The sequence below is a fragment of the Salvelinus sp. IW2-2015 genome, linkage group LG2 (genome assembly GCF_002910315.2).
Source record: "Salvelinus sp. IW2-2015 linkage group LG2, ASM291031v2, whole genome shotgun sequence".
Classification (NCBI taxonomy): Eukaryota; Metazoa; Chordata; class Actinopteri; order Salmoniformes; family Salmonidae; genus Salvelinus; species Salvelinus sp. IW2-2015.
In genome coordinates, this window is record NC_036839.1 from 27,437,553 (window position 1) to 27,544,913 (window position 107,361).

The window sequence follows — 107,361 nt, forward strand, 5'->3', positions numbered from 1 at the left end:
CATATATTTGTTTGCCTTCACCTCCCTTATCTCACCTCACTTGCTCACATTGTATATAGACTTATTTTTTTTCACTGTATTATTGACTATATGTTTGTTTTACTCCATGTGTAACTATGTGTTGTTGTATGTGTCGAACTGCTTTGCTTTATCTTGGCCAGGTCGCAATTGTAAATGAGAACGTGTTCTCAATTTGCCTACCTGGTTAAATAAAGGTTAAATAAATAAAATAAAAAAAATACATTTTCCTAAGTATTTATTTGGACAGTGAAGCTAAATTTTTTATTTTGGCTCTATACTCCATAATTTTGGATTTGAGATGAAATGTTTTATATGAGGCGACGGTACAGAATGTCACCTTTTATCAGAGGGAATTTTCATACATATCTGTTTTACCGTTTAGAAATCAAATCAATTTATAAAGCCCTTCGTACATCAGCTGATATCTCAAAGTGCTGTACAGAAACCCAGCCTAAAACCACAAACAGCAAACAATGCAGGTGTAGAAGCACGGTGGCTAGGAAAAACTCCCTAGAAAGGCCAGAACCTAGGAAGAAACCTAGAGAGGAACCAGGCTATGAGGTGGCCAGTCCACTGGGTGGCCAGTCCTCTTCTGGCTGTGCCGGGTGAAGATTGTAACAGAACATGGCCAAGATGTTCAAATGTTCATAGATGACCAGCAGGGTCAAATAATAATAATCACAGTGGTTGTCGAGGGTGCAACAGGTCAGCACCTCAGGAGTAAATGTCAGTTGGCTTTTCATAGCCGATCATTAAGAGTATCTCTACCGCTCCTGCGGTCTCTAGAGAGTTGAAAACAGCAGGTCTGGGACAGGTAGCACATCCGGTGAACAGGTCAGGATTCCATAGCCGCAGGCAGAATAGTTGAAACTGGAGCAGCAGCAGCACGGCCAGCTGGACTGGGGACAGCAAGGAGTCATCAGGCCAGGTAGTCCTGAGGCATGGTCCTAGGGCTCAGGTCCTCCAAGAAAGAGAAAGAAAGAAAGAGAGAAAGAAAGAAAGAAAGAAAGAAAGAAAGAAAGAAAAAAAGAAAGAAAGAAAGAAAGAGAGAGAATTAGAGAGAGCATACTTAAATTCACACAGGACACCGGATAAGACAGGAGAAATACTCCAGATATAACAGACTGACCCTTGCCCCCCGACACATAAACTACTGCAGCATAAATACTGGAGGCTGAGACACGAGGGGTCGGGAGACACTGTGGCCACATCCGACGATACCCCCGGACAGGGCCAAACAGGCAGGATATAACCCCACCCACTTTGCCAAAGCACAGCCCCCACACCACTAGAGGGACATCTTCAACCACCAACTTACCATCCTCAGACAAGGCCGAGTATAGCCCACAAAGATCTCCGCCACGGCACAACCCAAGGAGGGGGCGCCAACCCAGACAGGAAGATCACGTCAGTGACTCAACCCACTCAAGTGACGCACCCCTCCTAGGGACGGCATGGAAGAGCACCAGTAAGCCAGTGACTCAGCCCCTGTAATAGGGTTAGAGGCAGAGAATCCCAGTGGAGAGAGGGGAACCGGCCAGGCAGAGACAGCAAGGGCGGTTCGTTGCTCCAGTGCCTTTCCGTTCACCTTCACACTCTTGGGCCAAACTACACTCAATCATAGGACCTACTGAAGAGATGAGTCTTCAATAAAGACTTAAAGGTTGAGACCGAGTCTGCGTCTCTCACATGGGTAGGCAGACTATTCCATAAAAATGGAGCTCTATAGGAGAAAGCCCTGCCTCCAGCTGTTTGCTTAGAAATTCTAGGGACAGTTAGGAGGCCTGTGTCTTGGGACCGTAGCGTACGTGTAGGTATGTACGGCAGAACCAAATCTGAAAGATAGGTAGGAGCAAGCCCATGCAATGCTTTGTAGGTTAGCAGTAAAACCTTGAAATCAGTGTAGAGAGGCTAGCACTGGAGTAATATGATCAAATTATTTGGTTCTAGTCAAGATTCTAGCAGCCGTGTTCAGCACTAACTGAAGTTTATTTAGTGCTTTATCCGGGTAGCCGGAAAGTAGAGCATTGCAGTAGTATAACCTAGAAGTGACAAAAGCATGGGTGAATTTTTCTGCATAATTTTTGTTGTTACGTAGATGGAAAAAAGCTGTCCTTGAAACAGTCTTGATATGTTCGTCAAAAGAGAGATCAGGGTCCAGAGTAACGCCGAGGTCCTTCACAGTTTAATTTGAGACGACTGTACAAGCATCAAGATTAATTGTCAGATTCAACAGAAGATCTCTTTGTTTCTTGGGACCTAGAACAAGCATCTCTGTTTTGTCCGAGTTTAAAAGTAGAACATTTTCAGCCATCCACTTCCTTATGTCTGAAACACAGGCTTCCAGCGAGGGCAATTTTGGGGCTTCACCATTTTTCATCGAAATGTACAGCTGTGTGTCATCTGCATAGCAGTGAAAGTTAACATTATGTTTCCGAATGACATCACCAAGAGGTAAAATATATAGTGAAAACAATAGTGGTCCTAAAACGGAACCTTGAGGAACACCGAAATTTACAGTTGATTTGTCAGAGGACAAACCATCCACAGAGACAAACTGATATCTTTCCGACAGATAAGATTGATACCAGGCCAGAACTTGTCCGTGTAGACCAATTTGGGTTTCCAATCTCTCCAAAAGAATGTGGTGATCGATGGTTTCAAAAACAGCACTAAGGTCTAGGAGCACGAGGACAGATGCAGAGCCTCGGTCTGACACCATTTAAAGGTAATTTACCACCTTCACAAGTGCAGTCTCAGTGCTACGATGAGGTCTAAAACCAGACTGAAGCGTTTCGTATACATTGTTTGTCTTCAGGAAGGCAGTGAGTTGCTGCACAATAGCTTTTTCAAAATCTTTTGAAAGGAATGTGAGATTTGAAATAGGCCGATAGTTTTTTATATTTTCTGGGTCAAGGTTTGGCTTTTTCAAGAGAGGCTTTATTACTGCCACTTTTAGTGAGTTTGGTACACATCCAGTGGATAGAGAACCGTTTGTTATGTTCAACATAGGAGGGCCAAGCACATGAAGCAGCTCTTTCAGTAGTTTAGTTGGAATAGGGTCCAGTATGCAGCTTGAAGGTTTAGAGGCCATGATTATTTTCATCATTGTGTCAAGAGATATAGTACTAAAACACTTGAGTGTCTCCCTTGATCCTAGGTCCTGGCAGAGTTGTGCAGACTCAGGACAACTGAGCTTTGGAGGAATACACAGATTTAAAGCGGAGTCTGTAATTTGCATTCTAATGATCATGATCTTTTCCTCAAAGAAGTTCATGTATTTATCACTGCTGAAGTGAAAGCCATCCTCTCTTGGGGAATGCTGCTTTTTAGTTAGCTTTGCGATAGTATCAAAAATACATTTCGGATTGTTCTTATTTTCCTCAATTAAGTTGGAAAAATAGAATGATCGAGCAGCAGAGTGGGCTCTTCGATACTGCACAGTACTGTCTTTCCAAGCTAGTCGGAAGACTTCCAGTTTGGTGTGGCGCCATTTCCGTTGCAATTTTCTGGAAGCTTGCTTCAGAGCTCGGGTATTTTCTGTATACCAGGAAGCTAGTTTCTTATGACAAATGTTTTTGGTTTTTAGGGGTGCGCCTGCATCTAGGGTATTGCGCAAGGTTAAATTGAGTTCCTCAGTTAGGTGGTTAACTGATTTCTGTACTCTGACGTCCTTGGGTAGGCGGAGGGAGTCTGGAAGGGCATCTAGGAATCTTTGGGTTGTCCGAGAATTTATAGCACGACTTTTGATGATCCTTGGTTGGGGTCTGAGCAGATTATTTGTTGCGATAGCAAATGTAATAAAATGGTGGTCCGATAGTCCAGGATTATGAGGAAAAACATTAAGATCCACAACATTTATTCCACGGGACACAACTAGGTCCAGAGTATGACTGTGGCAGTGAGTAGGTCCGGAGACATGTTGGACAAAACCCACTGAGTTGATGATGGCTCCAAAAGCCTTTTGGAGTGGGTCTGTGGACTTTTCCATGTGAATATTAAAGTCACCAAAAATTTGAATATTATCTGCCATAACTACAAGCTCCGATAGGAATTCAGGGAACTCAGTGAGAAACGCTGTATACGGCCCAGGAGGCCTGTAAACAGTAGATATAAAAAGTGATTGAGTAGGCTGCATAGATTTCATGACTAGAAGCTCAAAAGATGAAAACGCAGTATTATATATTTTTTTTTAATTGATATTTGCTATTGTAAATGTTAGCAACACCTCTGACCTTTGCGGGATGCGTGAGGGATATGGTCACTAGTGTAACCAGGAGGTGAGGCCTCAGTTAACACAGTAAATTCATCAGGCTTAAGCCATGTTTCAGTCTGGCCAATCACATCAAGATTATGATCAGTGATTAGTTAATTTACTATAACTGCCTTGGAGGTGAGGGATCTAACATTAAGTAGCCCTATTTTGAGATGTGAGGTATCACAATCTCTTTCAATAATGGCAGGAATGGAGGAGGTCTTTATTCCAGTGAGATTGCTAAGGTGAACACCGCCATGTTTAGTTTTTCCCAACCTAGATCGGGGCACAGACACATTCTCAATGGGGATAGCTGAGCTGACTACACTGACTGTGCTAGTGGCAGACTCCATTAAGCTGGCAGGCTGGCTAACAGCCTGCTGCCTGGCCTGCACCCTATCTCATTGTGGAGCTATGGGAGTTAGAGCCCTGTCTATGTTCGTAGATAAGATGAGAGCACCCCTCCATCTAGGATGGAGTCCGTCACTCCTCAACAGGCCAGGCTTGGTCCTATTTGTGGGTGAGTCCCAGAAAGAGGGCCAATTATCTACAAATTCTATCTTTTGGTAGGGACAGGAAACAGTGAAAGCACTTTAACAGTAAGTATCTAGTCCCACCATTTAAAGGGATCATAAGTATTTGGACAAATTCAATCAAATTTAGTTAAAGTTTAGTATTTGGTCATATATTCCTGGCACGCAATGACTACATCAAGGTTGTTGGATGCATTTGCAGTTTGTTTTGGTTGTGTTTCACATTAGGTTGTGCCCAATAGAAATTAATGGTAAATCATGTATACTGTATACTTTTATTATAAATAGGAATAAAATATTTTTCTGATCAAATTGCTAACCTCCCCTGGTATTGGTAATTTTTATATATATTTTTATTTTACCCTTATTTTACCAGGTAAGTTGACTGAGAACACATTCTCATTTACAGCAACGACCTGGGGAATAGTTACAGGGGAGATGAGGGGGGGATGAATGAGCCAATTGTAAACTGGGGATGATTAGGTGGTCATGATGGTATGAAGGCCAGATTGGGAATTAGCCAGGACACCGGGGTTAACACTCCTACTCTTACGATAAGTGCCATGGGATCTTTAGTGACCACAGAGAGTCAGAACAACCGTTTAATTTCCCATCAAAAAGTCAGCACTCTACATAGGGCAATGTCCCCAATCACTGCCCTGGGGCATTGGGATATTTTTTTCTTTTGACAAGAGGAAAGGGTGCCTCCTACTGGACCTCCAACACCACTTCCAGCAGCATCTGGTCTCCCATCCAGGGACTACCCTATCTAGCTTCAGAAGCAAGCCAGCAGTGGTATGCAGGATGGTGTGCTGCTGTTAATGGTGAGAGGACATGATCTTTGAGTAAATGTAACTTTCTTACTCATCATTATTCATGAATTTACCACAGGTAGACTCCAATCAAGTTGTAGAGACATCTCAAAGATGATCAATGGAACCAGGATGCACCTGAGCTCAATTTCAAGTCTCATGGCAGAGGGTCTGAATACTTAAGTAAATAAGGTATTTCCTTTTGTTATTTTTGATATATTAGCTAACATTTCTAAAAACCTGTTTTCACTTTGTCATTATAGGGTAGTGTGTGTATATTGCTGCTTTAAAAAAAAAATAATCCATTTTAGAATAAGACTAACATAACAAAATGTGGAAAAAAAGGAAAGGGTCTGAATACTTTCCAAATGCACTGTACATTTTGGTTTTGACCAATGACAATTTAAAGGTGTGTTGCTCTGCTCCAAAAAGCTACAGCTAGGCTAAAGTCCTTTGTTAGTTTTAACCAACCTTCAAATGGGCAGTTTCAAGCAATTGGGTTTTAATAACATATCAAATTCAGAAGTGTAATTTGTGTATTTTATATGCCTCATGATGGAAAATAACCTAATCAATATCAAAGCATTTCTTCAATAAATAATCGTTATTTATGGGTCTATATTAATATTATATAATTATTATACTTCCAAGAAACCAGTAGGCCTACTGTATGGATAATTCTTTTTATTTGGAAGGACATGATAAACAATCAAAAACCAACAATTGAAGAATCAGATTTTCACAAGTCCTATATAATATATTGCATAAATCTAATAGAACTTTACTGAAATAAAATCAGCTACAATTAAAGCAGTACATTACATATAATATCCAGTTCAATCAAATCGACAACTAAAAGACCATGCAAATCAACATCTTGCTTTTGATCAACCATCTGTGAAATAGAATAATTCATCATAACTTGACTAACAATGAGTTTACTATCCTTCCTTCTGTAGCTCAATGATAAAACATGAACATCTGAGTCAAAATAACTCCGTCTCAAAGGAAGAATCTCTTGTCCACAACTGCCAAAGAAGCTCAACATATCCAGAATCAAACAATTATCTGATATTAACTGAGGACTGTCAGCAATAATGACTATATGACTTACATACTTCAGAGCCTTTTTACAAGCAACATTATATTTTTCAAAAATAGAAGAAAGTATTTATCAAAAAGTTTTACATTTATACTTTTCCCCCCAATCTGATGAAACAAGTTTCATTTTTCCCCAGCTTATACAAGGACACTTATGGTCAGTTTATGGATAGGGGGTTACTGTAAGTGGTGGAACTGTCCCAAAAATTGGTTGCTTTTTCACAACCATAACAGCAATCTTTTCAGTTTCCTCGGTATACCGTTGAAGAAGGAACATTTTGGGTCTCAAACTTATACTATAAGTTGAAATCTAAGATAGGCGGGAAGAAATACACATACAACTATACACTGTGCTTTTGAAAGTGTTTTCTTTCACCGGTGTACAGTAGGTTTAGTTGAAAACTTAAACCTATACAATCAGATAACTGAGCCAAAAATTAAATGAAAAAAAATAAAATAATTCACATCTCATGATTGACTACAGGTCAAGATTTCAGTTATATGCCACGACATTGAATAATCAATTGTTGATGAATTTACGAGGATGATGCCCCAGGTATTCTTCAAACTGACAGTCCAGTCCACACTGCAATACTGTAACTATTATTTCATGTAAGGATGGGCGGACTTTAATTACTGCAAGTCATATCATAGCTGGTCAAATCACTAATGAGGGAGAAAAAAAGAAAGAAAAAAAAGAAAAAAAGGTGGAAAAAACCTATGGTTTCACAGAACATGAAGTGACAAACATTAAACTGCATTGAAAATCGAATGAAAAGTGGCTCCATAAAACATTGTACACCAGTCCTCACTGTAGCTACAACCACCAGGTTGTCCACAACTGAAAATACACAAGCCAAAAATATTCTACTTATTTACAGCAGAGATACCAACTATCTATACATTCTACAGAGGGAATGTTTACAGAGTAAAGTTTAGTAGCTGTTGAATCCAGAACGAGGGTATTATTTGTCCCTGATTGTCAGTAGAAATGTAACAAGTGAGAGCTAGCATTTGATGTAAAACATGATGTTGACATAATATAACTAACATGACGGTAGCTATCAATTCAATAAGAAAAAAAATTTACCTTTAAAAGACATGAACAATAAAGCACAAAAAGACATCATGCAAGACAAAATAGCAAGGCCGAAATGACTAAGGCAATATAACAAGAAAAAATATTTCAAACCATTTAATTTTGTCAAGGTAACTTTCAAAAGTGGCTGTTATGGTGTTTCGCTTCACATGCAACAATTATATCAATCTGTTACAACAAATACCATAGAAACCCAACAATGCAAGAGAGACTCAACAAAATATATCTCAAACCTTTTCTGTAACCTGCCAAATATGCACAACTATTCAGAAAGTTAGGCTGTGTGTAATACAGTAATAGCTATAAAGAAATAACCATTCACTTAAAATGTCATCGTGCAATTCAAATCTTAATTTTCAGAACTTTCTTGGGCACTAAAAGCCATCCTACCACTTTTGCTAATGTGAAAGCACACAAATAAACACCCTAGCAATAGATTACCAGTAGATAAAACATTTTTTATAATATCTGTGCTACAAAAGATAGAAAATCGGAAGAGATGCCAGTGGTCAGTCTTTGCTGTAATAGCAAAGGGAAGTCCTTTTAAAGAGCAGAAAGTTCCACTTTCATTGTAAATAACTTTGAATTGGGTTTGTTTCAGAAAGTGCAGATGGGGCTAGTATATTTAATTGACAGTCACCAAAAATTACTATGAAACATATGGGGATGGCTGGAAATATTTAAAAAAGAGAACTAATAAATTTATTTTCCAGGGCAGGAGCCTAAATGAAAGACAAACTTGAATCTCTTACAACTATATGTGCAATGTAGGATATAAAGTACTGCGGAATGGGCAATTCTCTTACAAAAAAAATCACGTTTCCTGCAACAGTTTCTATGTGAGTAAAGTCAAAACATATAAAATAATCACGATAGTTGTGATGGAAAGCAGAAGTTTCAGTACAATTGTATTAATGCCCACAGATCATTTGTTCGTTCAACATGGTGGGATCTTTTTGTGTTGGTAAAATATATTAGGCAAGAAATGGCAGTGGAAACGCCCTTACGTGCATGTATTGATATAAGAACCATCATATTGAAGTAAACTTGGAGTCATGGGATGATATGGTGTGTGGTCCTCCCACTACGACTCGTCGGGAAAGCATGCAGATCATTAGGCTACAGATTAAATAAGTTATGAACTTCACAGGATGGTGAAAGTGCAAGCTTGCCGTTGTTTTCCAATAAATATATTGAGTGTCTTATTCTGGTGATATGATGATCTATGCTTGGCTGCAATTTAACAAATATTCTCGCTCTTATCCATAATTTCATCATGTAGGTAGCCAACCCGCACTGTGTCTGCGAGCTGTTGGCTACAGAGAACACATGCAAAGACCAGAGTGGGTTCCCTATATAATAAAATATGGGGGGGGACAAAACAAACAGTAGAGTTGAAAATGCGATTTTTAATTTAATCGCAAAAGTTATGGGCACGACGTCATCACGCACAGCCTTTATCCACAACAAGTTAATTAGATGGAAACATCTCTGGTGGGAAAATGTGCATATTGTTTTTAATGCAGAGTTTAGAATATTCACATGAAAATCTGTCAACAACTGGATGGAAACCTACCTACGCTTACATACATTCACCAGTAATGAAGTGTGTACAAAACACGATTATTTTATATAACTTTACGGGCTGATTTCCCACTCTACTCATGGATTTTTTCCCTTGCGGTCTTCATCAGCTACTGGGAAAACAGCCGTAAGACTAGCAACCCTTCTAGAGAGACTTAAGTCTCCAATGCCCGCTTAGATTGATACAACTGCAATGAACCATGATTTGTTTCCCAATAAGTGCATGCAACATAACTGTATAACATTTCGATGACCTATAACAAAGCATTTAGGGTCTCATTTGAACCATGATCTAAACCCTAAAAAGATCATCAATTAACCTCACTTAAGGTACATTGTGCAAACATAATTTAATATTCAGACAAATTACATTTGTTTAGAATCTTTAGATTATTTAGAATGGTCAAGACCAACCTATTTCTATCAAGTACTGTTGATTTGGATGGAGAATGACATGCACTATATACACACAAAAGTATGTGGACACCCCTTCAAATTGGTGGATTGGGCTATTTCAGCCACACATGTTGCAGACAAGTGTATAAAATCTAGCACACAGCCATGGAATCTCCACAGACAAACATTGGCACTCGCTAGCGAGTTCCAAACTGCCTCGACGAAACATCAGCACAAAAACGGTTTGTCAGGAGCTTCATGAAATACTTTTCCATGGCCGAGCAGCCGCACACAAGCCTAAGAACATCATACGCAATGCCAAGCGTCGGCTGAAGTGGTGTAAAGCTAGCCGCCATTGGACTCTGGAGCAGTGGAAATGCGTTCTCTGGGGTGATGAATCACGTTTTACCATATGCAGTCCGACGGACAAATCTGGGTTTGGCAGATACCAGGAGTACGCTACCTGCCCCAATGCATAATGCCAAAAGTAAAGTTTGGTGGTGGAGGAATAATGATCCCAGCCTGTTTTTCATGGTTCAGACTAGGTCCTTTAGTGTAGGGAAAACTTAAGACTACAGCATAAAATGACATTCTAGACAATTCTGTACTTCCAACTTTGTGGCAACAGTTTGGGGAAGGCCCTTCCTGTTTCAGCATGACAATATACCCGTGCACAAAGCGAGGTCCATACAGAAATGGTTTGTCAATATCGTTGTGGAAGAACTTGACTGGCCTGCAGAGCCCTAGCCTCAACCCCATCGCACACCTTTGGGATGAATTGGAAACCCGACTGCGAGCCAGACCTAATCGTCCAACATCAGTGCCCGACCTCACTAATACTCATGGCTGAATGGAACCAAGTCCCCGCAACAATGTTCCAACATTTAGTAGAAAGCCTTCCCATAAGAGTGGAGGCTGTTATAGCAGCAAAGGGGGGACCAATTCCATATTAATGCACAGGATTTTGGAATGAGATGTTTGACCAGCAGATGTCCACATACTTTTGGTCATGTAGTGTACTTCATTCCACACCAACCACCATAGAGAGCTTTGAATCAAGTGACTAAATTAAGACTAATTAAATCAAAATCATCATATGATCAAATACAAATAAAATCTAATTTCAGGCTACACACCATGAAAACAGAGTTTAGCAAGCAACTGAAGAAAACTTTCCTTACATAAATTATTTGAAATTAATTCTGTTCAGATAAACTGAAAAGGTCATACAGCAGGTGTACTGTACATTATCAACAAGTGGACAACACTACATTCAGCAGCTATATAGCATGACTTTAGAAGAATGTCAGAACTGTTATGTTGACATGGCCTACGGTAACAGGGCCTCAAAGTAAGAGTGCTGATCTAGGACCAGCCACCTTGCCTGATGACTCACACCAAATTTATTTCCGCTGCCCTATCGATCGCTACATACATTCTGTCTGAAACGTACATCCTAGAAGTTGTTTGTGTAACTTCAAAATGAGGGGAGTTGTACAAAACAAATTCATAGGCGATTGGGTCATCTAACAAATCTAATCAGAGTATCAAAGTTGATAACGTCACATTGGCTGGCCCTAGCACAACTAATTGGTTTCTGGGACGAATTAGAATGGTCAGAATGTGCTTGCATTCTACAAATCATTAGGGGAGGCAAGCAATGTTGATGGGTAGCCAGGCAACCAGCCCCCCCCCCCCCTCCATTCATACAGTCTTATTCATTATGATCTAAAAGGAAAAACTGATCCTAGATCAGCACTACTACTCCGAGACGCTTTATAAATACAGGCCCAGATATCTGGTGAGAGTTAAAGCAAGAAAAAGAAAGGTGGAAGAAACATGATTAAAGTCGATTAGAAATTGAAAACAGAGAAATAATTATAATGTAAGAGTTACTATGCACCCAAATCCTTTTCATTACACCTTTGTGGCTTACATTTCTTAATTTACAATCTAATAAACCCCATGAGTGCTTTTTCCCCCGCAACCCAATTACATATGGGAAAGTGCTTCTCATACAGATAAATATTTTCCCCCCCTATTTTAATGATTACCAAAATGTACCATTTTAATCTAACAGAAAAGTATATATATATATATATTTTTTTTTTTATCACAAATGCTTTGAGCAACAGCCACCTTTGCAGTGCAACCTATTTTGGCAGAACAGAGGATATGTATATAAAAGTGCCTTCCAAAATGATCGCAGAAATATAAAAAATATCCTCAACCAAATGTTTGACTCCTTGTAGCATCAGGGGAAGAGTTCAATTGAGACCTCGTCTCAAGGGAGAATTCAGAGAAGTCTGTTCCATGACTTCGCAGACTGACTTGTCCATTGGCAATAGTAAATTGGGAGGTGATTCCAGAACGTGACGAGGCCTGGAACTGTGACCGGAAGTTCTGATCGAAGGTGCTGATTTGAAAAGTCTGATGCAACCCTTGAGCATCAGTCTTTTTCGAGGATGCAACTTCCTCCAGAAAGTCTTCGGTTGGCGACACAGCCGAGGGGTTCGTTTCGTCCCCTGAAAATGAGAAAGAGTGCTGGGAATCCCCTACAAGTAGTCCAAAATGGGGTTTCTCCAAGGTAGAGCGTAGTGGAGAGTTCATCCCTGACCTACCAGTGGTAAACCTGCTGGGGGAAGGGTTCTGTTTCTCTGTGGAGAACAGAGGCTGGTTGGAGAGACTGGGGCTCTCAGTGACAAAGGTAAGACTCTGGCTGCTCAAGTAGCTATCGTTCTGGCTGGTCCTCTCCAGTGCTTGCTGAAGGAACTTTGAGTACTCGTGCAGGAGGCTAGACTTCTCTGCTGGTGGGGCTTGAGGGTTACCTCCCAGGCTCTCTACCGGGCTGGCCTCAGACACATCCGAGGAGTTGATGGAGATGCTGGAGGTCACCTCCGTGTCAGCCACACTGAAGGAGATATCAGGTTGCCCATTGGCCTTGTTTGAGTAGTGGTCCAGGAGAGTCTGGAGAACCTCATCTGGGAGAACGTTCTTGTCGTGGTTGGACTTGATCTCGACGCTCAACGGCTGGGGTTCCAAGATGGTGGCGGGAACGGTTTCGTCGATGACATTGGCCACTGCGGCTTGTCTAATGGAAGGCTGGGACGTGATGCTGCTTACATTCAGGGCGTAATTGCGGTTGTTGGCCAAAGTGGCCTGCTGGAGATACCTCTTCTTCTTCAGGAACTGCATTGCATCGTCGTAGTTTGTGCTGCTGGATGCTGGTTTCGTCTGCCCTCCTTGGAGAGCATCTACTGGCTCCAGGTCAGAATTGGCCACATCCACATCCAGAAGACCTTGTTTGTCCACGATCTCGAACGTGTACCTGGTGATTTTGCCATCTTCAAAAGAGGACAAAGGGGACAGACTCACAGGTGGTTCAGGTTCAGTTGGTTGCTTCAGACTCCTCTTGGGGACCTTCTTAAGGACCAGCTTGGGAGGATGAATCTCCTCAGAGGAGATATTCTCCCTACCCAGCCCCAAATGCTGCTCGCCGGACGAGTCTGGAAGCTCCACAGAATAATCTGCCACCACATACTCATCTTTGACCACCTTGGAGGTAACCGCATAGAGAGGTAGACATTCGATTTTGTTCTGTCTTTGCTCCACCTCCTTATCCATGGCGCCAAGAGAAGCGACCGTGGCAACGTCTTCAGTGGCAGCAGCTGAGAGAGAGCATTGAGACTTGTCTGAAGTCTTCAAGCGTTTCTTCTTGGGCAGTGAGCACTCTTTGGCAGAGAAGGAAAAGCCTAGAGATTCTGTGTTGCGCAGGAGTCCTCCATCTTTCCCCGCTGCTGCAGCCTTGTGGGCTTTCCTCTCCTTCATCTCATGGCACATGCGCCTGTGCTTTAGAACCCGGTCAGTTCTGGAGAAGTACTGTGGAAAACAAACCGAATGGGTTTGTGGCATACATAGATAGTAGAATAAATGTTTTTAAAGAAATGTCTGCATGCTATATAAACCAGTTTTAAACTAGAATTTGAACTAGTGATGTATACTATTTGTGCCATCTTGCTAACTCCTAAGGTCGTTGTCTATCATAGCAAACCATAGGAGTTGGCTATACAGCACAAACAGATATGGGACCAGGCCATTGAGATGTGCTTTGATAACATAAATAACCAACCTGGTGGCAGTAGTCACATTGATAGGGCTTCTCTCCACTGTGGGTCCTTCTGTGCCTCTCCATGTGGTATTTCTGAATGAACCTCATGCCACACTCCTCACAGCGGAAGGGCTTCTCACCTGACAAAGTCAAAGGGACAGCTCATTCTGTGGGCTAGTAACATCAACATTCAAAAGGTGGGATCTTTGACTAACATAGTTAAATCATAGCTTCGTGGGGTATTCTCTTACCAGTGTGGATTTTCTCATGTCTCTGGAGAAGGTACTTCTGTATGAAGCGCATATCACACTGGCTGCACTGAAATGGCTTCTCACCTGAAAACAAGCAAGTTGGTCAGTTAAACCATATTTTTCTTGCTTATACTCAATGGGAAATTGTGTTAACCTACTTATTATGCAGAAATTGTAACTTACAACATAGGGCCTAGATCATAGTTTTGTTAATTTAATGTAAAGCAAGAGGCTTGACTGTCATAAGACATACCAGTGTGGATGAAGACATGTCTTTGTAGATGGTAGTTGGTTCGGAAGGCCGCGTTGCAGTGCACACACACATGACACTTTGGACTCTGGAGACCCAATGACCCATCCTCATTGATGGTGAGAATCTAAACAAAAGAGAGATACATGGAAAGATAAGGACAAGAAAAGTGTCAATTCACAATATTTACAACTGAAGCTGGGTGGGCCTTCATAAAAAAAAGAATGGTTTTCACGTTGCTAGTTTTGGAAACAGGTCCCAAAATATATATTCATTCTGCACAGACCATGTGATTATAACCTTGTCTCAAGCAATAATGATTTAAATGCAAAACGTATTATACATTTGCACCTTGGCAGGAGAGCGCTGCTTTCGCTTCTTCTTCTTGTGACACTCTGTGAGGTCTCGGGGCTGTTTTCTTTCTTTCTTCCCCAGCATTAGTTGATCAGAAGTCAGCTTCAACTCTTGTTTGATGCTTACCTACAAAACATTGTTTAATGTTTGAATTTCACTGCTTAAAGTCAGAATGATTCTGCACTCAATGGGTGAATCTCAAAAGTCTTCAAATTGAAGAACGGGAGAAGAGAGGAAGTAGATATTTGGAATGACGAAAGACTTGAGATTCACCCAATGTCCCGATTTACAGCATGTATGGCAAGAAGACTGGCAATAAGAATGTATGCATGACATGGACTCACAGGCAGCTTGTGTGAGAGTCTCTGATTCGTTCCCCCTTCCCTGCCATTCTTCACAGTCTCCTCATGTACCACCATCTCATCAGTTGGGATCAGGTCATGGGACACCATTGAAACCCCTGTCAGGTCATCATCATCCTCTTCATCATCGTCTGCTAACAGGGGGTGGTGGGCTAACCCCCGCTCGCCCAGGGTCATGACGACTGGACCTCCACCACCTAACCCCACCCTCTCATCCACTCCCCCACCACACTTCAGCAGCATCCCCTCCAGCTTGTCATCAATGTTCATCTTAACTTAGAGGGACCTACGTGTCTGTGGGGTCAAATGAGGGCAGAAGTATTAGCTAGCTAACGAGTTACTGTAACTTACGTTAAAGACAACGAAAACATTTAGCTACATTTAAGAGGGGTCATCATTGAGTAATCTCGGGTTTAGCTGACAGTTAGCTAACTGAATAACTAACAAACAAAACATTGAAAGATTGTCAGCCAACTGAATAACTACTGTAGCCATCAACAAACCCGTTAATTCAAAATAACACAGAGAGCGTTAGCCTACTAACGTTAGCTAGTTTTAGTACTAAGGCTATTGTACATAGTAGTAGCTAGGTTAACAACATGATATGTCGCTATAAAATAAATTGAGCGGTCAACTAGCTAGCTAAATGAACTACATAACTAGGAAACTAACGTTAGATGTTAACATGATTGGTAGTTTTAACTAGCTAAACAACTTTACCTAAACAAGCAACACAACTAGCTAGCTAACGTTAGATAGCTATCAGTGTTGACAGGCAACGTTAGCTAGCTAGCAGTAGCCTGTTAGCTAACTTGGTTAGCTGTGAATAACAAACGTTAGGTAGCTAGGCCTTACCAGAAACAACAACCCAGAAGAGCTGGCAAGAACTCAAGTCAAGATTTAGGTTAGCTTCACTCAAGTGAAATCGAGAAGTAGCTAACGTTCGCTAATGCACGGCAGAAAACTGTTCACAACTAGCTAACTGTCTAGATAACGTTTCTAACCAAATGTATGTATTACTAACGTTAGCATTAGCTAAGCTAGCTAACGTAACGTCTTTAGACTGCTTACCTACTTTGGAATCTAATAAAGTCGTTTAGCCGTCATGGTTAATCTGCAAAAGTGTATCCGCTGTGTGATATATGCCACGAGAGAAAAAAACGTCACCGCATTTGGCCCAACTGCAGTGCATGGGGAATGTACGGTATATTATCTAGTTTGCATTGTGGTGTCGTTTACCTGTAGCAAAATTTTTGTAAGTAAACCAAGACAGACCACAACGTGTCGATTCCAATGGGAACAAATGAGTCATAGTGGGCAGAACAAGCACGAAGATGGGCAGGGCCAAGCATAAGCTAGCGAGATCCTATTGGCGTGTTCTAGCACGAATCTGTATATGTCCATTAGGGAACGCCTACTCTGTAAAGTGCGCGTGTGCAATAACTCAATTCGCCTTTGCACTCCTTCTAAACAACGTGATTTTAAAAAACTTTTACAAAGGGTAAAGTCTACAAATCTTAGTCCACTATTTTCATAACATATATTAGTTTTGGGAACTGAAAACTGTGTTTAGATCAAATGTTTCATCAATGAGAAGATTTGCAGAATGTCGCCCAAAATCCATCTCGTTCCATCTTCTCCCACTACCCGCCTTCAGGCTTTCGCTCACTACCATATTTAGTAGTGAGTGGAAATGCCAAGCGGATGCTTCACATTTATACATCCAGTGAAATATCTGTCTCATTGTTCTATCTGTGCCTGTAGTGACTAGTAGAGCAAGCACTACAGTGTGTTCTGCAGACCTTTTCTACGTATCTTTAGCGCGCTCGCACGCAGAACTAGAATATGACTACGCTACTATTTGTTCCCAAAACACGATGTGTAATGCATTCAAGAAACAGAATACTGTTTGACAGATAGTCATATCAAAACTTCCTCATTAACAAAAAATAAAACAAAGATTTGTAAATGAACTTGCTATTAAATCAATTAACTAGTACACCAATTAACTCATAGCTACTACATGAATCTGATTAGAGCACAGCTGTATCACATAAATCACTGGGCAAACGGGGCCTAAAAATGTAAACTGATTATAGTGCATTATTACCAAAACACTATTTTAAGTTAACAACAGATGGCAGCATTCACTGAACATTAATTGCTTCTGTCTGATAAGCTCATAATGGAACGTATTTGTATCATTCAGTCAGCCTCCTTTCCTTTCCCATAGAAATAAATACAATACCAGTCAAAAGTTTGGACACACCTACTCATTCCAGAGTTTCTTTATTTTTACTATGTCCTACATTGTAGAATAATAGTGAAGACATCAACACTATGACATAACACATGGAATCATGTAGTAACCAAAAAAGCGTTAAACAAATCAAAATATATTTTATATTTGTGATTCTTCAAAGTAGCCACCCTTTGCCTTGATGATAGCTTTGCACCCTCTTGGCATTCTCTCAACCAGCTTCATGAGGTAGTCAGCTGGAATGCATTTCAATTAACAGGCGTGTCTTGTTAAAAGTACATGTGTGGCATTTCTTTCCTTCTTAATGCATTTGAGCCAATGATTTAGGTTGTGACAAGGTAGGAATGTTAAAAAGAAGATAACCCTATTTGGTAAAAGACCAAAACCATAGTATGTCAAGAACAGCTCAAATAAGCAAAGAGAAACGACAGTCCGTCATTACTTTAAGACATGAAGTTCAGTCAATCTGGAAAATTTCAACAACTTTGAAAATTTCTTCAAGTGCAGTTGCAAAAATCAAGTGCTGTGATGAAACTGCCTCTCATGAGGACTGCCACAGGAAGTGAAGACCCAGAGTTACCTCTGCTGCAGAGGATAAGTAAATTAGAGTTACCAGCCTCAGACATTGCAGCCCAAATAAATGTTTCAGAGTTCAAGTAACAGACACTTCTCAACATCAACTGTTCAGAAGAGACTGCGTGAATCTGGCCTTCGTATTTGAATTGTAGAGTGAAGGAAAAGCTGTAATCAAAGAAAAGGGTGGCTACTTTGAAGAATATAAAATATATATACAGTTGAAGTCGGAAGTTTACATACACCTTAGCCAAATACATTTAAACTCCGTTTTTCACAATTCCTGACATTTAATCCTAGTAAAAATTCCCTGTCTTAGGTCAGTTAGGATCACCACTTTATTTTAAGAATGTGAAATGTCAGAATAATAGTAGTGAGAATGATTTATTTAAGCTTTTATTTCTTTCATCACATTCCCAGTGAGTCAGAAGTTTACATACACTCAATTAGTATTTGGTAGCATTGCCTTTAAATTGTTTAACTTGGGTCAAACATTTCGGGTAGCCTTCCACAAGCTTCCCACAATAAGTTGGGTGAATTTTGGCCCATTCCTCCTGACAGAGCTGGTGTAACCGAGGCAGGTTTCTAGGCTTCCTTGCTCGCACACGCTTTTTCAGTTCTACCCACAAATTTTCTCTAGGATTGAGGTCAGGGCTTTGTGATGGCCATTCCAATACCTTGACTTTGTTGTCCTTAAGCCATTTTGCCACAACTTTGGAAGTATGCTTGGGGTCATTGTCCATTTGGAAGACTCATTTGCGACCAAGCTTTAAATTCCTGACTGATGTCTTGAGATGTTGCTTCAATATATCCACATAATTTTCCTCCCTCATGCCATCTAGTTTGTGAAGTGCACCAGTCCCTCCTGCAGCAAAGCACCCCCACAACATGATGCTGCCACTCCCGTGCTTCACAGTTGGGATGGTGTTCTTTGGCTTGCAAGCCTCCCCCTTTTTCCTCCAAACATAATGATGGTCATTATGGCCAAACAGTTCTATTTTTGTTTCATCAGACCAGAGGACATTTCTCCAAAAAGTACAATATTTGTTCCCATGTGCAGTTGCAAACCATAGTCTGGCTTTTTTATGACAGTTTTAGAGCAGTGGCTTCTTCCTTGCTGGGTGGCCTTTCAGGTTATGTAAATATAGGACTAGTTTTACTGTGGATATAGATCATTTTGTACCTGTTTCCTCCAGCATCTTCACAAGGTCCTTTGCTGTTGTTCTGGGATTGATTTGCAGTTTTCGCACCAAAGTACGTTCATCTCTAGGAGACAGAACACGTCTCCTTCCTGAGCGGTATGACGGCTGCGTGGTCCCATCGTGTTTATACTTGCGTACTATTGTTTGTACAGATGAACGTGGTACCTTCAGGCGTTTGGAAATTGCTCCCAAGGATGAACCAGACTTGTCTTTTGATTTTCCCATGATGCCAAGCAAAGAGGCACTGAGTTTGAAGGTAGGCCTTGAAATACATCCACAGGTACACCTCCAATTGACTCAAATGATGTCAATTAGCCTATCAGAAGCTTCTAAAGCCATGACATCATTTTCTGGAATTTTCCAAGCTGTTTAAAGGCAGTCAATTTAGTGTATGTAAACTTTTGTGATACAGAGAATTATAAGTGAAATAATCTGTCTAAACAATTGTTGGAAAAATGACTTGTGTCATGCACAAAGTAATGTCCTAACCAACTTGCCAAAACTATAGTTTGTTAACAAGAAATATGTGGAGTGGTTGAAAAACGAGTTTTAATGACTCCAACATTAGTGTATGTAAACTTCAACTGTAGATTTGTTTAACAATTTTTTGGTTACTACGTGATTCCTTAAGTGTTATTCATAGTTTAGATGTCTTCACTATTATTCTACAATGTAGAAAATAGTAAAAATAAAGAAAAACCCTGGAATGAGTAGGTGTTTCCAAACTTTTGACTGGTAGTGTATATACATATATTACACACTCAAACTTCGTTTTGTGTCATGAGTAAAAACATGATTTAAGGACTGAACTAGACTTCATATTTATTAGTGTATTTTTGGCACAATGATTACAACTGCATAAACAGTATAATTTCCTGCCAGTGCTCTGATCTCATCCCAAATTAATGATTAACATTACACCTCCCCTGGCCCTTAGAGTGAACTAAAATACAAGAGGCCGGGGGTTGTCTCAAATTGCACCCTTCCCTATATACAGTGCACTACATTTGAAAAGTAGTACACTACATAGGGAATAGGGAGCCATTTGGACCGCATCCCCATGTATACATTCAGCACCAACATAAGGCAATTATCACATCCTGCCTGTCCTGTGACCTTCCTATTCCTTTGGCTAGATTTATCAAAAAACTCTGACCCCACCCACCCACTCACTCTTCAGAAATGACAACCCTGCCATTCATCATGGTGGCTACTTAAGACCAAGTGCCAGATTACAACCTTGAATGGCAAAGTACAGTAAGGCCTTTAAATATACAAAAACATCTGAAAAGGTTGAACCACTTATTTAGTACACTGGGACAATGCAATGAGAGAGTAGAGAAAACAGAAACTTCAATATACCAACCACACTGTCCACTCAAAAGAGTAAAACATTTACAAAAGCACAATCAGTAAAGTATGCATGAAAATAACAAAAAAGTAAAGAATATTGTTCTTACAGAACAAATCTCATTACCTTATTTTGAACATTGTAAAAGGCAGCATTGGAAAATTAGCTTCAGTCCACATTTCTTGGCATTGCTATAAACACAGTGAAAGTGCTTAGTGATTTTCCTTACAAAATCCACATTTCAGCAAAATTAAATGTGTACGAAAAAACGCATACATTTGAGAAAAAACTGCAATTGCAAGTGGACTAATCTAAGCAGCCAGCAATCAGACATGATAAAGACATAGAAAAGGAATATACTGATTCTCTTGTGCATAACTGATCAAAACACCTCTCAGTATGCTGCCATGGCTACTTCAGTAGAATGAATGTCCAGGAATGAGTCCCAAAAATAACCCTATTCCCTATATATAGTGCATAGACTCCACAGAGCTCTGGTCAAAAGTGGTGCAATATATAGAGAAAAGAGTGCCATTTGGGATGCAAGCTCCAGGAGGAGTCCCCTGAAAATGAGCCTGTTCTGGCAGCTTTTTTGAAGGGTCTGCTTTGGCCTTGAAGATCACATCTTGTTGAAACACTCCTTTGCGTTGGTCCACACTTGTATTCCCTGAGAGAGAGACGAGACAGAAACAGAGAAAAATTATAAGTATTTAACAACATATTTGGAATTGATAAAATGACACAAAATCAACATTTCCGGGCAGAATACTCAATATGTTTTAAGTATCTGTGGGGAGGTGTCACCTACCTTTTTGCACATGCTGATCTGCATGACCGCATAGCTAATTAGGGCCTCCTTCAGGTCCCGGTCCTTCTGGTCCTTAAAGCGTTCAATGTCTACCCAGGCAGTCTTCACAAACTCACTGGGGAGACAAAGACTTGCTTTAGAACCTTCTCAAATAATTGAAATGAACAAATATGGTCAGCTGGTCAACCTTTCAAAGCAGCTGATTAGAGCAGCAAATTTAGTGATTCAATTATAACATGCTAGACAAACCAACAGAGCCAGAGAGAGAGAGAGCCAGAGAGCAACAGACAGAGAGACAGAGAAAAAGATAGAGACAGAGAGAAGAGATTGAGAATGAGAGTTTCTCACTCGCTCTCGGTGTTCTTCTCTTTAACAGCATCCTCTCCCTCCTTTAGCTGCTGTTCTAACACTTGTAACTTAGCCTCCCTCTGCTCTGCAGTCTCCTGGCCAAACAGCTTACTGGTCATCCCCTTCAGTGAGAACGTCCGCACAGTCTGAACACAGGGAGGGAAAGAAACATTCCATCTGGCCAGTCGGGTTTGGATAAGCTTAACTTTTCTTTGATAAAATTCAATGTATGCATTTCTGTGCTTTCTACTGTTTATGTGATCTATTGTGTCATTATCTTCTGGTGAGTTCCATGGCTCTTTAGAAACTGGGTTCATTCCCAAATGGCAAACTATACCCTACTGTACACTTCGTATTTGGGCTGACCCCAATTAGTCGACTGGTCGACTGTTTGGTCGTTAGGCTATTGGTCGACCGAGATTGTTTTAGTCGAGTAGTCCCTCACACACGTCAAAAGTTTGGACAACCCTTTGTTATGTTACAGCCTTTTTCTAAAATGGATTAAATACATTTTTTCCCCTCAGTCTACAAGCAAAATGTTTCTACAACTTGTTTGGAGTCCACCTGTGGTAAATTCAATTGATTGGACATGATTTGGAAAGGCAAACACCTGTCTATATAAAGTCCCACAGTTGACAGTGCGTGTCAGAGCAAAAACCAAGCCATGAGGTCGAAGGAATTGTCCGTAGAGCTCAGAGACAGGATTGTGTTTTGGCACAGATCTGGGGAAGGGTACCAAAAAATGTCTGCTGCATTAAAGGTCCAAGAAAAGTGGCCTTCATCATTCTTAAAATGGAAGAATTTTGGATCCACCAAGATTCTTCCTAGAGCTGGCCGCCCGGCAAAACTGAGCAATCGGGGTAGAAGGGCTTTAGTCAGGGAGGTGACCAAGAAGCTGATGGTCACTCTGACAGTGCTCCAGAGTTCCTCTGTGGAGATGGGAGAAACTTCCAGAAGGACAAACATCTCCGCAGCATTCCACCAATCAGGCCTTTATGGTAGAGTGGCCAGACTGAAGCGACTCCTCAGTAAAAGGCACATGACAGCCTGCTTGGAGTTTGCCAAAAGGCACCTAAAGACTCTCACAACATGAGAAACAAGATTCTCTGGTTTGATGAAAGCAAAATAAACTCTTTGGCCTGAGTGCCAATAGTAACATCTGGATGAAACCTGGAACCATCCCTACGGTGAAGCATGGTGGTGGCAGCATCATGCTATGGGGATGTTTTTCAGCGGCAGGGACTGGGAGACTAGTCAGGATCGTGGGAAAGATGAACGGCGCAAAGTACATTGAGATCCTTGATGAAAACCTGCTCCAGAGTGCTCAGGACCTCAGACTGGGGCGAAGGTTCACCTTCCAACAGGACCCCAAACCCAAGAATACAGCCAAGACAACACAGGAGTGGCTTCGGGACAAGTTTCTAAATGTCCTTGAGTGGCCCAGCCAGAGTCCGGACTTGAACATCTCTGAAGAGACCTGAGAATAGTTGTGCAGTGACGCTCACCATCCAACCTGACAGAGCCTGAGAGGAACTGCAGAGAAGAATGGGAGAAACTCCCCAAATACAGGTGTGCCAAGCTTCATACCCAAGAAGACTCGTGGCTGTAATCACTGCCAAAGGTGCTTCAACAAAGTACTGAAGAGTAAAGGGTCTGAATACTTAGTACCAGTCAAAAGTTTGGACACCTACTCATTCAAGGGATTCTTTATTTTTACTTTTTTCTACATTGTAGAATAATAGTTAAGACATCAAAACTATGAAATAACACATATGGAATCATGTAGTAACCAAAAAAGTAGCCACCCTTTGCCTTGATGACAGCTTTGCACACTCTTGGCATTCTCTCAACCAGCTTCATGAGGTAGTCATCTGGAATGCATTTCAATTAACAGGTGTGTCTTGTAAAAAGTACATTTTCCAGATTGACTGACCTTCATGTGTTGATGGACTGTAATGATGGACTGTCATTTCCCTTTGCTTATTTGAGCGGTTCTTGCCATAATATGGACTTGGTCTTTTACCAAATAGAGCTATCTTCTGTATACCAACCCTACTTTGTCACAACACAACTGATTGGCTCAAACGCATTAAGAAAGAAATTCCACAAATAAACGTTTAACAAGGCACACTGTTTCTGTTCATTGAAATGCATTCCAGGTGACTACCTCATGAAGGGTGGCTACTTTGAAGAATCTAAAATATATATTTTGATTTGTTTAATACTTTTTTGGTAACTATATGATTCCATATGTGTCATTTCATAGTTTGTCTTCACTATTATTCTACAATGTAGAAGAAAAAAAAGAAAAACCCTTGAATGAGTAGGTGTCCAAACTTTTGACTGGTACTGTATATAACAACTCACCCCAGTGACCAGTTCCTCCTTCTGCTGTTTCTTACAGGCTAGGTCCAGTGCAACCATCTCCAGCTCAAACTGTGTCAACTCATGCTTTCTGCATACCGCCCTGCAGAAACAGAGGCCTTTGCTGATCATCATGGATGTACTGATGCCTAGCTGCTTATTATGGTTGCTACTGTACATGTATGATCATTATGCACCATACACACAGGGTTAGAGGGCTATTCTATAGATTCAATGAGGGGGGCTCAGTGAGTACACTGACTGCCTTGGGAATTTTGTCCACACAGGTCTTCGGCAAGGTAACGTGAGGATGTGAAGCTACCTACATAACACATACAACCTAGGGCACACTGACTAGTGATATGGCATGATGATCTTCAGGGGTGTCAAACCTATTTTGCAATGGGGGCCATCTTCAATGAGGTCTGGAGGGCCGCACCAAAATTGGATGTACTGCCTTGCCGTCAATTTGCTAAAAATAGTCCTCTATCCATCATTATTTAAATTCCGATGCTCCCTATCTGTTTTCAGGACAGTGATTATTAGCAAGATGGACAGACAAAAAACCTATAATTTCTACACATTCTCAATTTGATTTTAGTCATTATAAAGTATATTGAGTTTGCCCCCCCAAAAAAATAATATTTTAAATGTTTTAACTCGAACCACCCGCGGGCCAGATTGGACCAATCGCGGGTCATATGTTTGACACCCCTGGTTTATATAGTGATATGTACTTGGCCTACAGAAGCAGTCCCAGTGTAGTAAATACCTTAGTGCATCAGTATAGAACAGGTACTCCTTCAGCTGATCAGCATAGTGCTCCTCCTCCTCCAGAATATCATCTACAGAAGCAGCATACCTGTAGACAAGAGGGGAGTCCATATGAATACACTTGCTTTACAACAATCACACCTTTAACAGAGGGATGGGGAACTACATATGCTTTACTTCCCCAGAGTCAGATGAAGTAGTGGATACCATTTTTATATCTCTGCGTGCAGTTTGAAGGAAGCTGCTAACTAACGCAAATGCTAGTAGACACCCACAACTTCCAGTCATTACACTAATGCTAGTTAGTGTTAGTTTCATGAGCCAATGCTAACTCCCTTCATAATGGACACAGAGACTGGTATCCATGAGTTCATCTGACTCTGGGGAAGTAGTTAAAGGGCCTCAATGACAAAATCCTGAAGTATCCTTTAAAAGCTATAGGTATCCGCATCCCAAATGGCACCCTATTCCCTATATAGTGCACTACCTTTGACCAGGGCCCAAAGGGAATAAATAGGGAGCCATTTGGGACTCAAACGTTGACAGAAATGCTGCCTTCCTTGATACGCCTCAGTGGCCAAGCACGATGACCCCTGACCTCTAGAATCTAGAGTCCTACAATCTAGTAACCATCAGTGACGGGGTAGGGACTAATCATGTGATCGCTCCGAGGTGTGGGTGCGTGTTACTACTCCAAGGACAGGGCCCGAGACCACTCATGTCACTCAAAGAGAACTATACACAGCACCCAAGTTGAAAGTAAAAGCCTCTGGCTATTTTCCAGCCAGTTCTCAGTTTGAACCCAGAACCTTCACAACTCAAGTCTCCCCAGTCCTCATGGTCAGCTACCTGATACAGCAGACTCTATGCTTCAAATATGAACTGCTTTCAAATCAAACATGGAAAATGTGTTGTATAGCTTAACTAGGAACCATGTAATATGTACAGCGTTGCTGGCGGGGAAATGGGGTTGTGCAACACCTTGACATATCAGCTCCTTTAGTGACTCTGTACGAGGTCAAAGAGGGTAAGGAAAGAGGTTGGCTATGTCTGAAATGGCAACATATTCACTATATATTGCATCCTTTTTTGACATACAATCCTGTTGTAATCCAATAAAATTGTTATGATCAATATGGGAGATTATTGCATGGTTACAACTCAATTGCCTTGTGGTTAGTGTTTACCCTGAGATTGGAAGGTTGGGAGTTCGATCCCCGGTCGAATCATACCAAAGACTGTATAACTGGGACCAGATGAGTCTCTGCTCAGGACTCTCTGCTTGGGACTTTTTTATTTCACTGTTATTTAACCAGGTAGTCCAGTTGAAAACAAGAAAAAGCAAAGCAGTTTGACAAAAACACAGAGTTGCACATGGGATAGACAAATGTACAGTCAAAAACACAATAGAAAAATATATATACAGTGTGTGCAAATGTAGTAAGATTAGGGAGGTAAGGCAATAAATAGGCCACAGTGGCAAAATAATTACAATTTAGCATTACCACTGGAGTGATAGATGTGCAAGTTGGGATACTGGGGTGCAATGATCGGTAAGCTGCTCTGACAGCTGATGCTTAAAGTTAATGAGGGAGATAAGACTCCAGCTTCAGTGATTTTTGCAATTCATTACAGTAATCCCTCGTTTATCGCGGGGGTTACGTTCCGAAAATGACCCGCGATAAGTGAAATCCGCGAAATAGAAAACTTTTTTTTTTTTTACAATTAGCAACTATTACATGTATACAAATACAGTGACTCACGTGTAGGCCGTTTCACTGCTCTTCAGACTGGGCCGCTGCATCCTGACTGCGCTCTGCAGTGTTCTCTTCTTCTGAAGCCCGCGGTGCAGGTGTGTTTGTTCGGGAGAAGAACATAGTGATAGGCAGCTGTTGTCGCTCTTTTTTCTTCTTTGCAAAAAGATCCTTGTACACCGACATGCCACCATCGATTACGTTGGAGAACTGTAATGAACGGCTCATCAAAGGGTCCCATTCCTCAGCTACTCGCTTAAGTTCAGTGGCCATTCGCACCATGGTTGCTAAGCGACCAAGCGTTAGTCCTTCCTTCCTTCCTGGCCAACTTAATGTAAATTTGCCAAGCTGTTTTATGTACGTACACATAACTGCACGAGACGACAAAATGATAGCACAATTCGTAGCATGTTTTGATACAAGAAGCGGGAGTGAGTTTTTAGCGAATCAGAATGCAGAGCACAATGCACCAAAAAAAAAAAAAAAATGCATTATGAAAATCCGCGAAATAGCGAATCCGCGATAAGTGAACCGCGAAGTGGCGAGGGATCACTGTACAGTCATTGGCAGCAGAGAACTGAAAGGAAAGGTGGCCAAAGGAGGTGTTGGCTTTGGGGATGACCAGTGAAATATACCTGCTGGAGTGCGTGCCACGGGCGGGTGTTACTATATTGACCAAAGAGCTGAGATAAGGCCAACGAGAGCATACAGGTCGCAGTGGTGGGTAGTATATGGGGCTTTGGTGACAAAACAGATGGCACTGTGATAGACTACATCCAATTTACTGAGTAGAGTGTTGGAGGCTATTTTGTAAATGACATCGAAGTCAAGGATAGGTAGGATAGTAAATTTTACGAGGGTATGTTTAGCAGCATGAGTGAAGGAGGCATTGTTGCGAAATAGGAAGCGGATTCTAGATTTAATTTTGGATTGGAGATGCTTAATGTGAGTCTGGAAGGAGAGTTCAGTCTAACCAGACACCTAGGTATTTGCAGTTGTCCACATATTCTGTCAGAACCGCCCAAAGTAGTGATGCTAGTCGGGCGGGCGGGTGCGGGCAGCGATCGGTTGAAGAGCATGTATTTAGTTTTACTAGCATTTAAGAGCAGTTGGAGGCCACGGAAGGAGTGTTGTATGGCATTGAAGCTCATTTGGAGGTTTGTTAACACAGTGTCAAAAGAAGGGCCAGAAGMATACAGAATGGTKTTGTCTGCGTAGAGGTGGATCAGAGCATCACCAGCAGCAAGAGCGACATCATTGACGTATACAGAGAAAAGAGTCGGCCCGAGAATTTAACCCTGTGGAACCCCCATAGAGACTGCCAGAGTCCGGACAACAGGCCCTCCAATTTGACACACTGAACTCTGTCTGAGAAGTAGTTGGTGAACCAGGCGAGGCAGTAATTTGAGAAACCAAGGCTATGGAGTCTGCCGTAAAAATGAGTTGAAAGCCTTGGCCAGGTCGATGAAGACGGCTGCACAGTACTGTCTTTTATCGACGGCGGTTATGATATCGTTTAGGACTTTGAGCGTGGCTGAGGTGCACCCATGACCAGCTCGGAAACCAGATTGCATAGCGGAGAAGGTACGGTGGGATTTGAAATGGTTGGTGATCTGTTTGTTAACTTGGCTTTCGAAGATTTTAGAAAGGAAGGGCAGGATAGAGTCTAACAGTTTGGGTCTAGAGTGTCTCCCCCTTTGAAGACAGGGATGACCGCAGCAGCTTTACAATCTTTAGGGATCTCAGACGATACGAAAGAGAGGCTGAACAGGCTAGTAATAGGGGTTGCAACCATTGAGGCGATCATTTTAGAACAAGAGGGTCCAGGTTGTCTAGCCCAGCTGATTTCTAGGGGTCCAGATTTTGCAGCTCTTTGAGAATATCTGCTATCTGGATGAAGGAGAAGCGGAGCGGGGTTGGGCAATTTGCTGCGGGGGGTTGGCTGGGGTAGCCAGGTGGAAAGCATGGCCAGCCGTAGAAAGATGCTTATTGAAATTCTCGATTGTCGTAGATTTATCGGTGGTGACAGTGTTTCCTAGCCTCAGTGCAGTGGGCAGCTGGGAGGAGACGCTCTTATTCTCCACGGACTTTACAGCGTCCCAAAACTTTTGGTTATTTGTGCTATAGGATGCAAATTTCTGTTTGAAAAAGCTAGCCTTTGCTTTCCTGTTTCCTAACTTCCCTGAAAATGTGCATATCGCGGGGGCTATTCGATGATAATGCAGTACACCACAGGATGTTTTTGTGCTGGTCAAGGGCAGTAAAGTCTGGAGTGAACCAAGGGCTATATCTGTTTTTAGTTCTACATTTTTTGAACGGGGCATGCTTATTTAAGATGGTGAGGAAAGCACTTTTAAAGAATAACCCGCCATCCTCTACTGACGGGATGAAGTCAATATCCTTCAAGGATACCCGGGCCAGGTCGATTAGAAAGGCCTGCTCGCTGAAGTGTTTTAGGGAGCGTTTGACCGCGGACCCATTATACACACAGGCAATGAGGCAGTGATCGCTGAGATCCTGGTTGAAAACAGCAGAGGTGTATTTAGAGGGCAGGTTGGTCAGAATGATATCTATGAGGGTGCCCCTGTTTACAGATTTAGGGTTGTACCTGGTAGGTTCCTTGATCATTTGTGTGAGATTGAGGGCATCCAGCTTAGATTGTAGGACGGCCGGGGTGTTAAGCATATCCCAGTTTAGGTCACCTAACAGTACGAACTCTGAGGATAAATGGGGGGCAGTCAATTCACATATGGTGTCCAGGGCGCAGCTGGGGGCTGAGGGGGGTCTATAACAAGCAGCAACAGTGAGAGAATTGTTTCTGGAAAGGTGGATTTTTAAAAGTAGAAGCTCAAAATGTTGGGGCACAGACCTGGAGAGTATGACAGAACTCTGCAGGCTAACTCCGCCCCCTTTGGCAGTTCTATCTTGATGTAAAATGTTGTAGTTGGGGATGGAAATTCTAGAATTTTTGGTGGCCTTCCTAAGCCAGGATTCAGACACGGCTAGGACATCAGGGTTGGCAGAGTGTACTAAAGCAGTGGGAAAAAAAACTAAGGGAGGAGGCTTCTGATGTTAACATGCATGAAACCAAGGCTTTTACAGTTACAGAAGTCCACAAATGAGAGCGCCTGGGGAATAGGTGTGGTACTGGTGGCTACAGGGCCTAGGTTAACCTCTACATCACCAGAGGAACAGAGGATGAGTAGGATAAGGGTACAGCTAAAGGCTGTAAGAACTGGTCGTCTAGTGCTTTGGGAACAGAGAGTAAAAGGAGCAGATTTCTGGGCGTGGTGTAATAGATTCAGGGCATAATGTACAGACAAGGGTATGGTAGGATGTGAGTACAGTGGAGTTGAGTGACGATGAGAGAGATTGTATCTCTGGAGGCACCAGTTAAGCCAGATGAGGTCTCCGCATGTGTCGGGGGTGGGACAAAATAGCCATCTAAGGCATGTTGAGACTGGGGGCTCTACAGTGAAATAAAACAATAAGTACTAACCGAGACAGCAGTAGACAAGGCATATTGACATTAGAGAGGCATAAAGCAATCAAGGGTGTTGATCGGGAGAGCTAAGACAACAACGGGTAAATGGCGATGAATGGGCAGAGAGGGTCAGTTAGGTATGCACATGACCTGAGTTCGAGGTTGGGGCCGACAGGTAAACAAAACGAGGTACCGCGTTATTGAACAGTCCAGCAGGCATCAGCTTTGTAGCCAAGTATTCATAGGGTCCAAAGAGCAGCAATAGGCGAGTCAGGGAGCCGTTCGGTAGTTGCTACTACGTTAGGCGAGCGGGAGACAACGGCGTTCAGAAAGCTAGCGGGCCGGAGCTAGCAGATGGGTCTTCGGCGACATCGCAACGGAAAAGCCTATTGAAACCACATTGGACGATTACGTCGGCAGACCAGTTGTGATGGACAGGCGGGGCTCCGTGTCGACAATAAAGGGTCCAGGCCAAATGGCAAAAGAGGTATTGTAGCCCAAGAAGTTAGCTGGTATATTGGCCTTGCGCGAGGCTAGCTCAAGGCTAACCAGTGCTTGCTTCGGGACAGAGGCATTAGCTAACAGTAGCCACTCAATTGCAGCTAGCTAGTGGCGATGATCCGGTGTAATGGTCCAGAGCTTGCGGCAGGAATCCGGTGATGTGGTAGAGAGAAGTAAGTCGCTCTGGATAAGAGCGTCTGCTAAATGACTTAAATGTAAAATGTAAATGTAAGCAGTCCGATATGCTCTGGGTTGATATCACGCTGTGCAGACTGGTAGGTATTGTCCGAGCTAAAGCTGGCTGGTGTCCGAGCTAAAGGTTTAGACCGCTCGCCGTGGCTAACGAAGACTGATAGCTAGTAGCTAGTTAGCTGGCTAGCTCCTGAAGGAGGTTCCAGTTATAAGGAATAAAAATAGCAGACCTGTACCATATTGGGTGAGGCAGTTTGCAGGAAAGTATATTTAGTTCGTAGATAGAAAGTGAGATTAAAATATATACGAAAAAAACTTACACGGGATAAGACAAAGCATTGAGTGGACAGATTGGTGGCCCTGCAATAGACTAGCGTCCTGTCCAGGAGGTGTACTTGTACATCATGCTGCCTCAAGCTACAGAAACAGCTTGTACAAGTTCAAGCCAAACTTGTGCAAGGCTACTTACCTACAACGCAGTGTGTGCGTGTATCACTAGGTAGGTTTCCAACCAATTGGTAACAGATTTTCATGCAAGTATTCTAGAAACCGCATAAAACAAATATACATTTTCCCAGTAGTGGAATGCGTCCACCAAATGGACTTGTTCCGGATAAAAATGTGTGTGATGAAGTACAGTAGTGCACACAAAATATACTTTTTCGCTTAAGTTTTCCATCGCATTTTCAACTCTACCGTCAATTTTGTGGGAGAACCACACACAATATCGTCGCATGACTCAAAATTTACTTCGACATGATGGTTATTATATCAATATTTGCACCTAAAGGCATTTCCACTGACATTTTCAGCATAATTAATTTTACGGATACACAAAGATCTCACAATGTCGAACGAACAAATGATCTGTCGGCATTTATAAAATTACACTGAAACTTCCTGTTTCCATCACAGCTGTCGATTTCTTTGGGGACGATATGACTTTGCTCACATAAAAACTGTGGATGGAAACGTGGTTATTGAAAACACTTACGCATCCATGTGATGGCCAGCACTTTGTAGTCCATCTCCCATCTCTTTCTCAATGGCACTCCACTCACTGTCCAACACATGTACAGAGAACATACTTCACAAAAAAACACAAGTATGCATTTGACATGTACACTTAAGTCATTACATAGTACATAATGCAACAGCTTTATACACACACGTCACCCTTTCGTCCAAACACACGACTCTCACCTGAAGACTCGTCCATAGTTTCCATGCACTTTGTACACCCCATACAGTCGATCTGCTACCCTCTGAGTGGATTAAGAAGGTCAAGTTCCAGGTTAAATTTTGCATAGTTTCTTTGATACTGCTGCTTCCATGTTATGTGCTTCTACACCTGCATTGCTTGCGGTTTGGGGTTTTAGGCTGGGTTTCTGTACAGCACTTCGAGATATTAGCTGATGTACGAAGGGCTATATGAAATAAATTTGATGTTACATATGGTGTTTTGAAACAGAGACAATAGTGAGGTACAGTGTCGCAGACAGCCGCTTTATTGAGGAATGTTCTACTTAGCTACCATAAGATGAATGCATCATAGCCCCCTTGTTCAGTTATGGTAAAGCAGCTACAGTATGTGTTACTGTTTTCTCAAATCACGTATAAATCCCCTTCTATCAGATAAAACATACAGCTGGTCTATCTGTGTAATGTATGTGAATTTCCACACTGGAGGGAATAGCGTGACATTTGGGACACAAGCATAGGTTGTATGTTACAACTTGCAGTGTGCTGGTTGGTGTAGTCAGTCTAATTGTGGCCCTTTTATGTGTGTTACAACCGGCTGGCAGTATGTCTAATACATCAATGATGTCGCTCTTGCTGCTGGTGAGTCTCTGATCCACCTCTACGCAGACAACACCATTCTGTATACTTCTGGCCCTTCTTTGGATACTGTGTTAACAACCCTCCAGACGAGCTACAATGCCATACAACTCTCCTTCCGTGGCCTCCAATTGCTCTTAAGTACAAGTAAAACTAAATGCATGCATGCTTCAACCGATCGCTGCCTGCACCTGCCCGCCCGTCCAACATCACTACTCTGCACGATTCTGACTTAGAATATGTGGACAACTACAAATACCTAGGTGTCTGGTTAGACTGTAAACTCTCCTTCCAGACTCACATCAAACATCTCCAATCCAAAGTTAAATCTAGAATTGGCTTCCTATTTCGCAACAAAGCATCCTTCACTCATGCTGCCAAACATACCCTTGTAAAACTGACCATCCTACCGATCCTCGACGATGTCATTTACAAAATAGCCTCCAATACCCTACTCAATAAATTGGATGCAGTCTATCACAGTGCCATCCGTTTTGTCACCAAAGCCCCATATACTACCCACCACTGCGACCTGTACGCTCTCGTTGGCTGGCCCTCGCTTCATACTCGTCGCCAAAACCCACTGGCTCCAGGTCATCTACAAGACCCTGCTAGGTAAAGTCCCCCCTTATCTCAGCTCGCTGGTCACCATAGCAGCACCCACCTGTAGCACGCGCTCCAGCAGGTATATCTCTCTGGTCAAAACCAACTCTTCCTTTGGCCGCCTCTCCTTCCAGTTCTCTGCTCCCAATGACTGAAACGAACTACAAAAATTTCTGAAACACTTATCTCCCTCACTAGCTTTAAGCACCAGCTGTCAGAGCAGCTCACAGATTACTGCACCTGTACATAGCCCATCTATAATTTAGCCCAAATAACTACCTCTCCCCCTACTGTATTTATTTTGCTCCTTTGCACCCCATTATTTCTATCTCTACTTTGCACATTCTTCCACTGCAAAACTACCATTCCAGTGTTTCACTTGCTATATTGTATTTACTTCGCCACCATGGCCTTTATTTGCCTTTACCTCCCTTATCTCACCTCATTTGCTCACATTGTATATAGACTTATTTTTCTACTGTATTTTTGACTGTATGTTTGTTTTACTCCATGTGTAACTCTGTGTTGTTGTATGTGTCGAACTGCTTTGCGTTATCTTGGCCAGGTCGCAATTGTAAATGAGAACTTGTTCTCAACTTGCCTACCTGGTTAAAGAAAGGTGAAATAAATACAAATTAAATTGTGTGTTACAGCAGCAGCCAATCAACTTTTATCAGACAGACCAGTTGTGCGTTTTATCCTTCTGATGCATGTCAACTTCCAGCCCAGCTCACGTGTTTTAACGCTAGCTGTATGTCTAGTCTCATCAGTAAAATGTATGTTACAGCTGGCAGTATAGTAAACAGACCTGGGTTCAAATACTATTTGAAATCACTTAAAATACTTTGTGTCTTTGCTCAATTTAGCTTTCCTGGCTCAATGGAACAATTGAATAGTTCCAAAACTCCAAACCTCACCCATCTGGCATTCCAGGCAGGCTAGACCAAACATTCAAACTATTTGAAAGATCAAATAGTAGTTGAACCCAGATCTGGTTGTCAGTCTAGTCAGTAAGACATGTGAATATGCCGACAGCTGCCTGTACTTACTGCCCGTACTCTCAGCAGCTGGGAGAGTACAGTCTGTAGATCGTCACTGTAGTGTTTCAACTCTGTAAACCTTCTGCAGACGCCAGGGCCAGAGAAGAACAAGAATCAACACTTTCTTCCCAGCAAGGCAGATAAACAAGACAAGAGTCAATGTTGGAACTGACATTGACCTGGTCCTACTGTACTTCCCACACAGTCCCAGAACAAAGTATGGCAGTACATCAAATAAAAGGGTAATGGGATGGATAGTAGAGACAGAGTCCAAATTATTAATGTTACGACACATGGAGATAGAAGTGCATTGTTGGCTCCACACAAAAGAAAACTGTGACAAGAAAACAACGGATGGATCCTAAATGGCACCCTATTCTCCCTATAAAGTGTACTACTTTTGACCAGAGTACTATATACACCAGGGCCGGGACGATACCAGTATCACGATACTCATTAGTATTGTGGAAAGGTAAAAAAAAAACAGGACTTTTAACTTCAGGAAAACAGCCCTAATGTTGGACACAAACATAATTACGGCACACAATATTTTACATACAGCAGGTTTTTAAGGACCAAAGACTATTGGTCTGCTTCGTGTTGCCCTTTTTGCCAAGGAAAAAAACATTGCGATACTGGTATCGTGACAGCCCTATCATACAGTTGACCCTTTACGGTGTCATTTGGGACAGATCATTTCTATGACTTACCCATCTGGATTCTTCACCCTGAATGCTGCATTCACAGCTTTCAACCTGGAATCAGCCTGTATAAAAAACAGACAAATGAAATATCAACAAATGGTATCCTATGTTTGTTAGTTCAGAAGTTGCTATTGAGGACCTGAATAATTTTAGACAACACTGTACCTTTGAGACATAAAACATGAATAAGTCAAAAAAATATATATTTTAAAAATATTTAAAAAAAACAATTTACACAGATTACAACCTTTACAATATACCTTTATTACACTGCTATGGTTTGCAAAGTCACATGAGGTCACCCGGTAAGGTATTATCAAAGAAAGTTGACGGGACAATGCAACCACGAAAAGACCATAAAGTGCTGATGGAGTGAGTACCTTTGCTTGAAATCCTGTCTCGTACACCATTTCCTTCCAATCTTTATCCTGCTGGACAGAGAGAGGATGCTGTGTGACTTTGACAAAGACAATTAGAGATAGGAGAGCCTGATGCATGGGGGCACACTGTCACACTATCAACTCAAAAGGTCGAAGGTGATCCTATCAACTCTCCGTGACAGAACGACTACAGCAGCACAGTAAAGAGTTTAGCTTAAGGCCTACTTCATAAGACATTATTTACAAAACCCTTACCAGCGCTACAGAGAAAGCGAGCTAGGAAATGGTCCTTGCTTTTGATATCACTCTTTTCTGTCAAGGTTTTATCCTGTTAAAACCTATGAACAGCACATCTGACTTGCAACTGGTAGTGTTGTAGTCTTGAGATGGAGGAATGAAGGTTTTGCTGATGACTGGGGTTCACTTGAGCTTGATCCCAGATCTGTTTGTATGGTTTTGCCTACTCCTATGGTCCTTGTCACACTTGATAAGGGAGTTGGCAAAACAGCACAAACAGGTCTAGGATCAGGCTAGACCTGTTAAAGTGTGTGTCTATAGTATCTTGGCTACAAATGTCGGATCGTCATTTGATAACTGTTGCTGAGAATTTTCCTGCGCCACAGGATTTACATAAATTCACTGAAAACCTGCACTAACACACAGTTATATTAACAGTAATCCACTTTATGTAGCCTAATTTTGGCCAGCTAATAGCCTAACCACCGATCAAGCAACATTACATCGGCGGGAAAGTGTGAATGGAACAATTGTTCAAAACCTGCTGCTGCAGGATTATTTTGCTGCAACAATACTGGTCAAATAAAGATACTACATCTGTAACTGACCTCAGTGAGGAAGATATAGAAGATATTGTCATTGCAGAGAACTGGGTGGGAGGCGACTCGGTGCAGGAAGTTTTCCAGTCCAACCCTCCTCCTCTCCACAAATTCTGGGTCCATGTTGTCCGCCGACAGCTTGTGCCACACAATCTCTGCCTGTGAGAAACAGACAAATAATTACTACTATATTGATAAGGAGACAAAACACCATTATGTTAGTTTCAGGAATGTCTTCAATGTAAAACTGAATGTTGTACAGAGCATTACAGGTACTGTAGTAAGTACATCATGCTACAAATATCACTTCCTAAACTACACTGCATTAATTTATTCCAAGGCATCCTCCTTGTTCTCACGTACCCTCTTCTCAGGTAATGGGGCAACAACGACAAAGGGATAGGTGACCAACAGGTAGTTTCTGAGAAGCTCAAACTCGCTGTATCTCCGCCATAAGGAGTCTGGGGTTATACCTTCTGTCAGAGCATCAACCGGCCTGTCAGAAGAGAGTGAAGGATTTAAGTCATACAACTGGACTTGACTAAGAGTACCACCTAAACATTTGATACATGTTACAGTATCTAAGCCATCTTTCAAGGTACCAAGTACAGTATTATCCAACATTCTATGAATTCTTGGTTCCAACACTTTGATATAAAGCAAGAGAGAGAGAAACACTACTGACAGAGAAAGAGAGATAAAGGGGAAGGAGGGGAGACTTCAACTTTAGAAGTATATGTGGATCCAGCAGTAAAGACTAGGGAGAAAAGGAAAGAGAGCAGGGAAAGAGTTAAATACAGGAAAATTAGTAGCTGGGTGGCATTTTCCAGTCTAACTGCACTGAGTGCCTGGCGCCAATACACTCCCTTCTCAATGGCCCACTGGTAAACAAAGGCCCAGTGTGTGTGTGTGTGTGTGTACAGTATGTATAGCTTGTGTGCTTACATGATTTCCGTGTGTGCACGTTTATTGTTTGTGATTGCATGAAAAGAAACCAGTAAATAGATAGCTAGCTAGATAAAAGTAAGAACTGATGTGCAGTTCTTGAACAAACCAAACTTTTAGAACACATTCTCAATGAATGGAGTGTCTCATTTCAAATGTTGTACCTTTATTTAACTAGGCAAGTCTGTTAAGAACAAATTCTTAATGACTGCCTAGGAACAGTGGGTTAACTGCATTGTTCAGGGGCAGAACAGATTTTTTCCTTGTCAGCTCGGGGATTCGATCTAGCACCCTTTCGGTTACTGGCCCAACACAAACCACTAGGCTACCTGCCGCCCCATATTCTAAAAGAGTCTGATGTTTGAATCATCATCGTGGCCAGACCACCTGTAATGACAGTGTGGAATTATGAGCAGACAAGGTGGTATAGGTGTGATTGTGGAAGTAGCTGTTCATGGCAGTGTCACAAAATGGTAGTACTGGCCTGGAAGATGCATGTAGGCTATCACAAATAGTTTGAGAATTCACACAGATAAGGCATAATTACCGTGTCTCAATTAGATAAACAGTGTATAGCTCCTGCATGTTGACTGTATTCTTCCCAGTCCTTTTCTCTGCCTCTGCAACGCTGATCTCCATCTTTTTTAGAAGACTCGTCCCCTTTTCAATCTCAACCATCTAGAATAGGCCAATGCGCATCACAACATGGTAACAATAATGCAATATAATTTGATGTATGTTTGCAATCATGGGCATCAATAATTGGTCAAGCTAGTCCTAGTATTTGTAACATAAGCAAAGTCCCTTTAAACCGCTGGCACCTCCTGTCAAATGTGCAACTTTGTAGCAGAAAAAAAGTTGTTGGCTAGCAAGCTAGCTAGTTCCTGGTAATGGTCAAGCTAACCATGTTAATAAGAACGATCTAGCTAACTTTACTTTGTGTCGACGTGGACATTACAATGAGTTGTTAAACTTTTAGCGGTCATTTCCTGCATATGCAGCTACCTACAGCTGCTGCTGGCTCAGTGGAGCTCTCTGCGAAACTCCGTGGATTAATCAGGCCTAGAAAACCCAACTCATTCAAACAGGCTCCCTAACAACTTTGCTACGTCCAAATGCCTCGCTTTTTGACAAATACGAATACGTTTGAAGCTATACCGTGTTTTTAATGTTGTTATCTAGTTCTGCGGAGGTGAGGTCGGTGTTCCCGATCACCGCTACTTCCTTGGGTCCGGAGTCTGCCATCATATCTTCCTGAGTTGTGTGTTGTTGTCAGGGGTATAGCAGGCAGGCATAACCTCGCATGCGCACTTTTAACCCTTTTATTTTCCCAACCTCAACCAGAGATCTGTGACGAGATGCTAATGTACCCACCCTAACTATGGGAGTCGTTGTGCCAACAGTGGGAAGGCAGGAGACAAGCTTTGGTCCAAATTAAGCCCATATTTTGGACAGATTTTGGCGAGAGTGAAACCTCTCGCTTCATCGCTTCCTCTCTGCCTCAACTCACCTGAGTGTCATGAGATACATCAGCTGCTGTCCGCCCTGTCCCGTGTCCTTAGCAAAATACATAATCAATGGGAAATACTGGCATTATAACAGTCATGTCAATATTTGACCGCAACCAAAATAACAATCACACAAACATTGTGTTATTATATCGGTTTATTACAGAATTATATATAAGCTAAACCCCCTTTATAAGCCATGTGTAAGGTGTTACCAAAATAACAATATGTTGCATTATAATGCACAGTGAACGTGTAAATTAGGCTGTTATTGCTAGCTCAAAGTGAATAGAATAACTTTTTCCCGGAATAAACTTCGGTTGTGAGACAATAAATAGCCTAACGTTGCACAATAAATTAAACACAGCAAAACTCACACGGCAGATATAAATACTAGACTAAAGCCTACAACATCTAAACACAAAGACAATTGCACCCTCAATTTTCAAGAATGATTGTTCTGAGCTATTATTGTTATTATTAGTATTATTATTTATATTATCCTGCTACACATCCCAGTTCACCCTGTCACCCCACATTCTACAGATTTTGGTTCCGATATTTATCAAGTTCAATTCCTGGGCGGGTCCCTTAACAGAGCTGGATGAAAAACATCTGGATCTGCCTACACGAAGCCCCAAGACCAACCAGTTGTTTCACTGAATACAGCTTCAATAAGCTCACTACTCACATTCTCAAATACATAGAAAGATACAGTTCGACCACGACGTTTTGACCAGGTTTACATTTTTATGTTAAGATTATGGGGTGCTGGAGATTCTCAGCAGTGAATATTGTTCTTCTGTCTTTCTGTAAGTATTTTTTTATTCGCTACTCACTCCGTATTCACTTTTAAGTGTTCAGTGTCCATTGTTTCTTCAATTTCGTGAAGTTGTGAAGGGGGAGGAGGATCAAATGTTTATTCAAAGGAGGTTCTGGCCGTGTAAAACAGACTCAAAATTACTCTATTTCTGAAATACGACAAGAATACGTTTCTTCAGTGGAAAAGTGACATAGGTGTTATTTTCTCAATATCAGATATGTGATGGAAAAGCGGACTTAATGAAAATAAACTGTCACGTTATATTTGATTTCTTCCTTTCCCTTTGTTAATTTGTTTAAATCTATTTTTGTATTTACCTTAGCTATGCGATTCATTAAACCAGTAGTTTTACAACATGTAACATAGCATTTGTATGTGCTTTAGCAGGTACTGTCCAACTAAAGGATGTCCTGGCAGTCGCTAAACTAAATCAATAGGAATAGTCCTCGGAACCTCTGGAGGCACATCATCAAATTGAAATGACTGCATTGTAAAACAATGATCCAAGTCATCCAATCTGGTGTAAAATATTTCTGACACTTTGACAGTCCTTTAGCTATGCCTGTTTGATTTATTATCAGCAGACTTTGAATGTTTAATAGAATTTCACTTGAAATCATGTATTGTTTACTTCGATGTTCAAAGTTTTGCCAATATTAACAGAATCTGAAGTAAACTAAACTAACTAACATTTGTCTCAAACAATTTCCCACAATAATTTCAGATTTTATTTGAATATGAAGTCAATAAGCTATAACAACAACTCACAAACATTAGGGTTATTTTATATAAGAACATAAAAATAAATAAACATGGCTTGATCACTACATCAATGTAACTGTGACAAGTTTATTAGACCCGGTCTCAGTAATTGTGATAGGGAAAAGATACAATAGAACTGTGAAGTGATGCGACCACATCAAAAAATGTTACTGCTGCCATCTGTAATGAAAATTTCCAAACAGGAAATTGATTCTGAGACTCAATTATCTGCTGCATGCAAACAGGGGCACTTCTCCTCAGGGAATACAAGATTGGAAGCACTGATATAGATTGAGGAACAGTTTGTAGCTCAAGTACACTCTGTAGGCATTGTTACTGTAGAAGAAGTGGGGAAATTCCTCACTTGACCCATTTTCAGTGTGTCCTTTTGAGGACTTAAAAAGTTGCACACTTACTGCTTACAAGTGATATTGAGAAATCAAAGTGACAAGATGTTGAGGAGGTGTTCGGAGGTCATGTAGCCTACTGTAAGTACTATAGAGGTAATGGTGTACTTCTCGCATGTTGTGAAGATTACTCCTGGGCTATAGAACCAACTTAAAACTCATTGATATTCATGATACAGAACTTAGTAAGAGTTGAGCAAGTCTTCTTGTGAATGATGTAACTTCTCACATTACCTATTTTCAGGGTTTGCCTTCTTGGGGACATAAGTTGCATACTTACTACTTACTAGTGATATTCAGTGATATGGAGGGTGCAAAGTAACACAGAGCACAATGAGTGCCATGACATGATGAGCTTTGTGTTGTGTTCTCTAGCCTGACCTTCCATCATCCCACATCAGCCCACAATGACAAGATTGTGATGACATAAGCAGGCAAAAATAAGATGCAAAAATGCCCCTTCTTCTCCTCCTACTCCCTCCTCCTTCTCTGTGCCCAGCTTGCGATGGCCACCGGGGACACAAACTGACCCCTGTGCGTTCTGTTAGCGTTTGTATGTGTCCCAAATGGCACCCTATTCCGTATATAGTGCACAACATTTGACCAGAGCCCCATACACCCTGTTCAAAAGCAGTGCACTACATAGTGAATAGGGTGTCATTTAGGACAAAAATCTTATTCTACTTTGGTTGGCAAGGGTGGCATTGCACTCATGGAGGAGCAAAGAACGATTCAACCGATTCACAACAGATACAGTGGCTTTTCATTGTTGAGTATGAGAAAATAGCCTGTAGCTATAACAAGAGAGAATACTATGCCCCCAATTTTACCTCTGGCCACTCCTCTTAGTTTAGTGGCTTATTCTCATCCTTTGACTAACCTTTAGGCTACACTTGGAATCATCTTATGTACAATGCATTCGGAAAGTATTCAGACACCTTTACTTTTTTGTTACGTTACAGCCTTATTCTGGCCTTCTAGGCAGAGTTCCTCTGTCCAGTGTTCTTTTGCCCATCTTAATCTTTTCTTTTTATTGGCCAGTCTGAGATATGGCTTTTTCTTTGCAACTCTGCCTAGAAGGCCAGCATCCTGCAGTCGCCTCTTCACTGTTGACGTTGAGACTGGTGTTTTGCGGGTACTATTTAATGAAGCTGCCAGTTGAGGACTTGTGAGGCGTCTGTTTCTCAAACTAGACATCCTAATGTACCTGTCCTCTTGCTCATTTGTGCACCGGGGCCTCCAACTCCTCTTTCTATTCTGGTTAGAGACAGTTTGCGCTGTTCTGTGAAGGGAGTAGTACACAGCGTTGTATGAGATCTTCAGTTTCTTGGCAATTTCTCGCATGGAATAGCCTTCATTTCTCAGAACAAGATTAGACTGACGAGTTTCAGAAGAAACTGCTTTGTTTCTGGCCATTTTGAGCCTGTAATCAAACCCATAAATGTTGATGCTCCAGATACTCAACTAGTCTAAAGAAGGCCCGTTTTATTGCTTCTTTAATCAGAACAACCGTTTTCAGCTGTGCTAACATAATTGCAAAAGGGTTTTCTAATGATCTATTAGCCTTTTAAAATGATAAACTTGGATTAACTAACACAACGTGCATGGGAACACAGGAGTGATGGTTGCTGATAATGGGCCTCTGTACGCCTATGTAGATATTCCATTAAAAATTAAAAATCTGCCATTTCCAGCTACAATAGTCATTAACAACATTAACAATGTCTACACTGTATTTCTGATCAATTTGATATTATTTTAATGGACAATTTTTTTGCTTTTCTTTCAAAAACAAGGACATTTCTAAGTGACCCCAAACTTTTGAATGGTTGTGTATATTTTTTACATAAGTATTCAGATCCTTTACACAGTACTTTGTTGAAGCACCTTTGGCAGTGATTACAGCCTTGTCTTCTTGGGTATGATGCTACAAGCTTGGCACAACTGGGGAGTTTCTCCCATTCTTCTCTGAAAATCCTCTGGCTGAGCCACTCAAGAACATTCAAAGACTTATCCCGAAGCCACTCCTGCATTGTCTTGGTTAGGGTCATTGTCCTTTTGGAAGTTGAACCTTTGCCCCAATCTGAGGTCCTGAGCCCTCTGGAGAAGGTTTTCATCAAGGATCTCTCTGTACTTTGCTCCATTTACCTTTCCCTCCATTTACCTTTCCCTCAATCCTGACTAGTCTCCCAGTTCCTGCCGCTAAAAAACATCTCTACAGCATGATGCTGCCACCACCATGCTTCACTGTAGGGATGGTGCCAGGTTTCCTCCAGACGTGATTCTGGGCATTCAGGCAAAAGAGTTCAATCTTGGTTTCGTTAGACCAGAGAATCTTGTTTCTCATGGTCTGAGTCCTTTAGGTGCGTTTTGGCAAACTCCAAGCGGGCTGTCATGTGCCTTTTACTGAGGAGTGGCTTCCGTCTGGCCACTCTACCATAAAGGCCTGATTGATGGAGTGCTGAGATGGTTGTCCTTTTTGAAGGTTCTTCCATCTCCACAGAGGAACTCTGGAGCTCTATCAGAGTCACCTCCCTGACCAAGGCCCTTCTCCTCCAATTGCTCAGTTTGGCAGGGGGGCCAGCTCTAGGAAGAGTCTTGGTGGTTCCAAACTTCTTCCATTTAAGAATGATGCACTGTCAACTGTGGGACGTCATATAGACAGGTGTGTGCCTTTCCAAATCATGTCCAATCAATTGAATTTGCACAGTGGACTCCAATCAAGTTGTAGAAACAGCTCAAGGATGATCAATGGAAACAGGATGTACCTGAGCTCAATTTTGAGTCTCATAGCAAAGCGTCTGAATAATTATGTAAATAAGTTATTTCAGTTGTTTTTTAATACATTTGCAGAAATGTCTAAAAACTTGTTTTTGCTCTTTCATTATGGGGGTATTGTGTGTAGATTGATGAGGGAAAAAAACATTTTATACATTTTAGAATAAGGCTGTAACGTAACAAAATGTGGAAAAATCAAGCGTTCTGAATACTTTCCGAATGCACCGTATCTAATGCAATCTTCATATCTCATGTTTTTTTTTAATGTTCTGAATATTGACACATTGATTGTGTTATGCTTAAGGTCCAGCTTTAAGACTGGACTAAATCACATCATTTGATTGTTAGAACTAATATCTGGTTGTGTAAAGTATATTTACATTTGTTAAAATATTTATTTTGTCATTTAGCAGACGCTCTTATCCAGAGCGCCTTACAGGAGCAATTAGGGTTAAGTCTCTTACTCAAGGGCACGCCAACAGATTTTTCAACTAGTCGGCTTGGGGATTCGAACCAACTACCTTTCGGTTACTGGCCCAACGCTCTTAACCACTAGATTTCTTATTTATTTATGTAACCTTTATTTAACTACGCAAGTCAGTTAAGAACACATTCTTATTTACAATGATGGCCTACCAAAAGTCAAAGGCCTCCTGTGGGGACGGGGGCTTGGGATTAAAAATACTAAATAAATACAATATAAATATAGGACAAAACACACATCACAACAAGAGAGACAACACAACACTACATAAAGAGAGACCTAAGACAACAACATAGCAAGGCAACAACACATGACAACACTGCATGGTAGCAACACAACACAACATAACAACAACATGATAGCAGCACAAAACATGGTACAAACATTATTAGGCACAGACAACTGCACAAAGGGCAAGACGATAGAGACAACAATACATCACACAAAGCAGCCAAAACTGTCAGTAAGAGTGTCCATGATTGAGTCTTTAAATGAAGAGATTGAGATTAAACTGTCCAGTTTGAGTGTTTGTTGCAGCTTGTTCCAGTCGCTAGCTGCAGCAAATTGGAAACAGGAGCGTCCCAGAGATATGTGTGCTTTTGGGACCTTTAACAGAGTGTGACTGGCAGAACGGGTGTTGTATGTGGAGGATGAGGGCTGCAGTAGAGATCTCAGATAGGGGGGGAGTGAGGCCTGAGAGGGTTTTATAAATAAGCATCAACCAGTGGGTCTTGCGACAGATATACAGAGATGACCAGTTTACAGAGGAGTATAGAGTGCAGTGATGTGTCCTACAAGGAGCATTGGTGGCAAATCTGATGGCCGAATGGTAAAGAACATCTAGCCGCTCGAGAGCACCCTTATCTGCCGATCTATAAATTATGTCTCCGTAATCTTGCATGGGTATGATGGTCATCTGAATCAGGGTTAGTTTGGCAGCTGGGGTGAAAGAGGAGCGATTACGATAGAGGAAACCAAGTCTAGATGGCCTGCCGCCCCTATTTATTGTTTAAGACTAGGCGGGATCGCTCAAAGGAATATACGTGCAGTACGCCTAGGTAATTTAATTGTGCTCTTGTCTATTTAATCAGGAAATGCTTTCCTTTTGAGTCCTGTGGAGTGGGATTTCAGCATGCTGCATTAATAATGGGGAGATTGGTTGGTGTGGAACGGGCCAACTAGTGGCCTGGTTTGGTTACTATGCTCGATGTGGGGCTCAGCGAGTCTGTCACTTATACAGTAAAACCATATAGTAGAGTATACTGTTTGAACTAAGATTTTTTTAATGTAAAGATAACTTTGCACAAACATGGACTTTACAACGACACCAGGACGGTTCTCTGTCCAAAAGGACAAAAGGAATGAGAGTGCAGATGAGAAAAATAAGAGATTTGGGAGTTTTCTTGTTTTATTTACCCATATTAGGCAAACTAACTTGAACAATAGCAACATCACCATCAACACATAATGTAGAGGATGTTGCATGTTCTGGTGATGTCTTGAACATGTCTTCTAAAAACAAGATCCAGACAGAATTCAATAAACATTTGAACCTACTGAGCTTAGACTACATTCCATTTTTACAGAACTGATTCGATTTAAAGACCTAGCTACTTTCTTAGATTTTTCCTTAAAACCCACATTATTTGAGAGGGTAAATATACATGTATTACAGTATGTACTTGATCTTTTTAGAAACATTAACCTTTCAGCTCTTCCACTGTGTTGGTGTTTTTTTGTGTGGTGAGTATAGTCAGTGTAGTTATAGAAATATAATCACAGATCCTACCAATTACGATCTACCCATTTCAGACCAACTTGTATTGGGATGCCGTCGTAGTGATTATATTTCTATGGGTAAGCTGATGGGGAACCAGGGAGAGTGAGTTGAGACTTGAGGCTGAAACTGAAAACCAAATAAATGCAGCCAACATCCCTGGGCCTCCCGGCTGTAAGCATGCAGCAGAGCGGTTGGATTTCCCATAAGACACAAAGGGGCCGAGCTTCAAACTTGGCTCAGGCGAAACTTCTGGCTTCAATTTATTTCTGGAGCAGTCATTGCTGATTTTAATTAGTTGAACGTTTGTGGAGGGGGCTTTTTTGTTGCTTACCCAGCCTTTTTAGTTGTATTTTTTTCTCTATTTTCTCCCCCCTCTCTTCCTTAGTCTTTGTGTGTGTGTGTGTATTTTGATGGTTGGCATTGGCCAACATCTGGAAGCCTTTGTGTAATATGTGTACAGCTTCTTTTAATGTTTGCGTAGTTTTGTTAGATCACCATCCCTCTCGAAGTGATAAAAATCCCTCATCTGGCTTGAATCAGCCATTAATATTGTTGTTATGTGGAAACACAAGCAGGGAGGGAACGGCAGATAAGATGTGTGGGAAGAAACACTCACAATGCCTTCTAGAGCCTGTGTTAAACCACAGCACCACAGCACCCCCAAACCAGGCCTGGGCCAAATACATATTCACTGTGTTTCATTTACAATCAAAAACTTATTTCAAAAAGGTTTGGAATCTATTATATACTTTGTACATAAGCTAAAATGTATAATAAAACATAAGTATTTTGAATAACAACCAGTTACTAGTAAAGCTTCCCTGTATGTACGCATACAATTGTCTCTACCAAGAGGTCTTGACCGTTATGGCAGAGGAATGGGAATGCTCTACTCTGGCTGTTCATGTTAGACCCACTGCTGGTGGGGAATAAATCATGCATTTCAGTGTCATGCAATTTGGTTTGGAAGCACCCTCAAACGCCTACAGTATGAGGCACAGAGTAAAATTGGGCCAATGTCTGCAGACCTTCACACATTATGGATATCCTATCCCAGCCCTTTCCTTATCTAGATAAACCAGGTGTGCGTCCCAAATGGAATTCTATTCCATTTATAGTGCACTACTTTTGTCAGGACCCATAGGGCTGTGGTCAAAAGTAGTGCATTATCCAGAGAATAGGGTGCCATTTGGGATGCACACCAGGGCTGTGCCTGCAACCTATCTGATGTGGCTTGTCACAATAAAAAGGGTGTGCTCTAAACAGCAGAACATTTGGCAGATCGGTGTGATAACGATATGGTTTTGGAGATATATCAAAACTTGATTTGAAAGTTAACTTTGTCTTCCAAAGAATGTTGTGATAACCTGTTTAGCCTTGGTTTATTGTCACAGATCCATGTGAAGTTGTATAGCCTGGCCCTATGGTTCTGTTTTGTGCCAGCCATTCTATACAGAGCCAGAACTGCTTTCCTCTGATTATTGTGCGTGTGTGTATGTGCTTGCCTGCGCATGTGTACGCGCTTACATGCGTGCATGTGTGTGTATTCCACAGGCCTTCCCATCCTCTCCTTCACACACATCAAGACCAGCCTGTGTAAGTGGTGTGACTACTCCAGCCCTATCTGTGAGGACAGTGTGTGTTACACCAACTGTTCCCTCTCCTCCTTCTGTAATCTGAGTGAAGAGATCTGCGTTGCTATATGGTAAGTGTGCAGGTTTCCCAAATTCAAGTTTATTTGAAATAGGCTACATAAAGAATGAACCTTTCACATTAAAAGCAGCAAGAACGTTATGGACAAATATACATACAACAACTAGTAATGTTGATCTGGTTTAGCTTATAAGTGCAGCAGGTAGCCTAGTGGTTAGAGTGTTGGGCCAGTAACCGAAAGGTTGCTGGGTCGAATCCCTGAGCTGAATCGCTAAGTCTTAGTTCCTGCCCTCATAGCCCCTCCTAGCCCATGGTGGTTGTTTCTGTAAAGTCTATTGGCTGCTCCAATGGCACCCTTTGGGCACTGGTCAACAGTAGTGCACTACATAGAGATTATGGTGCCATTTGGGATGCATACCTACATAGAGATTATGGTGCCATTTGGGATGCATACCGATTGAAAGAGACTGGTGTTATTGAGACTGGTGTTGTTGAGACTTGTGTTGTTGGCAGGCAGGATACAAAGCAGATTGGATTGACCATTTGTAAAATAAAAACTTCCAGTCCAGTCAAACAAATCATGCATAACAATTCCACACAAAACCACAAAAGTAAAAAGGCAACTTCCCAGACACATTTTCCTATTCTAAAATAGTTCAGCCATTTCCGTTTACTAGTTTGATAAATAACTTCTGTGTGTGTGTGTGCCTGCGCGTATGTGTGCGCCTGCACACGTGTGTGTCCGTCTGCCTGCTCGCCTGCCTGCCTCTCTGCCTGCTTGCCTGTCTGCTTGCCTGTGTTTGTGGGTTTCCATGCGACCCAGGCGGAAGGACAACCAGAGTACGAGTGTGAAGACGTTATGCCACCAGCCCAAGCAGCCCCTGGAGAACATCATGTTGTCCAACTACTCCTCCAACGAGTGTGTGATGGCTCCTCATCCTTCTGAGGACGGGGTCCTGTTCGTCTGTGGCTGCCTGGGAGAACATGAGTGCAACGATAAGCTCATATTCGACAAGGGCTCTAATGGTAAGAAGCACCTTTTTTTTTACCCTGGAACCAGGCGTGGTGTACATGGTGCAACCAGACATTTTTTACATTGAAAAGTATTTTATTATGATTATGTAAGTATTTGATGATTAATTAGGATTATTTACAATTTAGTCTATCAATAAAAAGAGGAGAAACATGTATAATGTACAGTGCCTTCAGAAAGTATTCATACCCCTTGACTTATTCCACATTTTGTTACAGCCTGAATTCAAGATGGATTAAATATGATAATTATTTCACCCATCTACACACAATTTCCCATAATGACAAAGTGAAAACATGTTTTTAGAAATGTTTGCAAATTTGTTGAAAATTAAATACAGAAATATCTTATTCACATACAGTACCAGTCAAACGTTTGGACACACCTACTCATTCAAGGGTTTTTCTTTATTTTTTACTATTTTGTACATTGTAGAATAATAGCGAAGACATCAAAACTATGAACTAACACATATGGAATCATGTACTGTAGTAACCAAAAAAGTGTTAAACAAATCAAAATATATTTGAGATTTGAGATTCTTCAAAGTAGCCACCCTTTGCCTTGATGACAGCTTTGCACACTCTTGGCATTCTCTCAACCAGCTTCATGAGGTAGTCACCTGGAATGCATTTCAATTAACAGGTGTGCCGTGTTAAACGTTCATTTGTGGAATTTCTTTCCTTCTTAATGCGTTTCTTTCCTTCTTAATGTGACAATCAGTTGTGTTGTGACAAAGTAGGGGTGGTATACTATTTTGATAAAAGACCAAGTCCATATTTTTTTATTTCACCTGTATTTAACCAGGTAGGCCAGTTGAGAACAAGTTCTCATTTACAACTGCGACCTGGCCAAGATAAAGCAAGCAGTGCAACAAAAGCAACAACACATAGTTACACATAAACAAACGCACAGTCAATAACACAATAGAAAAATCTATGTACAGTTGTGTGCAAATGTAGAAGAGGAGGGAGGTAAGGCAATACATAGGCCATAGAGGCGAAATAATTACAATTTAGCATTAACACTGAAGTGATAGATGTGCAGATGATGATGTGCAGGTAGAGATACTGGGGTGCAAAGGAGCAAAAAAAATAATAATATGGGGATGAGGTAGTTGGGTGGGCTGTTTACAGATGGGATGTGTACAGGTGCAATGATCGGTAAGCTGCTCTGATAGCTGATGCTTAAAGTTAGACAGGGAGATATGAGACTCCAGCTTCAGTGATTTTTGCAATTCGTTCCAGTCATTGACAGGAGAGAACTGGAAGGAAAGGCGGCCAAAATAAGTGTTGGCTTTGGGGATGACCAGTGAAATATACCTGCTGGAGCGTGTGCTACGGGTGGGTGTTGCTATGGTGACCTGTGAGCTGAGAGTCTTATAGATGACCTGGAGCCAGTGGGTTTGGCGACGAATATGTAGTGAGGGCCAGCCAACGAGAGCATACAGGTCGCAGTGGTGGGTAGTATATGGGGCTTTAGTGACAAAACGGATGGCACTGTGATAGACTACATCCAGTTTGCTGAGTAGAGTGTTGGAGGCTATTTTATAAATGACATCGCCGAAGTCAAGGATCGGTAGGATAGTCAGTTTTACGAGGATATGTTTGGAAGCATGAGTGAAGGAGGCTTTGCTACGAAATAGGAAGCCGATTTTAGATTTCAATTTGGATTGGAGATGCTTAATGTGATTCTAGAAGAAGAGTTTACAGTCTAACCAGAAACCTAGGTATTTGTAGTTGTCCACATATTCTGAGTCAGAACCGTCCAGAGTAGTGATGCTAGTCGGGCAGGCGGGTGGGGGCAGCAATCGGTTGAAGAGCATGCATTTAATTTTACTAGCCTTTAAAAGCAGTTGGAGGCCACGGAAGGAGAGTTGTATGGCATTGAAGCTCGTTTGGAGGTTTGTTGTTCATAGAAGGCACCCCATAGAGACTGCCAGAGGTCCGGACAACATGCCCTCCGATTTGACACACTGAACTCTATCTGAGAAGTAGTTGGTGAACCAGGCGTAACCGCCATCTTTTATCGATGGCGGTTATGATATCGTTTAGAACCTTGAGCATGGCTGAGGTGCACCCATGACCAGCTCGGAAACCAGATTACATAGAGATTACATAGTACCCTTGAATGAGTAAGTGTGTCCAAACTTTTGACTGGTACTGTAAGTATTCACACCCCTGAGTCAATACAATGTAGAAGCACTTTGGTGGTGATTACAGCTTTGAGCCATCTTATGTATCAGCTTTGCACATCTGGATTTGAGTATTTTCTCCCAATCTTCCTTGAAGATTTTCTGGAGCTCTGTTAAATTAGATGGGGAGCGGCGGTGAACAGCAATCTTCAAGTATTTCCACAGATTTTCAATGGGATTCAAGTTTGAGCTTTGGCTGGGCCACTCATGGACTTTCACATTCTTGTTCTGAAGCCATTCCAGCATTGCTTTGGCTGTATGCTTGGGGTCATTGTCCTGTTTGAACGTAAATCTTCGCTCCAGTCTAAGGTCGTTTGCATTCTGAAGCACGTTCTCATCAAGGAGATGCCTGTATTTGGCTCCATTCATTGTTCCCTCATCCTTACCAGTGTCCCTGCCGCTGAAAAGCATCCCCATAGCATGATGCTGCCACAACCATGCTTCACTGTAGGGATGGTGTTAGACAGGTGATGAGCTGTGTCTGGCTTTCTCCAGACATAGCTCTTTGCATTCAGGCCAAAGAGTTACATTTGTCTCATCAGACCACAGAAGATTTTGCTCTGAGTCTTTCACGTGTCTTTTTGCAAACTCCAGGCATACTGTCATGTGCCTATTTCTCAGGAGTGGATTCTGTCTGGCCAAGATTGGTGAAGTGCTCTAGAGACTTTTGTCCTTCTGGCAGGTTCTGTCATATCAGCTAAGGAACTCTGTCGTTCTGTCAGAGTAGTCATTGGGTTCTTGGTCACCTCCTTGACCAAGGTCCTTCTTGCCTGGTTGCTCAGTTTGGTCAGACGGCCAGCTCTATGCAGAGTGGGTAGTTATATATATTTTTCCATTTCCCAATGATGGAGACCATTGTGATTTTGGAAACTTCACTATTATTAAACTTGTTTTATACCCTTCCCCAGATATATGCCTCATCACAATCCTAACTCGGAAATCTACGGACTGTTCCTTGGACTTCATGGTATAATTTCTGCTTTGACATACACTGTCAACTGTGGGACCCTAAATAGACAGGTGTGTTTTTTTCAAAATCATGTCCAAACAATTTAATTGGCCACAGGTGGACTCCAATCAAGTTGTAGTGACATCTCAAGGAAGATCAAAGGAAATTGGATGCACCTGAGCTCAATTTTGAGTGTCATAGCAAAAGGGTGTGAATACTTATGTAAATTAGATATTTCTGCATTTAATTTTCAATAAATGTGCACAAATTTTTTAAAACATATTTTCGCTTCGTCATTATAGGATATTGTGTGTAGATGGGTGAGAGAAAAACATATGTGTGGCTCAGTTGGTAGAGCATGGCGCTTGCAACGCCAGGGTTGTGGGTTCAATTCCCACGGGGGGACCAGGATGAATATGTATGAACTTTCCAATTTGTAAGTCGCTCTGGATAAGAGCGTCTGCTAAATGACTTAAATGTAAAATATATTTTTATCAATTTTGAATTCAGGCTGTAAAACAACAAGATGTGGAATAAGTCAAGGGGTATGAATACTTTCTGAAGGCACTTTAAATACTACAAAATGTAATAGTAGTAGTAATGTTGTATACTTACCTACAGTCTTCACTGTGTTTTTAACTGTGTCCTCAGGTTTTTCCAAGCTCAAGAGTAAAGATGTGATCCCAGTGGTAGTGATCAGCCTTGTCCCTCCCTTCTTAGTGGCTATCATTGCTTCCATGGCTTTCTACCTGTACCGTACCAAACAGCCCAGCAAGCAGCCCAAAGACTGGGCTCCCAAACGCACACACTACAAGGTGGGTGGAACACTGAAAAATATAATAGCTTCCAATTGGTTGATGTGTGTCCCAACTGGCACCCTATTCCCAACAACATAGTGCACTCCGTTTGACCAGAGCCCATAGGTCCCTGGTCAAAAGTAGTGCACTATATAGGCAATAGGGTGCTATTTGGGACACAACCATAACCAACTGGAAGCAATTTATAAAGAGCTGTCAACTAAAATCCCCTATTGGATGGGTTGCTGAAGGCGACTTGATACATAACTACAAATATAGTTAATTCATTCATTCATCAGGCTTTGGACATCCCTGAGGGACTTAGTGGGGACGTCATCACCGGTGGTGAGGACTGCCATGGCAAGCCATCAGCCATCAATGGCGACACCACTTCTGACATGTGTCCTGTCTGGGCCTGTAACTTCAACCACAACATGGAGCAGCTGCCTATCCAGCTGGAAGCCTTGGTGGGGAAGGGTCGCTTCGCTGAGGTGTGGCGGGCCAAGCTCCACCACCAGGCCGCCGGTTCTCTGTACGAGACAGTGGCAGTGAAGGTGAGGGTTCTTACCTCTCCCCTGTTTTGTTTTCCTTCTCCCTAAATGGCACCATATTCCCTATATAACGCACTGCTTTTGACCAGGGCCCCTTGGGCTCTGGTCAAAAGTAGTACACTGTGTAGGAAGTAGGTTGTAATTCAGTACACAGCCTTTGTTTTCCCTCTCCCCTTTAAAAAAAATACTATTCTGTAAAGTGTTCTGAAGGAATTAATACCTTATTGTCCATTTAGGGGGGATTTGTCTAGCAACATATCGTAGCCCTTTGGCACACACATACACAAAAACACAGGACATACAACACTTCACTTATGTGCAACACATATCAAAGGACAAACTTCAGACAGACATACACTGTAGATGAATACTGTAAGTGTGGGTTTGCTTTATAGTCCGTCTGTGTTTAGGAATCTGATGCTGGTTGGAATAAATTATTTGCGTTCCCGGTTTGTTCTGCAGAGTGGGGTTTTGAGTGTTGGCCGGACTGTACCATTTTATATTGGTCGTACAGATGTATTTGGTCGTACAGATGTGATGTATTTATTGATGTGATTTTCATGTGATAAAACACTTTGAATACATTTTGATTTGATATTTGATTTGAAGATCTTCCCGTCTGTGGAGTACGTGTCCTGGAGTAAGGAGAGGGCCATCTTCTCTGACGCCAACCTGGAGCACGACAATGTGGTTAAATTCCTGACAGCAGAGGAGCGAGGGCCCTCCGGCTCCCCTCAGAGGCAGTACTGGCTGGTCATGGCCTATCACAGCCTTGGGAACCTGCAGGTATGTTTATCTTTGTCAGTGGTGTAAAGTCCTTAAGTAAAAATACCTTAAACTACTACTTAAGTTGTTTTTTTGGGTATCTGTACTTTACTTTACTCCACTACATTCCTAAAGAAAATAATGTACCATACATTTTCCCTGACACCCAAAAGTACTGGTTACTTTTTGAATGCTTAGCAGGACAGAAAAATTGTCAATTTCACACACTTATCAAGAGAACATCCCTGGTCATCCCTCCTGCCTCTGATCTGGCGCACTCACTAAACACAAATGCTTAGTTTGTAAATTATGTGTGAGTGTTGGAGTGTGCGCCTGGCTATCCGTAAATTTAAAAAACAAGAAAATCGTGCTGTCTGGTGTCAGGGAAAAATGACATACTTACCTGATTTGTTTGATATTAATAGTAAACGGTTATATATTTAACAAAGAGTAAGACTGGCCTGCTAATGCTGAGTTTTTATGGTGTCCACTCTAGCTTCCTGCAGTTAGTTTGGGCGTCTGGTTAAGGAAATTAGTTTTACTAGGGATAGCTTGAGCTCACAATAAATTGGTGATAAAAATCTAAAAGCTGGCATTCTATAGACAAGATGTGGTGTGTGTGACCCGAGATAGAGATAGCCTGGAAGAGTTTAGAACGATGCCTCATTGTCTCATCTTCCTGGCATTTGTGAAACTAAGCTGGGTTGGAAGTAAAACAACATCCCGTGCAGATAACCAGGAGATGGACCAAGGTGGCTTATGGGAACGGTAGAAATGACTGACCGAGCATTTAGGTCCTATATAAGATCTCTATTTTTTCATTATCAGTTAAGCTCTCGGCAACACAACTTAGTGTGCGGTCAACGGTTTCATTATTGCAATAATTAATCGATGTTGAATAAATATGATTGTTTGAATAATTGGCCAAGTCTCTCTCAGTACTGACATTTCCACTACACTGGTTTGTTTAATATAAGGAATTTCAAATGATTTATACTTTTACTTTTGATACTTAAGTATATATTTAGCAATTACATGTACATTTGATACTTAAGTAGATTTAAAACTAAATACTTTTACTCAAGTAGGATTTTACTGGGTGACTTTCACTTTTACTTGAATCATTTTCTATTAAGGTATCTTTACTTTTACTCAAGTTTGACAATTGGGTACTTTTTCCACCGCTGGTCTTTGTTTTGGTTATTGCTTAGTTGATTGAGGCCAGGATCCAATCGAAGTGACGTTGTCAACAAGCGTATTGCATTTGACTTCTAAAAGTAATTTACGCTTAAGCCGATATCCGCAGCGTTTGCCATGAATGTGATCTCTGTGAACGTTGGAGACATTGCCTTTAAAAGGCTAAAGGGCGACTTGACACGAAAATAGATTTCATTTGTTCATTTATTCATCCATCCATCCATTCATTTCAGGACTTCCTGGCGGGCCACGTGTTGAGCTGGGCTGAGCTTTGTGCTATGGCTGGGTCGGTGGCTCAAGGATTGGCCCACCTTCATAGTGATACCACCCCCTGTGGGATCCCCAAGGTGCCTGTGGCCCACCGCGATCTGAAGAGCAGCAACATCATGGTAAAGAGCAGAAGAGAGTGTGCCCTCTGTGACTTTGGTCTGGCTCTGAGGCTGGACCTCTCCCTCACCGTGGATGACTTTGCCAACAGTGGCCAGGTAAGGTGGAACAGGTGTAATGTTCATTGTAGTCGCTAAGGGAACGAGGTATCAGTGTTCTACTCTAGCTACAGCAACTATGAAGTAGGCCTATGTATGGTGCCTTCTGACACAACTACTGTATCTGTGAAAATTCTTACAGAAAATAACAATATATTAAATTGTAGTCCTGGTTGAATGCCACCTTAAATAAAAAACTACGCTATATGAATGAAATTGTTTTATAACGCGGTGCTAAAACCAAAATGATGTTTAATGTACAGATGTAGGATCTTAATTTGAGCCAATTTGTTACAACAGGATAATAATCCTGCAGCAACAGGACATTTTAATTATTATGTAGATTTATAAATAATGGACATTTCTGTCGGGGTTGATATATTTTTCAAATGGGACAATCAAGTCTGAAATTTCACAGAGGAAATTACAAACTTCAGAAGCATTTTTAAACCTCAAATAAACTACAAGTTTAAAATGTCCTGCATTGTAGGACAGTTCTCCTGCAACAGGGTGATCAAATTTATATCTACATCTGTAATGTCCCTGTCCCTTGTTTTCCAGGTGGGGACAGCTCGCTACATGGCCCCTGAGGTGTTGGAGTCTAGGGTGAATCTGGAGGATCTGGAGGCCTTTAAACAGATGGATGTCTACTCCATGGCCCTGGTCCTCTGGGAAATGGTGTCCCGCTGCGAAGTCATAGGGGGTACATTAAGCTATTCTACTACGGTGATTCAGGGTAAACGTTTGTAACTCAGACTTTGATTAAAGTAAAAGACTGTGATGAAAGTATAGAATATATGATAAATAACAAAGCGTTTACAGTGTGTTTCCTGTATTTTCATAGAAGTGAAGAGTTATGAGCCGCCCTTTGGCTCTAAGGTGTGTGACCAGCCGTGTGTGGACAGCATGAGGGACCTGGTCCTGAGAGACAGGGGCAGACCTGAGATACCCACCAGCTGGACAACACATCAGGTACACTGTGTTGTGTGTGTGCATGGTGAGGGAACTGGGAAGTCAGCACTCCTCTGCCCATTGAGGCCGGTATTCAATATGAGCGCTCTAGTTGATAATGCGGCTGTTGAAGACAATGTTACCGCGTTTCCAATTGAGCTGCAGATGTCGGCTCAATTGGAAATTACGTTTAAATATGAAGCGTGCTATAGCGAGATTTCCAATTGAATCCCGGTCTGCATGATAACCTATGATAACAGTTTACAATCACATCAACTATAATTCACATTGGTTGTCAACAGGTTTGGGGTCAATTATATTCCAATTTACCCAATACAGGGAGTAAACTGATGGAAGTAATATATATATATATATATATATATATATATATACACTGCTCAAAAAAATAAAGGGAACACTAAAATAACACATCCTAGATCTGAATGAATGAAATATTCTTATTAAATACTTTTTTCTTTACATAGCGTTGAATGTGCTGACAACAAAATCACACAAAATATCAATGGAAATCAAATGTATCAACCCATGGAGGTCTGGATTTGGAGTCACACTCAAAATTAAAGTGGAAAACCACACTACAGGCTGATCCAACTTTGATGTAATGTCTTAAAACAAGTCAAAATGAGGCTCAGTAGTGTGTGTGGCCTCCACGTGCCTGTATGACCTCCCTACAACGCCTGGGCATACTCCTGATGAGGTGCGGATGGTCTCCTGAGGGCTCCTCCCAGACCGGACTAAAGCATCCGCCAACTCCTGGACAGTCTGTGGTGCAACCGTGGCGTGTGTGGATGGAGCGAGACATGATGTCCCAGATGTGCTCAATTGGATTCAGGTCTGGGGAACGGGCGGGCTAGCTAGTCCATAGCATCAATGCCCTTCCTCTTGCAGGAACTGCTGACACACTTCAGACACATGAGGTCTAGCATTGTCTTGCATTAGGAGGAACCCAGGGCCAACCGCACCAGCATATGTATCTCACAAGGGGTCTGAGGATCTCATCTCGTACCTAATGGCAGTCAGGCTACCTCTGGCACACATGGAGGGCTGTGCGGCCCCACAAAGAAATGCCACCCCACACCATGACTGACCCACCGCCAAACCGGTCATGCTGGAGGATGTTGCAGGCAGCAGAACGTTCTCCACGGCGTCTCCAGACTCTGTCACGTCTGTCACATGTGCTCATGTGCTCAGTGTGAACCTGCTTTCATCTGTGAAGAGCACAGGGCGCCAGTGGCGAAATGCCAATCTTGGTGTTCTCTGGCAAATGCCAAACGTCCTGCACGGTGTTGGGCTGAAGCACAACCCCCACCTGTGGACGTCGGGCCCTCATGGAGTCTGTTTCTGACCGTTTGAGCAGACACATGCACATTTGTGGCCTGCTGGAGGTCATTTTGCAGGGCTCTGGCAGTGCTCCACCTGCTCCTCCTGCACAAAGCGGAGGTAGCGTCCTGCTGCTGGGTTGTTGCCCTCCTACGGCCTCCTCCACGTCTCCTGATGACTGGCCTGTCTCCTGGTAGCGCCTCCATGCTCTGGACACTACGCTGACAGACACAGCAAACGTTCTTGCCACAGCTCGCATTGATGTGTGCCATCCTGGATGAGCTGCACTACCTGAGCCACTTGTGTGGGTTGTAGACTCCGTCTCATGCTACCACTAGAGTGAAAGCACCGCCAGCATTCAAAAGTGACCAAAACATCAGCCAGGAAGCATAGGAACTGAGAAGTGGTCTGTGGGTCACCACTGCAGAACCACTCCTTATTGGGGTGTCTTGCTAATTGCCTATAATTTCCACCTTTTGTCTATGCCATTTGCACAACAGCATGTGAAATTTATTGTCAATCAGTGTGCTTCCTAAGTGGACAGTTTGATTTCACAGAAGGTGATTGACTTGGAGTTACATTGTGTTGTTTAAGTGTTCCCTTAATTTTTTGAGCAGTGTATTATATATATATTATATATATATATATATATATATATATATATATATATATATATACAGTGGGGAGAACAAAGTATTTGATACACTGCCGATTTTGCAGGTTTTCCTACTTACAAAGCATGTAAAGGTCTGTAAAAAAGAAATTGAAGGTACACTTCAACTGTGAGAGACGGAATCTAAAAACAAAAATCCCGAAAATCACATGTATGATTTTTAAGTAATTAATTAGCATTTTATTGCATGACATAAGTATTTGATACATCAGAAAAGCAGAACTTAATATTGGTACTGAATCCTGTGGTTGCAATTACAGAGATCATACGTTTCCTGTAGTTCTTGACCAGGTTTGCACACACTGCAGCAGGGATTTTTGGCCCATCCTCCATACAGACCTTCTCCAGATCCTTCAGGTTTCGGGGCTGTCGCTGGGCAATACGGACTTTCAGCTCCCTCCAAAGATTTTCTATTGGGTTCAGGTCTGGAGACTGGCTAGGCCACTCCAGGACCTTGAGATACTTCTTACGGAGCCACTCCTTAGTTGCCCTGGCTGTGTGTTTCGGGTCGTTGTCATGCTGGAAAGACCAGCCACGACCCATCATCAATGCTCTTACTGAGGGAAGGAGGTTGTTGGCTAAGATCTCGCAATACATGGCCCCATCCATCCTCCCCTCAATACGGTGCAGTCGTCCTGTCCCCTTTGCAGAAAAGCATCCCCAAAGAATGATGTTTCCACCTCCATGCTTCACAGTTGGGATGGTGTTCTTGGGGTTGTACTCATCCTTCTTCTTCCTCCAAACACGGCGAGTGGAGTTTAGACCAAAAAGCTCTATTTTTGAATCATCAGTCCACATGACCTTCTCCCATTCCTCCTCTGATCATCCAGATGGTCATTGGCAAACTTCAACGGGCCTGGACATGCGCCTGCTTGAGCAGGGGGACCTTGCGTGCGCTGCAGGATTTTAATCCATGACGGCGTAGTGTGTTACTAATGGTTTTCTTTGAGACTGTAGTCCCAGCTCTCTTCAGGTCATTGACCAGGTCCTGCCGTGTAGTTCTGGGCTGATCCTCACCTTCCTCATGATCATTGATGCCCCACGAGGTGAGATCGTGCATGGAGCCCCAGACCGAGGGTGATTGACCCATCATCTTGAACTTCTTCTATTTTCTTCTATTTTCTAATAATTGCGCCAACAGTTGTTGCCTTCTCACCAAGCTGCTTGCCTATTGTCCTGTAGCCCATCCCAGCCTTGTGCAGTCTACAATTTTAGCCTTGATGTCCTTACACAGCTCTCTGGTCTTGGCCATTGTGGAGAGGTTGGAGTCTGTTTGATTGAGTGTGTGGACAGGTGTCTTTTAATACAGGTAACGAGTTCAAACAGGTGCAGTTAATACAGGTAATAGTGGAGAACAGGAGGGCTTCTTAAAGAAAAACTAACAGGTCTGTGAGAGCCGGAATTCTTACTGGTGGTAGGTGATCAAATACTTATGTCATGCAATAAAATGCAAATGAATTACTTAAAAAATCATATCAATGTGATTTTCTGGATTTTTGTTTTAGATTCCGTCTCTCACAGTTGAAGTGTACCTATGATAAAAAATTACAGACCTCTACATGCGCTTGTAAGTAGGAAAACCTGCAAAATCGGAGTGTATCAAATACTTGTTCTCCCACTGTAATATATATATTATATATATAATATATATATATAGATACACTACCGTTCAAAAGTTTGGGGTCACTTAGAAATGTCCTTGTTTTTTAAAGATAAGCAATTTTTTGTCCATTAAAATAACATCAAATTGCTCAGAAATACAGTGTAGACATTACTAATGTTGTAAATGACTATTGTAGCTGGAAACGGCTGATTTTTAATGGAATATCTATATAGGCGTACAGAGGCCCATTATCAGCAACCATCACTGCGGTGTACCAATGGCACGTTGTGTTAGCCTTTTAAAATTATACATTTGGATTAGCTAATTGATCATTAGAAAACCCTTTTGCAATTATGTTAATAACACAGCTGAAAACGGTTGTGCTGATTAAAGAAGCAATAAAACTGTCCTTCTTTAGACTAGTTGAGTATCTGGAGCATTAGCATTTGTGGGTTCGATTAGTCTCAAAATGGCCAGAAACAAGGCACTTTCTTCTGAAACTCATCAGTCTATTTTTGTCATGAGAAATAAAGACTATTCGATGCAAGAAATTGCCAAGAAACTGAAGATCTCGAACAACGCTGTGTAGTACTTCCTTCACAGAACAGTGCAAACTGTCTCTAACCAGAATAGAAAGAGGAGTGGAAGGCCTCTGTGCACAACTGAGCAAGAGGACAAGTACATTAGAGTGTCTAGTTTGAGGAACAGACGCCTCACAAGTCCTCAACTGCCAGCTTCATTAAATAGTACCCGCAAAACACCAGTCTCAACGTCAACAGTGAAGAGGCGACTGCAGGATGCTGGCCTTCTAGGCAGAGTTGCAAAGAAAAATACATATCTCAGACTGGCCAATAAAAAGATTAACATGGGCAAAAGAACACAGACACTGGACAGAGGAACTCTGCCTAGAAGGCCAGCATCCCGGAGTCGCCTCTTCACTGTTGACGTTGAGACTGGTGTTTTGCGGGTACTATTTAATGAAGCTGGCAGTTGAGGACTTGTGAGGCGTCTGTTCCTCAAACTAGACACTCTAATGTACTTGTCCTCTTGCTCAGTTGTGCACAGAGGCCTCCCACTCCTCTTTCTATTCTGGTTAGAGACAGTTTGTGCTGTTCTGTGAAGGGAGTAGTACACAGCGTTGTACGATATCTTCAGTTTCTTGTCAATTTCTCTCATGGAATAGCCTTCATTTCTCAGAACAAGACTGACGAGTTTCAGAAGAAAGTTCTTCTGTTTCTGGCCATTTTGAGCCTGTAATCGAACCCACGAATGCTGATGCTCCAGATACTCAACTAGTCTAAAGAAGACCAGTTTTATTGCTTCTTTAATCAGAAAAACAGTTTTCAGCTGTGCTAACATAATTGCAAAAGGGTTTTCTAATGATTAATTCTTCTTTTAAAATGATCAACTTGGATTAGCTAACACATTGGAACCATTGGAACACAGCAGTGAAGGTTGCCGATAATGGGCCTCTGTACGCCTACGTAGATATTCCATTCAAAATCAGCCGTTTCCAGCTACAATAGTCATTTACAACATTAACAGTGTCAACACTGTATTTCTGATCAATTTGATGTTATTTTAATGGACAAAAAAAATGCTTTTCTTTCAAGAACAAGGACATTTCTAAGTGACCCCAAACTTTTGAACCCTTGTGTATATATATATTTTTTTACTTTCTGTATTGACTAAATAGTCAATGAATCAAACCTTCCTGGTCCTACTCTTCCCTACTGTAGGGTATGGATCTTCTGTGCGCCACCATCAATGAGTGTTGGGACCACGACCCAGAGGCCAGGCTCACAGCCCACTGTGTGGTGGAGCGCTTTGGAAGTCTAGAAGAGGAGATGGAGCAGAAGGGGTTAGACACTATCAACAACAGCCAGAACAACCATCAGGGTCCTCCCTCTGGTATCTTCCCTGACTGTGACGTGGACCCTTTGACCCCTGAAACAGACACAGAGGGACCCTCATCCCTGGGCCACTGACTGAGATAATATAAGGATCACCAGAAAGAGACATTTCTGTATGATAGATTGATGGCACTCTACCCTACGAACAAAAGGGACAAATTTTTGTATGATATATTGTTTAATTTGAAGGAGCTGGTCTCCTGTTCGATTTGTGTAATATAGCCTTTATGAAGTGTCTTACGAATGCACTTATGAACTTGTGACACTGAAGAGTTCTTTCTGCCCCTTGGAAAGTTTTGTGCACAGGATTCAGGGAAGAGAGCAAACTAGCATACCACTAATTATCATCCCAACTTAACATGTCAATTTGACCAATAACTAAAAGAGCAGATCAGTTTCCAAATCTGAAGTACATAAATCCTGTAGTGAATGATGACATGTATGCGTCACTAATGGCACCCTGTTCCTTACTACTGTTGACCAGAGCCCTATTGCTCTGCTATATACAGGGACTAGGGTGCTGTTTGGGAGGCAACAATGGTTGTTATTTGCTACAGTACAGAAAGCACTATATTTTGTGACAATCTCCATTGGTGTTCCAGCTATTTAAATTGGTCCTCCTTCCTATTGGAGAGAATTTACCTTACAAGAATGATTCCTTACCACATTTTTTCTTCTTCTCAAATGAACTGTTCCATTGCCTTCTTACAGTGTGTAGCCTCAAAAGCCCTATTTATACCTGCCGCTTACATGCATTCTTCGTCCTGATCTTCTCCAGTCTTGCCAGTTTACACTTACAAGATCTGATCAAAATTAGTTCACAACGAGTCTTTTAATCATCTACACATGTCTAAAAATGTGGGCACAATCAAAATGAGTCAAGATTAGGACAAAGGGCGCATGTTAAAACCAGGTATAAAGTGGCTGAAGAGCAGTGTGGTCCTCGTCCTGCCAGTATGCATCCCAAATGCCACTATAAGCTCTGGTCAAAAGTAGTGCACTATATAGCGATTAGGGTGCCATTTGTGACACAAAACTAGAGTTATCTCAGAGCTGAGGGGTTTGCATTTTTCTTAACCACAAGCTGCTGCGACTGTGAATGGTGAATAGACTAGGGACCACAACACACAAACTAGCATGGAGAAATGCCCTTTTTAAGATGAAAGAAAACCAAAGAGCATTTAATGATTCCTTTGAACTAATAGCTGCACACACACACACATACACACGTTTGGGGTCACTTAGAAATGTCCTTGTTTTTGAAAGAAAAGCAATTTTTTTGTCCATTAAAATAACATCAAATTGATCAGAAATACAGTGTAGACGTTGGTAATGTTGTAAATGACTATTGTAGCTGAAAACGGCTGATTTTGAATGGAATATCTACATAGGCGTACAGAGGCCCATTATCAGCAACCATCACTCCGGTGTTCCAATGGCACATTGTGTTAGCTAATCCAAGTTTATAATTTTAAAAGGCTAATTGATCATTAGAAACATTTTGCATCATGGTTTCATGCACAGCTGAAAACGGTTGGCTGTTAAAGGAAGAATAACAGGCCTTCTTTAGACTAGTGAGTATCTGGAACATCAGCATTTCTTGTGGTTCTGATTAAGGCTCAAAATGTCAAAAACAAAGTATTTTTCTGAAACTCGTCAGTCTTTCCTGTTCTGAGAATGGAAGCTATTCTAGTGCGAGAAATTGCAAGAAACTGAAGATATCGTATAACGCTGTGTTATTACCCCTTCACAGAACAGCACAAACTGGTCTCTAACCAGAATAGAAAGAGGAGTGGGAGCCTCCGTGCACAATCTGAGCAAAGGACCAAGTATCATTAGAGTGTCTAGTTGAGGACACAGAGCCTCGTCACATAGATCCTTCAATGCCAGCTTCATTAATAGTACCTCCCGTTGTGTGTCGTTTGGGTTGGTCTTTCTGCTGTTTCTTGTTTGGTTTTGTTTTTTTTTTTCTATGTTTGGTGGTTTTTGTTGTTGTTGTGTTCTTCTTGGTGGGGGCGGGGTTTTGGTTGTGTGGTTTGGGGGCGGCTGTTGGTGGATGGGGGGTTGGGAGTTGGTGGTTGTGTGTGTGTGGTTGGTGTTTTTTTCTTTTGTTTGGGTGTGGTTGTTTGTGGTGTGTTTTCTGTTGTGTTCGTTTTGCTTGTGTTTTGTTGTGTCCGTATGCTTCTGCTGCGTGATGGTTCCTTCTTTGTGTTGCGTTTACACGTTGTGGTGGTGTGTGCTGTGCCCTTGCTTTACTGTGTGTCTGCCCATGGTGTTTTTGTGATATTCGTTTTCGTGATGTTTTTTGTATGGTCTCGAAAACACCAGTCTCAACGTCAACAGTGAGACGCGCTGGCAGATGCGGCTTCTAGGCAGAGTTGCTCTGTCTTAATCTTTTCTTTTTATTGGCCAGTCTGAGATATGGCTTTTTCTTTGCAACTCTGCCTAGAAGGCCAGCATCCTGATGGTTGCTGATAATGGGCCTCTGTACGCCTATGTAGATATTCCATTCAAAATCAGCCGTTTCCAGCTACAATAGTCATTTACAACATCAACAATGTCTGCAATGTATTTCTGATTCAAGTTGATGTTATTTTAATGGACAAAAAGAAATGGCTTTTCTTTCAAAAACAAGGACATTTCTAAGTGACCCCAAACCTTCAACGGTAGTATATTATATAATATATATATATAATATATATATATATATATATATATATATAATATATACACTGCTCAAAAAATAAAGGGGAACACTTAAACAACACAGTAACTTCCAAGTCAATCACACTTCTGTGAAATCAAACTGTCCACTTCGGAAGCAACACTGATTGACAATAAATTTCACATGCTGTGTGCAAATGGATAGACAAAAGGTGGAATTATAGGCAATTAGCAAGACACCCAATAAAGGAATGGTTCTGCAGGTGTGACCACAGACGACTTCTCAGTTCCTATGCTTCCTGGCTGATGTTTTGGTCACTTTTGAATGCTGGCGGTGCTTTCACTCTAGTGGTAGCATGAGACGGAGTCTACAACCACACAAGTGGCTCAGGTAGTGCAGTTCATCCAGGATGGCACATCAATGCGAGCTGTGGCAAAACAGGTTTGCTGTGTCTGTCAGCGTAGTGTCCAGAGCATGGAGGCGCTACACGAGAGACAGGCCAGTACATCAGGAGACGTGGAGGGGCCGTAGGAGGCAACAACACCAGCAGCAGGACCGCTCATCTGCCTTTGTGCAAGGAGGTGCACTGCCAGAGCCCTGCAAAATGACCTCCCAGCGGCCACAAATGTGCATGTGTCTGCTCAAATGGTCAGAAACAGACTCCATGAGGTGGTATGAGGGCGGACGTCCACAGGTGGGTTTGTGCTTACAGCCCAACACGTGCAGGACGTTTGGCATTTGCCAGAGAACACAAAGATTGGCAAATTCGCCACTGGGCCCCTGTGCTCTCACAGATTACAGGTTCACACTGAGCACATGAGCACATGTGACAGACGTGACAGAGTCTGGAGACGCCGTGGAAACGTTCTGCTGCCTGACAACATCCTCCAGCATGACCGGTTTGGCGTGGGTCAGTCATGGTGTGGGTGGCATTTCTTTGTGGGGCCGCACAGTCCATCATGCTCGCCAGAGGAGCTTGACTGCCATTAGGTACCGAGATGAGATCATCTAGACCCCTTGTGAGACCATATGCTGACACATGCACATTGTGGCCTGCTGGAGTCATTTTTGCGAGGCTCTGGCAGTGCACTCTTGCACAAAGGCGAGGTAGCGGGTCCTGCTGCTGGGTTGTTGCCTCCTACCTCCTCCACGTCTCCTGATGTAGTCGTGCCTGTCTCCTGGTAGCGGCCTCCATGCCCTGGACATACGCTGACAGACAAGCAACTTTTTGCCACAGCTTTGCATTGATGTGCCATCCTGGATGAACTGCACTACCTGAGCCACTTGTGTGGGTTGTAGACTCCGTCTCATGCTACTACTAGAGTGAAAGCCCGCCAGCTTCAAAAGTGACCAAAACATCAGCCAGGAAGCATAGGAACTGAGAAGTGGTCTGTGGTCACACCTGCAGAACCACTCCTTTTTGGGGGTGTCTGTATTGTCCTATAATTTCCACTTTTGTCTATGCCATTTGCACAACAGCATGTGAAATTTATTGTCAATCAGTGTTGCTTCCTAAGTGGACAGTTTTTGATTTCACAGAAGTGTGATTGACTTGGAGTTACATTGTGTTGTTTAAGTGTTTCTTTATTTTTTTGAGAGTGATACTAATAATATATATATATATATATATATATATATAATTTAAAGCTATTGCATACAACTGCATTGATTGTCAATGTTTTTTTTTAATGTGAAGTAGTTGCTGCCTTCATCCATTTACTAAGACAAACGTGTATTTGATTTAGTCCAATCCTATGTCTGACCATTAAGGAGGGCATGACCTGTCTTAATGTACAACATTGAACTCACAGTAAGAGGGACTGCTGTCCCAGAAAGCCTGGTATGAGATTCTCAGATCTACACCAATTCAATCATTCAATGACTCTCTTACTTCAAAGGTAACATTAAAGTCTTCCATCACACTAACCATGCGGACTCAATAAACAGGAGTAGGTGTAGATTCTATTAAGCCATTAAGATAAAAATACTTTCCTCTGAGAAGCAAATGTTTGGGAAAGCAGCTCTCTCTTATTGTGAGGCATGACACGGACTTCCTCTTCAAATCATGAGCTGGGTCGTGTTCAATAGGTACAAAATGGAAGAAAATGTATTGAAATGTGGAAATACTATCTTAGACTTGTCCAATAAGAAGGGCTTGTTTTTGCTTTCTGTTCAAAAACGTTTTGCTACGGTGTGACTTAATGAACACAACCCAGGTTAACCCTCTTCCCTCGGGAATGGTCAAGTATGGGGATGCACAGAGTAAGTACAAGGACTTAACTATGTGGCTTAATGTGTCTAACATTAATGATCTATGCAGAAGATGTTATTTGACTTCTGATAAATGACCACAGATAAATACCAAATGTGAACTGGTTCCACTATCTAACATGTTGCCTATTTGTCTTATAAAAGAGTTTGTATCAATCTTTTATTTTCTTCCCATTTGTGATTAAAAAAAACCCACTAAACTGTCATAAAAACACACATGAAAAAGAACAAACATTCCACTGTCAAGCGGCTTTATTGGTTTGTTGTTCCGGATCCCATATTTTAAGAGGTTGACATTGTACACGTGTCACAATATTTCAGCACGGTGCGCAGTATAAGGCCAGAATTCAATCCGATTGTGCTTTGTCAGCTATGCGCCATTTAAAGGCCGATTGAGCCAACATATGCAGCATTAACCGTGAATGCGAACCTGGGAACATTGTCTTTAAAAGGTGCATTGCTGACAAAGTGTGATCAGATTGAATCCCGGCCCCAGAGAGCAGCAATAGTAGGCTGGTTATATGGTGTATCAAGAACTAATGACATGAACAGATGTACGAATACATAAAAGTTTCAGTCATCATTTCTTCTGATTGTTTTAGTTTTGTTGATTCAATTGACAAAGCAGCCCTTTTAGTGAGAAATAAAACACTACAGCAATAAAAACAACGTAAAATATATTTGATGAGTTAAGTTAACAGGATTTTTTTGCAATCTTTTAATTTATGTACAATAGAAAACCTTACATTTCTGGATAGAAATATCTTTGGTCACTGTAAATTAAGCAAAGATTTCAGGTATGTGCATGTTCTTCCTCTTTGTACTTTTTGAAACAAACATACATTTCTTCATGTTGAGAAAAATTACATATCATATAAATGTCATTTTTTTCAAATTCGCTCACACTGACCATCAGAAAACTGCCACCAAGTGAGCTGTAAAACACACCATCTTTTTTTCAGCTAGGGAAAAATCAACACATTTTCTACACACATATTATACAATTGATTCTCGTACAAGGCTAAACATGATCATAAATAAAAGCACTGTCGTCCTTCACTTCGCTCTGAAATGTAACAAAAAACGAAAGGACAGAAAACAAAAACAAACAAGACATTCTAATGCAGACAATTCCATGGGAATAAACAACAAAAACTGAATAATCTAATGTCTTTTCCCTAAGAAATATTAAACTATCCCCTTAGGCAGCATTCTAGTAATCTCAATTAACAGATAGACCAACATCCCCACTCTTAGCCATTTTGTGTTCTCAATCCACCTCATCAACACATTACTTTTGTTCCTTATCATGAGAAAATACAAATGTTCCCATAATTGATGTAGGCCCCGTTTGCAACCATACAGAAAACTTTTTCCCCCCAGCATGCTCAACTGGAGGTTGTATTTTGGAATTGTTTTTAATATCGGTCTTTGCATGTACATTGAATGATTGATTAATCTTTTGTTACACAAAGATAAATAAACACATTTTTCTAAACTAATCCAAATCATTTAGTTAGATTTATTGCACCCATTACTAAAATAGTTGTTCTAGTTTAAATGGCTTAGGTAGTCTCCTAACACTGTTCTTAACCCTTACAGTCATTATGAATGGGTGAATAATGTAATTGTTGGATATCAAAATAGGAATTACCTTTGCAAGCCAGCATGAGGTTACTTGCAGGTAGGGTTGCAAAATTCTGGTAAATTTCCAAAGTTTTTCAAAAATCCCGGTTGGAAGACTCGTGAAAATCCTTCAACCAGGAGGTTTGGCGAATTTTGGGACAGTTACCGTCATTTTGCAATCCTACTTGCAGGATTGATTTGGCCTTTAAACCATGAGTTTCAGGCGCTTGCATTAGGGTAAAGCTAGGCCTCAAAATAAGGCCTTATGAGATATGTAATGTATTGTCATAGAGTTTAATTATAATGATAACATGCGCCTATTAACTCACTTGGTGAAGGCCACAGGACTGAAAATGAACGAATTCAACAACCATGTCTCTGTCACTAACAAATCTAGTCATGGGTGGTAACGCTACAATTCACTCGAAAAGGCAAGGAACACTGGAAAATAATATTGGAGTCAAGGTTTTTTTTCGGGGCGTTACTTAACATTTTCAAGCTGATACAACTCAAGTCTGGACACCCTACAGGATCACAGTGTTTGAGTAATGACTACAAAATCACTAAGTAACTGTACTTGGATATATTAAGTGCAAGAGGTTTCCTCAAAAAAATTGAAGTAATGACAGCACATTGGGCTTTACAGTGTACATAGGACCATAGACAATATAAAACAGCATGTCAGTGGCACTTCTTTAACTGTAGTGCAATAAGGTATTTAGTTCATACTCCTGTGTAGACTGTACTGATTACTGTTTGTTGCTTTGATTTTAGGCTATGTTAAACTACACGTATGATAGACATGGCATAATAAGGATTTTTTTGTCCTGTCATCTTGTAATCTCTTGTGATTGTTTTGATACCATTTTCAATGCACTGCATGTAAAAATCCAGCCTCTGGCACATAAAATAAACCAAAAATGTAAGATTGCCAAATTGTTTCATACCAAATATATGCTCAAATGAATTAGTCATTATTCTGTATAGTGCTTAGAGAAGAGGGACAATTGAAAGCTGCTAATTGTGCTGTATTTATAAAAGCCATACCCTGCACCATAAAAATTACAAGAATCAAGTTAAATAGCAAAATGAACTGATGTTACTTCACTTTACTAATCAAGATATGTTGTATTGTCCAGTGCATTTAAGGAATAGAGGAACATTAAAATATGGTAATAGTATACCATATCAACTGAAATAAGACAAAACAAACGTGAAAAATAACAGTCACTCGAGTCATTACAGTGGGCTTACACCAGGTGTAACGCTACAGGTATAACACCATCATATAGTACTTTTTTGTTATCCCTTTAACTTTAAATTGAATATACAGCTGTAAGTACTACTGTATAACGGCATGTAAGTACTATATAATTGCATTACTATATCTATTCCATTATAGTTACTATGGAATAATGCCCTGACCAACTTTGAAGCTAAGAGAGTATCTGAAACTGAGAAGTCCCTATTCACTTCAGCAGGTCTACATTATGGCTGTTCACAATTATTGTTTCCACATGGACAGACACAACATTTACAGTAGGGATCAAGGGGAATTCAACATAATCTCTAGCTCGTCACAGGGGATTTAAAGGCATTAAACGTCATAATAAATTGAACAAAAACATATCTTTACTTTAAATATTCATATTCACTGAGACAATCAATCTTGTTCCCTCCATCACCAGTAAGATGTTCTTTTTTAGATAATATATTAGTCCTTACTAAAATACATAATTATGAAAATCATCAAAAAAGTTTGAACTACAATCTACATCAAGCATTGTCACTACTAGACTGCCTGTCACTTTACTGTACTGTGAAATAGTCTTAGAGGCATCTTCATTTCAGTCACATCGCATCTACAAAATCATCAACATCTAATATCCCCCCCAAAATTATATTTCGAGGCCTAACTGAGGCAAAACCTTTTAGAGCACCCTGATGTTATCCTCACAAATAATCCTGATAGGTATCAGTCTGGTGTTTTCTGTAATGACCTTAGTGATCACTGTTTTACAGCCTGTGTTCGTAATGGCTGCTCAGTGAAACGACCTGTCCTGTCGCTTGATAAAAAACTTGAATGAGCAAGCATTCCTCCATGAACTGTCCTCTGTAAAATGGTATAGAATCAGCTTGATCCCCTCTGTCGAAGACGCTTCAACCTTTTAAAATATTTTCAGTGGTATTGTTAAACAAACCCCCATAAAGAAAATGAGAATTAAAAACAGGTTCAGCCCCTGGTTCGACCGTGATCTTGCAGAGTTACTCCACCTCAAGAATTGCATTTGGCGAAAGGCTCAGCACACACATACTCAGGCTGACTGGCTCTCGTTCAGGCAAATGAGAAATAAGTGCACTCAAGCTATCTGGAAGGCCAAAGTTAGTTACTTCAAGGAGCAGTTCTCTCTCTGTGGGTCAAACTCCAAGAAGTTCTGGAAAATGGTTAAAGACCTGGAGACTAAACCCTCCTCCTCACAGCTGCCCATGTCCCTTAAAGTTGATGATGTGGTTGTTACTGACAAGAAGCACATGGCTGAGCTCTTTAATCACCACTTCATTAAGTCAGGATTCCTATTAGACTCAGCCATGCCTCCTTGCCCGTCCAACATTTCCTCATCTCCCATCCCTTCTAATGCGACTATCCCTGATGCTTCTCCCTCTTTTTCCCCTGCCCCGCAACAAAGTTTCTCCCTGCAGGCAGTCACTGAGTCCGAGGTGCTAAAGGAGCTCCTGAAACTTGACCCCCAAAAAACATCTGGGTCAGATGGTTTAGACCCTTTCTTCTTTAAGGTTCTGCCCATATCATCGGCAAGCCTCTCTCTCCTTTCTGGGGAGGTTCCCATTGCTTGGAAGGCAGCCAAGGTTCATCCTTTACTTAAAGGGGGAGATCAAGCTGATATAGGCCTATTTCTATTTTGCTTTGTTTATCGAAAGTGTTGGAAAAACGTGTCAATAATCAACTGACTGGCTTTCTTGATGTCTATAGTATTCTCTCATGTATGCAATCTGGTTTCCGCTCAGGTTATTGATGTGTCACTGCACCCTTAAAAGGTCTTCAATGATGTCACCATTGCGCTTGACTCTAAGCAATGTTGTGCTGCTATTTTTATTGACTTGGACAAAGCTTTTGATACGGTAGACCATTCCATTCTTGTGGGCCGGCTAAGGCGTATCGGTGTCTCTGAGGGGTCTTTGGCCTGGTTTGCTAACTACCTCAGAGTGAGGTGTATAAAGTCAGAAAATCTGCTGTCTCAGCCACTGCCTGTCACCAAGGGAGTAGTCCAAGGCTCAATCCTATGCCCCACACTCTTCTCAATTTACATCAACAACATAGCTCAGGCAGTAGGAAGCTCTCTCATCCATTTATATGCAGATGATACAGCCATATACTCAGCTGGCCCCTTCCCGGATTTTGTGTTAAATGCTCTACAACAAAGCTTTCTTAGTGTCCAACAAGCTTTCTCTACCCTTAACCTTGTTCCGAACACCTTCAAAACAAAGGTCATGTGGTTTGGTAAGAAGAATGCCCCTCTCCCCACAGGTGTGATTACTACCTCTGAGGGTTTAAAGCTTGAGGTAGTCACCTCATACAAGTACTTGGAAGTATGGCTAGACAGTACATGATCCTTCTCTCAGCACATATCAAAGCTGCAGGCTAAAGTTAAATCTAGACTTGGTTTCCTCTCCTCTTTCACCCCAGCTGCCAAACTAACCCTGATTCAGATGACCATCCTACCCATGCTAGATTACAGAGACATAATTTATAGATCGGCAGTTGAGGGTGCTCTCGAGTGGCTAGATGTTGTTTACCATTCGGCCATCAGATTTGCCACCAATGCTCCTTATAGGACACATCACTGCACTCTATACTCCTCTGTAAACTGGTCATCTCTGTATACCCATCGCAAGACCCACTGGTTGATGCTTATTTATAAAACCCTCTTAGGCCTCACTCCCCCTATCTGAGATCTCTACTGCAGCCCTCATCCTCCACATGCAACACCCGTTCTGCCAGTCACACTCTGTTAAAGGTCCCAAAAGCACACACATCCCTGGGTCGCTCGTCTTTTCAGTTCGCTACAGCTATCGACTGGAACGAGCTGCAACAAACACTCAAACTGGACAGCTTTATCTCAATCTCTTAATTTAAAAACTCAAATCATGGACACTCTTACTGACAGTTGTGGCTGCTTTGCGTGATGTATTGTGGTCTCTACGTTCTTGCCCTTTGTGCTGTTGTCTGTGCCCAGTAATGTTTGTACCATGTTTTGTGCTGCTACCATGTTGTGATCATGTGTCGCTACCATGCTATGTTGTTGTCTAAGGTCTCTCTTTATGTAGTGTTGTGTTGTCTCTCTTGTCGTGATGTGTGTTTTGTCCTATATTTATTTTTATTTTTTTAATCCCAGCCCCCATCCCCGCAGAAGGCCTTTTGCCTTTTGGTAGGCCGCCATTATAAATAAGAATTTGTTCTTAACTGACTTGCCTATTTAAATAAAATTAAAGTAAAAAATCCCAGTTTACTAGATATGGAGCTTTCACCAGGAAAGAACTACACGTTAACAACAATCTGCTGTAAAAAATGAATTGAAATACTGCATTGTTACATTGAGTAGTGTTGAATCATTGGACATGTCATAAAAATGTTAACTGAAAAAGGGTTTGATGAAAATGTAGGTGATTCATATACTGTAAGGTCTGAGAATGTTGCAAACCTTGCACGACAACACTAGGAAACTGAACATCCTCATTTTACAATCCCGGTGAGGGGAATAAAGTATTCATTTTAGAATAGGTGGTAATTCATAAAGAAGCACTGGCACCTCACCGTGATCAGCTAGCTACTCTTGAGGTATGGCTTCTTCTGATTTTGCTTACAGCTTACTGGCATCTCCTTCATTAATTCGATAAAGAAAAGTGCAATCAATGGCTTATTTTTCCCCTTTTCTGATAGTAGCCTTACTTGGCACACACCTTTCCAGTATTCTGATGGTACTGTCTGGAGTACTAAAGGGCAAAGTGGTGTGTCAGGAGGACATCGAGAACCTAAACTCTGGAGTTCTCCCTGTGTGCATCCCAAATGGCACCCTATTCCCTTTATAGTGCACTATTGGCACCCTATTCCCTTTATAGTGCACTATTGGCACCCTATTCCCTTTATATTGCACTATTGGCATCCTATTACCTTTAAATAGGATGCCATTTGGGACTGTCTTAATGTGACACAAACCGTGCCATGACTGGGATTGAAGACTGTTCAGAGAGAGGAGAGAAAGAACGTATAGAGAACATTAAGACTTTCCAAATGTAATTTCAATGCCTTTCCTATCCTCAGACTTTCAAAGGACGAAGGTTAGTATTGTTTTCATTGATTATATCTAGCAATTTCATGAACAGTCATTGACAATGGGCCACTGTCTTGTCTGTTCCAAAACTAACATTAAAATAAATTCTAGGTTGTAGAAATGTGTTTAAACTAGACAGATAAGGTATTGTGGTTCAAATCCTTCTTTCAGGCATTTATAATACATAGACATTTTTCACTGCATTTTGTTTTAAGAATCAACATAACATTTGTTCAAAAGTATCACACATTTCCCTGACTTTGATGTGGTTAATGTGATTGTTTCCTAAACAACTTTCCTGACTTTTCCTTGATGATTTTCCAAGGATCAAATCCTATTCCCTTTATAGAGCACTACTTTTGACCTGGGCTGATAGACACAGCCCCAGGCAGATAACCTTTCAGTCAGTCAGTCAGCCACCCACCCAGCCAGCCACCCACCCACCCAGTCAGCCCATCAAAAGTAGTGCACTATGTAGGGAATAGGGTGTCATCTGGTACACAGCCCCAGGCAGAGGACCTTGCAGTCAGTAAGTCAGTCACCCAACCAGTCAGTCAGTCAGCCACACAGTCAGTCAGTCAGTCAGTTCCGCACACACAGGATAAATCCAGCTAGCAGAGGGATGAGGTTTAACAATAGAAGCCACAGAGTTACCACTAAGCTGGAGGAACTGGAGCATGGGTCTGGAAGAGAGGCAAAACACTTCCTTAATACCAAAAGGTCTATATAATGTATCTAGTTATATAAAGTATATATGTGTGTGCATGAATATGGAAGGTAGGAAAGACAGGCATGGGAACTCACCAATAGGAACTCTCCTGGTACTATTGAGGGGAGGCAGCTGTTGTGGTGGAGGGCAGGCGCTACAGAAGTCTGAGCAGGCAGGACAGACGAGAACCCCGTTGTAGACCCAGTCATTAACACGCACACTAACTCTCAGCAGCTGACCGGTATACACACACTGAAACTCAGTATCCTGCACCCATACTGTCAGACCCTGGGTAGAGCAAGACATCTGGAAACAACCACAATATAACATTTAAGTATTTGTTTTTTGTATGGGTTACTTTAAATATCTGCCTGTCACACATCTATAACAGGGTTACATATTTGTTAACCCAAAACACATAAATTAGACTGAGAATTTGTGATTCTGTAAGATCATATGATAAAAGGATGAGACTTAAAGGTGGTAAACATTATTAAGAAGACTCCCACAGTACATAGCTTGCAAAATATGGAAAAGTGACAAAACATAGATTGCAGAGATGCTGAAATGGAGATATCTATTTTATTATTTACATATTCTGCATTACCTTATAACAGCCACTTCCCCAGTCAGGGTAGGTCATGCGCCTGGTACACTGCTCCATGATGAAGGCTGTCTTCTGGTACAAACACACAGAGTCTGGACCATACTGCTCAGCTCCATAGTTCCTCCACCAATCTGGAAGCAGTGTCAGATAGCCTACTCGTAAGTAGGGTTGCAAAATGACGGAACATTTCCCAGAAACACAATTTTTAGGTTTTCCATAAATCCCAGTTGGAAGATTCCCAGAATTGGGAGGGTATAAGCAGAGAGGGAACATGGAACACTCCAACAGGGAATCATCCAACTGGGAATCCTCCAGCTGGGGTTTCTGGAAAACCTGGGAATGTTGTGAATGTTTCCGGAATTTTGCAGACCTTCTAGTAAGTGAACAGTCTCAGAGTACATTATCCAAGGCCCAGCGGGGTCTGAGGCACCAAGAGGCAAGAACAATGCAAGAAGGAAATGGATATTACCGGGTTGGTTCTCCTGGACCCTGCAGTAGGAGTTGCGTTGGTACTCTCCACTCAGGTGCCAGCTGAACTCCTGGCTGAAGGGACAGTAGTCAGCGATCTCCACAGCTCCACCGTAGGAGGCAATGTCCCTCACAGAGACATCAGGGATATGGTCAAAGTACTGCAGGAGGGGAAGTGGACAAGATTTACTGTATGGACTATGCAGGTCACAAGTAGTCAACAACATCTTTAAATAAAGACCATTTTAAATGTGTGTTTTGTTCGTTTTTGTTGCCTTTTTTTGTTTGCAAGTGTTTAGTAAATCGTTGAGTGTCATACACTTGCAATATTTATGTTTGTCTTCTAATCCTCTGTAGTGGTCCAATAGGTTTCTGACACAGACTCTTGCTAGCATCATGTGGTTATCACTGGGTGTATTGTCATAGCCTCGATTTCTAGACTTCGTGACTTTGAAGGATGGCATTGTGAGACTAGTATTTTACCTGGTAGTCCAGGGGTAGGTCCTGAGGGTACTTCTGCAGGTTGCAGACAGCCACAGCCAGCTGGTCCTGCCTGCAGGTTAGCTGGAGGGGTGTGGCCCGCACCGTGTCACAGTAAGGGGTCACCACTTTACGACTGAAAAACAATAACACACCGAGGGTTGGATCAGGTAGAGCTACAGTTTGTCATTTAAATGTTTTTATTGTGTTTTTTTACAGTTTGTTACAATTTCTAATAGAGTTTCTAAGGCTTGATGTTTGTGTTGACAGAAATGTTGACATATGAGACAGGGTGCGTTGTCTGGTGCTACTTTAAATTTGTTTAGAGGCATGCCATGTGACTAGACGTTTAGATGTTTCAGCCTGTTGTGTACAATAAGAAACCTTAACTCTGATTAGATACCTCCTTACCTCTGACGTTGCCTTTCAATCCAGAACTTACAGCTTTTCATCACAAAGTCACAGCCCAGGCCCTTGCCCCAGTCCAGCCTCTCTGCCATGCTGTAGTTGGCTCTGTACCAACTACATAGGAGACAAAGATTACCCGAACACATTGTACATCAAGTCAGGTAAACTCTTGAACTTCAATACAAATCATATGTCAAAGTCTTAAACTTTCAATCATGCCAATGCTCAAGAAAAAAGAGCCAAGTTGTTTAATAGTCAAAGCTCTTGAAATTACATAAAATGTAAAAGTCATTATTTTCTTATATTCCATATATTTTCTGGAAACAGTCAGCAACCTTACCCTGTGTCTTCCATGATGGCCAAGGTGATCCTAGAAAACACTCTGTTTTGTGTGTGCGATCCAGTCATTGCTTCGTTCTGTTATCAATACAAACAGGAGAATCATCCAAGTATCATATATAGATTAATAATGAACCTATATGAGCATATAAATGCTGACGATGAGTAGTGAACTATAGCTAAATAAGAAATACAGAATTCACAATAGTTATACAGACTATGAAACTGAGTAAAAGGGTATGGTGTGGTTAGGTCTATATCAGGAATTCCATTACAGACATCAGTTCTACTAGGCTGAGTAAAGATACACCACAAACGTAGGCTACACATATTGTACAGAAAGGAATCATTTCAGAGAACAGTAAAAACTAAGCACAGTACAATGCCATCAATTTTCAGCCCTCCTTTTACCTCTAGTAGCCTCTTCTCCCAGTGGTTCAGCTCAGTACCCATCCCTCCCTGGTTCTCCAGCTCCATACCCTCCAGAATGGGACAGCCAAAGTGTCTCCTCGCTTCCTCCTGCCAACACATGCAGGGATACAGGACATAAACATTAACCACATTACAGGACAGGACACTACAGGGCAGCGCAGCGCAGCACAACAGAACAAAATAGCATAACACCACACAGAACAGCCCAGCATAGCCTCTACAAAGGGGACATGCTGTATCTACCCATGACAAATGCATGTAAATACATAATTCAATGGTGAGGAGGTTAAAAAGAGGATTCTTACCACAACACGAGGCGTCACTAGAAGATGCACTTCATGACGGACCATCACTCCACCACGGATGTCCCATAATCGATTCACTCTACGAATCACTGCATCACTCCATTGATACAGACCTAAACTATAATAGAAAGCAAAAATAGTCTTAAATGTTAACAAAATGAATGAGAAAATACAATTCACAACAGAAAAACAATTACAATATCATCTAAGCCTACTGGTTATTACAAACAGCATGATTATAAAAACAAAGTTTGAAGTATACATACCTCTCGTTGAATGCTGGTAGTCCACTTGCAAACCGAGGTGTCAATGGCTTGCCATTATAATCATGATAAAATGCAAACAGCCCTGCTGAAAAACCCTTTTGGACAGATACGTAAAGATTGCATTACTCAATCAATAATGAAATCTGTGTTGGACAGGTTTGATTGATTATCGTATTTATTTAAGTAATTCATGACTAGCTTTGCCCCAATAGGAATATAAAGTAGATTCCAATGCACCCACCAAGGCATGTATGACTTCGTGTTTGACGGTTGACAGCATGCTCTCAAACTCCTGAGGTTGGGTGGATATCATATTGGGGCACAGGTTGGCATATCCAGCAATGGGCCTGAAAAGGTAAAGAGAGTGAAACTGACATTATTCTGATATCATTGGGTTAAAATACCTATTCAGGGGCCAATAACTACCATGTCACCTACCAGACCCAATCACTACCTAGGCAATCTGAAATATCCTAAAATGCTGCCATTCTAAAATATATTCTAAGGGTGTATATAACCAGGTGTGTATAAAGAATAGGGGTGCAATGGTTCCCCAAACCCACTGTTCAGTTTCTGTACAGCAGGAATATTAAATGCTATTTACAATGTTCAGCATTCACAATGTTCCATGCATTGTCTGTTGTGGCCAAATTGTTATGTTGCGCCTCTCAAATTGACTCTGATGCTGCGTTTGTAACCATGTGGAAGGTGGGAATTGACCAGTTATGAATTCGTAAATACTACTTGGATTCATTTGCGTGATTTGAACTCGTTTAGAAACGCTGATTGGCTAATGGCCAACAAGCTGTGGCAACCAAAAACTAAAAGTACAGCTATCATACTTATAAAACTAAATATAGAGTTGAAAAACGACATTAATAGATTGTTTCTTTTAAATAATGTTTTCTTGTTGCATTTACAGTAATAGTTGAAAATGCTGTTAGAGGCCATTTCCTTAGTAGGTGACGTCAGAGGTTACCATGTGGGAGAAGTGGGTGCTCAGGGTGATAGACGAGTTTCCACTAGTACTTACCAGTTTGAGATCCGATCAAGTGGATTTTCCACAGTTGTATGTGGTAAATTCCCACTTCCCACTTGGTTACGAACGCACCATGACACTGTCTCTTTCAGTGCCAGATGCTCACTCATAAAAGGGGGCGTGTCTGTAGCGTGGTACGGCTTCCACTCCGGGGTAATGCGATTGGACAATTAATTGAAAACTTCAGCTTTGGTTGGCTTACATAAAGCGGTTACTACCCGTTTTTTAAAATGGGTGCAAGGAAGATCGTAATGTGGCTCGAGCACTTTCACGAGGTGCTGAAAGAAACCCCCTATTCCCGAGAATGGGCGCAGATCCGCGACTTTAAACAAAAATATTAAAATAACCTACCTACCGCTCTTGTAATTTCTTTGGCCTGGTCAAATCAGCTGCCAAGGGCAGCTTGAATGCAGAGGTGAGAAGACGTGTTGTTTCTTTGCGTTTCCATCTTGCGCCGGTATACTGTGGTGATGTCGGCAAAAATGTGTCAACATATCAGAGGTGTTGGCAGCTGCATATGCTGTTGTCGTTTAGAGTTGGGACATACTGTTAACTTTTTATCCACAACTCTCTGTCCATCGCCGTTGTAATCTACTTGGAAGCAAAAATGTTCCCAAACTGGAGATTTAAATGGAGGACTACTAAACTACATGGAATTGCTTTAATAAGATCATACCAAGGATAATTTAGCTATTTGATTTGGAATTTTAAGACCCCTTGACGTATCAAAAACATATACAGTACCAGTCAAAAGTTTGGACACACCTACTCATTCAAGGGTTCTCTTTATTTTTACTGTTTGCTACATTGTAGAATAATAGTGAAGACATCAAAACAATGAAATAACACATATGGAATCATGTAGTAACCAAAAAAAGTTAACAAAATCCAAATATATTTTATATTCTTCAACCTAGCCACCCTTTGCCTTGACAGCTTCGCACACCTAGCATTCTCATTACCAGCTTCATGAGGAAGTCACCTGTAATGCATTTCAAGTAACAGGTGTGCCCTGTTAATTTGTGGATTTTTTTTCCTTCTTAATGCGTTTGAGCCAATCAATTGTGATGACGTGATGTGACTAATTAAACGTCGTAGGTAATTATTCGATAAACAGCAGTAATCACATTAATGATCCTCAATTAACTCATTAGGAATTTGGGGCAACACGGGAAAAGTTGTTTACCGAGTTACTATCCTCCCAACTTAAACTATAAAGATTATCAAAATAGCTCTTACATCAATAAGTCAATTATTATTTCCTCATATCAGTCTCATTCTGAACGTCGTTGACCATGTAAATCTACACTAACCCTAATTTAAGTGATGAATCAGCGATACACTTAATTATTTATTTGCTAACTAACTAAATCACACAGAAATACATAAAAACACACACACGGTTTGGAAACTACGCTCACCGTAGTCAGAATATTTAGCCCCATAACAACCGCTCATTCAGATTAGAAATGCAACATATATTTACGCGTAGATGTCTCTCTTTTGAAACCACTCAATCAGTCTATGGCGAGTAGTTCGATGTAAGTTTCTGGATGTCCACCAGAAGTCACAATGTCCTTAGTTGTATGCAACTTTGTCTTGGAGTGTTCGTTAGAATAGATACATCAGAGGTGTACCACCCGGTGGTGATGGGGGATCTATTCTTCTCTCCCGTCTTTGGTCAATTGTCCTAGACTACTTTACATGCAGAGCTGCAGACGGTGCATGTTTTGGTCTAGTCTTCATCTTTTTCACTCGTCGAGAGTTTCAGAGGTTCTTACCATTTTCTAGTCTTGGTGATTTAACCATTTCAACGTGTGGACCATGTCCTCACATTCTCTGGTCTGTATTTAAAGTCCTTTTAAGCACTCTGGCCTTGGACGGCGTTCCGTCCTGTTGACACAATGTCTGTGTTCACGTGGGCGTGGTTATTAACTGAGCCCAGGTTTATATGAAAAGCCATCTCATTTAGAAGGCTAAAATCACATTTCTATCTTTTCAAAAGTATTCTTAATCATTTATCTTATACAACATTTAGATGTAAACCTGATAAATAGCATGTGTCCACTTTCAGAGTCACAGTTAATTTTAATAACATCACAAAATAGACATACATTTTCTATATTCCATCCCTCATCATCCCCAACGTTTGAATGTTGAAACATATTGTCCCAGTGTCCGTTTGTTAATGGTGAAGTTTTGGCAAGAGTCTCTACACACAGCACATTCCTTTGTTCAATACTGCAGGGCAAGAGAGAGAAACTTTACGACCGGCGTTAAGTCATAAAACCATCCCAACTCCCCCCTTCCTCTCTAGTGGGAGAAGCGGGGGGAGGGGGTCTGGCAATCTGTCAGCCCTGTGCCAAGCTGTCAGCCCTATGCCAAGCTGATCTCTCCTCACCAAGGAGAGAGTCATGACATTGATGTGACAAGGAAGGGGTCGTACACATAAGATAGCCCTATTTCGTAAAAGACCAAGTCAATATTATGTCAAGAACAGCTCAAATAAGCAAAGAGAAATAACAGTCCATCATTACTTTAAACATGAAGGCCAGTCAATCCAGAAAATCTAAATTCTTCAAGTGCAGTCGCAAAAACCATCAAGCGCTATGATGAATCTAGCTCTCATGAGGACCGCCTCAGGAAAGGAAGACCCAGCGTTACCTCTGCAGAGAATTATAGTTTTGGCAAGTCGGTTAGGACATCTACTTTGTGCATGACACAAGTCATTTTTCCAACAATTGTTTACAGACAGATTATTTCACTTATAATTCAGTCTATCACAATTCCAGTGGGTCAGAAGTTTACATACACTAAGTTGACTGTGCCTTTAAACAGCTTGGAACATTCCAGAAAATTATGTTATGGCTTTAGAAGCTTCATATGCTAATTGACATCATTTGAGTCAATTGGAGGTGTACCTGTGGATGTATTTCAAGGCCTACCTTCAAACTCAATGCCTCTTTGCTTGACATTATGGAAAATCAAAAGAATTCAGACAAGACCTCAGAAAAAAAATGGTAGACCTCCACAAGTCTGGTTCATCCTTGGAAGCAATTTCCAAACACCTGAAGGTACCACGTTCATCTGTACAAACAATAGTACGCAAGTATAAACACCATATGACCACGCAGCCGTCATACCACTCAGGAAGGAGACGCATTCTGTCTCCTATAGATTAACGTAATTTGGTGCGAAAAGTGCAAATCAATCCCAGAACAACAGCAAAGGACCTTGTGAAGATGCTGGAGGAAACGGTTACAAAAGTATCTCGATCCACAGTAAAATGAGTCCTATATCGACATAACCTGAAGGGCCGCTCAGCAAGGAAGATGTCACTGCTCCAAAACCGCCATAAAAAAGCCAGACTACGGTTTGCAACTGCACATGGGAACAAAGATCGTACTTTTTGGAGAAATGTCCTCTGGTCTGATGAAACAAAAATAGAACTGTATGGCCATAATGACCATTGTTATGTTTGGAGGAAAAAGGGGGACGCTTGCAAGCCGAAGAACACCATCCCAACTGTGAAGCAGGGGGGTATCATCATGTTGTGGGGGTGCTTTGCAGCATGAGGGAGGAAAATGATGTGGTTATATTGAAGCAACATCTCAAGACATCAGTCAGGAAGTTAAAGCTTGGTCGCAAATGGCTCTTCCAAATGGACAATGACCCCAAGCATACTTCCAAAGTTGTGGCAAAATGGCTTAAGGACAACAAAGTCAAGGTATTGGAGTGGCCATCACAAAGCCCTGACCTCAAGCCTATAGAAAATTTGTGGGCAGAACTGAAAAAGCGTGTGCAAGCAAGGAGGCCTAGAAACCTGACTCAGTTACAGCAGCTCTGTCAGGAGGAATGGGCCAGAATTCACCCAACTTATTGTGGGAAGCTTGTGGAAGGCTACCTGAAACATTTGACCCAAGTTAAACAATTTAAAGGCAATGCTACCAAATACTAATTGAGTGTATGTAATCCTCTGACCCACTGGGAATGTGATGAAAGAAATAAAAGCTGAAATAAATCATTCTCTACTATTATTCTGACATTTCACAGTCTTAAAATAAAGTGGTGATCCTAACTGACCTAAGACAGGGCATTTTAAGTAGGATTAAATAACAGCAATTGTGAAAAACTGAGTTTAAATGCATTTGGCTGAGGTGTATGTAAACTTCCGACTTCAACTGTATTTCCATATGTGTTATTTTATACACTGATCAAAAAAATAAAGGGAACACTTAAACACAATGTAACTCCAAGTCAATCACACTTCTGTGAAATCAAACTGTCCACTTAGGAAGCAACACTGATTGACAATAAATTTCACATGCTGTTGTGCAAATGGAATAGACAAAAGGTGGAATTATGGCATTAGCAAGACACCCCCAATAAAGGAGTGGTTCTGCAGGTGGTGACCACAGACCACTTCTCAGTTCCTATGCTTCCTGGCTGATGTTTTGGTCACTTTTGAATGCTGGCGGTGCTTTCACTCTAGTGGTAGCATGAGACGGAGCCTACAACCACACAAGTGGCTCAGATAGTGCAGCTCATCCAGGATGGCACATCAATGCGAGCTGTGGCAAGAAGGTTTGCTGTGTCTGTCAGCATAGTGTCCAGAGCATGGAGGCGCTACCAGGAGACAGGCCAGTACATCAGGAGACGTGGAGGAGGCCGTAGGAGGGCAACAACCCAGCAGCAGGACCGCTACCTCCGCCTTTGTGCAAGGAGGAGCAGGTGGAGCACTGCCAGAGCCCTGCAAAATTACCTCCAGCAGGCCACAAATGTGCATGTTTCTGCTCAAACGGTCAGAAACAGACTCCACGAGGGTGGTATGAGGGCCCGACATCCACAGGTGGGGTTTGTGCTTACAGCCGAACACCGTGCAGGACATTTGGCATTTGCCAGAGAACACCAGATTGGCAAAATCGCTACTGGCGCCCTGTACTCTTCACAGATGAAAGCAGGTTCACACTGAGCACATGTGACAGACGTGACAGAGTCTGGAGACGCCGTGGAGAACGTTCTGCTGCCTGCAACATCTCCAGCATGACCGGTTTGGCGGTGGGTCAGTCATGGTGTGGGGTGGCATTTCTTGGGGGCCGCACAGCCTCCATGTGCTTGCCAGAGGTAGCCTGACTGCCATTAGGTACGGAGATGAGATCTCAGACCCCTTGTGAGACATATGCTGGTGCGGTTGCCCTGGGTTCCTCCTAATGCAAGACAATGCTAGACCTCATGTGGCTGGAGTGTGTCAGCAGTTCCTGCAAGAGGAAGGCATTGATGCTATGGACTGCGCCCGCCCGTTCCAAGACCTGAATCCAATTGAGCACATCTGGGACATCATGTCTCGCTCCATCCACCAATGCCACGTTGCACCACAGACTGTCCAGGAGTTGGCGGATGCTTTAGTCCAGGTCTGGGAGGAGATCCTCAGGAGACCATCCGCCACCTCATCAGGAGCATGCCCAGGGGTTGTAGGGAGGTCATACAGGCACGTGTAGTGTGGTTTTCCACTTTAATTTTGAGTGTGACTCCAAATCCAGACCTCCATGGGTTGATAAATTTGATTTACATTGATCATTTTTGTGTGATTTTGTTGTCAGACATTCAACTATGTAAAGAAAAAAGTATTTAATAAGAATATTTCATTCATTCAGATCTAGGATGTGTTATTTTAGTGTTCCCTTTATTTTTTTGAGCAGTGTAGTTCTGATGTCTTCACTGTTATTCTACAATGTATACAATTGTAAAAATAAAAACTCTCGAATGAGTAGGTGTATACAAACTTTTGACTGGTACTGCATTTAAACTCAGTAAAAAAAGAAACGTCCTCTCACTGTCAACTGCATTTATTTTCAGCAAACTTAACATGTGTAAATATTTGTATGAACATAACAAGATTCAACAACAGACATGAACAAGTTCCACAGACATGTGACTAACAGAAATTGAATAATGTGTCCCTGAAAAAAAAGGGGGGGGGGGTGTCAAAATCAAAAGTAACAGTAGCTGGTGTGGCCACCAGCTGCATTAAGTACTGCAGTGCATCTGCTCATGGACTGCACCAGATTTGCCAGTTCTTGCTTTGAGATGTTACCCCACTCTTCCACCAAGGCACCTGCAAGTTCCCGGACATTTCTGGGGGGGAATGGCCCTAGCCCTCACCCTCCGATCCAACAGGTCCCAGACGTGCTCAATGGGATTGAGATCTGGGGTCTTCGCTAGCCATGACAGAACACTAACATTCCTGTCTTGCAAGGAACGAGCAGTATGGCTGGTGGCATTGTCATGCTGGAGGGCCATGTCAGGATGAGCCTGCTGGAAGGGTACCACATGAGGCAGGAGGATGTCTTCCCTGTAACGCACAGAGTTGACATTGCCTGCAATGACCACAAGCTCAGTCCGATGATGCTGTGACACACCACCCCAGACCTCCAAATCGATCCCGCTCCGGAGTACAGGCCTTGGTGTAATTCTCATTCCTTCAACGATAAATGCGAATCCGACCACCACCCCTGCTGAGACAAAACCGCGACTCGTCAGTGAAGAGCACTTTTTGCCAGTCCTGTCTTGTCCAGAGATGGTGGGTTTGTGCCCATAGTTGTTGTTGCCGGTGATGTCTGGTGAGGACCTGCCTTACAACAGGCCTACAAGCCCTCAGTACAGCCTCTCTCAGCCTATTGCAGACAGTCTGTGCACTGATGGAGGGATTGTGTGTTCCTGGTGTAACGCTGGCAGTTGTTGCCATCCTGTACCTGTCCCGCAGGTGTGATGTTCAGATGTACCGATCCTGTGCATGTGTTGTTACACGTGGTCTGCTACTGCGAGGACAAACAGCTGTCCATCCTGTCTCCCTGCAGCGCTGTCTTAGGTGTCTCACAGTACGGACATTGCCAGTTATTGCCCTGGCCACATCTGCAGTCCTCATGCCTCCTTGCAGCATGTTCACGCAGATGAGCAGGGACCCTGGGCATCTTTCTTTTGGTGTTTTTCCAGAGTCAGTAGAAAGGCCTCTTTAGTGTCCTAAGTTTTCATAACTGTGACCTTAAATGCCTACCGTCTGTAAGCTGTTAGTGTCTTAACGACCGTTCCACAGATGCATGTTCAGTAATTCAAATCAAATGTATTTATTTGTCACGTGCGCCGAATACAACAGGTGTAGACCTTACAGTGAAATGCTTACTTACAGGCTCTAACCAATAGTGCGAAAAAAAGGTATGTGTGTGTGTAAGTAAAGAAATAAAACAACAATAAAAAGACATGAAAATAACAGCAGCAAGGCTATATACAGACACTGGTTAGTCAGGCTTATTGAGGTAGTATGTACATGTAGGTATGGTTAAAGTGACTATGCATATATGATGAACAGAGAGTAGCAGGAGCGTAAAAAGAGGGGTTGGCGGGACACAATGCAGATAGCCCAGTTAGCCAATGTGCGGGAGCACTGGTTGGTCGGCCCAATTGAGGTAGTAAGTACATGAATGTATAGTTAAAGTGACTACGCATATATGATAAACAGAGTAGCAGCAGTGTAAAAAGAGGGTTGGGGGGGGGGGGGGGTACACAATGCAAATAGTCCGGGTAGCCATTTGATTACCTGTTCAGGAGTCTTATGGCTTGGGGGTAAAAACTGTTGAGAAGCCTTTTTGTCCTAGACTTGGCACTCCAGTACCGCTTGCCATGCGGTAGTAGAGAGAACAGTCTATGACTGTGGTGGCTGGGGTCTTCGACAACTTTTAGGGCCTTCCTCTGACACCGCCTGGTGTAGAGGTCCTGGATGGCAGGCAGCTTTGCACCAGTGATGTACAGGGCCGTACGCACTACCCTCTGAAGTGCCTTGCGGTCGGAGGCCGAGCAATTGCCGTACCAGGCAGTCAGGATGCTCTCGATGTTGCAGCTGTAGAACCTTTTGAGGATCTGAGGACCCATGCCAAATCTTTTTAGTTTCCTGCGGAGTAATAGGCTTTGTCGTGCCCTCTTCACGACTGTCTTGATGTGTTTGGACCATTCTAGTTTGTTGTTGATGTAGATACCAAGGAACTTGAAGCTCTCAACCTGCTCCACTACAGCCCTGTCGATTAGAATGGGGGCGTGCTCGGTCCTCCTTTTCCTGTAGTCCACAATCATCTCCTTAGTCTTGATTACGTTGAGGGATAGGTTGTTATGCTGGCACCACCCGGCCAGGTCTCTGAACTCCTCCCTATAGGCTGTCTCGTCGTTGTCGGTGATCAGGCCTACCACTGTTGTGTCGTCTGCAAACTTAATGATGGTGTTGGAGTCGTGCCTGGCCACGCAGTTGTGGGTGAACAGGGAGTACAGGAGGGGACTGAGCACGCACCCCTGGGAAGCTCCAGTGTTGAGGATCAGCATGGCAGATGTGTTGCTTCCTATCCTTACCACCTGACGGCTCGTCAGGAAGTCCAGGAACCAGTTGCAGAGGGAGGGGCTAGTCCCAGGATCCTTAGCTTAGTGATGAGCTTTGAGGGTACTATGGTGTTGAACGCTGAGCTGTAGTCAATGAATAGCATTCTCACATAGGTGTTCCTTTTGTCCAGGTGGGAAAGGGCAGTATGGAGTGCAATAGAGATTGCATCATCTGTGGATCTGTTTGGGCGGTATGCAAATTGGAGTGAGTCTAGGGTTTCTGGGATAATGGTGTTGATGTGAGCCATTACCAGCCTTTCAAAGCACTTCATGGCTACGGACGTGAGTGCTACGGGTCTGTAGTCATTTAGGCAGGTTGCCTTTGTGTTCTTGGGCACAGGGACTATGGTGGTCTGCTTGAAACATGTTGGTATTACAGACTCAATCAGGGACATGTTGAAAATGTCAGTGAAGACACCTGCCAGTTGGTCAGCACATGCCCGGAGCACACGTCCTGGTAATCCGTCTGGCCCCGCAGCCTTGTGTATGTTGACCTGTTTAAAGGTCTTACTCACGTCGGCTACGGAGAGCCTCAGTGTTGCTTGCCTCGAAGCGAGCATAGAAGTGATTTAGCTCGTCTGGTAGGCTCGTGTCACTGGGCAGCTCGCGGCTGTGCTTCCCTTTGTAGTCTGTAATAGTTTGCAAGCCCTGTCACATCCGACGAGCGTCGGAGCCGGTGTAGTATGATTCAATCTTAGCCCTGTATTGACGCTTTGCCTGTTTGATGGTTCGTCGCAGGGCATAGCGGGATTTCTTGTAAGCGTCCGGGTTAGAGTCCCGCACCTTAAAAGCGGCAGCGCTACACTTTAGTTTAGTGCGAATGTTGCCTGTAATCCATAGCTTCTGGTTGGGGTATGTACGTACAGTCACTGTGGGGACGTCGTCCTCGATGAACTTATTCATAAAGCCAGTGACTGATGTGGTGTATTCCTCAATGTCATCGGAAGAATCCCGGAACATGTTCCAGTCTGTGATAGCAAAACAGTCCTGTAGTTTAGCATCTTCATTGAACAAGCATGGGAAATAGTGTTTAAACCCTTTAAAAATGAAGATCTGTGAAGTTATTTGGATTATTCCGAATTATCTTTGAAAGACAGGGTCCTGAAAAAGGGACACTTGTTTTTTTGCTGAGTTAATATATTTTTTACATGAATTGAACTGCTTATTTTTGCCAGTAAACAGTCTAAGCCCTGCCTATGTCAAGGAAAGGGGGGTATAAGAAAAGAAAAAAAATTGAAGTATCAAAAGAAAATATCTGGAGACGATTTTCATCAAGGATCTCTGTACTTTGCTTGGTTCATCTTTCCCTCGATCCTGACTAGTCTCCCAGTCCCTGCTCCTGAAAAACATCTCTACAGCATGATGCTGCCACCACCATGCTTCACCGTAGGGATGGTGCCAGGTTTCCTCCAGACGTGACGCTTGGCATTCAGGCCAGAGTTCAATCTTGGTTTCATCAGACCAGAGAATCTTGTTGCTCATGGTCAGAGTCCTTTAGGTAAACTCCAAGCGGGCTGTCTGTCATGCTTTTTACTGAGGAGTGGCTTCCGTCTGGCCACTCTACCACAAAGGCCTGATTGGTGGAGTGATGCAGAGATAGTTGTCCTTCTGGAAGGTTCTCCCATCTCCACAGAGGACCTCCAGACCTGTTTTTGCTTTGTCATTATTGCATATTGTGAATATTTAATACATTTTAGAATAAGCCTGTAAAGTAACAGAACGTGGAAAAAGTCAAGGGGTCTGAATACTTTCCGAAGGCACTGTATATGTGAGAGATATCAGAAAGATCAAGGAAACATATTTATTTTACATGTATTTAACCCCTTATTTTTTGTCATTAAACAGTCTCTGTTAATAATTCCATTTTTTTTTTGACTGGTACCGGGGGACCTTCAGACGAGTCTTGTGAGCGTCCTAGAGCAAAGCAAGAGTCTCACCTTTACACAGAGAGGTCATACTAGTGTGTAGCACAAACTGTTGGCACCCTACAGACAGAAGTTGGCAGATCGGCTGTAGCGACTTCAGACGAGTCCCAAGACACTTGTGGGGTTTGTAGAGCAAAACGTGTTCGTGAGAGTCATCTTTCCATAGAGGGGTCATAATAGTTTGTAAGCCAAACCGTTCGGACGCTACAGACGATATTCGGGATGTCTCATGATCTGACAAACACTGCTCTTTCAAAGGTGGATGCAAAAAAGCTGATATCTCTGGTTTAAACTGACAGATTGTTACGGGGATTTTGTATTATGCTAATTAGATTTCTGCGGCCTTAGGAGTTAATGTATTTATTCAGGTTCACATTGTGGACCGAACTGAGGTTCCCGTTCCGAATAGTTCGGGAACGAATACGTGTACCGTTACATACATAAGCATTTCGCTACACTCGCAATAACATCTGCTAACCATGTGTATGTGGCCAATAAAATCTGATTTGACATTCCTAATAAAGATGTACCGTTACACCCCTAATAAAAGGTGTATAGGGTTGCAGGCTTACCTGTCCAGCTCAGACTCCAGCTGACAGTATGCAGCATAGGCCACAATGTTCTCCTGTCCACAGCGTTCTGTAGTCACCCCGCTGACGTAGAGGACAAAATCAGCCCCTTCCACCCCCTTCCCGTCCGGAGGCCCTGCCGAGCCACACGACCTCCCTGTCTCGCTGCACACCTTGCATTGCTGGAAATCCGATACACAGAATATCATTTTTATTTCATTTTAGTTATTTAACCTGTATTTAAACAGGAAAGTCACATTGTGACCCAGGTGTCCTTTACAGGTGAGCCCTGAATCTACAAGTAAGACTTGAAATACCTTGCATTACTGAAAATCACATGGACATAATAATAACATCATCAAAGTACAGTACTCAAGACCAACATCATCCAACCTTTCTATAGGCCTACCAGTTGAGCATCCTTTTTAAAATACATATTTTATTGATAGGGATAGATGGATTAAGCAGGGAGAGAGAAGGAAGACCGGTGTGTCCGGAATTGGATCCCACGCAGGCATGTGGATCGCATGTGCGTCGAGGGCGGTTTCCTATCATTCCATTTAACCTTGGTTAGTCTCATTGAGAATGTCTTTTGCAAGAAAGACCTGTTCAACATAGCAGCAGAAGTAGAGGATGTAAGCATAGGTTAACTATTAATTTCTTCAGGCCAAGTCAAATAAAACTGTATGTAAAGTGATTAAATGTACTGTATGTCTAAAATAATAATGTCACTGGTTAAAAAGGCCAAGCTTAAAAGGTGAGTAACATGCAATAGAGGTCGTCCTTTGTGCTCAGTTGGAAGAGAATGGCCCTTGTAACGCCAGAGTAGTGGGTTCGATTCCCGGGACCACCCATACATAAAATGTAAGCACACGACTAAGTCGCTTTGGATAAAAGTGACTGCTAAATGAAATACAGTGGCAATAAAAAGTATGTGAACCCTTTGGAAATACCTGGATTTACGCATAAATTGGTCATAAAATTAAATTTGATCTCCATCTTAGTCACAACAACAGACAAACCCAGTCTGCTTCAACTAATAACACACAAATTAATGTATTTTTCTTGTCTATATTGAATACATCATTTAAACATTCACAGTGTAGGTTGGAAAAAGTATGTGAACCCCAAGGCTAATGACCTCTCCAAAAGCTAATTGGAGTCAGGAGTTAGCTAACCTGGAGTACAATCATTGAGACGAGATTGGAGATGTTGGCTAGAGCTGCCCTGCCCTATAAAACAAATATAAAAAACTCACAAAATTTGAGTTTGCTATTCACAAGAAGCATTGCCTGATGTGAACCATACCTCTAACAAAAGAGATCTCAGAAGACCCAAGATTAAGAATTGTTGACTTGTATAAAGCTGGAAAGGGTTACAAAAGTATCTCGAAAAGCCTTGATGTTCATCAGTCCACGGTAAGACAAATGGTCTATAAATGAAGAAAGTGCAGCACTGTTGCTACTCTCCCTAGGAGTGGCCGTCCTGCAAAGAGCACAGCGCAAAATGCTCAATGAGGTAAAGAAGAATCTTAGAGTGTCAGCTAAAGACTTAGAAATCTCTGGAACATGCTAACATCTCTGTTGACGAATCTACTAAATTCAGCAACAACAACAAAAAATGTTCCTTTTTCAGGACCATGTCTTTCAAAGATTAGTTATTTGGATTTTTACAAATTAACAGATCTTCATTGTAAAGGGTTTAGACATTGTTTCAAATGCTTGTTCAATAAATCATAAACAATTAATGAACATGCACCTGTGGAACGGTCGTTACGACACTAACAGCTTACAGACAGTAGGCAATTAAGGCCACAGTTATGAAAACTTAGGACACTAAAGAGGCCTTTCTACAGACTCTGAAAAACACCAAAAGAAAGATGCCCAGGGTCCCTGCTCATCTGCGTGAACGTGCTTTGGGCATGCTGCAAGGAGGCATGAGGACTGCAGATGTATGTGGCCAGGGCAATAAATGGCAATGTCCGTACTGTGAGACGCCTAATACAGCGCTACAGGGAGACATGACAGACAGCTGATTGTCCTCGCAGTAGCAGACCACGTGTTACAACATCTGCACAGGATCGGTACATCCGAACATCACACCTGCGGGACAGGTACAGGATGGCAACAACTGTCCGAGTTACACCAGAAACAGACAATCCCTACATCAGTGCTCAGACTGTCTGCAATAGGCTGAGAGAGGCTGGACTGAAGGCTTGTAGGCCTGTTGTAAGGCAGGTTGTCACAAGACATCACCGGCAACAACGTCACCTATGGGCACAAACCCAGCATCGCTGGACCAGACAGGACTGGCAAAAAGTGCTCTTCACTGACGAGTCGCGGTTTTGTCTCAGCAATGGTTAGATTCGTGTTTATCGTCTAAGGAATGAGCGTTACACTGATATCTCTACTCTGGAGCGGGATCGATTGGAGGTGGAGGGTCACAGCATCATTGAACTGAGCTTGTTGTCATTGCAGGCAATCTCAACGCAGTGCGTTACAGGGAAGACATCCTCCTCCCTCATGTGGTACGCTTCCTGCAGGCTCATCCTGACATGACCCTCCAGCATGACAATGCCACCAGCCATACTGCTCATTCTGTGCGTGATTTCCTGCAAGACAGGAATGTCAGTGTTCTGCCATGGCCAGCGAAGAGCCCGGATCTCAATCCCATTGAGCACATCTGGGACCTGTTGGATCGGAGGGTGAGGGCTAGGGCCATTCCCCCCCAGAAATGTCTGGAAACTTGCAGGTGCCTTGGTGGAAGAGTGGGGTAACTTCTCACAGCAATAACTGGCAAATCTGGTGCAGTACATGAGGAGATGCAAAACAGTACTTAATGCAGCTGGTGGCCACACCAGATACTGACTGTTACTTTTGATTTTGACCTCTTTGTTCAGGGCCACATTATTCCATTTATGTTAGTCACATGTCTGTGGAACATGTTCAGTTTATGTCTCAGTTGTTGAATCTTGTCATGTTCATACAAATATTTACACATGTTAAGTTTGCTGAAAATAAACGCAGTTGACAGTGAGAGGATGTTTCTTTTTTTCCTGTGTTTATATAAAAAAACACAAAATAAGAATGGTGTTTATGGGAGGACACCACGGAAGAAGCCACTGCTGTCGAAAGAAAACATTGCTGCACGTCTGAAGTTCGCAAAAGTGCACCTGGATGTTCCACAGCGCTACTGACAAAGTATTCTGTGGACAGATTAAACTAAACTTGAGTTGTTTGGAAGGAACACACAACACTGTGTGTGGAGAAAAAAAAGGCACAGCACACCAACATCAAAACCTCATCCCAACTGTAAAGTATGGTGAAGGGAGCATCATGCTTTGGAGCTGCTTTACTGCCTCAGGGCCTGGACAGCTTGCTATCATCGACGGAAAAATGAATTCCCTAGTTTATCAAGACATTTTGCAGGATAATGTAAGGCTATCTGTCCGCCAATTGAAGCTCAACAGAAGTTGGGTGATGCAACAGGACAACGACCCAAAACACAGAAATAAATCAACAACAGAATGGCTTCAATAGAAGAAAATACACCTTGAGTCCTGACCTCAACCCGATTGAGATGCTGTGGCATTTATGCAGAAGTCCAGGTAATTCCAAAGGGTTCACATACTTTTTCTTGCTACTGTATATCATATTAGTTAAGACAAAGGCTCCTGGAGTGGTTTAAATAAATGCGTGCCTCAAATGACCCTTGACTCGGAAGGACTAATCATGTTTGAGGCGGTCAGGTCAGTGAGTAGGCACTCCAACCTAAGCCGTATCATAATCCACATTTTGCTGAACTGGCGTAGGATGCATTAGCTAATCCCATAACTCCAGAATGGTCCAGGGGTGCCCGGGTGGACAACGTATGAGTTATTTTTTAACTGTATTTTTTATTAACCCACCCACCCTCTTTGGAGAACACAAATATTTGGTGTTACAGCTTTTTTGCAACATATACAAAAAATTTACATATCGCACTTTATATATACTGTACATTTTACATACTTGATACTTTTACATACAGCAATCATATTACAATAATACATTACCGAATATGAGCTCTTTATTCCTACCCCCCCAGCCACTCAGCCCATCCCACCTATCACCGTAGACCTTCCTCATTTGGTTTCCATGTGCCATATATTTTTCAATTGTGCTGTTAAGTTTTACATGAATTTTGAACCTTTTTAAATCACAGTATCCACAGATTGTGAGCTAAAGATGAAAAAAATGTCTATGAGTATTATTATTATATTATTGATTGATTGACTATGGCTTTCCAAATCGCCCAACACTGTTATTTTTACGGTTCATTTTGAGTGAATGTTGTGATTTTTTAACCATTCCTGAACCTGTGACCAGAAAAAAGCTACACAGGGGCAGAATAAATGATCTAGTAATTTTGTCTCTTTACAGTAAAATCTACAGAGCTGAGATTGTTGTATGCCCCCCATATATATATATATATATACAGTGGGGAGAACAAGTATTTGATACACTGACAATTTTGCAGGTTTTCCTACTTACAAAGCATGTAGAGGTCTGTAATTTTTTATCATAGGTACACTTCAACTGTGAGAGAAGGAATCTAAAACCAAATCCAGAAAATCACATTGTATGATTTTTAAGTAATTAATTTGCATTTTATTGCATGACATAAGTATTGATACATCAGAAAAGCAGACCTGAATATTTGGTACAGAAACCTTAGTTTGCAATTACAGAGATCATACGTTTCCTGTAGTTCTTGACCAGGTTTGCACACACTGCAGGCAGGGATTTTGGCCCACTCCTCCATACAGACCTTCTCCAGATCCTTCAGGTTTCGGGGCTGTCGCTGGGACATACGGACTTTCGGCTTCCCTCCAAAGATTTTTCTATTGGGTTCAGGTCTGGAGACTGGCTAGGCCACTCCAGGACCTTGAGATGCTTCTTACGGAGCCACTCCTTAGTTGCCCTGGCTGTGTGTTTTCGGGTCGTTGTCATGCTGGAAGACAGCCACGACCCATCTTCAATGCTCTTACTGAGGGAAGGAGGTTGTTGGTCAAGATCTCGCGATACATGGCCCATCCATCCTCCCCTCAATAGACGGTGCAGTCGTCCTGTCCCTTTTCAGAAAAGCATCCCAAAGAATGATGTTTCCACTCCATGCTTCACGGTTGGGATGGTGTTCTTGGGGTTGTACTCATCCTTCTATTCCAAACACGGCAGAGTGGAGTTTAGGCAAAAAAGCTCTATTTTTGTCTCATCAGACCAATGACCTTCTCCCATTCCTCCTCTGGATCATCCAGATGGTCATTGGCAAACTTCAGACGGGCCTGGACATGCGCTGGCTTGAGCAGGGGGACCTTGCGTGCGCTGCAGGATTTTAATCCATGACGGCGTAGTGTGTTTTACTAATGGTTTTTTTGAGACTGTGGTCCAGCTCTCTTCAGGTCATTGACCAGGTCCTGCCGTGTAGTTTGTGGGCTGATCCCTCACATTCCTCATGATCATTGATGCCCCCGAGGTGAGATCTTGCATGGAGCCCCAGACCGAGGGTGATTGACCGTCATCTTGAACTTCTTCCATTTTCTAATAATTGTGCCAACAGTTGTTGCCTTCTCACCAAGCTGCTTGGCTATTGTCCTGTAGCCCATCCCAGCCTTGTACAGGTCTACAATTTATCCCTGATGTCCTTACACAGCTCTCTGGTCTTGGCCATTGTGGAGAGGTTGGAGTCTGTTTGATTGAGTGTGTGGACAGGTGTCTTTTATACAGGTAACGAGTTCAAACGGTGCAGTTAATACAGGTAATGAGTGGAGAACAGGAGGGCTTCTTAAAGAAAAACTAACAGGTCTGTGAGAGCCGGAATTCTTACTGGTTGGTAGGTGGATCAAATACTTATGTCTGCAATAAAATGCAAATTAATTACTTAAAAATCATACAATGTGATTTTCTGGATTTTTGTTTTAGAATTCCGTTCTCACAGTTGAAGTGTACCTATGATAAAAATGACGACCTCTACATGCTTTGTAAGTAGGGAAAACCTGCAAAATCGGCAGTGTATCAAATACTTGTTCTCCCCAGTGTATATAATGATATGTATATATATATATATATATATATATATATATATATATATATATATATATATATATATATATATTAGCATTCTGTTAGTGTCAAGAATTTTGTATAATAATACATTGAAAAATCAAGTGTCGTTTTTTGAATTAGTTCATATACCATGTGCCATGGAATTGGTACACCAAAAATCTCCCATTTATTTTGGAATGAATGTGTGACATAGCAATTTTTTAACAAAGGATGAGCCTTTCATAATAATCTACTGGAGAACCAGTTCACGTTTAAGTAGAACTTATGTATGAGTGACGCTTTTAGTGAGAGGTTTAATGTTTTAATATTTAAATCATTTTAGCCCCCCAAACTCATATTCATTATATAAATAGCCATGTAACATTTTTTCTGGTTGAATTTTTTCTGGCTTAGCTTTCCAAATAAAGTGAATTGTTTTGCTCATATGATTTAAAAAACAAATTGTCTGGAGTAGGCAGCACCATTAGTAAAAGGGTAAACTGTGATAGGACCAAAGAGTTAATCAATGTGATTATTCCATTAATAGATACGTATTTACCTCTCCATGGTTGCAGAATCTTATCTATTTTTTCCCCCAAACTGGTTGTGGTAAGTTAATTTATATTTTTTTCAGATATGAATACCAAGTATGTCTACTTTACCATCCTTCCATGTTATTGGTAAACTACAAGGTAGTGTAAACATTGTCTTTTAAACGATCCAATACATAACATGGTACTCTTGTCATAATTGGGTCTTAGTCCTGAAAGGCTAGAAAAGTGATCAAGATCTTCAATGAGACCATGATCCTAATTGTAGTCTTACGAAAAAACAAGTCTTCGGCATACATTAACACTTTTGTTTTTAACTCCCGGAATTCTAACCCTTTGATGTTCTTGTTGGATCTGACTCTTAATAGCTAGCGTTTCGATGGCCATAATAAATAGATATGGAGACACCGGACAGCCCTGTTTTACTCCTCTTAACAGCTCAATACTTTCTGAGAAGTAACCATTATTTACTATTTTACATCTGGGGTTGCTGTACATAACTTTAACCCATTGTACAAGATTCACCGAAATTAAAGTAGTCCAGGCATTTATATATAAATTCTAGTCGTACTTTATCAAACGCCTTTTCAAAATCTGCTATGAAGACAATGCCTGGCATCTTTGATGTTTCACAATGTTTAAATTGTTTCAAGTAATTGTCGTATATTATCTCCAATATATTGTCCATGTAAAAAACCTGTCTGATCAGGATGAACAATATCTGGTAAAACCTTTTTTATTTTATGTGCGTATGAGTTGTCCATATGGATAGTGGATAGTAGTGGGCAATGTATGAGTTGTCTGTATATGTAGTGGATAGTAGTGGGCAATGAATGTGGACCAAAGACATGATTGTGGAAGAACAGGCATCCCTAATGACAATGTACATGCCATTTTTCATCAATAATAAATCACCACCAGAAATCACAAGGTAATAACAGCGACCAATAACAGTAACCAACACTGACTAAATAGGTTGGTTGATAGAGTAGGTATTACTAATAACTAGTCTATCAACCAACCTACCTGATCACTACACCTCAGTGGCGTAGACAGACCTGCAGATGATGCTCAGGAACAATGACGGGTCCACACTTTGTGATGTCTGCACATGATCCCTGGCAGTAGCGGTGAGGGTCATCTTTCTTCCTCAGATACTGATTGGTCACACATTGTCTGAACAGGAACAGACAATTTTATATTGCAAGAGAAAAATACTGACCCTCTGATCGAGCCTTGTTTAAGGTCTATTCATCAAAATAGATTATCTTGAACATCTTAAAATGCTACACACCCCAATTGAATTACAAACGTGAAATGATTCTATTTTCTTTTTGAGATTAGAACATGTTATTGGACTGTGTTGGAGGGTGATGGGAGGTGAGCTCTCTACCTGCTGAGTAGTATAGGCCCTGATTTCCGGCGAACCTGAAAAACCTTCTGTAAATAATCAATTGCTTGTGGAAAAAGTTTATCCTGTAGAAAACAAAAAGGGAGTACCTATGATACCAGCAGCCAGCTAGGATACACAAAACATAATATTAGCCTGGTGCAACAAAACTTAAAAAAGGTAAGATTATCATGTAGATGTGATAAACATGACACACATATATACATACACACTTATATATATACACACACACACACACACACAGTTGAAGTCGGTAGTTTACATACACTTAGGTTGGAGTCATTAAAACATGTTTTTCAACCACTCCACAAAGGTCTTTTTAACAAATTATAGTTTTGAGTTTTGGCAAGTTGGTTAGGACATCTACTTTGTGCATGACACAAGTCATTTTTCCAACAATTGTTAACAGACACATTATTTCACTTATAATTCACTGTATCAGAATTCCAGTGGGTCAGAAGTTTACATACACTAACTTGACTGTGCCTTTTAACAACTTGGAAAATTCCAGAAAATTATGTCATGGCTTTAGAAGCTTCTGATAGGCTAATTGACAGTCAATTGGAGGTGTACCTGTGGATGTATTTTAAGACCTACCTTCAAACTCAGTGCCTCTTTGCTTGACATCATGGGAAAATCAAAAGAATTCAGACAAGACCTCAGAAAGTTAGTTCATCCTTGCGAGCAATTTCCAAACGCCTTAAGGTACCACGTTCATCTGTACAAACAATAGTATGCAAGTATAAACACCATGGGACCACACAGCCGTCATACCGCTCCGGAAGGAGGCGCGCTCTGTTTCCTAGAGATGAAAGTAATTTGGTGCAAAAAGTGCAAATCAATCCCAGAACAACAGCAAAGGACCCTGTGAAGATGCTGTAGGAAATAGATACAAAAGTATCTATATTCACTGTAAAACAAGTCCTATATCGACATAACCTGAAAGGCTACTCAGCAAGGAAGAAGCCACTGCTCCAAAACCGGCATTAAGAAAAGCCATACTACGGTTCGCAACTGCACATGGGGACAAAGATCGTACTTTTTGGAGAAATGTCCTCTGGTCTGATGAAACAAAAATAGAACTGTATGGCCATAATGACCATTGTTATGTTTGGAGGAAAAAGGGGGACGCTTGCAAGCCGAAGAACACCATCCCAACTGTGAAGCACGGGGGTGGCAGCATCACGTTGTGGGGATGCTTTGCTGCAGGAGGGACTGGTGCACTTCACAAAATAGATGGTGGCATGAGGGAGGGAAATTATGTGGCTATATTGAAGCAACATCTCAAGACATCAGTCAGGAAGTTAAAGCTTGGTCGCAAATGGCTCTTCCAAATGGACAATGACCCCAAGCATACTTCCAAAGTTGTGGCAAAATGGCTTAAGGACAACAAAGTCAATGTATTGGAGAGGACATCATAAAGCCCTGACCTCAATCCTATTGAAAATTTGTGGGCAGAACTGAAAAAGCGTGTGCGAACAAGGAGGCCTACAAACCTGACTCAGTTACACCAGCTCTGTCAGGAGGAATGGGCCAAAATTCACCCAACTTATTGTGGGAAGCTTGTGGAAGGCTACCCGAAACGTTTGACCCAACCTTTAAACATTTAAAGGCAATGCTACCAAATACTAATTGAGTGTATTTTAAACTTCTGACCCACTGGGAATGTGATGAAAGAAATAAAACTGAAATAAATCATTCTGACATTTCACATTCTTAAAATAAAGTGCTTATCCTAACTGACCTAAGACAGGGAATTTTCACTAGGACTTAATGTCAGGAATTGTGAAAAACTGAGTATAAATGCATTTGGCTAAGGTGTATGTAAACTTCCGACTTCAACCACACACACACACACACACACCACACACACACACACACACACACACACACACACGTCAATGAGAAAGAGCTCTGACCTCATTCACACCAACATACCTTCACAAGTCTTCTTTTATCTGAGGTTAACCTTTGGAAGAAGACATAACATGTATACAATAACATTGAGATCGGTTTACGGTAAGGCCAGGAACACATTTATAAACTCTGAGAATAGTAGGACAGAAATAAACTTACTTTTCCACACTTGAATCATAAATGATTTTTATCTTTAATTGTTGATCAGAGCTTCTTTTGGTTAATCTTTCCGACTTCAGATATACTTTATGGACAACCTACAAGAAGAAGCATTGTTGAAAGCAAAGCAGCTACTGTATTATCATCAGTGGTGTAAAGTACTGAAGTAAAAATACTTAAAAGTACAACTTAAGTCGTTTTTGGGGGTATCTGTACTCGTTACATTTTGAATGCTTAGCAGGACAGGAAAATTGCTTAATTCACACACTTATCAAGAGAACATCCCTGGTCGTCCTTACTGCCCCTGATCTGGCAGACTCACCAAACACATGCTTTGTTTGTAAATTATGTCGGATCGTTGGTGCATGCCCCTGGCTATCCGTAAATTAAAAATAAATAAATAAATTATGCCGTCTGGTTTGCTTTATAAGAAATTTGAAATTATTTATATTTTTTATTTTAATACTTAATTATATTTAAAACCAAATACGTTTAGACTTTTACTCAAGTAGCATTTTACTGGGTGACTTTCACTTTTACTTCAGTAATTTTCTATTAATGTATCTTTATTTTTTCTCAAGGTATAGTATCTTTACTTTTATGACAATTGGGTACTTTTCCACCACTGATTATCATGTAGAAACACCTTAAGATGAGTGAACCACATGATTAGCATCGTTTTTTTCATGTAAAGAATACATTTAAGTGTATGCATTAAATCAAACGTTTAATAATTTGAGAGGAAATAGCTCAAATGTTAAAATAATCGACATGGAACGCCCCTATTGACATGGCTCGAGCGCCCTCCTTGGTTAATTGATTCCTTACGACAAAATAGCGATAAACGACACTTACCTCCGACAGAGATGGGACTTGATGTTTACACGTATGACAATGCACAAACAAAAATAGAAGTGAGAAAGTGAAAATACGTCTCAGTGACCCAAACAGCTTCCAAAAGCGTCTCAGCTCCGTCGCCATCATATGTCCAGCGACAGTCGTGATTCAAATCCTGTTTCATTCATCGCTATCTACATAATCACAACTCACATAGATAACTATGCTGTTCCCCACTATGTTATTGATAGGTATGTATCTTATTATTCCTCATTAGGACGGCGAAACCCACTTTACTCGTGTGTTACTTGCTAGCTTTAGCCTTTAGTTTAGCCAAAGATTTTTTATAACTCACCCTGCCAAAGATCATTGTTCTATCTGTGACCCTGGTTACATCGCCACTTCCGGGTCGTCAGATTTCCCTGAAAAAAGCTTCACAACAAAAGTCTTCTATCTGAGCAATACAAGGGCTGCATGCTAAACGGTAAACAATATTTCTAACCACACCGGTAATGTCTCCAAGAATGTTCATGTCATGTGTAAAAATGGAACAAAAATGTCCATGAAATTGTATATATTTTATTAACTTTTCATTGACATATTACATAGTGTGGACATTCAGTGCACTGAGTCAGACAGACATAATAAAAATTAGGATGTGAATTTTATTTAATTTTATTACACAGTAGCCTATAGTGACAGACATGCCATATGACATTTTTATTTAAAATGGACGGTAGGGGCTTCTTCATTTGTTTTGAGTATTTGTTGGTGTTTTATTGGGATCCCCATTGCAAAAGCAGCAGCTACCCTTCCTGGGGTCCACACAAAACATGAAACATGACATATTACAGAACATGAATAGACAACAACTCAAAGACAGAACCACATACTACATGGGGGTGCTTCTTGCAGGAGGGTAGTCACAGAGCAGATGCAGTGGGATGTTTGTTCTGTCCACAACACCAAGAGTGTGTTCATGGAATTGAATAGGAAAACAATCAGATTAGACAAAACGTTGTGAAAAAACAGGGGTGTAGCTCAAATGGCACCATATTCCCTATATTGCACTGCTTTTTTAGTAGTCCTATTGTCACATCACCTAGGGACCCTGGTCAAAAGTAGTACACTATAGGAAATAGGGTAACATTTGGGATGCAGACATGGACACTTTTCCAAATGTAGCCTAAGCATGTCAGACGTACTAAAACATCAGGGCATGTTTACCTGAGCCATAACATCAATCCATTCAGAGCCACTGTAGACGAACAGCATGCGAGTATCTCTCCTCAGGACCATAACATTTTCAGATCTTAACTCCGACATCTCGCTCTCACCATTCACAATGTAAATCTATTGTTCAATTAATAAAAAGGTTAGAAAAGGTATTCAATGGAAGGTTCAAAGAGGTAAAAAAAATGGATCACACGATTAAATGATTAAGATGTTTGATATCACCATGTTTGGTAAATATCATGATGTTATTCAAGCATAGAAAGATTCTTATTATTTACTTACAGATACTGCCTTATCAGCATTATATGTCCCTGTGCCAGGTATTGGCTTGAAGGAATTTGCTGAAGAACAATTACAAAAGACAGAAGGTCCTTTATGGCCTTTCTCCCCTCTGTGTCCTTGAAAAACATATACTAGAAGAAAACACAAGAACGTTTTTTAATCATATCAATAGCTGTTGACATAATATATCATAATACATCATTTATACTCAGAATAATGTGTATATAGTGCCGTGAAAAGTATTTGCCCCCTTTCTAATTTTCTCTGCTTTAGCATATTTTTTATACTGAATGTTATCAGATCTTTAATCAAAACCTAATATTAGATAAAGGGAACCTGAGTGAACAAATAGCACAACAATTACATACTTATTTAATTTATTTCATAAATAAAGTTATGCAACACCCAATGCCCCTGTGTGAAAAAGTTATTGCCCCCTTACACTCAATAACTGGGACCCATGTCATCCAAAAAGTTATACTTTTGAATAATATGTCCATAGACCATTCCTCCAAAAGTCTTGATGATCATCCAGGTGCTTCCAGGTGCTTTTTGACAAACTTGAGTCAACTTTTTGGACAACATGGGTCCAAACACTGCATTCCACAGTAAAACCTCATACCAACGGTCAAGCATAATGGTGGTAGTGTGATGGTTTGAGGATATTTTGCTGCCTCAGGACCTGGACAACTTGCCTTAATAGAAGGAACCATGAATTCTGCTCTGTATCAGAGAATTCTACTGGAGAATGTCAGGTCATCCGTCTGTGAGCTGAAGCGCAGCTGGGTCATGCAGCAAGACAATGATCCAAAACACACAATCAAGTCTACATGAACAAGCCTAAAAAGCAGGAAATTTGACATTTTGGAATGGTTAAAGTCCAGACCTAATCCCAATTGAGATGTTGTGGCAGGACTTGAAACTAATAGTTTATGCTTGAAAACCCACAAATGTCGCTGAGTTAAAGCAGTTCTACATGCAAGAGTGAGCCAAAATTCCTCCACAGCGATGTGAGAGACTGATCAACAACTACAGGAAGCATTTGGTGACACAACTAGTTATTGAGTGTAAGGGGGAATAGTGTGTTTTTCCTAACTTTACTAATTAAATATATAAAATAAGTATATATTTTGGCTAATTTTTAACTCAGGTTCCTTTATCTAATATTAGGTTTTGGTTGAAGATCTGATAACATTCAGTATAAAAAAATATGCAAAAATAGAGAAAATCGGAAAGGGGGCAAATGCTTTTCACGGCACTGTAGGCCTACATAATAATGTATTGATATAGACTGAGTATACCAAACATTTGGAACACCTTCCTAACATTGAGTTGCAGTCTCTGTCACGGAAAGAGCAGGTGTTCTTAATGTTTTGTACATTCAGCATACATACGATACATGATATCAATAATATACTTAACCTTCCCCTGGAGCACCAGTTTTTCCTGTTGTGCCCTGTTTGCCCACAACTCCATGATATCCAGTTAACCCATGCGGTCCACGATGACCTTTTATTCCCTAAATACAATATGGAGTAGTGCAGAACAACATCAAAGGAAGTTTGTTTAGTCTAACCTTTGAAAATGAAAGATAGTTAATCATTATTGCCAAATTAATTATTTTCAGAAAAAACTGTAGGCTACAGAGGTTACAGAGACAGCAGAGACACTTTACCATTGTCCCTCTATGCCCGGGAGTTCCCCAAGGTCCATCCAGTCCTCGTAATCCAGTGTATCCGTTTAGTCCTCGGTCCCCCTAAACCATTAAGGATACAACTATATAATCAAAAACGTAACCATCAAAATTGAAATATTTTGGCCACAAAATGCTTATTCTTCAATTAGACATTTTCAATGATTGCTGTTCATTGGCATTTCTCCAAATCCAGGTTTGCTGGCTAAGGGGTTTGTTTCAGCATCTTTAGTCTTTAATGTAAGATAATGCTGGCTATTCATTTACCTTCTGTCCATGGAGACCAGGCTTTCCAGTGGAACCCTGTTAAATAACACACAAGTTGAGGGTTGAGTAAAAGTACATGTGACGTTCCAATTGGGATTGAAACTTGATTGACAACTTACCTTTCCACCTTTTTGTCCCGGGTCACCTTTCAGTCCCTTCTCGCCCTGTTTATATCATAAACATCACATTTTCATGTGTAATTTTATTTTACTCGGTGCTAGACATACACTATTATTGTGTTAAGTATATTATTTGTGAAACTATGAATTATTAAAGCAGTAAAAGCTTACTTTTGAACCAGTGCGTCCTTGAGAACCCTGTAAAAACATACATGTACATTTTGTAGTAAAAGCAGTGTGAAATATACCGGTAGAACACAGCATTAGTTATTATGTGGATAATTTACCTCATGTGTTCCAGGTCTGCCAATGTCACCGAATAAACCACGCCAGCCTCTGTCCCCCTTCTCTCCCTAGCGATGAGTAAAGACAGACTAAAACTTATTTTGGATGTAGCACTCTCTATACCTATCCATTATTCAAACTACAGCTTATATACCAGAAAGGGAGCCCAATTGCATTTGAGATTGTGTCACTGACCTTTTGGCCTATGGGTCCTATCACACCAGGGGAACCATGGGTTCCCTCTTCTCCCTTTTGACCGGGTCGACCCTGCAAGACAATGTCCAGTCACATAACTGTCCCACTACTGAGTGTGTCTTTCTGATGCGTTCTAGTGTCATTATAAAAAGTCTCATATAAATCCTATGTATTATTTTTTATTATAATGTATATATTCATACCATCTGACCCTTTGGTCCTGTGCAGCCCTTTAAAGAGAAACCGTGAAAATTAACTGCATAAATAATAACTTAATAAAAATTATGATTATTATTATCAGTTACAGTATATAGAAATCAAGCGAGTACTACCTTTTCACCCTTTGGTCCTCTGAGATATTCCGTTATATCAACCTGAAACAACAGTCAGCAAGAACATATGACAGACATCTAACTTGCATGTTACACTGTAAACCAACATAGTCTGAATTGTTTATGTGCTGTTTGCTATGTCCATTACCAGTAGGGCAGATGCCCGTGTCAATGGAGGAAACGGAGGAGGAGGTGGAGGAGGAGGAGGAGACAGAAATGTTTTGCATTTCGGAACCAACCAGATATTCTTCTTACCTGAATAAGTGAATAAGGTAAGAAAAATAATCAAGTGAACAAGGTAAGCCCCTTTTTTATTTTCTCTCTTTTAAAAAAGTTATTAATCTCATAGTTCCTTATTTGTCTCAGTCCAGCATATTTATATTGTCTTTTTATATTGAAAACACTACCAACAATCACTACCAACCTGATCGGAAGGATGGTGTAGCTTCTGTGAGTATGACAGTACAGCCAATGATAAGATGGAGTATAAAAGCATATTGCTTTGGCATGTTACCTCAAGATCTGAAAGCAAACACTTGCCAGTTAGTTGCAGGTCGACTCGTCAATATGACTACTGTATATCATACGCTGTGCGGCAAAGCCCAACCTCAATAAGGCTAGTGTTCCTGATATCTAGCCTCCAATAACTTGTAGCATAGCCATTAGCCAGCTATTCAGAGCATCAACACAGGAGTACTGCCAAAGACTGCGAAACCCCCCTACATCATCAACATAGCCTAAGATGTATATCTTATAACTACTTTCAAATGTAAATATTTCCATAAATTTTTAAAAATAACGTCTACTGAATGTCTTACCTCTGTAAGCTCTGTTCCCGCTGTAGCAATACTGTTGCTTCTCTGATAGTCCTGATTGCAGGAGCCAATACTGTAGTTGGATCTCAAATTGCAAGCTTGCACCATATATCCACTTATCTCAATAAGAATGGAAGTGCAACTCTGGCAGTAGTTGAGTAAAAATAATTAAATAATGAGTAATACTGTTGCAGTGCCAAAGAGATGCAGTTTTTTAGCGTTCAGTTCATCGGGCTAAATTCTCAGAATCTCAAAATGTGTCAGGTTGATGCATTTGCTACATGGCTGATATGGTGTAAGAATTGTAATTTATAATTTTTTATGTCATAAACTTTTTCTTTAAAAAAACGACATCTCTTATAGTAGATGCTATTCCTGCATCTGCATGATCTGCATATGCAATCTGCAGTTCCTACATCCCATTTTAACTGTTAAATTAAATGTATATAGCCATTGATTCTTGAAGAATAGAACTTATACATGTCTTGTGAGTTTAGTTCATCTGTCATACCCCATCAGAACCCAAAATACAAGCTTATTTTACTCCAATGTTTGTAAACAATGTCAACATAAACATACAATGTATAGCTTCAAAACATGGTTAAAACTATCATTTTGATCTCATAGATGGTCAGTCCTTGCATCCATACTGTAGCTCTTGTTTATGAATTTGAGAGTGGCAACAGCTATTAACCAAAAAAAGTGGTGGGGTGCTCGCTTTGTTATTATTTGAATTGTGGATTGCCACTTTAACCTGGGTATTGGTCAGTCTGTGTTCAGACAGAGTGCAGCTGATATTTGGCTCAAAGCCCAGCAGGCTGTAAGGTCACTGAAGTTGTGTATGTATGACACAATCAATCACAGTTGTATATGTATGATATTGACCTTTACACCTTGTTACCTTTAGATGTCATGTCATGCTGTGTTGAAGGAATACTACAACCAAAAACTACCCTTAAGTATTTTATCCGTTAGTCCACTGTTAATACAATCCCCCCAAATAATTAATGTCAGCAATCAAGTTTTCAAGATAAAGCACTGTCAGTAGAGATTTTTTTGGTGTTGATATATCATATGTCTTAAAACGCATCATTGAAAGGTTTTTAATTCTTAGTTCTTGGTTTATAAACCAGAGTTAGACCTACACCTGGATTGATTTAAACTGGGTCTGTGAATAAATTCATTAGACCTTAATCTATGGATTTCACATGACTGGGAATACAGATATGCATCTGTTGGTCACAGATACCGTGGATCAGAAAATGAGTCTGTATCTGGTGTGACCACCATTTGCCTCATACAGCGTGACACATCTCCTTTGCATAGAGTTGATCAGGCTGTTGATTGTGGTCTATGGAATGTTGTCCCACTTCTCTTCAATGGCTGTGTTCGAAATAGTTGGATATTGGTGGGAACTGGAACACGCTGTCGTACATGTCAATCCAGCGCATCCCAAACATGCTCAATGACATATCTGACATATCCGTGACATATCTGGTGAGTATACAGGCCTTGGAAGAACTGGGACATTTTCAGCTTCTTTGGTTGTGCAATCCCAGTTTCATCAGTG

General features: G+C 41.5%; 5 protein-coding genes across 12 annotated transcripts; 1 reads left to right on the forward strand and 4 right to left on the reverse strand.

Annotated features, from left to right (window-relative positions):
- Positions 1-11,706: 11,706 nt before the first annotated feature.
- LOC111977527 (zinc finger protein 148) lies at positions 11,707-16,309 on the reverse strand. 2 transcript variants are annotated; one of them, XM_024006982.3, is made up of 7 exons: positions 16,202-16,309; positions 15,109-15,420; positions 14,762-14,890; positions 14,414-14,537; positions 14,161-14,244; positions 13,931-14,049; positions 11,707-13,680 (listed from the first exon to the last, which is right to left on the reverse strand). In XM_024006982.3, exons 2-7 carry the CDS (start codon positions 15,394-15,396, stop codon positions 12,028-12,030), a joined length of 2,397 nt encoding a protein of 798 aa, XP_023862750.1. In that variant the 5' UTR covers positions 15,397-15,420; positions 16,202-16,309; the 3' UTR covers positions 11,707-12,027. The 2 variants fall into 2 exon arrangements, with proteins under 2 accessions (XP_023862750.1, XP_023862757.1); XM_024006989.3 differs by having other exon boundaries at positions 16,198-16,288.
- A 4,141-nt stretch (positions 16,310-20,450) lies between these two features.
- LOC111977544 (sorting nexin-4) lies at positions 20,451-38,385 on the reverse strand. 2 transcript variants are annotated; one of them, XM_024007022.3, is made up of 14 exons: positions 38,243-38,385; positions 37,632-37,762; positions 36,503-36,635; positions 36,149-36,298; positions 35,304-35,351; positions 34,930-34,985; positions 34,229-34,301; positions 31,941-32,002; positions 31,732-31,797; positions 24,805-24,894; positions 24,036-24,135; positions 21,669-21,814; positions 21,321-21,435; positions 20,451-21,179 (listed from the first exon to the last, which is right to left on the reverse strand). In XM_024007022.3, exons 1-14 carry the CDS (start codon positions 38,330-38,332, stop codon positions 21,132-21,134), a joined length of 1,308 nt encoding a protein of 435 aa, XP_023862790.1. In that variant the 5' UTR covers positions 38,333-38,385; the 3' UTR covers positions 20,451-21,131. The 2 variants fall into 2 exon arrangements, with proteins under 2 accessions (XP_023862790.1, XP_023862781.1); XM_024007013.3 differs by having other exon boundaries at positions 35,304-35,354.
- Positions 38,386-39,204: 819 nt separating this feature from the next.
- Positions 39,205-61,987, forward strand: LOC111977561 (TGF-beta receptor type-2-like). Its single transcript, XM_024007039.3, has 10 exons — positions 39,205-39,404; positions 47,181-47,331; positions 48,103-48,305; positions 52,107-52,270; positions 52,552-52,806; positions 53,413-53,589; positions 54,999-55,250; positions 55,812-55,953; positions 56,095-56,222; positions 61,558-61,987. Exons 1-10 carry the CDS (start codon positions 39,356-39,358, stop codon positions 61,804-61,806), a joined length of 1,770 nt encoding a protein of 589 aa, XP_023862807.1. The 5' UTR covers positions 39,205-39,355; the 3' UTR covers positions 61,807-61,987.
- Positions 59,094-100,944, reverse strand: LOC111977568 (leishmanolysin-like (metallopeptidase M8 family)). Of its 6 annotated transcripts, XR_011481360.1 has the most exons (18): positions 100,586-100,944; positions 99,731-99,828; positions 99,593-99,623; positions 97,637-97,719; positions 97,302-97,419; positions 89,613-89,791; positions 77,897-78,002; positions 77,656-77,750; positions 77,390-77,507; positions 77,064-77,171; positions 76,654-76,730; positions 76,317-76,427; positions 75,909-76,041; positions 75,427-75,586; positions 74,958-75,088; positions 74,446-74,656; positions 73,482-74,324; positions 66,902-73,451 (listed from the first exon to the last, which is right to left on the reverse strand). XR_011481360.1 is itself a non-coding variant. In XM_070448212.1 (17 exons), exons 1-17 carry the CDS (start codon positions 100,712-100,714, stop codon positions 59,384-59,386), a joined length of 1,989 nt encoding a protein of 662 aa, XP_070304313.1. In that variant the 5' UTR covers positions 100,715-100,944; the 3' UTR covers positions 59,094-59,383. The 6 variants fall into 6 exon arrangements, 5 of the variants coding, with proteins under 5 accessions (XP_070304313.1, XP_024003391.1, XP_023862837.1 ...); XM_070448212.1 differs by lacking the exons at positions 66,902-73,451; positions 73,482-74,324 and adding an exon at positions 59,094-59,484; XM_024147623.2 differs by lacking the exons at positions 66,902-73,451; positions 73,482-74,324 and adding an exon at positions 61,588-61,653.
- Positions 100,945-101,183: 239 nt separating this feature from the next.
- LOC111972316 (acetylcholinesterase collagenic tail peptide) lies at positions 101,184-105,220 on the reverse strand. Its single transcript, XM_023999315.1, has 13 exons — positions 105,125-105,220; positions 104,977-105,018; positions 104,848-104,874; positions 104,645-104,716; positions 104,452-104,517; positions 104,336-104,362; positions 104,165-104,209; positions 104,046-104,081; positions 103,761-103,841; positions 103,508-103,604; positions 102,086-102,216; positions 101,795-101,920; positions 101,184-101,520 (listed from the first exon to the last, which is right to left on the reverse strand). Exons 3-13 carry the CDS (start codon positions 104,848-104,850, stop codon positions 101,491-101,493), a joined length of 714 nt encoding a protein of 237 aa, XP_023855083.1. The 5' UTR covers positions 104,851-104,874; positions 104,977-105,018; positions 105,125-105,220; the 3' UTR covers positions 101,184-101,490.
- Positions 105,221-107,361: the final 2,141 nt, after the last annotated feature.

What these genes read in the sequence shown, in the direction of transcription:
- LOC111972316 (XM_023999315.1), bottom strand. An exon ending in AACTGGTGCTCCAGGGGAAG is followed by an intron (nt 102,217 to 103,507) that starts GTTAAGTATATT and finishes GTTTTCTTCTAG; the next exon opens with TATATGTTTTTCAAGGACAC. An exon ending in ATGCTGATAAGGCAGTATCT is followed by an intron (nt 101,921 to 102,085) that starts GTAAGTAAATAA and finishes ATTGAACAATAG; the next exon opens with ATTTACATTGTGAATGGTGA.
- LOC111977561 (XM_024007039.3), top strand. Translation starts at nt 39,356, where the DNA reads ATGGGGTGCTGGAGATTCTCAGCAGTGAATATTGTTCTTCTGTCTTTC. An exon ending in ACTTTGCCAACAGTGGCCAG is followed by an intron (nt 55,251 to 55,811) that starts GTAAGGTGGAAC and finishes CTTGTTTTCCAG; the next exon opens with GTGGGGACAGCTCGCTACAT. An exon ending in CCGCTGCGAAGTCATAGGGG is followed by an intron (nt 55,954 to 56,094) that starts GTACATTAAGCT and finishes GTATTTTCATAG; the next exon opens with AAGTGAAGAGTTATGAGCCG.
- LOC111977568 (XM_070448212.1), bottom strand. Translation starts at nt 100,714, where the DNA reads ATGATGGCGACGGAGCTGAGACGCTTTTGGAAGCTGTTTGGGTCACTG. An exon ending in GGGCCTATACTACTCAGCAG is followed by an intron (nt 97,420 to 97,636) that starts GTAGAGAGCTCA and finishes GTTCCTGTTCAG; the next exon opens with ACAATGTGTGACCAATCAGT. An exon ending in GCCATCATGGAAGACACAGG is followed by an intron (nt 76,428 to 76,653) that starts GTAAGGTTGCTG and finishes TCTCCTATGTAG; the next exon opens with TTGGTACAGAGCCAACTACA.
- LOC111977527 (XM_024006982.3), bottom strand. Translation starts at nt 15,396, where the DNA reads ATGAACATTGATGACAAGCTGGAGGGGATGCTGCTGAAGTGTGGTGGG. An exon ending in ACATGAGAAAATCCACACTG is followed by an intron (nt 14,050 to 14,160) that starts GTAAGAGAATAC and finishes TGACTTTGTCAG; the next exon opens with GTGAGAAGCCCTTCCGCTGT. An exon ending in AATGTGACTACTGCCACCAG is followed by an intron (nt 13,681 to 13,930) that starts GTTGGTTATTTA and finishes TGTTTTCCACAG; the next exon opens with TACTTCTCCAGAACTGACCG.
- LOC111977544 (XM_024007013.3), bottom strand. Translation starts at nt 38,332, where the DNA reads ATGATGGCAGACTCCGGACCCAAGGAAGTAGCGGTGATCGGGAACACC. An exon ending in ATAACAACATTAAAAACACG is followed by an intron (nt 37,763 to 38,242) that starts GTATAGCTTCAA and finishes GGCCTATTCTAG; the next exon opens with ATGGTTGAGATTGAAAAGGG. An exon ending in GAGAAGAACACCGAGAGCGA is followed by an intron (nt 21,436 to 21,668) that starts GTGAGAAACTCT and finishes TTGTCTCCCCAG; the next exon opens with TGAGTTTGTGAAGACTGCCT.